Consider the following 121,579-nt stretch of genomic DNA (forward strand, 5'->3'; position numbering starts at 1 on the left):
AGATGGTGTTTTTTCTTTTTTCTTTTGAAGGAACTTGGTCTAAGAATTAAAGACATAAGGGATTTGCTGATAAAAAAGACTTAATATCTAAAAGACACAACCATTTTTAAGCAAAAGTTTTCAGAACACAAACAATAAAAAAAAAGGATTGTATTTAAGTTAATCCATTTGAACCCATGGAGATATTGGTATAAAAGAAAAATATTAGAAAAACATTTTTATTTGGTCCACTTGTAGCAGTGAACCAATCCTTCATAATTTTCCTTTAATGAAAAACAGGTCAGGGTTTTTATGCATTAATTTAGAAATACATTGCATTTGGCTCAGCTCAAGTAAGAATAAGGTGACACTCTATCACTCCTGGACCAGGACACCCATAGAATCAGCTGATTTACTATTCAATTAGAAAACAAGATTCGTCTGACAGAACCAACCTCCTTGTTTGATATTGTTTATGTATTTTTTACACGTGTCATACTTCAAGTTTAGCTCCAGTTGTTTGTCATATGAAAATACTTCAGAATTCAAATAGCAGCAAACAATTTTGAATGAAAAACAATTTCCTTCCACAGTACACGTATGCACTTATGCAAGGAATGCCCTGCAGCAAATTGATACCTGATAAATTTATCACAATTTTTCATTTTAGCGATGTTGCTTTTTTAAATAGACTTAAGTTAAAGTCCCCTAAATTAGTGCTTAGTCTTAATGACAGAGATATTTCCCAACATTATACTTTCTTGATGGTGAACATGCAGAAGGATTTTCTTTGATCACTTTCTCTTTTTAAATAAATGTTATAGACGAAAATCTCTCAAGTTGAGGGAATAATGCAAATAACGTTTGTGTTCATATTCTTCCACAAAATAGGAATAAATCGTGAAATGATACACGGTTTAAATTCAAGAGGAGAAATCGGAGCATCTTTGCTAGATGCTCAAGATGAACCCTACTCTAAACACTTCATCAAAAATTGAACACGGTCTTCTTCAGGCTGCAGCCTCTTGTCCCATCAGCTGCCACTCAACATTTCAAACATAGATAAAATCCGATTGTCCAGCTTTGTCCCAGTGACTTGCAGCAGTCTCTCAGCTCGTAAAACAGAGTATTGAACAGTAACTTCAGTAGGGCAACTTTGGAATAACAGAGCCTCCACTGATTGGATGCCTGAAAAGACAAAGAGACATTAAAGGAGAACAAATGACTTTCTTTTCAAAAATGATGCTGATTGGCCAGCACCAAAGCAACACATACATCAATGGAGCATTTGATAAAAATAAAAAAGCTTTTCGAAACTGAAGTGAAAAAGGTGCTGGTTTGCATCTCTGTAACAAGCTTGAATTGGTCTTTCCAGCATTTCTTTTATTTTGTTCATACTTTAAATAAAAATAATTTAAATTTAAAAATATACAAATTTGTGTTGTTTTTTTGCTTTTTGTTTTCAAATGTAAATGTGTAAATGTGTCACCTTACTCCTGATCAGAGGTGGATTTAACCATTAGCCAAAAGAATGGGGTTGACTCTGAAGACTTATGAAAAAGTAACATTCGTATAATTAAAATGTATAAAATAAAGCTGAATTATTATTATTCTTAAACTCTCTGTATGAGGTGGTTAAAAGTAAGTACTCCCTTTCATGCCATGAGTCTAAAACTGAAAGTGGCATGATAAAATAAAATTTTCAGAGATGTGAGGAAAGAAAACAAGATTTGTATAATTTGCTTAAAAGCTAAATGTCTGTTTCTATGTGAGACAGAAAACGTTTAGCGTCAACTATGTTCTCTCTTCTAAATATGTTTTTCAGCGCTGGAAAAGGAGAACAATAGAGTGAAATGATACAGAGGTAGTAGCTGACTCAAACAAATGCAAGCGACCAGAGGCAAAAAAAAATCCGAATTTAATTAATTAATATAAAGTAAAACTGAATGACATGGAAGCAAAAAAGGGGCATGCGAGGAATTAAGCAGAGGATAATCAACACAGAGGTGCAAAAAAAGGAACCTGCAAAGCAGAACCACAAGAAAAAAATGGAAGTATATCAGAATTAAATTATTAGAATTTAGGAAATGGAGAACTAAAATGCCACAGAAAGCCCCAAAAATGAAGAAAAAGTGCAAACACTAATTTATCATGCAGTCAAAATGATGGTGACCAGGGAGATCATAGCTTAGATTAATTAAATGCTAAAAGTTTGTAACTTAAAAATATATAGGTGATAAAAATACTTGGTGTATTGAAAACACAAGAAAATTCACAACTCCATTTTAATGAATACCAAACCTAAAAGGAGTAATACTGTTTCATTACGAGGCTTTTTGTTTTTTTTTATCTGTTCAATCATCTGGTCCAACAAGAAAAGTATGCAAATATAAATAACAAAAATAAAGTTTATGCTTAAACACAAAAGGGGTTTATACAAACATACACATCGTGTTTCAGAATATTCATAGCCCTGTATTGTAACAGTAACACAAGAGGCTTTCAGCTCTTAAATATGTTTGCTCAGCTGCTGGACAGGACAAGTTTAAATATACATACATATTAACATCTGTGCAGGTGCCATGTACATTAAAGAGATCATTTTTGGGTTTGACCAGTTTGTAGGAAAACTATAGTCTTCATCCATGAAACCAAAATAGCAAAGACAGTGATGGTAGCAAACTAATTGCTTGATTCATTGGAAAATTACAGTGTAAATCTAAAAATGTTTGTTAGAAGTTTGATATTATAGTTCACTTGTATTTAACATTCATATTTTGTGGGAATTGTTCTCCACACAGTATAAAAAAGGAGACACAGCTATTCAAATTTATTTCCCTGTTTATTTTTAAATGGCCATGAGTATGTTTATCGAGTTCCTTTGAGTCCACTGTGAAGTTTGGTGGATTTGCTCCTGGCTTCTGAAAGTCCTAATGGGAAGCGTTTTGCAAAAAGAACATACTCTGCCTCAAACCCTCGCTATAACGCAGGCCCCCTAAACAAAGCCCTTCTCATTTCCTTATAGACTACAACTATCCACATTATGCCCTTTTGTGAATCAAAAGCTGAGCAAATAGCAAGGTCATCCCTCCACTGGTAAAAGAAACCACCCACTGGCCGAAGAAACCAAAGTCAGATAATTGAACGCAGACGCGGAAGGCAGAGCAAAGTGAACAGCTCACAAAACCTTAAGTCATAAGAATAAGGGCTCCAGCAGAAGTGAATCCAGAGCTGCGTGGTTGTGTGAAGTGATACAAACAGTGGTTGGTTGTCCATGTGGACCAAGATAAAGCAGAGACAGGCGAGGTGGTGTATCCACAGGCCGTTTGGGCTAGATAGAGCGGGATGAATTCATTAAAGGAAGCGCAGTCTCTCCCAGCTGCCATCTCTCCCCCTGCAGCCAGACTCCGATCAATGGCAGGAAAACATCCAAAACAACATTTAGCACAAGACCTCGGAAGCAGGGGTGCATTTACGATTTCTCTGCGTGCACACATCTCCCTTGGATGTGAGCACTGCTTCCAAATATGCAATTGAAACACAGCGGTGAAAGTATGGGGCCAATACATCACAACAGAGAACGCTGACAAAGTATTTTGTTTCATTTTCTGGAGTCTAGAGTGTATTTGTATTATTTCAAATACTGTCAGAGTTTAAAGAGGCTGATTTGCACTTAAATTCATAAATGAACCATTTTTAGGGCCCGAGCACGGAGTGCAAGGACCCTATTGTAATTCGAATGTTTATTATTATTATTAGGGCCCGAGCACGTAGTGCAAGGACCCTATTGTATTTACTCGGATTATTATTATTATTATTTTTCTTCCGACGGAACAGTCGCCTTTTTGAGGCCTTTAACATACCCCAAAACTCACCAAATTTCGCACACACATCAGGAGTCGCGAAAAATTTTATATTTTATGGGAGACTGACATGGGTGCACAAAAATGGCTCGATAGCGCCACCTACAAAATTTGTTTTGGCGAGCCCCGCCACAGGCTTTGACATACAAGCTTGATTTTTTCAAGGAATGTCCATCAGATGGAAACCTACAAAAAAGTCTCTTGGGACCAAGCTGTCAGTTGCACAGGAAGTCTGCTATATTGATGTCAATATGTCATTTTTGCTGCATTTTGGACATTTGCAGGTCTCGTTCTAGAACGAACTCCTCCTAGAGATTTATGAATAATGACTCCAAACTTTGGTTTTGTAAACTAGACCCATGTCCGATGTTAAATTGCAAAGCTTTTAAGTTTTTACGGTTGTTTGTGACCGTGGCGGCGCGTCAAAATTCGAGGTCATTTTGAAAACACGCCATGAAAAGAAAAATGGCCATTATTCAGCCATGCATAATCCAATTTGATCCAAAATTTATGTGCATGATTGCAGTCTGACTCTGAACACATCTGCAGTGGAAGAATCCGGAACAGGTGTAGCGCCACCTGCTGGCAAGAGGAAATGACATGTTTGACTTGGAGCATCACTGCTCCAAGTAGGATGAGCCGACACACCTCAAAATGATATCCACCTGTTAAAAAGCCATTGAAGTTTACTCTGACAAAAAGCCATAACTTTCAATGCGGGGGTGTGGTCGTGACAGAGCGGCGAAGTTGGGCGTCTCGCCATGCACACAAAAGTTGCTATCACGTGCACATTCCTTGTCCGATCTCACTTAAATTCGATGGAGATGATGATGCTTCCATTCTGAAACCATGGATATGACAATCTTGGACGAGCTCCATAGCGCCACCTAGATATAAACAAATACATTTTTTGTCACATTTTGACCTATCTTTTCTCTGTGCTTTGTCAGACGTTCATAAAATTACAACAGGAGATACTCACAAGGGTCTTCTCTCATTGTTTAAAGTTTCATGGGCGTACACCTGACGGTGCTTGCGCAAGCCACCGCCAAACAGGAAGTGGTTGATTGCGTTGCAGTCAGATAATTAAAAATTCATAAAAAATCAACCGTTTGTATCACTAGGCTGAGATTTCAGAATGAGATGTCTCTTACATATCTCCACCTTAGATATACAGCTCTCGCATGGGTGCACAAAAATGACTCAATAGCGCCACCTACAATGTTTGTTTTCGCGAGCCCCGCCATGTTCTTTAACATACAAGCTTGATATTTACAGGACATGTTCATCAGATGGAAACCTACAAAAAAGTCTCTTGGGACCAAGCTGTCAGTTGCACAGGAAGTCTGCTATATTGATGTCAATATGTCATTTTTGCTGTGTTTTGGTCATTTGCAGGCCTCGTTCTAGAACGAACTCCTCCTAGAGATTTGTGAACAATGACTCCAAACTTTGGTTTTGTAAACTAGACACATGTCTGATGTTAAATTGCGAAGCTTTTAAGTTTTTATGGTTGTTTGTGACCGTGGCGGCACGTCAAAATTCGAAGGCGTTTCGAAATTACGCCATGAAAAGAAAAATGGCCATTACTCAGCCATGCATAATCCAATTTGATCCCAAATTGGTATGCATGATTGTAGTCTGACTCTGAACACATCTGGAGTGGAAGAATACGGAAAAGGTGTAGCGCCACCTGCTGACAACAGGAAATGACATGTTTTACTTGGAGCATCACTGCTCCAAGTAGGATGAGCCGACACACCTCAAAATGACGTCCACCTGTTGAAAAACCATTGAAGTTTACTCTGATAAAAAACATATCTTTCAACGCAGGGGTGTGGTCTTGACAGAGCGGCAAAGTTGGGCGTCTCGCCATGCACACAAATGTTGCTCTCATGTGCCCATTCCTTGTCCAATCTCACTGAATTTCAATGGATATGATGAAGCTTCCATTCTGAACCCATGGATATGACAACTTTGGACGAGCTCTATAGCGCCACCTAGTTATTGTATGGGGCACATTCTGCCCTGTATTTTCTCTTTGCTTTGTCCGATGTGCATGAAATTAAAACTGGAGATACTCAGAAGGGTCCTCTCTCATAATCTGAAGTTTCATGGGTGTACACCTGACGGTGCCTGCGTAACAGGAAGTGGTCGATTATGTGCACCCAAATAATAGAAATTTATTATAAATCAGCCGTTTGTCTCAGGAAGCTGAGATTTCAGAATTAGATGCCTTTAATAACCTCCAGCTTTGATATGTAACACAATAGGGTCTATGAGAAACTTCATAACTCTTTTTTTCCTATACAATTTTGGACTGAACAAAGATTTTTAGCATAAATTCTGTTTAGGTTATCAGCACCAAGAATTCAACTTTCATAGGCATTTATGTGCTACTGCTTCCTAAAAAAATTCAGAATGATTGAAGTTACAGGTGACATCTTAGAGAGCATTACATCCAAAAAGGTCCGAAAACGTCTTTTTAGGCAAAACTGCAAACACCTATTTTTTTGCATAACTTATCTTTCAAATATCAGCACAAAAAAATTAAAAACGGTAGGGATCTGTGTTTGCTGCCTTCCATATTTTTTTCAGACTTAAAAGTGTAACAGATGATTTATAAAAAATCCTTTTCATCCAAAAACCTGTGTTAAATCTGTCTAGACTCCAAACAAACATTTTTTTATGGTAACTTATGTTTCAACAATCGACACCAATTTTCACAGACCTAAAGCTGAACATGTCCCATAGCTCCCTGAATATTTTCATAGATATAAAATGAACTGGTCATTCTAACATCTGGCATTCTAACATCTAACATCTTACATGTCAAAGCCTCTCTCAGCCTGGCTCTGCTGAAGGAGTCGTGTTACAACCCCGCCCCCTCCTGCTGGGACCCCTGCTATGTAAATTAGCAAGCAGTGAACAGAGAGATGAGGAGTAAGAATGGTCATTACTCAGGCATGCATAATCCAAAGACAGCCAGTTAAACACTGAAAGACATATTTTTTCGGTATGTCTTTCATACATCTTTAGTATTAAAAACTCTCCAAGATGAATGTGCCTGACTCCACCTGCAGGTGGATCACAGACTTCCTGACGGACAGACAGCAGTATGTGAGGCTGGGGAAGCTCGTCTCAGATACTCGGACCACAAGCACCCGATCCCCCCAGGGCTGTGTCCTTTCACCCCTGTTACTCTCCCTGTACACAAACAGCTGCACAGCTGGTCACCTGTCTGTCAAACTCCTGAAGTTTGCTGACGACACCACACTCATCGGCCTCATCTCTGACGGAGATGAGTCGGCCTACAGGAGTGAAATAGCTAGGCTGGTGTCATAGTGCAGCGCTAACAACCTGGAGCTTAATGCTCTGAAGACAGTGGAGATGACAGTGGACTTCAGGAAGGCCCCAGCCCCCCTCCCCCCTGTCATCCTCTGTGACTCCCCGGTGACCTCTGTGGAGTCCTTCTGCTTCCTGGGAACCATCATCAGCCAGGACCTCAAGTGGGAGCAGAACATCAGCTCCATCACTAAGAAGGTCCAGCAGAGGATGTACTTCCTGAGGCAGCTGAAGAAGTTTCACCTCCCTGAAAAGATGCTGGTAGACTTTTACACCGCCATCATCGAATCCACCCTCACGTCCTCCATCACAGTCTGGTTCGCTGCAGCCACGGCCAGAGACAAGGCCAAGCTGCAACGCGTCATCCACTCAGCAGAGAAGGTGATCGGCTGCCACCTCCCGTCTCTCCAGGAGCTGCACATCTCCAGGACCTGGAGGCGGGCAGCCAGGATTGTAGCCAACCTCTCTCATCCAGGACATAATCTCTTTCGGCCCCTCCCTTCTGGCAAGAGGCTCCGGTCCATCAGGACCAGGACCTCGCGCCACAAGAACAGCTTCTTCCCCACTGCAGCCAGCCTGCTGAACAGAACCCCAACTCCCCCAGGTGACCCCCCCTCCCCCCCCGCCCACCAAAGGACTGTCGGTGCCACTTACAGGCCCCACCATCCCAGCCCATCTGTGCTCCCACTTTAATTCACCTTACTCTACTGTATATAGTGTGTTGTTGTTGTTAACTTAATTTTTAACTTATTCTTAATTGCACTATACACCAAGTCAAATTCCTCGTTTTGTAAAGTGCGCTCTACTGAACCTGGCAATAAAACTTTTTCTGATTCCTGATTCTGATTCTGATTCTATTAATCATTGTTTTTTATTCATTCAAAATGCAATTAAATCAATATTTTATCTTTTTTCTTTTCCTTTTTCTTTTTTTTTTTTATCTCTTATATCCTTTTTTATAATCAATGTTTGAACTTCTTTTCCTTTCTATTGTCATGGTTTCAGTTTGTTGTCTTTTTTTTCGCTTTAGTTCTTGTTCTGTCTTGTTTGGTTCTGTTTCCTGTTTTATTTTGAAAGGTTTCCTGTCTTGTCATGTTTCTTGAGTTTTACTTCCTTTGGTCCCCATCTGCCCTAATCGTGTTCACCTGTGTCTTGTCTGCCCTGTCTGTATATAAGTCTTGTCTCTGCCTTCCTCCTGTGCTGGTCCATTAACTTCTGCTCATGTTGATCACATCTTCTTGTCTGGCGTCCATGTCCCTTGCCATGCCACAGTAAGTTTTTGTTTTTAGTTTTGTCATCCTGCTCTGCAGCGCTTTTTGTTAGTTAAATAAACCCACTTGCCCTGAACCCGTTTGCCTCCCGTCTCTGCGCCTGGGTCCTACCTGCTGTCGAGCCTCCCCCCCACACGACATCTATACATCCAATGAAATTAAACTACAAATCAACAAACACAACTGATAACAAATGTCTCTAAAAAATGATGTGTATATTTGCAGAACCTTAAAAACACCAAACAAATAACAAATGCTTCCCAATTAAAGCACAAAAAATGGAACACAAAATGTAAAACCCAAGTTAGAAATTGCAATTTGAAAAATATACTTTTTTCAGCAGCTTTTCAAAATCAATCACCAATTCTACTCTTCTGTGGATGAAACAAAGAACTCCAGAACAATGAAGCCATTTCTCTAAGTCTCTCTCACCTTCAGTTTTAAACAAGGTCTGTGAAAATCCACCATACATTGGTCACATGAACTCAGAGACCTGCTAAAAGTGCACAATTGTAAAAGCTCTTTTATATAGACAACTGTTTGTTTGCTTAGAGCTCTAAATATAAAAAAAATGCTTTTCTATCACCTAGACACAGATGGAGAACCACATCAACTGGATTAATAACAGGGTGGCATGTTTAGACAACATGAAGCTGTCCATCACATTTTTGACCTAAACATGTAAACACATCCTTGGCTCTGCGGTTAGGAAATGGTATTTGGGAATCTCTTTATACCAGGAGCCAGCCTGGCCATTGGAACATCGCCACAGTGCCCATCCAGACTGGGACAGCAACGGGGTCCACTTCAGAGCCGTGAGCTGCTGTGTTTAACTCCAGCTGTCCCAGCAAGGTAGACAACTGCAGCAACATCCACTGACCAAGCTGACAAGCCCTGGCAGAAAAGATCCCCACAAGAAAAACACTGGCTCAGGCAGGCTGGTCAAAAAAAAATAGTTTTGCCATTGTCTTGCAGCTCGCAGATCAAGTGGTTTAGTTTTCCAGTAATGTCAGTCAAGAATGCAAGTTCAGATTCACAATGTTCATATTCACCATATTCAACAGACATCTCCTCCAATAGCACCTTAAAAATCCTGTGCTGTTTAGCTTTGCAGCTGAGGTTGTTTACGATTTTCAGAATAAGAGTCATTATATGTCCAGAGCCAATCACTTCTGCACATAAGGCCTGCTGGTGAATGACGCAGCAGTAATGCAGACATTTTGGAAAGTCTGGGTCAGCTTTACAGTGAGTGATGAAACCTGTTTGTCTATTGATCATAGCAGGAGTCCCATCTGCAGTCACTGCTACCAGCTTTTCTAATTGTACCTTTTTCTGCACAAAAACTCCTTCACCGTGTTATACATTTCAACTCCTCTTGTAATTGTCTGTTAGGGCAGATGTGTCAGGAGTTCTTCTCTTGTGGAAACCAAAAGCTATGCTGTACTGTTGCCGTCCACAGACTCATCACACTGGACGTTAACCACCTGCACTTTGCAAGATCCCGGTCCAGCTAATTGGCCAAGTTATCAGACATAGCTGACACTCATCTAGACATTGTAGTGGAAATTGAATGAGTTCTATTGTTCTCATCCTTAGGGACAGTGATAGCAATTATCATCATTGCTTGAATTTTTTTCATGCTATATGCAAAAGTCTTTGTCCCTTAAGGCAACAGATTACAGCCCCCCCCCCCCCCCCCCCCAGGCTGCTGTCGTATTAACAATAGCTTGGAGCTCCAGAATGGACAAGAAAAAACGACGAGAATGGCTCGAGCAGGGCGTTGCTCACGGGGCGGTCGCTCGTGCCATGCGGTCGCACGTGCTCGGGCCCGCTAAATGCTACTTGTAGCTTTAATTATTATTATTATTATTCTACCGGAAGAGTCGCCTTTTTGAGGCCTTTAACATACCCCAAAACTCACCAAATTTGGCACACACATCAAGAGTCGCGAAAAATTTCGTATTTTATAGGAGATTGGCATGGGCGCACAAAAACGGCTCGATAGCGCCACCTACAGTGACTTTTGTCCCGACGCCCCGCATAGGCTTCAACGTACAAGCTTGATTTTTACAGGGCATGTTCTTCAGATGGAGACCTACAAAAAAGTCTGAAAGGACCCACCTGTCACTCGCACAGGAAGTCTGATATATTGAGGTCAATATGTCATTTTTGCTTCATTTTGGACATTTGCAGGCCTCGCTCTAGAACGAACTCCTCCTAGAGATTTTGGAGTAATGACTCCAAACTTTGGTTTTGTAAACTAGACACATGTCCGATGTTAAATTGCGAAGCTTTTAAGTTTTTACGGTTGTTTGTGACCGTGGCGGCGCGGAGAACTTGGAGGTCGTTTCGAAAACACGCCATGAAAAGGAAAATGGCCATTACTCAGCCATGCATAATCCAATCTGATCCAAAATTGATATGCATGATTGTAGTCTGAATCTGACCACATCAGAAGTGGAAAAATCCAGAACAGGTGTAGCGCCACCTGCTGGCAAAAGGAAATGACATGTTTTACTTGGAGCATCACTGCTCCAATTAGGATGAGCCGACACACCTCAAAATGATGTCCACCTGTTGAAAAGCCATTGAAGTTTACTCTGATAAAAAGCCATAACTTTCAATGCGGGGGTGTGGTCGTGACAGAGCGGCGAAGTTGGGCGTCTCGCCATGCACACAAAAGTTGCTCTCACGTGCACATTCGTTGTCCAATCTCACTGAAATTCAATGGATATGATGAGGTTTCCTTTCTGAACCCATGGATATGACAATTCTGGACGAGCTCCATAGCGCCACCTAGTTATTGAAAAAAACAGTTTTTGTCGCATTCTTCCCTATCTTTTCTCTGCGCTTCGTCCGACGTGCATGAAATTAAAACTGGAGATACTCAGAAAGGTCCTCTCTCATCATCTAAAATTTCATGGGTGTACATCTGACGGTGCCTTCATAAGGCCCCCCCAAACAGGAAGTGGTCAATTGCACTTACTCATAAAACAAAGCTTCATAGCAAATCAGCCGTTTGTCTCAGGAAGCTGAGATTTCAGAGTTAGATGCCTCTTACAAATCTCCAACTTTGATAGATAGCACTATAGGGTCTACGAGAAACTTCATACCGGTGTTTTTCCTATGCAATTTTGGACTGAACAAAGATTTTTAGCATAAATTCTGTTTAGGTTATCAGCACCAAGAATTCAACTTTCATAGGCATTTATGTGCTACTGCTTCCTAAAAAAATTCAGAATGATTGAAGTTACAGGTGACATCTTAGAGAGCATTACATCCAAAAAGGTCCGAAAACGTCTTTTTAGGCAAAACTGCAAACACCTATTTTTTTGCATAACTTATCTTTCAAATATCAGCACAAAAAAATTAAAAACGGTAGGGATCTGTGTTTGCTGCCTTCCATATTTTTTTCAGACTTAAAAGTGTAACAGATGATTTATAAAAAATCCTTTTCATCCAAAAACCTGTGTTAAATCTGTCTAGACTCCAAACAAACATTTTTTTATGGTAACTTATGTTTCAACAATCGACACCAATTTTCACAGACCTAAAGCTGAACATGTCCCATAGCTCCCTGAATATTTTCATAGATATAAAATGAACTGGTCATTCTAACATCTGGCATTCTAACATCTAACATCTTACATGTCAAAGCCTCTCTCAGCCTGGCTCTGCTGAAGGAGTCGTGTTACAACCCCGCCCCCTCCTGCTGGGACCCCTGCTATGTAAATTAGCAAGCAGTGAACAGAGAGATGAGGAGTAAGAATGGTCATTACTCAGGCATGCATAATCCAAAGACAGCCAGTTAAACACTGAAAGACATATTTTTTCGGTATGTCTTTCATACATCTTTAGTATTAAAAACTCTCCAAGATGAATGTGCCTGACTCCACCTGCAGGTGGATCACAGACTTCCTGACGGACAGACAGCAGTATGTGAGGCTGGGGAAGCTCGTCTCAGATACTCGGACCACAAGCACCGGATCCCCCCAGGGCTGTGTCCTTTCACCCCTGTTACTCTCCCTGTACACAAACAGCTGCACAGCTGGTCACCTGTCTGTCATACTCCTGAAGTTTGCTGACGACACCACACTCATCGGCCTCATCTCTGACGGAGATGAGTCGGCCTACAGGAGTGAAATAGCCAGGCTGGTGTCATAGTGCAGCGCTAACAACCTGGAGCTTAATGCTCTGAAGACAGTGGAGATGACAGTGGACTTCAGGAAGGCCCCAGCCCCCCTCCCCCCTGTCATCCTCTGTGACTCCCCGGTGACCTCTGTGGAGTCCTTCTGCTTCCTGGGAACCATCATCAGCCAGGACCTCAAGTGGGAGCAGAACATCAGCTCCATCACTAAGAAGGTCCAGCAGAGGATGTACTTCCTGAGGCAGCTGAAGAAGTTTCACCTCCCTGAAAAGATGCTGGTAGACTTCTACGATGCCATCATCGAATCCACCCTCACGTCCTCCATCACAGTCTGGTTCGCTGCGGCCACGGCCAGAGACAAGGCCAAGCTGCAACGCGTCATCCACTCAGGAGAGAAGGTGATCGGCTGCCACCTCCCGTCTCTCCAGGAGCTGGAGGCGGGCAGCCAGGATTGTAGCGGACCCATCTCATCCAGGACATAATCTCTTTCGGCCCCTCCCTTCTGGCAAGAGGCTCCGGTCCATCAGGACCTCGCGCCACAAGAACAGCTTCTTCCCCACTGCAGTCAGCCTGCTGAACAGTACCCCAACTCCCCCAGGTGACCCCCCCTCCCCCCCCGCCCACCAAAGGACTGTCGGTGCCACTTACAGGCCCCACCATCCCAGCCCATCTGTGCTCCCACTTTAATTCACCTTACTCTACTGTATATAGTGTGTTGTTGTTGTTAACTTAATTTTTAACTTATTCTTAATTGCACTATACACCAAGTCAAATTCCTCGTTTTGTAAAGTGCGCTCTACTGAACCTGGCAATAAAACTTTTTCTGATTTCTGATTCTGATTCTATTAATCATTGTATTTTATTCATTCAAAATGCAATTAAATCAATATTTTATCTTTTTTCTTTTCCTTTTTCTTTTTTTTTTATCTCTTATATCCTTTTTTATAATCAATGTTTGAACTTCTTTTCCTTTCTATTGTCATGGTTTCAGTTTGTTGTCTTTTTTTTCGCTTTAGTTCTTGTTCTGTCTTGTTTGGTTCTGTTTCCTGTTTTATTTTGAAAGGTTTCCTGTCTTGTCATGTTTCTTGAGTTTTACTTCCTTTGGTCCCCATCTGCCCTAATCGTGTTCACCTGTGTCTTGTCTGCCCTGTCTGTATATAAGTCTTGTCTCTGCCTTCCTCCTGTGCTGGTCCATTAACTTCTGCTCATGTTGATCACGTCTTCTTGTCTGGCGTCCATGTCCCTTGCCATGCCACAGTAAGTTTTTGTTTTTAGTTTTGTCATCCTGCTCTGCAGCGCTTTTTGTTAGTTAAATAAACCCACTTGCCCTGAACCCGTTTGCCTCCCGTTTCTGCGCCTGGGTCCTACCTGCTCTCGAGCCTCCCCCCCACACGACATCTATACATCCAATGAAATTAAACTACAAATCAACAAACACAACTGATAACAAATGTCTCTAAAAAATGATGTGTATATTTGCAGAACCTTAAAAACACCAAACAAATAACAAATGCTTCCCAATTAAAGCACAAAAAATGGAACACAAAATGTAAAACCCAAGTTAGAAATTGCAATTTGAAAAAGATACTTTTTTCAGCAGCTTTTCAAAATCAATCACCAATTCTACTCTTCTGTGGATGAAACAAAGAACTCCAGAACAATGAAGCCATTTCTCTAAGTCTCTCTCACCTTCAGTTTTAAACAAGGTCTGTGAAAATCCACCATACATTGGTCACATGAAATCAGAGACCTGTTAAAAGTGCACAATTGTAAAAGCTCTTTTATATAGACAACTGTTTGTTTGCTTAGAGCTCTAAATATAAAAAAAAATGCTTTTCTATCACCTAGACACAGATGGAGAACCATATCAACTGGATTAATAACAGGGTGGCATGTTTAGGTTTAAACTTACATCAATAGACAACATGAAGCTGTCCATCACATTTTTGACCTAAACATGTAAACACATCCTTGGCTCTGCGGTTAGGAAATGGTATTTGGGAATCTCTTTATACCAGGAGCCAGCCTGGCCATTGGAACATCGCCACAGTGCCCATCCAGACTGGGACAGCAACGGGGTCCACTTCAGAGCCGTGAGCTGCTGTGTTTAACTCCAGCTGTCCCAGCAAGGGAGACAACTGCAGCAACATCCACTGACCAAGCTGACAAGCCCTGGCAGAAAAGATCCCCACAAGAAAAACACTGGCTCAGGCAGGCTGGTCAAAAAAAAAATAGTTTTGCCATTGTCTTGCAGCTCGCAGATCAAGTGGTTTAGTTTTCCAGTAATGTCAGTCAAGAATGCAAGTTCAGATTCACAATGTTCATATTCACCATATTCAACAGACATCTCCTCCAATAGCACCTTAAAAATCCTGTGCTGTTTTGCTTTGCAGTTGAGGTTGTTTACGATTTTCAGAATAAGAGTCATTATATGTCCAGACCCAATCACTTCTGCACATAAGGCCTGCTGGTGAATGACGCAGCAGTAATGCAGACATTTTGGAAAGTCTTGGTCAGCTTTACAGTGAGTGATGAAACCTGTTTGTCGGTCAATCATAGCAGGAGCCCCGTCTGCAGGTATGGCTACCAGCTTTTCTAATGGTACCTTTTTCTGCACAAAAACTCCTTCACCGTGTTATACATTTCAACTCCTCTTGTAGTTGTCTGTTAGGGCAGATGTGTCAGGAGTTCTTCTCTTGTGGAAACCAAAAGCTATGCTGTACTGTTGCCGTCCACAGACTCATCACACTGGACGTTAACCACCTGCACTTTGCAAGATCCCGGTCCAGCTAATTGGCCAAGTTATCAGACATAGCTGACACTCATCTAGACATTGTAGTGGAAATTGAATGAGTTCTATTGTTCTCATCCTTAGGGACAGTGATAGCAATTATCATCATTGCTTGAATTTTTTTCATGCTATATGCAAAAGTCTTTGTCCCTTAAGGCAACAGATTACAGCCCCCCCCCCCCCCCCCCCCCCCCCCCCCCCCAGGCTGCTGTCGTATTAACATTATCTTGGAGCTCCAGAATGGACAAGAAAAAACGACGAGAATGGCTCGAGCAGGGCGTTGCTCACGGGGCGGTCGCTCGTGCCATGCGGTCGCACGTGCTCGGGCCCGCTAAATGCTACTTGTAGCTTTAATTTATGTAATATTTTATGACACATAAAGAAATATTTTGTTATGATTCTTTTTTTTAGGGGATTTATTTTTTAAATTGGTCAGCAATTCTGGCATGAGCTAGTTAGGAATATGAAGCTGGATATTTATTTTCTGATGTGGCTAAGTTATATCATTTTATCCAACACATTTTTAGGACTAAGTGGGTTTGCTAGTTTAACATTTGTAGTAACTTGATATCAAACTAAATGCTTTAAATTATACACAAAATAAAATCTATGGTTCTAAAAGTATGTCAGCACCTATAGTGACTCCACAAACACTCCCTATGTAATCTAGTAAATCCCACTTGACAGTCTTGGTTTAATGTGTCTCTAAATTTAACTGAGCTCATGAAGTCACAAAGAAAATCTTCCCTAACAGAGCAGCACCCAGCTGTGTGCCAGCGAGATGCTCTTGTTGGATCTTCCATCTTATCACTAGATTGCGTGTCGTTGCATTTGTGAGAAAAAAAAAACTTGTCTGACCTATTTTTTCTTTTTAACAAAGATCATAATGTAATGTTACAGCGTCTTCTTTTTTTCAGACAAATGGCATATAAATTTGCTGATGTGGGTTAATACAAGCAGCATGAATACAACACAATGCCAGCAGTTTTAAGCTTCCCGGACGCCTGTTGTAATTAAACGCATGTTTGAGAGGTTTTACTGTGTCAAATAGTCAATTGTGTCAATTGTGTCAATTTGTATTTACAAAAATCTTTTCTAATTTAAAACTCATCGTTGTCAATATATTAACAAAACCATCTGTGATGGCGTCAGTCTATGAGAGGCACAGAAATCAGTTCAGTTCAGAGTTCAGTCAAAATGTTTGCCAAGATAACAATTGCTTTGTTCATAAACGTGTCTTATAATTCAGTTGTTTTATTTTTTTCCCTTCTTTAAGGTGTTTATAGTTTATAAAAGACAATCATTTTTTCTTGTTTATGATTAATTAAATACGCAGACATTTCATAAAAATGTATAACTTTAAAACAGTTTGATGTTAAAACTATTTCTGACAGGCAAAGCAAAAGTACACATTTACGTTTATGCATTTCTTTTTTGGGATTATTTTAGTCCTTGTGCGTTCTGCATTCTATTTTAATTATGATCATTTTTTCATTTTGTGTAAAAACACATTTGAAATATTTTTTCACTTTTTCAACTAAGAACTGGGAGATGACCAGTGAAGAAAAGATCAACTCAAACTTAACAGGCTTTTATTGTAGCATATTTCATATTTACAGTGTGATAAGGCTGCAAATATGTCATTAGGCCCTTTTCAGAATAAGGCAACAATCAGATGTATTTTTTTCTATATGAAACATGACAGCATTGTTCCTTGTCGTCGTGTGGATCATAAGACACCTTAACTACATTCCACCTACAAAAGGAATTATGTATAAAAGCAGTTTTTTGAAAAACATATTCAATTCACTGTATGGACACATTGAATAAGATCACTTGTACATCAGATTAACACCACCAGGAGTCATATTTTATAGTTAAAGAATATAAATGTATGTTTCTTAAAAAAAAGACGATTTTGACCATGATGTTATTTTTTAAGGCACAAGTGGAGGAGTGTTCATCCACAAAGAGCTGAAGATAAGGGTGCATTTGATAGCTCCTGATGGCTCACAGGGTGATCTGGGTGCAGTGGTGCCTGAGCTTGCATGGAAGAATCCCTCGGTTTAGCTGGTGAAACTCCACTAACTGGATCAGGTCGGTAAAGCGGGTGTGACCATCGTCCAAACTGTAGAACACCTCACCATCATCATCCACCTATGGAGGAGCACATGAAATACACAAATATGCAGACAGTTTGAGAAATGACACACGTAGGAATGAGGACTTAATGGGCGTTAAGTATAAAGATAAAATAAGATATAAAAAAAACTTTTCTACTGCTGTGTAGATCTTTTAATTATACGTTTTGATTCTTCATGGACTTCCAGCAAGGTATCTGATCTAATCCAACCTGGATTTACTTAACGGTGTACATCAGTCACCTCAGACATAAAGCCGTACAGTCAGAAAGCAGAATCTTCAGCTAAAGAAACTACAGTCCTCCCACCAGATGAGCACTGTGTCACAGAAGACTTACTTGAAGAAAAAGAAGACTCAGAGTGAACCCTAATTAACATTAAAAGTTCAACTTAAAGTACTTACACCTACACTCCCATCAGGAACTTTGGAAAAATAAATGCAGGAGCATCTCCTCATCAAAGATTTGGAAAGTTTTAAAACAGAATAATAATTCTGCAGAAGGTTGTATCTCTTCTTAACACTGTTTCAAAAGCTTACTTTTTTACTTCTTCATCTAAATAGCACAACTCAAATTATTAACGGTACTCACTGGCATGATGGGGAAGTGCTTGATCTTCTGGAGATGGCACAACGAAAGAACAAACGCCTTTGGGCTGCTTTGACTGTCCCTCAGCAAAAAAACCCTGGAGTTAGGAGACATTTTTCATTCGTCAATTCAAGTTTAAAACATATCATGTAGATTCCAATGACTAATTAGATGCATGTGCAGTAATTGCACAGAACTGCTACCTACCTTTAAAAATCATGTTACAGTAATAAAAAAAAAACACGTTAGTTTTAAAGGAGAATAACGCAATAACAAATAAGGCTGTAAAAACAATAATTTATACTAGAATGGATATGGTATCATAAATATATTGTTGTAATTTTAGAGAAAAGAACTAAATAGGCAGTTTTTCCTTTCAATCCATGAAGCTACATTTTCTCTATGGAAACATTGTGAAACTCACCCATCAATTAGACCCTGCTGAGTAATGAGACGCTGAGCCTCTTCACGTGACAGTTTACCATGAAACCATGGCTGGGCTAAGTGGATTGCTAAAATGCAGAGTTATTACACACTTAGTATTATTTTTTTTGTTGTTGTAGTTGTTATACCAAACCGTAAATTAGGTATTTTACAAACCTATGTTTGGCACTGAGCTCTGAGAGCTGGAGGGGCTCCCATGGCTGCTTAGACGGTGGCAGCTTTTCCTCTGAAGGAGAAAACGACACAACAACTGCAAAGGACTACATGGGATTTTGGCTTCCCTGGTTCCGATACGTTCATCAAAGGGTCACAAAAATGTTGGTTTTACAAAATGTACTTTTTCAACTTTTTACTGTTTCTTGCATCCATTTAGGTCAAGTTGACATGTTTCTTGATTTGCTCATCCTCAGCTGATGTGTGGGATTGTTCCAAAATGTTTAGAGGAAAAACTCACCCTCCATGACAGACCTTCCTCTACAGCCACAGACAGGACCTCTGAAGGGTTTTCAATCACTCTGGTTTTTTGACCAGAAAAGTCCATGGCCACTAGAGAGTTTTCCGAGATGCTCCTCTAAAACAAACCAACAAACAAAATTGATGTTAATAGTTTCAAAACACACCAAACCATCCGAACAACTCATTTTGTAGCTAAAGGAAAAACAGACGGGGAATTTGATTAATTTAGCGATACAAAAACTATCTAAACTGCATACTTTTTTCTTTGTAGAATAAAAAATAGAAGGTACTGCGTTGTGATACTGTGCTGCCACCTAGTGTCTTCTTGATGTCATTTCATGTTCATAAATTCTGGATGATTCCAGACAGAAAACACCATTGAGAGAGGATTAGAGTGGCTTTGCGAAGAATGACACACAGCCGTATTTTAGTCCCTTAAACTGTCATGGATTGAGTGACTGAATAACAGCACACACACACACTCACGAAAATACTTACACGGATTATCCCAAAGCGTTTAAATTTCCACACTAAGCTTGCAATTTAAGCAAGTGCTCTTTAAAAAGTCCGTCTATGCTTTATAAGTCTATAAGTCTATAGTTTTTTGTTTTCAGGTTTAAAATCTTTTAGGAATGCAAATCTGCTGCTGAGACACTCAATCATCCAGCACAAAAACATGCATTTTTTCCTTTTTTTTTTGTCACTACTTCACTAATGAGGAACGATTACAAGTACAGTAAATATTTTCCATGGTTCCTTTAAAATAAATCAAACTATGTAAATGTTGTGATGTGCATGTCCCCTGTTTCACTTTTCTGTCCAAGTACCATAAAATGAAAATGGTGAGTTTTTAAGGAATTTAAAGCAAACCTTTATTATATACATAGGTTTTGGATGAACCAGCCACATAAATAATATCATTATATCGTTATTCATTCAACCACTAAGTCTGCTTCTTTGTAGTTATTATATCTTGATGGTCATAGAACATTTTGAAACCAAAGAATGAGAGAAAAAGAATGTGAAATCTGACAACTGTGGATCATTATTTATTTATAGAACACCAGCAGTCCATAAATATGATTCTAATACTTAAATAGAACACCTTTTTCTTGCATTTAGAAAAGTATTTCTTCTTCCTAAAATATAATTTATTGCATTTTAAATTGCAATTTTAAGTCGTTTAGTTGTTGTTGATGAAATGCTGCACAATAGATGTACATTCATACTGCAGAAGGAAACATTAAGCAATAACTGTAATAACACCAGACTTGGATTATTGAAAAAATGCACATTATTTACTTTTCTTAAAACTAACATCTGCTACTATTGTTTTCAATGAGTGCATTTTAGAAATGATAAACAGTTGCCACAAAGTTAATCCAAACACACAACTTAATTTTGCCTAAAACACGTTTATATTCAGCCAGATTTTGTTTGCAATTGTTCTTTGAGTAAAGTTACAGTAAGTGTATGAAAAGCAAATGAATGTATCTGTATTTTCTCAGCAGGATTTTAATTTTCAGGCTTTTTTGTCACAAGGTAGAAACCAACTGTTTAGGGTATTGGAGGTGTTAGCTTCATTATAGTTCCACTCTATTTATCTTTTGATGTATTCTAAAAGCTTTTCCAGTAGTCTTTTAATGATGATGAAGCCCTTTTTAGCAAAAATCCAAAAACCTGTGTAGTTTTCTTGGACATAGTTTCTGCATAGCGGCAGTAGTTCATCAGAAATTTGCCTCTGAGTTGTGCGCTGGACTGCTGGTGTAGAGCAACCCCACGCCCCCATCCCCTCCTGGTTGCTGAGAGCTCGGAGCAGGGAACTTGTGGCCCGCCCATTGCATTTTCTAAGTCGCAAACATGCTTCGTTTTAATTAGCATTTTTCATCTGCTTCTAATTGACAACAACTTGAATGAAGAAATACTAAAAATGCTACTTTATATATGCCCACTGTAATAAAAGAAAATGCTATACGAATGTGTAAAAACACCAAAAACACAATTTTCATCAGAGTGGTTCTTTAAATACTCATGTTATTTTGCATAACAACAAGGTTGTCCTACCATGGGTGAGAGTTTTTGCTTTTGATGAGGCTGAATAAAGTTTTGGTACAGTTGCATCCCAAACTGAAACACAGAGTAAAGTCAGCATCATGAATCTGAACACAAACACGAGTTAACTTTAAACTCCCACCAGACCAGCACTGTTCAAGTGAAAAAGGAAAACAGACTCAGACATTCATTCCAGCATTTTAGCTTTTATGGATTACCAGGAGTTACGCCAACTTTAAACTTTTTTTATCATATATCCAGACAATGAACACATACTCCTTATATCAAGTGTAGCAGTATTAATCCAGCATCTCAATAGATTTTCTCAACTTTCCGTCAAAGCTAAATCTGATTCTTGCACTGCGTCGGCATTCCTCCTCTTAGATATCACACGTTGGAGTTATTCATCTGTAAGCCAACCTTTAACAAGCGCATGGCGGTGATCCAGCAGGTCTTGGTGTGCTCAACATCGGCACAAAGCAGCTTCAGGTCTCGAGCTGAACAACTCTTCGTAGACTGAGGCACGGAGATAAAAGCAGACAAAATCGTTAAATGAACTTAATCACACGCCTCAAACGTCTCTGCAGTTTTTTCATTATTTTCTTTTCTTGTTACCTTGATGCAGAAAGCAAATTCTGTTGGTGCCCCATATAGTTTTCTGGCTGACAGCACAGAGTAGATATCACAGTCAGTGAAGTCAGCAAAGAACTGCAGGTGCCTGGGTTCCTGTCAAACAAGGAGAGCTCACATTGGAAACAAAGCAATGAATAAATCTTCAATATGACACTTAGAGAATGAAAGCAAAATGAGCAGCAAATGCTATGTCATCTTGAATCAAAGCTCAATCTCCTGAACATTGGAAAAGGAGGACTGTCTGCAGCGCAATCCGACTCCAGCACATTCAAACGTCTTGAAAAGCCATAAAACTCATTTTTATCATAGCCAGATTTTCCAGGTCATGAAAGAAATGTTAAATAAAGCCATAATGGCATATAATCAATAAGCAGCTTTATCAATGGCTGCATTGTGCCAAATATAGACAAACTTGTCCAGAGAAAAAGAGAAAAAGAGAGCCATTGTTCTCATTTCATGTGATGCACTACTCCCACTTCCTTATTTAAATTAATGCCTCAGCCATTACTATCTTTGCTGACTGACCAGCAATGTGTTTGACCATGGAGTGTAAACATGTAGAGCTAAAAGCAGGTACCACACCAAAGCCTACCTGTACTCTGAAACAAAAGGTGCACTGTTGTAAGAAATGAAAGAGGTTGGAAAGTGGTTGTGTTAGCAGGGCTTGTGCCCAGGTTTAGGCTTCACTTGTCAGCAGCACTGAGAGCACTGTTTCTGTCTGACCACCATGCCAGTCTAAAGGAAAGTCAGGCTCAGCGTGCTCCAAAGCCATTTGCTCATTAAAAAAACACAAAAAAAACAATCTGATGTGTTAAACTACTGTATTTCATAAAAACAATAGAAAAACAACTGCTAAATGTAAAGTGAACAACTTCTTTTGAACTCCTTTTCTCTTACTAACCTTGGAGGTTCCCTTGCTGGAGAAGTAAAGTCCAGACCTCCGTAAAACAAAGTAAAATTTCTTCCATGACTTCCTGCTTTGGTCTTTGGCATGGAGATACCCATGGACCTCTGGACAAGTGCTGGATTTGACAAACGTCTGTGTTGAATGGAGAAAAGTTTGTAAATTGAAATGAGACTCTCTGCAACCTGTAAAACCACTTTTAACTGCAGGAAAAATCTCACCTCAATTAATTCTGAGGCATCCACAATTCCGTTTGTTTCAGAGGACATGGAAAACATGTGATCTGGGAAAAAAACCTGTGAAAACATCTAATATTACTACACACTTTGACTTTTTTTTTTTACCACACAGTGGCGTGAATCTCAGAGAAAAAAGGTGGTGTCTTTAAGAAAAAGATTATAATTTATTTAAAAACTCACCAGAGGTTTCTTAAAAAACTCATATTTTGCATAATTCTTCCTGAAATACAGACGGCAGTCAGTGTCCATCCCCCCGACTGACAGCACCTCCATTACAGACTCATGATCTTCAATTGTTCTCTCTAGTGAAAATTAGGAGAACATTTACCAAAAGCAATGTTTAATATGAAGTTGCACAAAATAAGATCTAAGATCAGGGACATAGAAATAAACATTTTTAGCAGCCTGAGGAGGAAGTCTAATGTTAAATGTTCTTTTTTTTTTCTAAATATACCTATTATATTAATTCTAAGCTACTATTTTGAGCCTGTGTCAGAGATCTAAACGTTCAAAGTGTTAAAAGGCAAGTATTATTTGAATGTGGCCATGGGCACTTGCTATTCTGACGTCAAACTAAACAGTCAACATGTTCTCAAACACCCCATTAAAGCTGAGCTTTGTTTTGGACATAACATCTATCTGCTGTGCAGACTCACATCCCATTTGCGAAACAGGTATTTTTTAGGCTCAAAGCACAAAGTGTTCAAGCTAACAAGTTTGCCAACTGGCTCAGTGTGAGAAACATTTGATGAAAAAGTTGTGTGAATTAACAGACATGAAAAAAAAAGGATATTTTAACAGCGGTAAAGGATTCTGGTAGACTTGAGTGCTCTGCAATATTAGCCCTATATAACCATTTGTATTATATTTCTGTAATACGGACTCCCCTATTGGCATGAAAAAACTCTTCATAAGAACCAATTTTTTACAACTTGTTCAATGTTTCCTGCCATGTAATTCATCCTCATTCCACTAGGGGCAGTAGAGAGTCTTTTCCTGCTCATCATATCAAATGTTTTTTTTTAAAAAACATCTTATTCTAAAAGTTTGTATTTTATGTCAATTTTTATTTTTTGATGGAGCTGGCTTTACAGAGCTAAGTTTTTTTTCTTTTTTAGCACATTAACCATTGCAGATTGCAGACGTTGTGGATTCCACATACCTCACCCAACTAGGACATTTCTCTGTCTTTTTCTGCTAACAGGAAAAGTTGACTTATATTTTAAAGGTAAAAACTGGGTTTTACAGTTGCCTCTGCCTAAAACAGCAGGTTTGTGTGAGACTGTCAAAGCCAGAACAGCAGCAGCAGACTAATTGTTGGTGCAGTTCCTTCCGAGCACACTGGTGTCAGTGACGGCTGCCAAGTCAGACGGGTCAACCCTTCCTGCTTCATGAAACATTTGTATACGGTGAGCACACGCATGTTCTCTACTGTGGCTGAGACAGTATCCATTTTCTTTTCATCAATAAAAAAGTTAGGCAGCTTATTCTGTCTGTGTTACTGTTGTTCACAATCGTTTAATTCTAGCACTAAAATGGCTTTAAAGTTGTCTAAGTATATTTTCACAAAGGCTGAAATTTGTCAGAATCAATTATAAAAATACATTGGCATGCTTTCTGTAAAAAGAGGGTATAAAAAGTAGCTGGTAAGGCTATTTTAGTTCAATAAAGTTTTTTTCCCCAACTCAATTTTCAGAATAAACCTTTATACTCCAAACTCAATTATATAAATTGGGCATTTTTGTACTTTATTTCTATGTTTTATCTGCTTTATTGACTGTTAGCTTCTTTCGTCATAAAACTTTATAGATACTGTCTGAACAATTATGGCATGTGGGGTATGGCATCTTTTAAAGCTGAACACAATGTCTCCTAAAAACTTTTCACATGTTTTTACAGCATGTCTAGTGTTTAGAGTAGCTTATTACAGAAACAATAGATCAAAGCAAAATTTTACTTTTTTTTGCAAAGTAGTGTAAGGCTTTGCTGATGAAATTTAAGAATCATACAACAAAAATTGCCCTAAAATACAGTAAAAATACTTAAAGCAGCAGGACCATAAGGCTTTGACATTAACAAATACCCCAAAATTAATCTAATTTCTGCCCATGGCTGATCATGTTGAACTTTTATTTTATAAATTTTGACTCAATTACTGAACCATTCTTTCTGAGTATGTCCATTAACTTTGTTCTTTTTTTGTTGCTAATAAAGCCACAAAGTCAACAACAGCTGTTAGTCCTGCTGTTTACTTGTTTTCATGATTTTCTTTATGGACTAAACTGCCTAAAGCTAATGGTTGGTACTACAACAGTGTTTCAAGTGCTTTCACTGAACCAAAACTAAGCATTATTAATAGTAACTGTCATGCCACCGGTCCCAATAAAGGACTGTGGACCTGTCTAGGGTGCACCCTGCCTCTGTTTTTAGGTAGCTGGGATGGCCTTCAGTAACCCCATTGACTGCATAGGACAAAGGGACAAAGCGAGTATTGATAGTGAATGAATTACTGCACCATACCCCCCTCCACCCATCTAAGTGGAAAATACTTTGTCGTGCATTTACGACATCAGATTATTTCTGCAAACAAAAATAACAGTCATGTAACACATGACAATTGTGAGACAGTAATGTTGTAGAGTAAGGTCATTTTTGAGTAACAAAGGCAAGTCATAATGTATTTCAGTTTGGAAATAACTTGATGTTCCGACTAGGCTGTCAGTCAATCAAAGTTTTGTTCGGACCAATGAGTAACTTCTGTTTCTTTCAGTTACTCCATTGTGTTGGAAGAGCCCAACAGTAAACCATCTCATTCAATTGAACTTAGTTTTTCTGCATCCTCTCTTTTCATAGCAGCTATCTCCATCTCCTCTTTTACTCCATCTACTACTCTACTCTTTGACTTCTTTCTTAAGGGAGCTTTAATGTCAGCATCCGTTCACAAATAAATTCAAAATCTTTCTGCTAAACGTGTCCAAATTGTCTTAATCTGGCACAGAAGGCACACCATCTTTACAAGGACACTGACCAAGCAACATTGTGCATTTTGATAAGCATGTGGTCATTAGGTGGCGCTAAGGAAGCTTAAAATTAAATAATGTAAGTTTTATGTGGAAATATTATTTTAACAGTATAGGTTAACTACAGGGTTACACAATCATAATTTAAATTTTATTATACAAAATGTGGAAAACATTTTAGATTAAAAAAAAATTCTTACAAAGAAAAAAAATAGCCAAAGCCAATTTCCAGAATTGGGGTAAAAACTGAAAGGTTATTGGTAAAAAAACAAAACAAAAAAAAAAACAATCCTATTGGCATTTATCAAGTATTAAAATAGATATTTGTTGGGTTATGCACAAATGTGTGTGCATGGGTGAATGGTACAAGCACGTTGGGCCTAAATCAAGATTAAAGAAAGCGTCATACGCCATTTATAATTTACGGACTGAAAACGGATTTATCATATTCACACCAGGATAACGAAGTTATACTTTCTAGGAAACATCACATAAAGATCTTTTTGGAAGGAATCATCACACCTTACCTATTCCTAGATGAGTCCAGTGTTCAAAAAGAGTCCAGCTGTGGTCATCAATGCAGTGATTCTTCATGACAAACAGCTGGCATATGTCCCTGGCAGTGACATCAGGGGGCACTTCAATGGCTTTGCTGGTGTTGTCTTCATTGTAAACCTTAATTACCTGAAAGAAACACAATTTGAAAGTGAGACGGTGAGGAATTCTAGAGTCATAGTTTCAGTGGACAAAGAAAACAGAGGTCAACTAAAGATATCAAGTTGTGATTAGGTAGAAATATAGATTGTTTTTCACTTGAAGTTACATCCAGTTGATAGTAAATGAATGTCAGAAGCACTATAAAATGTTCCTGGAGTTCACACATGTGTACTTACTTGATTTTGGTTAAATACTGATTCAGATTTCTGTTCCCAAATCATCTTTGTTTAATTAAAACAGACACATTGCACAGAACCAGTTATTAAAACTAATATAATTAATTGTTACCCTTAAATTAATTATTAGTGTTTCTGTAATTTTGCATGTTAAGTCAAATAGAATGGCGCAAACTGTAATCCTTTATTTTAAGTCAAAAGAAGAGTCTTAAATAAAGCATGTAACGGATGGAAAATCACCATTCCCACTATTTCAATATTATATGTTATTCTTCAACTGCGTAGGAAGAATAGATTATGTAATGAGGCGTGTTAAAGAGTATTAAGTCATCCATCCATCTTCCACTTCTGCTTTGCACTGCTCAGGGTCACAGGATTGCTGGAGCCTATCCCAACTACTGTTGCATGAAGAGGGAGTATACCCGGCAGAAAGTTTGCCAGTTCATGGCACGGTCACACACAGACGCACCAGCACACACCCTCATTCCTAGGTGACAATTTAGAATTACCAATCGACCTAAGAAACATGCTTTTGAACTGTGAGTGGAAGCCAAAGTTCCCAGAGAAGCCCCATAGATACAGGGAGAACACCCAAACTCCAAACAAAGGCTTCAGCCAGGATTTGAACCAGGGCATTTTTGGAGTGAGGAGACACCGGGGACACACCACAGTGCAGCTCCACTAGAGATTTAAGCAAAGACCGGATATCTATGAGGTTCCATTTGTGCCAAAAATCTGTTTTTGTGTCCACTGTCTGTCTTTGGTCGTCTCACTTTGTCGTCAGGACTTAGCAACCGTTGCTACTTTGGTCGTCTCACTTTGTCGTCAGGACTTAGCAACCTTTGCTACTGTCGATAGCTACTGTCGATAGCTATTGTCGTTAGCTACTGTCGTTAGCTAGGGTGTTTGCTACTGTCGTTAGCTACGACGTTTCCCCGTGTTTTGTTGTTAGATGTTCTCGTTTTTCAAATTTTGCCAAAGTCGTGAGAAAAGTCCTTTGTACAGCCGGTAAATTTTTTCCTGTACTACCACGGAACGAAAAAGAAATGTTTATCAAAGCAGACGTCAGGGTTAACCATGACAACACGTTTTTAATATGAACTTTATTTTGATATTCCCTCAAACGCGTATTGCCAGAAAGGGTGGGGGGGGGGGGGGGGGGGGGGGGGGGCATGCATACAACGCTTGACACGAAAACAAAGTGGCGCATTACCGCCACCACCTGATCTGGAGGCGAACTACTTCTATTTAACGCGGAGAATGACACATAATAAATATGAACATTTTACGAAGACTATTTATGAATGTGCTGTGTTCTGATCATGAAAAACGTGGCTGATTTATTAATAATAAAATTACAAACACATTGGTGTGGATTTAATGTATTTGTTCAGAAATAAACCCTCAAGTCATTAGTCCATGGCAATATTTATTTTTTTTGCCGCTGAACGATTTACGGGGGCCTTGCAAGGAGGCCTTTAAAATATCTTTGATGAGTTACCTTCTCAAATTTTAGTGGGTCGAGTCACTAATTATGAATATAACAGTCGAAAACTGACTGGTTTTTGAGCTTTTCTTTTTAATCTATTTATGTGACCATGAGATGGCGCACTCGGGACCACATAAGGCTCTTATTAGCCCGTCTGATCCTCGTTTATCCATCAGATTTGTAACAACATATTTTATAAAGATCAGTCATTTTTCAAAATAATTTGAAATAATAGTTTCATCATAAGATTAAATTAAAGCCATACTCTAAATAACTTTAAACGGGAACGTGAAACTTTTGTACGCTGCACCCCCCCCCCCCCCCCTTCTGGCAGTGCGCGTTTGCAGGATTGTCAATAAAGGTTTTTTTTTTTTTTAAAGTGTTTTGTTCCGTGATAATACGGGAAACAATTTATCGACCGTACAAAAGACTTCTCTGACGACCTTTGCAAAATTTGAAACACAGCAAGATCTAAGGACACGACATGGTGAGAGAACGTTGCAAACGACACTAGCAACGGTTGCTAAGGATCTTCCTGACGACACGTGAAACGACGTAGCAAACGACACTAGCAACGGTTGCTAAGGATCTTCCTGACGACATGGTGAGACGACGTAGCAAACGACACTAGCAACGGTTGCTAAGGATCTTCCTGACGCCGTAGTTAACGACATGGGATAAGGACAATGACAAAGATAAAGTTTAAGGATAAAGCAAGCATATACATCACAAAGTTAATACAAAGTAATAATCAAAGAATCATGGGCATGCAGAAGATATTGCTTAGTAATACATAGACATGAACCAATGTAAAATGAACTCGTTCAATAGACATAGACAATGAGCCCAAAGCATAGACAGTGGACGCAAAAACACGATCAGTAGACATAGACGATGGACCAAAGACATAACAGTAGACGCAAAAACACATTTTGATATTTTTGGCACAAATGGAACCTCATAGATATCAGCGCCTTAAAACATTTGTCTATATGGCATAAAAACTAATACTGATGTTGGTACCCAACATGTTACTGTGTTTGGATTTGATTTGTGTACAAAATACAGCTGAGTTCACGGCATGGCAAAAGAAAGTTTTTGGCGTAAACAGAAGAACACACACCAAACAAACCATGACGTGTCTGCTGCGAACTACCATGTTAAACTCTTTGCCTTAATGCTCAGTGGAGCTGAAAGGAGCATGAAAAATATACCACTTCTACACTGCATTTACCTTATGTCACTGTATGACATATAGTATATTAAATTATTTCATCGTTTCCCTGCTACTTAGAGTTAAAAACAGACCTGCTCTTCATCTACCAGAGCACAGAGGGATTCCAAAGAGAAGAAATCTTCTGGGTCAAGTCAGTTAACAGCTCACAGATGCTGGCAGCATAGAGGAGACGTGACTTTAGTCAGACCAATTGATATTGTCTCTTTTCTTTCTTTTTTGCTTTTAACTGGCTTTTTCCTACAATGCCAGAGACTATGTTTTTTTTTTTTCTCAACGAGAAAGAAGGTAAGCGACCAGAGCCTCGCGTCCTCGTGGAATCATTAGCTAATAGGTGCAACTGGTGATTATGTCACCTCCTCCCAGTTTATACCAGTGACTATTTAATCAGAAAACGTAAAAACCCATGAGATGCACAAAGGCATCTAACAAAGGCAGGACATTCCACCACGCATGCAGTGCCACCTTATCCTGCTGGACTGCAGCTTCCGTATCTTCTGATCACTGATGTACAAGGAGGAAAGACACCAAATAAGAAAAAGAAAAACACTAAGATCAACAACTGAGCAAGCAAGATGTATGGACTGCTTTAATGAGCTTTATCCAGAACACTTAATTTCTTCACGTTGGTGCATGACAGCACCACAGAGAGGGGTTAGTGCAAAGAAAAAAAAATATTAATAAAAAAATAATCTTATCAACAAAAATTTTCAATAGCAAAATAATCTTAGTTTAAGAAAACTGTCTTAGTGAATAGAATTTTTTCTTAAAATAAGAAATTATGGTAAAACTCTTTTTATTGCCCCACAGGCAGCATTTTTTTTTCTTTTTGGGTTTTTTAAAGAAAATCTGCCATTGGGATAAGAATTGCTGACTTATTTCTGTGGTGGCTGTTTTTGCATTGTACTTTCAGAAGAGCAGAAAGTTCATTAGAAATTTGCCTCTGATTTGTGGACAGGACCGCTCCCCCACACACCACCCCCCCTCCATTTTGCTGAGATCTCTCTGTTTAGGCATGAAGCTCACCCAGTGAATTCTCCACGTCACTAATAAGCTCTTTTTCAAAAAGCATTGTCCTGATTCACAACGAAGAAATATGCAGGAATTGAAATTTGAGCTTAACTGTCTTTACATATGTCCTCCATCAGAAAAATACCACAAGAACATCTTAAAAAAACACCAAAAGCACACTTTTCATTGGAGTGGGTCTTTAAGCTGAATGATGGATTGGACATGCTCTATCAGGTCCCTTGAACCTTGAATAGGAGGAGGCTGGTATCAATGTTTGGAGCATCAAAACTAAACAAATTATCTAAATCTAATTATCTAATTCAGTGTTATTGTTTTATTATCATATGCCAATTATTTGTTACATATCTATTTGATTGAATTAATATGGTAAATGATCATCAACATAGACAATTTTCAATCAACTTACAGTAATGCATGTCATAAAAATATGAACTGTGGTTTAAGCCTTCAAGCTTAGCTTTCCATCTATGCCAACCCAAACCCATATAATTGATGGAATAAAATCCCCTAGCCATTACCAAGGTAATGTTCAAGTTTGGTCACAGCAGTATTGAAATATTAACTCTTCAATTAAAGATAACTACATTAAAAAGCTGTTGCAGCAGACTGATGGGGAGTAAAACAGGGTGGGGCGAAGCAGCAGAACATCACATGCTGTGAAACCTGTCTGGACACAGCAGAGTAAATCCAGATACTTACAATGCAGCACTAAATATAGTTTCATAGAACATAAACTCCTCTATTAGACCTTCTTATCTCAAGGACGGGACAGTGTGTGCCAGTTTGCCAATTAGCCTAAGGTTAAACCTTGAAGTGCTCTCCCCCAGCTGTGGCTCTGTCACTGAGTGGTGGTGAGGGGTTGGCCTCCAGCCTTGGCAAATAAAACCACCCAAATAATCTTCCCTGTTCTCTAATAGAATAAATAAAATCAAAGAAATATTGGCTGATTTGTAGGAGCAAAAAGAAAAAATCTGAAATAAAAAACACAATTGTTTATAGCCTTTAATTTAGTCATATTTTTATATCTGAAGTGGCTGTGAAAAGCAAAAACTTTTCTATTTTGAGAAAATGAAAAAACAGTGACATTATACATTTAAGGCTATTTCACTTTATGCAGTGTGAAAGTAGCAAATGAAACATTTTAATGATAAGAATACAATGTTTTTTCCCCCATTAGAAGCGATAAGCTGTTAATAAGACTAATAAGACTTCAGATCAGCTTTTATTCCACTGCAAAAAACATTTTAAACATGGCTAGGAAACATTAAAGGGTGTTTATCATGCAAAATCCACTTTTTAAGCTTTTAAGGTGCGTTATAATATTAATTCCATACAAAAACAACTTCAAAGCGGAATTTTGATCCATTCATACATAGCTTAGTATTCCTCTTAAAACCTGCACTCTGAGTACCAGCCCAGGAAGAGTCTGCTCTGCCAGCATCGCGCCCAGGCTAACACACAGCCACTCTCTCCACAGAGTTAACGGTGATCGGCAAAAATACAAAATATGCAATATGCACATCCATCTTTGCAAAAGTTCGGATGTTGCTGTTTTTTTGTGGGTGTAGCACACCCAACATGGAGGTTTTGTGGGACGTTTTTACAATGGGTTGTATTGGTGCATGAGTGTGGCACACACCAGGAAGCACTTTTTTTCAATTTTGTTGTTCACTGACAGTAAAGATCTATCTATTTATCTGTCAAAAGTGTCACATAGAAAAATGCTGTTTTTTTTTTGTTTCAGATCAGACAGCTATTTTCCTTTCTATTTACAGAGACTGCAGCCATGATATCTTTCAGTCATTTTTCCATCTTGAGAAACTCATTAAAGGAGACACCCACAGTATTTGTACCTACATTTCAGAACATATTTTCTCATTTCATCAAGAACAGGTTGATCCAAGACTTTCAAATCTTTCAAATACCACTTTAATAACAACGTTATGAAAATTCAGAGGTTAATTAATTGTTCAAATAAAGGGTAATGTGTTCTGGATTAAAAAAGGGCGCATTTAATGTTCAAGAAAACAATTCCTTGAAAAGTTTTCAGCAACAATGGGTCTTCAGAGCTCACATGTGGCTGGATCTCATCCAGTACCATCCAGAAATTAGCTAAAAGTAGAACAGGAACAGAGGCAGCCATTCAGTGACACAACAGAGAGAGTGGGGGGAAAAAAAGTAAAGTTCAATAAATGTCAAAAGATTTTAAAATCCTACCCGCTTCTGCAGACAGAGAGGTGTGATGGCAGGCAGGGTGACTCTTCTCGCATGGAAACTCATGCTTCTGCCTTATGTACACAGTAAACGTTGAGATGAACATCCATACAAATCAGGCCAAGTATAATGTGCAGATCGCAACTTTGACGATAATAGAGACTATTCTGTAGAGTCATTTATAGAAGGAAAGGTTTTAGGACATGATAACCACACTTCATCCTTTCAGGAAACCCTTGGGAGTGAACGCCTTTGCCGTGCAAGTGTGAGAAACTAAAATGTGCTGCATCCCCACAACACAAACTCCTCCTTTGTCCTTGAAGATGTAAAACTTTTTCCTTCTCTCTCCTTTTAGAAAGGAAGTTCCAACAAACAGAGTAAAGGGAAGGATTTTTCTCATGGTAAACAGAGTTCAAATGTACAGTACAAGGCCAGGAAGAGCCTAAATGCTTACAATAAAAGCAACAAAGTGATAACGGTAAACTAAAACAAAGGAAGGGAAGACAGCACATGTGTCAGATTGTTTTCCTGACTTTTTGCCTCAAGACACTGCAGAGCTATTTTTAGTTTCTGACGTAAATTCTTTTTTTTTCTTTTCAAAAACAAAGAGTACTCAAGTGGTTTGGTTGATGCAGTGCTGTGAGGCATTTATGTGAACATGGTGAAGATCAAGATTACATTTACATTTGAACTCAAGCTTTTGACGTATTCCCTAATTTTAAATTGTTGATCAAAACTGCATTAAACAACTGTCATGATCTGTTAACAATGCCACAAAAAGTACTGTATTTTATGCAATACAACGTGCATTTACAAGCTTCAAAGTCTCACTCCAATCATCTTGTGATCTATGGTAAAAGCGTTCCCACTGGTCTTTTAATTATAATTATGTTGTTTTTTAGCCAACTTTTTTTTTTAAAAAACTGTCGTTTTCAAGGACGGAGTTTCTGCAGAGTTTATCAGAAATCAGCCTCTGAGTTGTGGGCAGAACTGTTAGCAGGAAGTAAGCCTGTGCTCGTTTCCCATCATCCCTTTGTTTACACTCTTTCCCACTAGCTTACAGTCCCTCACAACCTCAAGCTCAAGTGTGGAATGTTACAAACTAGAGTTAACGTGACCGCAGTTAATAATAATAATAATGGATTAGATTTATCTGCGCTTTTCAAGTAACTCAAAGCGCTTACATTGTGTCCATTATTCAATCACTCCTCATTCATACTTGGTGATGGTAAGCTACTGATGTGGCCTCAGCTGCCCTGGGGCAGACTGACAGAGGCGTGGCTGCCAGTTCGCGCCTACGGCCCCTCTTACCATCATCGGGGCATTCATACACATTCACACACCAGTGGAGCCACACTGGAGGCAAGGAGGGTGAAGTGTCTTGCCCAAGGACACAACAACAGTTGGCTGGGGGGAGTGGGGATCGAACAGCCGACCCTTCGATCATTGGGAGACCCGCTCAACCGCCTGAGCCACTGCCGCCCATAATAAAGTATTACTGACAGACGTGTATCCGCCTTATAGGTCAGTGCCTCCTTCAATGCAGATATATGGTAGTTATAGCAACCCTCCTTCACTGCTCTCAAATGCTCTCTCAGATAAGTTTCAAAAAGGAAATTATCATAAAGCACTGACAGACTTCCAAGTCAGATTAATATCTTTTCAACACAATGTGATCTTACGTCCCACCTCCATGAATAATCAGCCCCTTGCTGGTCAACAGCAGCGGCAAAAGCCATTTCTAAGCCACACCACAGCAATCTAGTAGTTGGTCTGGAAGTTGTGATTGAGATTCGCACACTATGTTAGAGTTGGGCTTTGTTTCACATCGGATGCCCTTCATGACACAACCAGACATGGGACGAACACATGAAAGCCACAGACTGACTGTAAATTAGGAAAAAAAGCACATTTTTTACACTAGTTTTGTTTTAGAGCATGAATTTTGAATACACATGTTTCTGACATGCAATGAATTATTAGGAACATGCCTTTTGTGCCTAATATACATTTTTGTCATTAATGTGACCACTGCATCGTCTGACTAGCGGGTAAAAATATTTAATTATCCTCTACTGGAAAATAATTTTCAACTAAAAACTTTATTTTTCAATTTAAATAATGGACTCTAAAACTGATTTAAAAAAAAGTTTGTTTGTTTTTTTAAATAGGCTGCAATGACCTTCTTTTTTAAAGCTTCTCTCCCAGAACAAAGGTAGAATAAATTTAGTTGCAGAGCGGAAAGCGAGTGTAAAGAGTGAGTGTGCCTGTGTCCTTTAGCTCATTACTCTTTGCCAAGTTGCTATGTGTAAATACAAATGATTGTAGATTTTCTGTGAAGTACCAGAGGCGAATTCAGAAAAGTGTCCTTTAGCCCTAATATAGAGCACCAGTTCTCTCTGTAAGCGAAAGGATCCATCTTATTTTTTACATTTAAGTCCACATTATTCACATTATGGTGTGACAGGGGTTTGGTGTGTTCAGTTATTTAAATATGTGTTCCAGACAGATGAAGCCATAAAGCTCTTTTATCTGTTTTACACTGCACTAAAACACTAAAACATCTGAAGAGTGACAACTAGCCACTCAACGTTTTGAAACTTGCATAAGTCTATAATTCACTTTTTGAATGGAGGCTTGTCATTTTACTGTATTTACCTTCACATAGTTGAAAGTGGGGCACTCAACTCATGAGAACAGACAAGGAAAGAGGAACCTCCCACAACAGTCTTCATCTTTATCTGGAAACACAACACACTAACTTGTGAGAGCACAGACAAGCTGTCGCTTCTACTATCACACAGCTAAAATGAATTGGAATTAATGGAGCCACAATGATAACACTGTCTCCACAACTCCCATAACAAAACCAGTCCTAGACACATTGTCCTTGACCATGGCTGAGTCAATCAAGACCTCCCTTTAGGATGTGTCAGTGTTAGGCAGCAGCCAGAATAGAAGTGCCACAAAAAACAGGTGACAACTAAAAGTAAGAACTCACGTCGTTGCCTCTTACAGTGAAGAGTTTCATTGGCTCTAGTATTTTGCAATGGAACTTTTTACTTACGTCCTGTGAGCATTTTTGTTATAGTTTAAGAAATAATGTTTTATTTCTTAAACTATAATTTAATCCGACAACACCAGATCAATTTAAATTAAGGGTTGATGGAAATTAGAATGACTAAAATCACAAAATACAAGTAGTTTCTGTTTTTAAGCTTAGTTAAACATTAAGTCCACTCTTCAAAGACTTTTTGTGTTGTTTTAAGACAGCAGTCTTCATCAAACTGCAGCCTACAATTCCCAGGCCAACAGTACAGTAAACAGATAAACAAACAAGACAAAAAAAGATTGTTTCAAATATAGGGCAATAAAGCAAAAAAGGAGGACAAGATTTATAAAGATTTATTAAAAAAAAGCATTCTTTCGTGCAGGAAAGCTCTTAAAAGTTCTTTTTTCACACTGATTTATAAATATAAACCAGGAAAAAGGTAGAACTCTTAAAAGATAAAAGATTACTTCACCTTAGCATCTATTTTGTAAAAAAATCCGTCTGCACAAATGTCTGCTAAATTACTTTTTCTTTGTAAATGATACACAGTATAATACATATTTTTGGTGTGATTGCAACACAGTTCTAAGCTGTCAGTAACAGCCCTTATAGTGGGTCATCTACAATAGTGAGTGCATGATATAGTGTTTGTTCATCCTTGCAAAATAAAGGAGCAAAAGTGATGATATCCTGGATAAAGTAAGATTTTCTGAAGTTTTGACGAAAATTTAAAAAAAAAAATTATTTTGAAATAAAATGAAATTGCTAAAATTTGGACCATCGCTTGCAAAAAGCAGGGTTTAAGTTTGTGCGTAAAAATAGATTTTAAAACAATGTGTAGAAAATCACATGAGCTACAGTTATACCTTTAAATTTTCTAAGTTTGCAAGTGAAACTGAAAACAATTATTCAAACAAAGATAAAAGTCAAATGCTGAAAAGAAATTAATTTAAGAAGACAACAATTGCTTGACCTGGATTGTTGCCACCAATCTCTATGAACAACTTTTTTTTTTGCGTGTATTATGGTTTGTAGAAAAAAGCAATGTGTTTACCCTGCTGCTATATTTAAAGTTTTAATCACTAAAAGAATATTTGCTTTCAATAAATGATGCCTGCAGACCATTATCCATTGAGAGTCTTGGTTGATGGTATGCTGTATGGAAACTGTGGTGGCAGCCAAATAATAAAAGAACAACAGTTTTATTGAAACAGCTGAAGCCTGTATCATCACAACAAATGTAGGTTTCACTCCTGATGAGGTGCACAATAAGCTATAGTGTGGGCGGAAAAGTGAAATTACATTAAAAAGGAGCTTTTATTAAAGCCACTAGCTTTAATAAAGTGGCAGTCTGTGAGACCACAAGAAGGAACCAATTGTCACCTAACTGAAATGAATTGAAATCAAGCATTAAACTTAAAATATATTTTTAATTCACCATTTTTTTTTATGTAAAAAAGTAATTTTGTGGCTTTTACGTGAAAAATAAACGGCAAAAAAGTAAGAATAAAATTTCCGGACTGGCAAACTGGCAAGCTTTTTAACATATCTCACCCTGATATTTTTGTTTTCCACCTCACATTTATGAGTAAATGACACACAATGAAACATACACAATGAAAGCCCCAGCGTAGTCTTTGTAGGGCAAAAAGGGTTCCAGCACGCAGGAGTCAAAAGGCCGAAAGGTTACAAAAGTAAAGAGAAATGTTTTTAATAGAAGAAAAAAAAAGGCCATATCTAGTTCAACTTCTAGTTTGGAATAAAAGCTTATTAAGAAGCAGTGGGTATTTCCCAGTATTCAGTGCATGACAATCACACACCTTGTCCTAAAACAAACAGTCCTCTGGGCTCCGAGCCAGGTATTTCTTGGGTAAACCATAAAGTTATCAAGTTTCAAATGCAAAATCTCCAGGTGGTACAGCACCCCACTTGAAGTATTTTTGCACTGTTTCGGGTGGCTGAGTGGCAACAAAATAAAATAGATTTTTTGACAAGTGTCACAGTTTTCTTATCATAATGATACCGCATTATTTCCTAACTCCTGCTTGTTTTCTATACTTATACAACCGGTTCATCCATCAACATGTCTCCAGGTTTCACACACATCACAAGTCAAACACTGTGTAACCACGCATACAGGAGCTGCTGAAGCACTGGAAACTGAACACTGGCTCACCTGGGTTGCACTACATTTGGTCCACGGTGACAAACATTCAGAAACAAGAAATGTATGCTGAGACTCAGAAGATGGACTCGGAACAGGGAAACAGGATTCCTCTTTTTCTTTAATGCACCTTAAAGACAAAACAAAAGAAAACAACTTTAAGTCGTACATTAAAGAATAGCACATATCAAGCTAAACATCAGTTCGTTTAGTTTACTTGCTCAGGTGAATTTCCTATGTGCGTTTGTATCAAAAACAGACTAATCAAACAGAGATTCAGTAGCTTTACAGATAAGATAGATCAAGAATGCAATTTCAGAGCAGGAGATAAACAGATAAACCGGAAAGTATGTATCTAAGTATATTTTGTTTGAAAACTTTAACCAAAAATGTTATTTATAAGAAACAAAATGTCATATAAGTTTAGGATTATGGTCTAACAAAATACAAAGATATGTTCCAACACATTATCTCAGGGGATGCATCATTCTCATAAGAAAACGTTTCCGCTTTTTTTTGTTTACAACTTAAATGTATTGATGTTTCAGTGGAAATATCATTGCCTCATATGGAATTTCATGAGAACTGAATAGACCAGCTAATCAGACTAGTTAGTTTCTGAAAGATAATTCCAGATTTCCCATGTTTGTTTGTCAGAGTTGTACCTCTGCCTCAACAACACAGCAGCGCTCAGACATTTGTTACTGCCTCCTGCAAATAAGTGCTGTTATCTTGCAGGGCAATTCAAGCTAGGAAATACTTATTTACTTCCATTTATCTGTTCTGGCTGACTGTCATAAACAGCTGACTTGCATTTAAAGTGCGTGCAGAGAAAAGGAGAAAAGTACCTGTTCTCTTCACATGGCTTAGTCCGGGTTTTCTGAGCGTTTGTTGTGAGTAAAGGATCTTGCAAGGGGATCAGGGCTGGGCTAGGAAAGCCACTCACATTACCGTTGCCACTCTGAAAAATCTCTGCTTTGTGTCTGAAGCTTAAAGAAGTGTTTATTTTGTCCAGTGTCCTATTCATATCACTCGAGCGGATCGGCTAAATCCAAGGCATCATCTGGAGCAGGAAGGAGAGAGGAGTTTTTGGAATGGAGCTTGTGCAGAGCCCAGTTGGAGCAGGCTGGGCGCTCTCACAGGGCGCTTCTCTTTAATGCTCAGCAGAATGCACTCAAACACACAAACACACACACACATGCACACTCACACATCACTCCGGCTCATCTGCTACCCACAGGGTTGGCCCAGTGGGGCAAATTAATCCCTCCTACATCCCAACCCTACCACAGCAGTGTTCTTGTAAGCTTAATAAATCACAAAACAACTTACATTATTTATAATAAAATCTTTTTTAAAGTGTGTGTGTCTCTGCGTGCGTGTGTGTACAAACGTGGAGACAGGAAATGTGCACAGCAAGTACCTCCTAAACAAAGAGTCTGATATTAAGTCTAACAGGGTTATAAAAGCAACTGTTCTTTTGTTATGGACTTCGCACAGACTTTGCACTTTAAACGCAGTGATGGCTGTAAAGACTAGCAAGTCCAGGAGTCTGGCTGCGTTACTGGCGGTGTCATTCAGTGACAGGCTCTGTGTGGGGGATGGTTTGGATGATAACATCGCACTGAAAGGTAATGTGTAACAGACCCTGAGAAAAGTAGGCAGCAAAGGGTTAAAACAACAACACTGCACATTAACAGTAGATGAAGCCTAGCCTGCGTTACCACATCCGTGACAGGAATTAGTCAAAGTCTGAATCTGCTTTTGAAAGCAACAAGTGAATACATTCTGTGTGTTTTTGAATTCTTTGTAAAAATATAAGCTACACCACATTTGACTGTCCCACTTTAGCCTTGATAATGCCACACATTCAGCTCTGCATTGTCCTCAGGAGTTAACACCACATGCCTTGAAGCGTACAAGTCCTACTTTTATAGTGGCGGAGGCCTATCTGTGTAAAGTTTGCGCCATCTCCTCGTGCATGCTTATCCACATAGTTCAAACCCCTGTGTGACACAGTAACTTCAAGTCCTGCAAAGTTAAATGTGGCTGACAGTAGAACTCACCTGTTTGGCAATGAAAGTCGTATTTTTAACATGTTCTTGTATGGAACATGAAGGACATATGTTAAAAAAAATTAAGATCAAAATTACATTTGTGAGTATTTCTTTATTCAAATTGTGGGAAAATCTGTTGTTTGAAAGAGAGCTCAGAGAATATGCTAGGCGGACCACAAACTTCCTCTTTGATCCGATCTGCAACGGGGAGGGAAAGAGGGGCCGAGGTATATATAGATATATAGAGGTGTGTCTGTGTGTGTATATTTATATATCTACATATATGTGTATACATCTATATATATATATATATATATATATATATATATATATATATATATATATATATATATATATATATATATATATATATATATATATATATATATATATAGATATATATAGATATATATAGATATATATATAAATAAATATATATAGATATATATAGATATATATATTTATATACACAGTATATATTATATATTTACATTTACAATATATTCACATTTTGAAATGGCTAAAAACAGTAAAATAATAATTTAAAGAGCACTGGGACTTTCACAATATCTCAAAAGGTGGTCAGAGTGGGACTTTAAATCTTTCATATTTGGGGCATTATCTTGCAAAAAATACTAATCTATTTATGTGCAGACTTTCTGAGTGCGCCTAAAAGAACAATCAAATCTAATCTAATAAATGATAACTATTGAAATATTTCTTCTGCAAAAACATTTATTTTTTTCTACTTTGTTTAAAAAGCATTTTCCCGTTTTTACTTCTGCCTCCAACCCCCTCGACATTATACCAACGAAGAAATACTTTCCTTCTGCCATTTAATATTAACAGAATTAGCAAATCAAAAGAACAAGTTTATGAATTATGCAGAAATTAAATTATAGCACTTGAAATTGTCAGACACCAAAAACTCCAGCTAAATGGATGCAGTATTCAATTCATCTACTGAACAATTCTGAGAGAACAGAGGGATTCAACATTTAGTAATTGGTCAAAGACAATAATGTACTGTAATGCTAACTAAAAAGATGCATTTTAGTTTTTAAGCTATTTAAGCACCATGTATCAGAGTGTAATAACTTTCCTAAATCTAATCTGGGATTGACTTTTTTTTCCTGAGTCATAATGTATGAGATGTAAAGATCTGAAGCTAAGTCGAAGTTACAAATTGCTGCAATATTAGAAATATTAAAGTAAAAGAATCATGTTTTACAATAGGTTTATTTGGCACAATTTAAGATCAAGGCGATTGATAGAGCTTCTCATAAGAAGGCAAATATAAAGGCATGTAAGAAAAAACAGTTAAAACATAAACTATTGCTAAAACCCTTTGAAGCAAGAACAAAAATTACTTTCAGCATTTATACACTGAGCCAAGTTGAGGTTTTCAGAAGGATTGCTCCAGGTTTTAGCTCTATGAACCTGAAAGGCTGCTTTACTGTGTAAAATCCTGACTCCAGGCATCAATAGTATGTCTTTCTCTGCATTTTTTAGTCAGAGGTGCTTCATTTGGGACCAACAAGTCAGAGATGTACTTTAATGTTAAGTCATGGTGAGACTTGTCCATAAGGAGAAAAGCTTTTAAGGTTTGTTATCTGCATAACAAGAAGCCAGTACAAAGACCTGAGAACAGGATTTATGCGGTTGTACTTCTTGGTTTTAATCAAGACATAAAGCGGCAGCATCCGGCAGTAACTGCAGCTGCTTTATAGCACGTTTATAGAGTTCAGTGAGCAGATCGAAACAGTATTCTAACCTGTTTAAGATAAAAATGGTGACTGTCTATGGGTCCTATTTACATGCGATACCTTTTTTTTCTGACAATGTTTTTTGAGATTTTAAAAAGAAGCATGAACGTAGATGTTAAAATCCTCGTAAGAGCTCATAATTCTGCATGGATTTGTTGGTTTTTCACTTTTTTTTTCCACTGGTCCATGTTTACTTGCTGCATTTAAGATGTGAATAGTCTGCATATTGTGTTAAGATTTTTCAGGACTGTGCATTTAGGTACGATGTGGATTGGAAAAAAAGGGGAGGGGGGGTGTCAGGGGATTGACCCCTTTGGATTTTGAAATATTAGCACATTCCTGTTTGGATGTATTAAAAGTTACACATAATATGCATTTATTTTAAACAAACTATTTCAAAATCTAGACACATTTTTATATTTTATTCATTCACATGCCAAACTGCCTTTTTGTTAAACTTTGTTCAAACAACTACACTGCGTGCAAATGAGTTACTTTACAGCTACTGCATAAAGATTATGAGAATATGCAAGTAAAAACTTCCAACAGCCTTTGAAACTTAAAGAACTGCCAGAGATGGAAGTTGTCACATCACCAGCCAACTTGGGGAAAATTACAGTAAAATATAGATACTTACCAATTATTTGACAACAAAAAGAGCAAAAGCAAGCTTTTGGCAGTCAAGTGGGTCTCTCATCCGTACCCAATAGTGCCTCATAAGAACAGAACAGCTTGAGCAAGTGACACGTTAGGCAGCTTTAAGCAAACTATTTACTTTTCCAGTGTTGCCATGTTTCATCACTTCCTTGTCAGTTGTAGATAGTTATATTAATTTTGACTTTTCCTTTGAAGTGTTACATTAGACTGTGCTTCCTACAAAGAGAGATTAAAAGGAATACAGTCTGCAAGGGACAATAGAAAGTTGGCCAGTCTGTGGAGGCCCTCTAGTGGTCAGGGACTTTTTTTTTTTAAATCAACTATCTGCTCTAATATTTGAAAGCCTAAGCGAAGTTCCAGCAGGTTCCTTCTTTTTGCTGCTGATTGAGTCAGTAAAGTCACACAGCTCATTTCAGTAAATCTCTAAAGTCAAACTCGAATCCCATGTGACTCATCAGTGATGGAAGTTTCAAATGTTTTTTTCCCTCCTTTTTCGGGAGAGAAAAAAACCAAAACATAAAACGTACTTTTTATCCACATACAGGTGTATCGGGAGTTCAGTCAAGTTATTGGCCTTTATTAAACAGTCAAAGGCTTTTAAAATACAGAGGAAAGGACACTTGAAACAGAAGAAACACCTGACATAGAAGAGACTTTATGGCAACCCAAGTGTACTACACACACTGTATTTCTGCATACATTGGATTCAAAACTCATACTTAAATACAGACCTACAGTACAACATAAGACATATTTAGTGTTAACCTTACCTGTTCTGTCCTAAACATTCTGTATTAATTAGATAATACAAACCAAATAATTGCAATAATTTACGAAACTCTAGTTTCTGATTGCTCAAAACACTGCATTAAATGCATGATAGTTATCACTCTAAATAAACATTAAAATATGCAATAATATCTCTTAATTAAAAAAGAAAAAAAAAGTAACCATCTACATATTTTTATGTATCCTGGCAAGGTAAGGAGAGTCACAGAAGAGGCCTTCTTTTGGGGCGATTTAAGCTTCTTGAGAAGTCCAGGAAGATGGGTTGTACTCTTTCTGAAAGACATGCATTTGAATGACCATGTTGTGAAAAATATAAAAGTGTGTTGTGTCACGCTGTCTGCAGACAAACATTTTTTAGGGACTGCACTCTCCGGCCATTTGAAGACCCTCCTCCCTTTGCAGACTGGAGTTGTCCCTTTCCAGCTCTCTGCCTTCACAGTCCTGCTGTGGTACAAAGAACGACAGAGCAAAACGTTGAACAGAAATGAACATGAAGAGAAAATATAAAGTTTTGTTAACCGTTTTCTGATCGGAGCATATAACAAGAAATTAGACAAAATTCAAGACATCACATATTATTGTTAATATTAACAGAGAATATTGGGAAAGTTTAAAGACCCGCTCTGATGAAAATTGTGTTTTTGGTGTCTTTAACATGTCCTTGTGTGGTTGATGGAGGACATGTATAAAGAAAATTGAGCTCAAACTTGCATTTTTGAGTATTTCTGTGAATCAGGAGCAGACAACAGAGACTGTTGGGTAAGGGTAAGGGGGCTACTGCCCACAATTCAGAGGCAAATTTTAATGAACTCCTGCCACTTTGCAGAAACTATGTCCTAAAAAATGACAGGGTTTTTTGATTTTGACGAACAGCGTAATCATAATTAAAATACCGGTGGGCATGATTTGAAAATGTCTTTAAACTCCAGCATTTAGCATAAATGCTCAATATTTTGCTCCTAAAGTATATGATCCATATTTTAGGCAGCCACAGCTCCTTTGTGGTTCTCCAAATGGCAAAAAAAATCCCAACAAAAACCAGAGTCAAATGTTTGGATTTTGCCACAGTGAACACTGAAAGTCTAAATGCTTGGAATTTATAATCTTCCTAATTAGTCACAGCATGGACAGTTGCTAAAAGCCTCTAAACAGAGCACCAACATCAAAGCTAAAAGGAGGAGAAGCATTGCAGCCTCTTCTCCCTTTCCAAGCATCAGGGAACACTAAGAGGGCACTCATGTCAGTTGTGCTGAGTGCACTTCCAATCGATCTTACACTGACTGACATCTGTGGTCTTCAATTAGATTAGATTTATTTCTTCCCGAGTGCAGCTGTGAGAGAACCAACCTTCAGACAGAATAGTCCTCTTGTTTCTGTGATTGATGAAAGACTTGGAGTGGGGGAGGTGGGTGTCGAGGTGAAGAAGGGAGGCGACTTAGGCCCATGCGACAGAGACTGGCTCCGTCTTACAGCAGAGGAAACGGCCTGGGCGAAGCGGGACGGAGTTAAAGGAGAATAAGGTTTAGGGGCTGCAAAACTCCTTAATTTTTCCACGCTCAACCCTGCGCTTGACTCCCTCAGCGGCAGACTAGTTTGCCGGGACAATGCCACCTTTCCGTCAACCTGCTTGGGGCTCAGTTGGATGCCGGTGGCCTCTGCAGTTTCCTGTTGACACTGCACAGGAGGTGGGAGAGGAGGGGGTGGCAGTGCTGCCCTCTCTGAACTCCCTGAAGTCTCGTTCAGGCCAAACCCCGAACCGGCATTTGGGGTTTTCTCTGCTGCTGAAGTTACATAATAGCCAGGTGTTTTTTTCAGCTGTGGCAGGCGGAAAGAAGTGGGCTTTGGTTTAGTCACAGGTGGAATTTTCATCTCCTTGACCTCCGATGATGAAACTGCTTGAGACTCTCCATTAGCTGGTGATGAGCTCTCGTCTATGCTGTGTAAACGTGCTGGTGATGAAGAATGAAGCTGGGACATAACCCCATTTAAAGTGTGTTGAACACTAGTGTTATTCAGCAAGTCTTTACTGGGTATGTCAGGATGGATTTCCTTAGTGTTTTCTGAAACTTCCGTCCGTCCCGTTTGTTTGACGCTCTCGTCTAAAGGAAGAGCAGCGTTTTGTCCCTCTGCTGGAGCTTTAGGAGGGGCTTCCAGTGTCAGTGCAACTTCAAAATATCTAAGTTTTTCAAGGGATTTCTGAGGAACTATGGTGTATGTTTTCATTCCCACTTTAGGGGTGTAGTCTCTTGTCAGCTCATTGGAAGGCTTAGGTTTTGGCTTAACGTCTGTGGCAAACATGGATGTCCCTTTTGTGGCAGTGGAGGCACTTGGCGGTGAGTCCCGAAATGGAGGAGTCTCCGAGGTGTGGGATGAGGAAGAGTTTTCTGATGCGGGCCTGTTGTCTGCGGATTGCGGTGGAGGAGCAGGAAAATCTTCAAAATCCGTTTGGACTTGAGCATCCTCTCCCGTGGGTCTCGATATGCTTTGGGGCTCTAAACTGTCCAATTGCTCATATTGTTCCTGTGGGGCGTCAGTGTTTGTCTGAACAGAAGTCTCTGCATCCTGCGTGACAGTTGGGGGCAGGCTGTTGATCTGATTGTCAGTGGCATCAGACGGTGGTCCTTCAGAAATGGTAGGTTTGTTTGGATCTTCAATCTGAATTTGACAACCATCTATAAAAATACAACAAAAAACAATTACTTAAACTAGTAGAACTAGTATTAATATTGAGCTACAATTGAGTAGCAAACCCACTGTTTGTTGCCTCATCAGTCTCATTAGATTTTCCCGCTTCACTTGCAACTGCAGAATCCTTCACCTGGATCTGACTGCAAAAATAAAAATGTTTAAAATACCTTCTGATGCAGACAATTCAAGTAGTAAACTGTAGTTCATACATGCCATCCGAGGGTTGATCAGATCGATCTTCCTCCCCGCCCTCCACTGACTTTGTGCTCTCCATCGCAATATCTGGAGACAAGTACTGCACTTCCGGTGAGACGCTGAGGCTCCGGTTCTCCTCCAGGATGCCATTATGAGCTGCAGACGTTGAAGTGACCTCCTCCTTCTCCATAATCTCCTCCAGTGTTTTAGGAGCTGTAATCGCTATAAAACAGCAAAATCCTAAGTGCTATTGTTTCTACATCGTGAAAACCATGTGTTGGCTGGAGGGAACAGCATTCTTAATATGAATTCACTTCATTAAAATGTGTTTCCAGGCAGTACAAAGAACATTTTATCTAAAATCTTATGCTGAACCTTAAAGAAAAATGCCCAAAACAACACAGTTAAGCAGGAATAATATTGCCGTTTTATACAGACACTAATGAATTATGTGGGGAAAAAATAAACAGCACAACAGCAAAACAGAAGGTGAAAGGCTTACAACAACAACTAAAACATTTGAGAACTAATGGATACAATCAAAACAAAGCTCTGGTATCAAACTTAGAGTTTAGCCTTTAATGGATGAATGAAATAGGAATGTCAAGGCCACTCGAGCAGAAGTTTCCATTGTCGCCATCTGATCTCAATTTATACACAGCAGAGGACTTTCAGGAAAGAGCGGAGGAGGCGACACTTCTCAGTGAAGTTAGTGGAACAAATGCTTCATGCAGCAGAGTGCTGTAAAAACAGGGTTCATTTATATCCTGAGATCTTGGAGATAAACTGTAACTGCGGAAATACAATTAAAACTAACATTTCTCAATAGGAAGAAAAATGGGATGTTTAAAAAAAAACAAAACAACATTGTTAAACCGCCAATTATAAAACTTCACAAGGAAAAAATATCATCTTAAATGAATCAAACATTTGAGATTTTGGTCAGGAATAAATCTGACCCAAATGAAACAAATGTTTTCAAATATCTACCTTTTTTTCTGTACATACAGGACGGGCGGAGTTTCCTCGAATAAGATCTAATTTGACTACACAATTACAGGAAATAGAGTTGAAACAAAAAACTATAAACAACCAGGAAAAATAAAATTCCTGGGATATCTTAAAGTATAGTAATCCAAGATTCCTACAAATATAAAAAGGTAAGGTAAACAATGTAATAATCAAAATAAATATTTAAGTAATTACCAGAAAAATGCTCAAATAGAATAATCCGATTTACTAATGCATGCTAAATTTCTTGTATTTCAACTTGACCCATCTAGATTAAATATTGGCCCTGCTGACCGAATGGAGAAACTTTCAAGAAACAGATTTACCGGTAACTGGGTTTTACTGAAGCCTTAAAAAGCAGATGTACTTTTAAAAAATAACCACAAGGAGGCACAAAAGTCAAAGAAAATGAAATGAGTGGTATACTTTTGTAGAAAGTTGTGTCAATTTTATTTCCACCCCCAAAAGAACTGATTTTTATGCATTTCAGAGTGCACAAACAATTAAATGTGAAGAATAAAAAAAAAAAAAAGCTGACAGGACCTGCTGGTAAATGGATTAAAAGAAAACCAACCCTGTGAAGGTTCCTCCTGAGAAACCGGATTGTGGACGACAGCACTTGGAGATGTTGGAGGTGGAGGAGCCTTGCGCTTGGTTCTCTTTAGCGACGATTGTGCCGATGACCCACGACTTGCACCCGACATCTGCATCAAATGTACATTGAATCAAAGCACAGGAAGGCACAAACCACAGGTTTTCCATTCTTACACAACTGCAGAGTGTTTATTAGTAACATTCAGTCTCGTCTCCACATCCACTCACCTGGTCAAGTTGGGCACCGGGTTCAGAGCTGAATCTCCGGGAGGTGCCAATGTCCGAGTGACTCCTCTGAAACACCCGGTTTGGGGGCTGAGGCGCGCGCCTCTTCTTTGGCCCCTCAACAAAGTTTGAGGAGTTCGAACAAGGCAAGGCCATGCTCAGAGGTCTAGGCTTGCTTACGAGTACAGGAGAACCGGGGGCACTGGCTGTTGTTGGCTTTAAGAGGGACAAACATCCAATCAGAATGTGAAGAGAACGGCCGTATCCAAATAACACAGTGAACATTAACTAATAGCCAAGCAAAGTAAAGAAACCTCCCTCTGAGGATTTCAATGTTCTATAAAAGCTCAGTACTTGCAACTCCAGCTTCTGTTTATCAAAAAATCCTTACCTGCTCTGACTTTTTCTTGCTTTTTCTAAACATGCTGAACAGTCCTTTATTTTCCTCCTCTTTCTGGTTTTTAGCTTTGCCTGGTGTGACAGCTCCTGAAATAAATAAACCAAGTTTTATTTTATTTTTATTTTTTCAAGAGTTCAAAAACATGAGAGCTCTGCACGATCACCTGTGCCGTTTACTCAGTGACATACCTGCATCAGCTGGTGAGCTTGGGCAAAGAGCAGAAGCTGCTTTTCCTGCAGAACCAACATGAGATTTTATTACACACAGACCGGTAGTATGCAATGACACACAAACAGTATTAAATAGTGCAAATAATGGCGGTTTAAAAACAAAATTCATACCTTTTGTGTCTCTTGCATAAACCTCCCGTATTGCATAATCGTTAAGAGAACTGGACAAGTCTAAAGGGGTCAGTGACTGGCCGTCTTTCATCAGAACTGTAGTCTCTGTGTCAAATTCACATTTTTCACAGATTGCTGGTAAGAGCTCAGAAAGAGGAACACGGGGATTTACTCGCAATATAGTTTTCTGGGTCCTTTTGTAGTTTATCACCATCCGTACAGTTGCCTGAACAATACATAATTTTATTTAAATCAACATGAACACGAAAAAAATGCATTTACAATTTGTGATGAAATACCTCAGGCATCTGAGGACCTGTCTTTTTATTTTTATCCTCTCCTTTAGTTTTCAGGATGATCTTCTCAGCATCCAAAGTCCCTATGAGAGCACTAGGTTTCAGCTTGATGCTGTTCTTGCTGGCTGTGACCAGTTCTAAGGTGTGGCTCGCTGGGTTCAAGTGATACTTTGCACAAAGTGTCACCAAGAGATCCATCAAGGGTTTGCTGGAAAAAAAATAAAAGAGAATTATGACAACTACAAAAATATACAAAAAGCACAATACAAGCAAAAGTTTTGCAACATTTGGAAGAAAAGAAATTATCACTCTATTATATTAATACTTATACCATGGTCCGGGTGAATACTCGATTCTGATTGGCTGCTGGGTATGCGTTAAAACCTGATAACCGCACGGTGAAAAAAGAAGTTCCGGTCGGCTAGCTTAAATGATTTGTATCACTGCGCCGGCTTCTGTAAAACAACCTTTTGCTTCATCATCTGGGCAAAAACAAGCGGTAAGCGATTAACTTTCCCTCTGAATTGATGCTTTATTCAACCCATCGGGACGATCAGCATATATATATCGCCGAATCTTGACTGCAGCGGTGGTGCTGCGCGACGCGGACTATATGTTACGAACATATAGTACGCTGTTTATGAGAAAAGTGATCCAAATCGGAAAAAAAAAACAAGAATTAAGGACTAAAACCTGGTTAATATGTATTGCTTTTGTAAGTGACCATGGTATAAGCGGGTTAATGGCCTTCGAAGTGTGCGGTTACTACTTTTTAACGCACTTCGCGGAAGCAACCGTCCTCCGCGAGGACGGTTCAGGCTTCCACGGCGTGCGTTAAAAAGTAGTAACCGCACATTTCGTCGGCCATTAACCCTTACTTAAGGAATTGTTAAACGATCTGCACTTGGACTGGTAAAGTGTAACTTCAAATAGAAATTAAAGACTCACTGATGAAAATTGTGTTTTTGGTGTTTATAACATGTTTTTGTTGCCATTTTTCAGATGGGGCACATATTTAAAGTAAATAAAACTCAATATTGCATTTTTTGAGTTTTTCTTTATTCAAGTCAGCTTAGAAAGGAACAAAGGTTTTTTGGATTTAGGCTAAAATGGCATTATCCTAATTTAAAGACCACTGAGAACGCTTTTGAAATAGATCAAAAGATGGACAGGGTGTGTCTCTAAGAAACGGATTATAGTAACTATGTACAGAAATAAAAAGTTACGTTACTTTTTGGTTTGTTTTTTGTTAGCTTGAAATAAACCAATTCCATTTCCCTCCTTCAGCAATATCTTCAGTGAACTCTTGATGCAAATTTTGAGCAACAAAAACTGAAACAAACACCACAGAATTGTGGCGACAAATGCTGATCTGATTAGATCTTCAAATCAGAAGTTTTCTTTATTTCAGTGTGGCAATTAAAAAAACTGGATCATTAATAGAAAGTTTCCATTAAAACAAAAATGCCATTTTTGTCACTCCAATGACCACATGAAACAAAGCACAACATTCAGGTACTCCACCCGTCTGACTCACTAGGAAGCAAGACGTCATGTGATCACTTAATCTATCATTAGTCACATGATCTGGAGCTTAAATGTAACCTTAGATGTTTTAGTTTAAAACTAAATTGCAATAGTGCTTTCACACAACTAGAACAAATAATGGCCGTGTGTAGGAGAATGTTTTATTTTTACTTTACAAAGATGTCAAGAGGACTCCAACGCAGTGCTCCAACTGTACCTTCCATGAACCACTGTCATCTGTTCCACTCCTCCAGGCAGAACCACAGTCAGTGAAAGTTCTTTGTCTTGCAGGTTCTCCTTCTGGTCCATGGTTAAATGAAGGTTTCCTGGGTGCCAGGGGGAAAATCCTTGGGAATCTAACCTCGGACCTGGTGGGGTTGGGGCTTTACTTTTTCTCGACACCCTGCAGTTGACAAAAAAAATGGTTAGAGCTTTGGCAAAGCAACCCGTTAATCCATTAGATGACTGAATCTGCAAGGATGTACAATAGTAAATACTTCTGTCATCTTAGACAAATATTCTGATTTTGAAAATTGGAAATAAAAGTTCTGCGATGAAAGCACCCCCCTCCTTATAGGCCTCACAAAGCAGTGTGACTGCAAGATTTAAGAGTTTAAGCACAGTTAGGACACAAGTCACAAGACAACGAAAAGGGCAGCTGTGCTCATGGAGCCTGAGGAAAGAGCCAGCAGAAGGAACATGTGGAAGGACACCAGACTATTCTCTCTTCCACCATCACTGTGGAACATTTAGAATAAGATGAATGGGTTTAGTTTGTCCAGTAATGGTGTGTAGCATATTTTATTTATGGCAGGAACCTTTGCTTTTTCAGTGATTTCACTTCTTAAAAATGTCACAGAAAATGTGGCGGAGAAAATAAGGAATTATGTGTGGGTTAACAGGCTACCACACAAACACTCACAAAATAAAGTCAAACACAAAAAGTTTTTTCCCCACAATTTTCAGTCATCTGGCCAACTATTAAGCATCTATGGGAAATCTGTATTCAAGACTACTAGTACAAGACTAAACAGTGAACTAAACAGTGAATGATTTTCTTTGAACAGCATGGTCATTGCGGGCTCAAAAGAGAAATAACATCTTAGATGTTATGACAAGATTCCAGTGTAAATGGGAGACGACACCTTCGCTGATCCCACATGTCACAAATATCTGAAGCAGTCATGTGTTCTGTCGAGCAGTTTGTCGGTAGGCGACAGAAAAGCTTTTTTTTTTTTTCTCTGCCCGGAGCTCCGAGTTACCGTCTGTAAAAACTCACGTGGGGGCACTGCGTATTCAAACAGAGGAATCTGAGCAATGCAAGGTCACAGGCTGCACAGAGCAATGTCCACTGGGGGATTATTAGTGCCGTTAGGAAGCCAAATGCCCTTAAACACTGAATACAGCACGCAAACACACACAAATCCACCAGAAAACTCTGTGTTAAAAACTATCATGCAAAGGAAAAAGCTTTGATAAAATATTTATTCTTTTTAAAACTGTTATTTTCTAAGAACAAGAAACTCTCTGTAGATTTTATAATTTTTTAAAGCAGAGGAAACACTAAAATGAAGAATTTGGTGACATATACTGTACATACATTTCTATGCTAAGATAATAAAATAACCATTTGTCTGTCACAGCGTATTTTTATGCTTATTTAAGAATCATATAAATGTGAGTAAGAAGAATAGAAAACAAAACAAGTCTTTGCAGATATCATGATAGAAACATTGTGCAATCCCTCCACCCTGACTATACACCCCCAAAAAATGATCTGTCTCAAAACAACTGGGTTCTGGCTCAGTGATTTTGATACGGTTGGTGACGGATAACTCCCACAAAAGGTTACAAAAAAAAAAAAATAATTATAATAATAAAAAAAGCACAAGAAAATGCACCAGCATTTCAACCTTAGGACTGCAGCACAAACAGATTCACAGACAGTTTCACGCACAATAAACCAAAGCAAGCATTTGTAGAGAATTCAGCTGGTGCACACAAAGAAACAACCTTGACCTCATGTGGAAACACATACATTCAGTTTCATAGCTAACACATGCAGGACCACTAGGGTCAAACAGAAAACAAATAATGCAAATACAATTATGCAACCTGACTCCCCCAAAGGTACACAAGTGAAAAATACAGTTTACAAAAAAAAGCTAATGTCAAATAGGACTTTACAGTAGCACTAAAGTAAAAAAAAATATGAGTTCACTTTCAACCTTAAATTAGTTTCCAACCTTTTTGAATAGCAGTTGACAAAAACCTGAAATTTACTCTGAACTCTACACATTCATTTTGTTTTTCTTTCCAGTCCTTTTAGTTTTTTGTTTTTGTTTTTAAAGATCCTCCTAACTGCTGTTGCCCATATATTTTAGTGTTAGACAATAACATTTAGCTTATTTTTGTAATGCACATTTTTTTATTTTCCAAAGAAACAATTCATACGTCTTTCTAAACTGATTTTTTTTTTTTTTTACCTTGCATCCATTTTTCTTTTAAGGCTCGCTCTAATCATGTAGATGTACCGGTATTTTAAAAGCAGTCCCAGTGATTTTTTTAACATTCTGATAACGATTAATCCATCTTTAGGCAAAAATAAAACAAACAAAAAAAACAGTGCTGTTTTCTGATAAATAGTTTTTGCAGAGCTGCAGATAGTTCATCGGAAATTTGGGCTCGACTGCTGGCGTCGAGTAAGCCTCCCTGACTTCCCATCATACCTTTGTTTAACCCAACATTACCGGTGCAACAACGGCAAGCAATATTGGAGCTATTAATCCATACAAATCTGAGCCTGATGCCAGCTCGGACAAGGAAAACACAGACGTATATGGATCTATTTGTCCACATGTGCATCAGAATGGAGCGGAACAGGGCCTGCAGATTGTAATAACCTATGTCACTGCTACAATCTTTTTCACACTGCATTTTTTGCATCTTATCCTCACACTGATTTGTAAAGAAAAACTCAGAAATGCAATTCTAAGCTTATAGTTCCTCCATTAAAAAGTCACATGACCATGTTGAAAACACCAAAAACTCCATTTTCATAGAGTCTACAAAAGTATCCCAAAACATTGTCACGTGCTTTAAACACATTCTAATAGTATATTACCATCATCTGTTACAAAGTTCTATGTCAATTTACTTTTAGGAATTCTGTAAAAACTGTCCATTGTTTAAACAGTGTTTTTTAAAACATTGAATGTCTGGCTAATTAACAGGTTTAAACTTGTAGATAACTTGTTAAACAACTTGATCAGGAACATGTAAGGTTATCCACCACTTTATCTCTCATGTTTGTTTTACAAAGGCATATTGTTACTGTAAATGGTTGTCACATCTCGATTTCTTTTCTACAAAATGAAACAGAATAATGTCCTGCATGCCTTTCATTTGCAACCTGTTGGGTCACTGTTGTTTGGAGAACATGTCACTCACCTGGACGCAGACTGAATCAAACTTTGTCATTATTAAAGATTCAACATGTTTTTGAACGTGAAATGTCTTCTGCTGAAACCCCACAAAGAAGTTTCGGTTTTATAACATCCAGTCAAACCGGTTTCAATAATAAGATGTCACAAACATTAAAAGGCTAGATTGTCAGGGGTGACTCCCAACCGCTCTGCATTCGAAAGGATTTCAGCTTTCAACTCTGGTCAGGAACCAGTTTGATAAAGAAAAGAGGAAAATATGAGATAGTGACATGGCTAACTTTGGCTTCACTACATTGCGAGACGCAAAAGGTTGTTAGAATCCAACATTTGCACTCAAAGGTCAAGAGAGATACTTGCAAGAATGTTAGTTATGATTAGATTAAGAAAATTAGTGATTGTCTAATAACCTGCCTGATCTCTAATGGTTTGGAATTTGACAAGAAACTCAATATAGTTCAAAGGTCAAAAAGTGAGGTCAGTCGTACCAAAATTTCTTTCAAATGTCAAACTCTTATCAACCTAAACACTTAAAGAGATTTCCAGTAAAAACTTGCATTTTTCTGCATCTTTTCTCGTTGCAAATCCATTTGCTTTATGTTGAACATTCAACCAAAACTTAAAAAAAGGGTAAAATTTTAAGAAATTGTAGGATTCAAAACTACGGTATATTGGTCTGAGACCATATAAAAAACAGTGGTAAAGTAAATGGCCTAAAAATGACAGCAAATGTCAACAGGAAGCTTTACAAAACAGAAACTTTGGCCTCTAGGAGGCACACAACCCTGATGTTTAAAGACTTGTCATTTTTATCTTAACCTCTTACAGACTTTTCAGAAATACTCTAAAGGGCAGTTCAGTAAGCAGATTAATTTATGGCACATTGTCCAAACCAAATACAGAATCCTCATTTCTTATGACAAAATTATCTAACAAAATAAGTAAGTAAAGGAGAACAAGCAACATCTATTTATCTGGTTTCTAACCCTAAAAACATCAATGAAGAGTTATTGATGTTGATAATAAAAATGCATTTTTCCTGAAATGAGCCATTTATGTCTTCTTGTTGTGTTTCGGTGTCTTTGAAATGTTTTACTTTGCTGCTTTTTTTTTCTTTAGTTTGAACACTCGGTCAACCAGAATTCCACATTTTGAAAGGTCCAACAACATATGGATAAATGCCAAAAGCATATAAGAGTATTTTGGATAATAGGTCAAAAATACATCAGGACACTAAATGAACACTAATAATTGAGTGTTCCCAAAACATTATAGTCTAATGTTTTATTGAATATAATCTTCTCAGGCCTTTTCCAGTTCATGGCAACCTCTGTGACTGTCTTTTTTTGCTTCCCAACTGAGCATTTTACTTTCTCTTTGGATTAGAATGACGCAAAACAAATTAAAAAAGACAATAGAGCATGACAAAGATCGGGTAAATGCAGCAAATAGTGAAATATGAAAGTCCCTGTTAAATTAAAATAACAGTAAAACTCAGATCTCTTTTGTGTTTTGAAATTTTGATGATAAAACATTTTCAAAATAAAATATACATTGATTTAGGAAAAGTCAGGGTCCTATTGGTCCACAGGTATTTTTTGCAACCAAGTTATGACGTTGCAAATTTTAAAACTCGTCAAAATGATTGCCTTAAAAGTCCAAAAGTAAATTCTTTGCTTGACTCAAATTTGGCTCCAGAAAAAATAAATAAATACAAATCAAATAATAATGCAAAAAGCCAAATTCACGACCCTGCCGTCACAACAGTGTTCCAGTCATTTAGAACGGGTGACAAAGTTCAGCATGTACCTTTTCTAGTGGTCGGCAATGATATGTTGCTGATTGAGGGGAGGCATGTCGCAGCTTGACTGTGCTGATGCCTCACTCATGGGCCGCCCCTGGGAGGCCCGACATTCACAAACAAGTCCATTCAGAACTGCAGAACAGGCTTGATGGACGCCATCACAGAGCAACAGGAAATAATAGGCCTGTTGTCATTTTGTCATTTCTTACACTTTGTCACAGGGCTGTCCAATGATCTTCAATAAACAAAGAATAAAAAGCTGCGTGTTAAAAGAAATACAGGATCCAGTCTGCATTTATGAGTTTGCAGACATTCACTGGATTGAAGAAAAAAAAAAAATCAAGGATAAGAACATTCCTTTAAGGAAAAAAAAAAGAAAGAAAACATATCTGACTTAAGAAGGGGATATAAATCTACAAGCTCATATCTACCTAATTTGGTATCAGTTGAATCTTAAAAAAAGAGAAAAAACAAATCATACATCTAGATAATACTTCTTCTGGGAAAAATATTCAAAGTATTTTACTTACTAGGTGCATAACAGAAAAAGATAAATGATAGAGAAAAAAGGTCAGAGATACTTTGTGTGATTTGTTCTAAATAATGGCATTTAGGACTTAAAATCTGTATGAACTGCTTACGTGAACAAATAACCTCAATCCCCTTTGTCTCCACTTGGTTCCAGGTGTTGTCAATTTACCCTAACAAGGTTGTAGCATATGGTTTTATCCATTTAGTTGATGGATCAGCACAAAAAAAAGACAAAAATATGTTAAAAGTGTGGGGAAACTGACAAATGCACACAAATGCTTTATGGGAAATTCTAGCAGATGCAGAGTAAAAGGGTGGCAACTTGGATAACGCTGGTTTTAAAGAAGAAACAAACTGGCTGAAGTTTCACTCTTCTATTTGTAAAATCAACTCTTCACCAAAGATAATTGCCAACAGTAGCTGAGCTTTACAGTCAAATATACAAGCTTAAACTTGCCATAGTGCAGGAGTGGTATAGCGGCACACCTGCCACTTCAAGTCAGAACACAAACGAAAAGGAAAAGTTCCATCCAAAACATTTCTGTGTTGACAGGAAGCACAAGTGCTTCCCAATTACTTTCTTACCTCTCTACTGAAGCCTTTTCCCCTTCCCATAAATCTCCATTCTTCTGTATTCTCACATGTGTAATCACACAGACTAAACTTCAGTGGTGTAGCTTTAAAAAAGCCCACCTTAATGCCACGCCCACAGGCGTGACATCAGAAATCTGCCTCCACCTAGATCCTGCCTGCTGCGTCTCCAGGAGCTTCAGAGAAGAGCAAGGCGCTCTGGCGGTACTCCCCCCGTGGTCATAAGCAGGAAGGTAAAGCAGCTTTGCCTGGCCTTGCAGACATGAACCAGTGGGAGGGGCCAGTGGAGCAGCTGTTCGCAGACACACCGTGTGAGCTCACAAAGACTAGAGCGAATCTGCTGAATAGCTGTGTCTATATTCTACTCACGAAGCCCTGACACAATTATCAGGGTAAACAAACAAGGGGCGTGAAGAGCAAGTCCTCATCTAGCTTTTATCTTCTGGTGTGGTTGGGACCATGGTAAAATGTTCCCCACTTCATCCTTCAATCACCTCGTCCTCCTGTGTTTGCTTTGTGTGATGAAGAATGCTACCAACTGTTTAAAGCCACACCTTATTTCTGCAGAATTGACTCACTGCTAAATTATGCTCCAGGACTTTTTGGTTGGATGAAACCATAATGACAGTAATTCCCAACAAAACAATGAAACAACATGTATTTCCAAACGGTGAGGACTGCCTCTGTGGAAACACACTGGAGTATAATTAAGCACTTTTCCTTTACATAAAGCATAGCAACAGCAAACCTGAAAAGAAAATATGCCACAGTTACTCAAAAAAGTAGGGTTCAAACTCCAAGGTTGTGTCTGAAATCCTTCACTACTCACTACTTGGAGCACTATATAGTACGTTCACCATTTTGTAAAGCCGTCCAAATCCAAAATTCCAAAATCCAGTGCCCTAGAAATCTCCCAAATGTCTTTGCAAAAAAATAGTTTGCATCAATGGTCACAGGATTGGCAAATATAGACCACAATGCATTGCGTTTGCGTTTTTTTTATGTCATAAAAATAATATTTCAATTATTTTTTTAATAAACCATCCAAGTTTTCACCTTCAAAACAAAGTGGATCTGTAAAAAAACTGTAAAAAAAAAACTTTGGGAAGTTAGTGATGTCATATTTGGCGTTTAAAAAACCAAAAAAGTAGTGAGCATGGCGTCTGAATTGCTTTTAAAATCCAGGGCACTGGATAGTCCAACACTATATCCTTTTTTCTTTAGTAGTTAAGGGAGTAGGGAGGGAGTTCGGACACAACCCAAATATCCAACAAAGTAAAGGTTTTAGACAAAAATCCTAGATCTGAAAAACTGTAGGCGTAAATTGGAAGCTATAAACTTGACTCTCTTAAACATTTTTATTATTTTTCCTTCACTTGTTTTCTCAAAAATGTTTAAACAATCATTCAGTTTCTATTTTCTACAAACCTTCTGCGCGCCTGAAGTCATGCAAGGTCAGGAGACACCACACTGTGTGGTACGAAAGCAATAAATTCAACTTTTGAATGGGAAATGTGTTCGCTGCCTGTTCTTTATCAACACTTTCACAGCAGAATCTACAACTCGTTCAACAAACATACCCCCGCAAAAAATAGAAGCAAGCGATAAAAAAATCAAAGCTTTTTTTATGATATTGGTATTTCTGACTTGATATCAATATTTACAGGAGCCATAAAAAAAATCATTTGCAATCAGAAAAGATTAAGAACTGTCTGTAAATGTCAGTGTATTACAAAGATCCAAGTGTTCGTGCAGGGAAAGTGCTTGTATTTGTAACTGACACGCTGATTGTTGCTGTAAGGGTTTGACTAGATAACTGATAGAATCTCTGCTGAATAAGAGTCTTGCTCGGAATTCACATGGGAACTTGCAGGAAGAAGAGTCTGTGTGTGAGCGGCAACAGCGTTAGCGGCCCAGGAAGAGCGAAGTCCTATAAGAGCTAAAAGACAAAACAGCACTCTAAAAACAAACAGCAACTGCTGTTTTTGAAACAGCAAAACTCCGGACAACACTTAGCAGTGTGTTTTTAGGCTACCTCAGTGGTAATCCGGTCAAGCTGCAAGTCAAATCCTCCTTCTACAAGGTAAACAAACAGCTAAATGTTTGTTTCCTACATGTGGAAAGACACTGATGCAAGAAGATTTTTTTTTTTTTTTTGCTGAAACACTATATCTGAAAAAGATGACCCTTTAGAAAATAGGAACTATTATGGACAAATGAAATGGTATGCTACCTTTTACAATGCAAACTAATTGATACTTGCAAAGATTCAAACCTTGTTTTCAAACATTCAGAACATTATTTCAGGGTTATAAGTTGCTTTAACATCTTTTTGCTTTACAATTTTCCAAGCTTTTCTTTAAATCAGCACAGTCGAGAGTTTTTTTTTTGTCTCATTAAGAGCTAGGATTTAATAACAAAGGAGGAAATTATTAAAATGAGTCAAAATTTCATTTGCTCCATAGAAAAACTTGATTTGAGACTCAAATTTAAAATTTCACTGTAATATTTAGTTTAGTTTTAAGGATGTTATTTTAAAGTTAAATAAATGTTGACAAGTTAGTTTAGCCTTCATTGTCATTAATTTTAGAAACAAAATTTTAGATTTGTGTTGTAAGAATAAGGGCTAGCTTTAGATGTAATGAGGATTTAAACACGAACCATTGTTCCTACAGCTCTCTATTAATGTTGACATTTTGTTATGGGTTGCAGAGGATGTCCAAAATATTCCAAAGGTGCTTTGAGGGTTTTTTTTTTTAGTTTAACATAAATTTTGAAAAACAGCGTAGATGCATTTATTTGCAAATGTCTGGTTGGAAAGATGGACATTAAACATGTTCATCCTCCCTTACCTGGCCCTCCTTGCAAGAAACTTGGACAGTTAAAACATGCACAGCATGCTAACTGTTGAGACTGTACCCCTCAAAAATAAAAAACTAAACTTTTCAATCAGTGTGTTCAAGTCATCATATTAGGAGACTTTAACAAATCACAATGTTGTATTGACTAAAACAGCATTAGTATGGTACCCTAGATAATGCACTGTGTTGACTAAACTGAACAGTATAGTGAGAGCATAAAATGACGCAAAGTCCAGGGGCCTCATTTATAAAACTTTGCGTAGGATTTGCGTCAGAAGTGGCGTACGGATGAAACATAGGACGTGCGTACCGTACGCACAGAAATATTCGGAGTTATAAAACCGTGCGCACGCACATCCTACGCATCTTTCCCTTTATAAATCACAACCGATTCTAAATGCAGCGCAGCTTTTGCGGCTACATGACACGCCCATAGTTGCCCATAAATAGTCCGTGAAACGCCCACAAATTAATATTCATGGCTTGCTAAATCATGGCAAACACAGAGGGGAAATCAAAAAAACGTAACTTCACTCAATGTGAAGTAGAAGTTATCGTTGGCGAGGTGGAAAAGAGGAGAAAAGTGTTGTTTGGAGGGCACAGTGTGGCCTTACTAATGCCAAAAAGGCACGTGAGCGGCAAACGGTGGCAGACGCCGAAAATGCTGCAGCCTCACAACCTCGGACGTGGCCGAAATAAAAAAGAAATGAAAGAAATGATCGGACATCAAAGTCGAGGCAAAAAAACGTCTAGCGCTGCATCGGCAGAGTGTGTCCGCCACGTGGGGGGGGGGGGGGGGGCACACACCGGAGCTGACCCCTCTTGATGAGAAACTGTCCGCTATTATTGGGGAATCCCTATTAAGTCCCCCTTATCGGCGTCCTCCTCCGCCTCAGTCACCTGACTGAGACGGAGGGGACGCCGACGCGCCAGGGTCAGGGTGACACAGGTAAGAGAAATAATTAAAATGAATGCAGTCAAGTCACATGTATGCAGGCTACACAATTACAGATTATTAATATAGAACAATTTTATTTTAGTTGCTGGGTGTTCCAGCGGGGCCAGTGGTTACGATGCTGCAGCTGAGTAGCCGTCTGGACCCAGCGTCTCCACGGCACGCGGCTCTCAACCCTCCAGCAGTGGACGTGTCCTCACCGATGCAGTCCTTGAATTCAGAGGGAAGTCAGTAGTTCAATCAGAGAGGTGGCCAAGGAGTTGGGCGAAATCAAGATCGCCCTGACTGAAATAAACTGCACGATGAGGGAATTCTTAAATAAATAATATTTTCCACACCTCTTTTTCTTTACAAGCGACGCATCACTTCCAAACGCTGGCGCACAGCAGCAGCGTTTGGCTCAAATGCGTGGGGATGGGGTTCAGGGTCGGGGCCAACACAGCAATCAGCGCCAGGGGGTAGAGGCACGTTTTTAAGCTGTGCCACATTGTGTAGCACGGCACATGCCAGCACGATTTGGCACACACTGTCACTTTCACGTGTTTCTTCCATCTGCCGACGGTGTCGCCATTTCTCATTTCACCCGTTTTTGTGCGTACGCCTGGGTCAGAGCTTGCGTGGAGGACCGCACATTTTCCCGTCAAGTTTGCTTTTTATAAATCTCAACTATTGCGTAGAGAGTGGCGTACGCCTTCTTTTGTGCGTACGCAACGTTTATAAATGAGGCCCCAGGGGCCTCATTTATAAAACTTTGCGTAGGATTTGCGTCAGAAATGGCGTACGGATGAAACATAGGACGTGCGTACGCAAAGAAATATTCGGATTTATAAAACCGTGCGCACGCACATCCTACGCATCTTTCCCTTAATAAATCACAACCAATTCTAAATGCAGCGCAGCTGTTTGCGGCTTCGTGACACGCCCATATTTGTCCATAAATAGTCCGTGAAACGCCCACAAATGAATATTCATTGATTGCGGAACCATGGCAAACACCGAGAGGAAATCAAAAAAACGTAACTTCACTCAATGTGAAGTAAAAGTTATCGTTGGCGAGGTGGAAAAAAGGAGAAAAGTGTTGTTTGGAGGGCACAGTGTGGGCATTACTAATGCCAAAAAGGCACGTGAGCGGCAAACGCTGGCGGACGCCGTAAATGCTGTAGCCTCACAACCATTCGAGGTTGTGAGGCTACAGCGCTCCATCGGGGGGGGGGGGGGGGGGGGGGGACACCGGAGCGCCAGATGCATGCGCCGGGGGGACCGGAGCGCCAGATGCACCGGGTGACACGCGTGGTTCCTCCGAGTGCTCCTCTGTAACGCCGGGCCCAAAAGCCCGCAGAGGTCCAACAGGACGGCTGGAGGAAGTCAGAACCGGCTCATAAGCCACTCGTCCTCATTTGCCAGCACGTCTTCTTGCTGTCTAAAAATGCGTTCACTCCGAATTCTTCCATTTGCCACATCTTCTAAGAGCGTAAGATCAGCCATTGTGCGTCATTACGCATTGTGATGGGGCATTTTATTTCCCTCCATTTAATTACATCTGTCAAGCTACAGATGTCGGTAATAATCCACGTGGAAATGGGAAATTGATCTGCGCAAATGTAATTTCTTGTTGCTTTCTGAATGGTTGAGACATACGCCATACATTGTTTTATCAAAAATAAAACAAACTAAAGGCATATGCATGAATACCATAATTCCATAGCTTATGAAGAAATGTTTTAATATGAAAACAACTTTCCCCAGTGGATAATTAGTACGTCCGTCCGTCCGTCCGCACGCCCACACCTTTGTCTGCTCCTCCAGACGGACACACTGACGAGAATATCAGTTTTGTACATTATTTCGTTCTGTTAACTATATTATTTATGAGGATGAATTGCACAACATGCCAATATTGCAGAACATATTTCACTTTTCTTTTTCCAAATAAGTGTTCATTTGAATTTCTGTTGTAATTTTCGTTTGATTGTTTTGTTTGTTTCACTGCTGATCGATCAAACGGGTGTTCGTGTAGCTGTTAATTGTAAGACTTGCTTTGTGAAGTCTTCATGTTATTTCTGAGAGGCAGGATTGTCATTTTCACTTTCACTTGTTTCTTCCATCTGCCGACGGTGTCGCCGTTTCTCATTTCACCCGTTTTTGTGCGTACGCCTGGGTCAGAGCTTGCGTGGAGGACCGCACATTTTCCCGTCAAGTTTGCTTTTTATAAATCTCAACTATTGCGTAGAGAGTGGCGTACGCCTTCTTTTGTGCGTACGCAACGTTTATAAATGAGGCCCCAGGTCAAGATTAACACGTACCAATGGACAATTACTTCCTAATGCTCAAACAAAAAATGTTTGGTTTCTTTCCTTACTAAATATTAAGCTCTTAAAAAGAATAATAAAGATTTATTCAGAGCTCTAATGACTAAAAAGCATATTAAAAATTGTGTTTTGCTTTTAAATGTGACTGAATTCCACCGGGTAGACAGCAGCTTCACAAAAACATTCTTTTTGCCTCAATTAGTGCTTCATATCCTTTGGCAGAGCTCGTCACATACAAAACGTCAGTTTTAGCAACAATTCAATGCAGAAACAAGCCATTGGTGCACAATACATTAAGCCCAGTGACCCCATTGTCTCATTTTGGTGTCAACCCATATTTTATGTCATCTGAGGACAATTTCAAAAGTCTAAAATGAGATTCGAGGTTTGACCAGAACAGTTCACCAGTAGCAATACAAATAAATGAAAGATAAAGGAGTACACATCTAGACACTGACTCCAACAGTCAACATAGATTCACCAGTCAACCTAGCATGCATGTGACAAAAACCCATGGAGAAAGTAGGCAAACAAAGGCTCTAGACCAGTTTAAAGAAAAAAACTTCCCTACTATTCACCATAATAGTACGCTAACAATCAACTCATTCTTATTTTCTACCATTTTACTAATATTATTCAAACTAGTATAAACTACAAATAGTATAAACTTCAAATAAACAGTAATTGCTCTATCTCTATCTTTAGTCTTTTTTTTCACCAACACTTTACTTGAAGTACTTCTACCTTGAAAACCTTTGTTTACCTTTCACATCCTTTAAGATTTATAGAGCTTCTCTCACGGATAAGTCATTTATCTGCCACAGAAATATGTCAGTAAGGAATATGTGAACCACATCTGCACATGAATACAGGGAGGTTGTCACCTCGACTAGTCACCTGCCCAAATTAAGTCTCCTCCATGGTCCCCAGTGAGGACAGACTTTGAATTCCTTCATACTTAACATCTAGATAACATCATTAAAAAAAAGAATTAAATGTATGCTTTCCCTCTAAATTTGACACGCTATCATATGGTACTCACTATTCATAGGTCACTGATATTTGGCAGCCACCTAAGAACCACCTCTTCATCTCCATTAAATCTCGAACCTTCTAACTATTTGAATTCTTAACTGTCTTTCCTTTCAAACTCACCTACAATCACACATGTACATTCAGTACAACCACATTAGTTATTTTCCTCCTATTTTCCAAGGATCGCTTTATCACAAATTTCACGTTCTTAGGTTTTACCACTGCAATCATTTTTGTGTCATATTTCTTTATTAAAACAAAAAGTGAATGGCTCAGGGTTGAGGAGCAAAAGTTCCTGACGAAAGACAAAACACAGGGCAAAAGCCACAGCTGGCAATCTGGTGAGAGGTCACTGACAGTAAACACAAGCATTTTAAAGAGGGCCTGGAAACACCATTACTCCATAAGCAGAGTGAAGGGGAAAGAGATTACTATGAAAGAGACCCCATGAGAACTTCCCACCTCCTGCGTGTATTGTTTATGAAATACATACAAAACAGAAAAATTTCCCACGGTGCTTTTCAGCACGGTCTTACCGATTGTGCTCACTGCATATAAATGTTTGCAGATCAGACTTAAAAGACATTCAGAGAATTTTCTTTGGGCCCTCTTATGGAGCAATAGATTTGTCTAATGATGACCAGGTAACAATAGATGCAAAGCAATCAGATCATCTTTTCAAAGGACCATGAAAACCTTTAATGTGTTTCATCTCCTCTGATTTCTTAAATGGATCTTGCTACAGTGCATTATCCTCACTTTATCCACTCACACATCAAATATTTCCCTTTTCTTTGGGTTTGGAAAAAGAGTTCATGAATGTTTCAATCTGATTGAGCTATCAACTGCATTTCCCCCTACAGAGTAACTTTTGTTGACAATTAATCTTGTGAAACTGTTGTGTAACCATAATGTGAAGTCACCTTTTTTACAAAAGTGATCGTATCAGCAAGTTAACTTTCAAGACATATCATGTACACCTTAGATAATTTCTAAGATCTCTCTGAACTGAAAAAAGTGTTCAAATTAGTGAGTGACTACAACTCTACTGTGCTGAAACGGCTGCAGAAATGCTGAAATTGGCAGTTCAACAATGTCAACTAAAAAATGAGCCGTCAAAAATAAACACAATAAAAGCCTACCGTATTTTCCGGACTATAAGTCGCCCTTTTTTTCATAGTTTGGCAAGGGGTGCGACTTATACTCCGCAGCGACTTATATTAGAAATAAATTGAAATAAATACATTGTTAACCCTCCTGTTATGTTCATTTGTGAGGAACAGAGATGATGTTCCTGGGTCAATTTGATGTATGAGGTATGTTAAGTGTTAAGAGTATGTTAAGTGACTCAGAGAATCAGCAAACTTTTTTTTACAGTAAGATCTTGAAGGCTAACAACATAATATTCTATTTTCCAATGATTTCATAGATTCAGAAATGCAATAAAAGTGAAAACTGTTTCTACAAATACAGGATGAAAACAGAGTATTAGTTGGCCAATGATGCTTCATGAAAAGAATAAATAAATAAGTTTGAGAAAAAATTACTGTGAAATTATTAGATAAACAGTCTGCTATGATTGTGTCATTTAAGGTTGTGAAAGTTAAAATGCGACTTATAGTCCAGTGCGACTTATATGCGTTTTTTCTACTTTATAATGCATTTTTGGGCTGGTGCGACTTATACTCCGGTGCGACTTATAGTCCGGAAAATACGGTAATTCAAACAATGCTTCAGGTCAATTAGGCTAGATTTTTTGATTCATGACAACTGAAATGAATTTGTGATGTGGGTTTGATTATACTTGACCTCAAATTAGTTTTGCAAATTTGCCTTTTTTTACAAGTTAAGCTGCTTTTCATTAAGCAGCATCAATACCATTCACCAATTCATGACAACAACCTATAGAGTAATATTCAGGAGGGTTTAGGAAAAACACAAAGCATGTCAAAGTAGAAGACATCATATCGGCCGTGGTGCAGCTGTAGGGCAGTCGACAAATGGTCGTAAGATTGCAGGTTCGATTCCCGCCTTGCACGCCCATGTGTCGAAGTGTCCTTGGGTAAGACACTGAACCCCACCTTGCCTCTGGTGGGAGGTTCCCGCCAGTGTTCGGTAGCGTAGCCGGCATTAGTGTATGAATGTGTGTGTGAATGGGACTGTGACTGTTAAGCGCTTTGGGCCTTCAAAAGAGGGTAGAAAGCGCTATATAAGTATACGCCAGTTACCATTTAAAAAGTGGCACGACACAGAAGGAATGGTTTATGCTATATTATTTTTTTTGGCTGTCACAAATTTATTAACCAAAAAATGTTGCAATCAATCAGACACTGAAAGTCTGGTTTAACTGCAAATACACAAAAAGACAATGACTGAGAGAAAATCTGGAAAAGAAATAACTCCAAGTGAAGTTTTGGCCAAGTCAGAACCGAACACTCAACTTAATTGCGAAAGAAACTAAATAGAACTAAATATCTAAACAAATGCTCACTGAATAATCTGAAACAGCACTGTAGACAAAAACGTTTGGGATGAAAATAACCTGAAGTGATGTTTCAGGGGTTGGACGGTAGGATTTTTCTCAGGCTCCGCCTCAGTCTTGGTTTGCTTCTGTGAGCGCTGAGTGTGAAAGCAGAGTAAACTCAACAAAGGCGTGAAAATTGTTAACATTTCTCTGCCCATCTGAACCGAGTCCACAGGACTATCCACAACTACTGACTTTTGAGATGCCACTTCCACTCAAGTATTTTACCTGCTGCTTTGAAAAACCTGAGATTTGTAAAACAAAAAAAACAAAAAGAAAAAACAAAAAAAAATGTTCCTTTTTTACCAATAATATCTGTTTAGTAGTTTGTTCTGGTCTGTTGTGACAACCCAATGTGTTCTTTTCAAACGCAGAGCTAGTTTGGGATAAATAACTTGTAGAAGCAGAATGGTTTCCCTGAAGACATACTTGCAGCTATCACACTGAGCCCCTTCATCTGCGACAATGCAGCATTGTCCAGGCCGGGGCATCTTTCAGTGGCAAAACATAGCATGAGTTCTATCTTTTGATGATCATATGAACTGTGGTTTATAAAAGCGAACAAGCACAGCCGTCTTAAAGCAATTTCTTTTCTCCAACAAAATATCAAATACCGAGCACGAAAGGGGTCGGCAGTCGGTCCTTCGCATTTTTTAACATTCAGTCTGCAGAGGAAATTGAAGTTTTGTTTAGCATTTCCTAAAAATAATCATATAAACAAAGCAATATCTCTGAGGCATGTCCTGTAGTGACTTACAAACACTCTATCACGCTCTAATTCAACGATGGCTGCACTCCTCAAGTTTACTGGATTTTTTTAAATCAATATTGTGCAGATTCCAACAAATGGCACCAGCGCAGTCAGAGACAATAGCACAGGCAATATGTGAAAATGGTGGTCTGCAATAGGGAACCATAAAATGGTGAATAATTTTGCTATTTTTTAAATCATTTACTCCTTTCCAATACTTTTATTTAATAGCTAGGCCTTTTTTTTAAGTTGCTTCAGCCTTGCTGGTATTGCTAAACAACTTCTTGTGAAAGGGATCTAAGCAATGCCAGGCAAGACTGAAAGGCATTTTTTTCCACAAATATCTAATCTAAACAAACCAAAACTGATAACGAAGGTCAAGCAAATTGAGGCAATTTGTTCTTTTGTCACATGGAACGTCTAAATGTTTTTGGAGATATGCAAACTGTTCTACTGAGAGCAAACAAAGGCTTAATTCAAGTGAGGTCATTGTGAATCTTTCACAGACTCAGAGTGGGAGGCATCCAACTGTAATGGCCTGGAAAAGTGCATATCCAAAACAAAGAGGGGCCAAGTCTTCCAGCCCGTTTAACTGGTGGACAATCGGGACCAGTGAGGCTGATATTTAAAAATACAATATCAGCATTATTCAAAACACATAGCAAAAGGGTCTCAGATGGACAAGAAGAGGGAACATTACTATAATTGCTAAAAAGTCTTTAATAAAATCCATTTCAGACCATGAAGAAATATGCTGAGGATTTCATAGCCTCTGCATCTGCTTCAGGGTGGCAACAAAGACAGCCAATTGTTCCACTTCTCCTGTATATTAGCTTTTTTTGTCGCTTTACACTTGTGCAGTAAAAAATAAAAAGCTAGCACTCTTAGTGTCCTGTTATTGCATTAAGTGTGTGGATATTTTTGAATGACAGTGTTTATCTTACCTATAGAGCCCGGAGAATCTGAGTTTGCTCTGAGGGCAGCAGGCTGCCGACCAAGTTATACATCATCCTGAATGAGGACAGCTTTTGTTGTCCCGGGGGAAAACTACAGGGAGAAAAACCCTATGATACGCTTCAGTTTTCTTCCAGACGCAGTGATTCCAGTACCTTGACTCGGGCTGCTGTGCTTCAGCTCCACATTCTTCAAATACTTGAGCTAGGTCGGTCAGTCTTGCCGTAATGTTCATCTGGACACGCGGGAGCAGCTGTGCCTTTGGATTGCCTACATGTCAGAAAGCAGCTGTGGGGATTCACAACACGCTAACTAACTCCACATTCTGCCCCGAGGAGAGCCAGCCATGTGAGCTCATGCTTTAAGGTGTGTCCAATCATCGCGGCCAACTCCACACAGTACCTTGCACACAAGACTAAACCAATGTGCTTTGAGATATAATAGCAGTGCCACTCAAACCTCACAGTTTAAATTATTGCAAAGAACTACTTCCAACAATCACTCAAGAGAAAGCTCTTTATGATAGTCCTAAAGACTGCGTAAAGTTAGGTAGTATTATAGCGTGTGCCAGTAATATTTCTGCTAAACAACCCTCCGCCAAGTGATTCTGGCAAGGTCAGTATTTGGATAACTAATGGAGCATGGATCTTTGCTGAAGGGGTGTCACATAAAATATTCACATATGACTGCATATAAAAAAGACAGCAGGTTTAGTCATCCTGAAAGAAGACGCTATAAATATGACAAAACATATGTCTTCCCACCGACAGCAGCAGGTATGGAAGAGAGCAGCGTATTTCTCCAAATATTACTGGAACCATGGAGAGATTTACGTCTCTGCAGCTCACTGCTGCTCTCAGATTTCACAATATGTTTTAGAAATATGAACACAAGCCGCACCAGACTATTTTTATTTTGAATAATTTGTCTGAAAACACTTTGCAAGCAGGGGCTGGAAACTCTACAAAGCTGCCATGTCTTGGAAAGCATCCTACACACTCATCCCAACTAAAACTTAAGCTTCAGCATCTCAGCATATCATTTGTGAAAGCCAAAAGACTAAAAGAAGACTGTAAAAAAAGTAAACTAAAAGCTGGAAACTCATTCACCCTTTTTTAATGATCCCAACCACTGGAACACTGGCAGCCGGCATCTCAAACCTGATGGGAAATTCCATTAAAGTTGCACACTCCAATGCAGCTCCGCCTTACAGCTATTACATTTGATTACTTAACTAGGTGAACATTCAAATGTCTGCTGAACGTACAGTTTGCACAACTTTGATCCAGCTCATCACAGAGATAAAGGCTGAGAGTTTTTTTCCCGCACTAACAGTTCCCATGACCTCTGCATATGGCAGAGGCAATTTCTCAGTAAAACAGGAAATGAGCAGAGTTCATAGGTTGAAGCGTCTGCAACAACTGTGACTCTGCTGGGATGCACTGAGAAGGAAGGAATGCTTGGAGAAAAGTTGTTTATGCGGATGCATTCAGTGACAGAAGTGGCAATTTGTCCACATCTGAACCAGCTGCAGGAGCAGACTGCAGATCATTCTTTGCCACAAATAGAAAGGCTTTAAACAAACAGTACCTTAACGATAAAAAAGTGTTTAAAAACAGGCGATTTGCAATAAAAGTGAAGAATATGACAGCTCTGTACTCACCTCAGACCAGAGGTCCTGGGATGGGACTGGGATTCATGATCATCCATACTAAAGTCTCTGAATTAATGAGTAAACACACAAAAATCCTTCTTTAGTTAGAGAAGAATCGATTTTACCACTTTATAGTGAAACCAAAAGGCTAATAAATGCCTAAAAAGTGGGCGAACCCCTCATGAGGTCATCAGTTTCCAAGACTGTTCCCAACTTGACATCGTCATATTGCTTACCATGAATGAAGATCGAAGCAGCTGTCCGCCTCCATTAGTTTTTAATGAAGTGTAGACCGTTATAATCTGATAATGATGGAGCCACGGTGCGGCGGCTTAGAGGAGTCTGTTGCGCCATCATGGAGAACAGCCCAGTGTGTTGGCTTTTCTGTTCCTCCTGGACCCTCCGTGCGCTCACTTTTACACGACTCCCCCCCTGACGCAACCCCAAAGTGCCAAATCTTCCCCTGACCACCGCACAAAACCGCACCGCGCTCGCTCGCGTTGAGCTGGAAAAACGTGGCGCTGTTTCTGTCACATTTTCTGTCTGACAAATCATTTCTAAACTCAGCGTGGCAATTTAATGCAAAAATGCCCGCACTGCAAAGTAAAATATACGTAGAGGTTTGAACTTGGAACCAGGAAAAACAAAACACGTAAGCGTACCCGCTGTGTGCTTTTTTTGTACAGCAGCGACACCATGTGGCAGAATATGGAAACAACGTGCCCTGGTGGTCAAAAAAGAACTCTCCAAAAAGTTATTTGTGCTTCACTTTTGGACAAAATATATATAATGTCAACAGAAATTTTGAGACTTAAAGAAAATATATAAATTTTTATTTTAAAAAAATAACTTAAAAAGGATGACATTTACAGTGTCCTAAAAGGAAAACCTGAGATAAAGTTTACATTTTTCCATTGGGTCATGCCAGAGTTTACTATGCAACCATTTCAACTGTTTTTTTTTCACTTATTTCGTAGTATTAGTAAATGTATATATGAGTTTTTAGTTATCCCCATCGGTTCCTGTACTCTCATCTTATTTGCTCCTCAGTGGTTTGGACTTGTTTTTGTTTTGTCACGTTTAGATTCTTTTTTTTCCCCCAGTCGTGTCCAGCTACACACACATAAGAACCACCTGCTGAAAACAAAATTCTTTCAGTTTGAGATCAGACTTAATTTAAAGTGGAAAGACATTCCTAAGTTTGCTACTAATGAGCTAATAATCAGGTCTAGCCGTTTTATGAGTTGGTACAGCAAATGCATAAGCTGAAACAGAAATGCTCCACATTCCATTTTATGTGGTTTACGAAAGAAAAAAAAAACTAACCAGAAACTGGATATACAAAAACAAGACATGCATATGTATTTAATATTATTATAGACAAGCATCAAACGTATAAATTGTTTTTTGTTACATTTGTCATGGAAGCTGTGTATTAAAGATTTCAACGTGCATCCACAGTTATGCTATTTAACTTGATTCCCATTCTTTAATGCCTCTAATACAAAGAGGTCAGACATTTAAATAAGCAAATAAACAAATGCTTTGTTCAAAACAACCAAAATTTCACACTTAAAGAGTGTTTGTAAAGTATAAAGACCATTATCCCAACAATCCTCAAGTGTTCATTTTACTTTTCTTTCTTTTTTTTGCCAAGTATTGTACGAGAGTTCTCTATTTGAGGTATGTTCTTCACATTAAGGTGGCACTGTAACAGAGATGTTTGCATCAGCACAGTAAAACATCTCCACCCCATGTGAGCAGTCTTGGGGGTAGAGTGCAGTCAAGATCAGCCCAGTGATCATGACAAAGAACCCGATTATTATCAAAATGGACGCAATCAGGTTTTCACCCTGGAACCAGCGGCCAGAGGAGAGTCTGAGGAAGCACCCTGATGGGATGATGAAGATCAACGGAGTGGCACTCAGGGCACCCTGAAAGGCAAAATGATGAAATGACAACAGTTTGTCCTCAAACATGGAAGTAATATGTACACAAATAACTTCACAGAGCAGAAATGACTTACATTTAGCTCCAAAACAACTCCCAGGCAATCGTAAGCCAAAGATAGTGAAGTGCAGACTGCAACAATGAGCATAGTAACAGCCACATGTTCAGCATTTGAAAGATTTCGACTGCAAACCAAGTTTGAAATCACCTAAAATAGAAAAAATTGTAGTTACAATTTGTGAAGAAAACTGAAAAAAAAAAGATTTGAAACTCTTCCCAAGGAAAGAGTTAGTGACGCTAAAATTTGGAATTTGTAAACATTGTCATAGTTTGTTAAATATTCATAATTCTGCAAGTAGATTCTTAACTTGGGCTTTCCTTACCTCTCGTGTAACAAAACATTCCAGTGGAAATGTAGTTATTATGCTCAAGCCAAAGCAGAAACGGCCAAATGTTGCCAGATTATCATCTCTGCAGTAGTTCTCAAATATGTCCCCTAAGAAAATAAAACTTGCAAAATATTAAACATCAAAAAGAGATATGCAATGAATGAGTTTGAGTGTTGATACCTTGTGTGCGGCCAGTGAATGTAGTGTAGCCAGCAACAGCAAATGCAGCACTGATTATTAGGGCTGAGGTCACAGAGATGTGTGTGACACGAGACCAGTTGGCTAAGGTGGGCTCCTTTAGAGAGCCGTAGATCAGAAAGCTGTTGTGGTGACATATAAAAGCTAGAGGGACACAAGGCAAAACACCAAAGATAAATTCACTGAAGTGAGTAACTGAGAAGCACATGTTCCTGATGCAGAGAAAAAAAAAAGAGACATGGACTTTGCTAAAGAGATCTTCCCAATCATTGTTTTTTTTTTTTTTTACAAATAGCATTCAGGCTGGAAGCCTTGTTTCCACTGAGCAATACGGTTTAGAATGGTGCAGGCAATTCAGGTGAGCGTTTCCACTCAAAGTTGGACCGTCACGGTCAACCTAGTCTCGTCCCAAATTGCGTAGCTTTGCATCATAGTAGTGCAACTACAGCAAAAGTGAAGCTATAAACAACAACAATGGAGGTCATCCAGCAGCTTTTTTTTTCCACTGAGCTTTTGATTTTTTTAAATATACAAGTCACTTAATGTTGTTTGCTGGTGGCAAAGAGGAATACAGCCAGGAACATTGTTCCTGGTTTGGGGCTGTCTTTTATCATAATGACCTTCCGCCAGTCAACAGATTTCATCATGTGACAACAGTTGCCTAACTTTTCCATTCCATTTTTCTATGGACCTGAAAACCAATGGGGGCCCAAATATGTACAGTCTGGTATGGTTTAATGGGTCCATTTTATAATGAAAATGCTTAAAATTGCAGACCGGACCAGACCGTAGCGCTCAGTGGAACCAATGCCTAAGACCCCACCAGCAGATTCTCTGAAAAAAGAAAATATTTCCTTTTTCTCCTTGACTTATAAATCTGCTTTAGCAATTTAGCCTTGTGCTTTTTTGTCCATGATAAACCAATATTCTACTGTTAAACTGGACTAAACTGCCAAATTACCACGTCGACACCTATTTCATTATATGATCAAAAAAGCCATCTAAGGGATGCAGTGACCATGGATTTCAAATAAAACATTTGAAATCATGAGCAGGAGAAATTTTAGTTTTTTTTAGGTGGCTTCAGAAGTAATTTTCCATTTGGCTGTTATGAAATATCCATGAAGATTTGAGCTGACAAAATAGCAGTGCATTTAGATCCTGTGAATATGTTTAGAAGTCTTTGCATACCAGAGTTTTTATTGATATTATTCTACAAAAAATTAAGCTAGCTCACAGGTAGTGATTGGTACTTTTCCTATTTTAGGATTTTTGTGTTAATTAAATTTGTGTTCAAGTTGGGTTTTGTCTTTTTTTTTCTATCAAGCTCCTGCTTTTGGGTCCTTTAACCAAAACAAGTATTTTCACAAGTTTTCAGGCCACATGTTTTTACTATTTAAAAGCACTATTGACTGACAATCGAAATGCCTTTTTGCCTTTCAGACATTTCCTTTGTCTAAAAAGGAAGTGCTCAAAGTAATATTTTCTAATATCCTTGACCAAGTACATATATACGAAAGTATTGTCTTTGGGTCTTTTGAATACTTTTTTTCTGACATAAACATTTCTTTTTAGGTTTGCTCCACTGAAAATCGTAACCATTACTTATTCGATTCATTATCAGAATCTTGCAGTCTCACCAAAAGACATCACACCGACTGCCTGAATGGCATTCCATTTTGCAAAGGTCCACGCATTTTCTGTAGGAAGGCTATAGAAAAGAACAAAGATGTAGAACTATACGTTTGAGTGAGCATTCACAAAGGATGAGGGGCAAAAGGCAGGATAATCCATCTTACATTTGGGGTCCAAGGGTAGCTGCCCTGATCACCACAATGATGAGGATGGTGAGTGTGAGCACCATGGACAGGAAGGACACCTAGTAGCAATTATTTTCACATGTTGCATTAAAATGTTTTAAATCCCACAAGAAGCTCTGCATCCATCAAACTCACCTTCCCAAGTTTCTCAATGTTTCGATAAAGAGATAGTGGCAGAGTGAACAGGAAGGTAGAGAGCAAGATCACAAAGTGACGCTCTGCCAGTATGTGATCTGGACCAACTGCAGACATAAAATGAGTAAAGACATCCCCTATAAATAACATCCATTAAGTAAAAAGATGCATTAATCCACCTGTAAGCATGTAAAGTCCTCCTACCTCCTGGGATTCTCTGAAACACCTTGGTGAGGGTGTCACCTGTTGTAATGTTGTAGCTTATCATGGCTTAAGGAAAATCACAAGGTGAAAAAAATGTATGAATAAAATCCATCTGCTCTGGATATTTATTCTTTGCATTGACAGAAAAATGAGAACAAACAGAAATACCACTATCCAGACACCACATTTCAATGGATAGAAAACCAAAAATTGATTTTAAAGATTGTATATTTTATTCAGGAGCAAGAAACACTTGGTCATTTCAGCAACAGACCAATGAAAGTGGAACTAAGTGAGTTTTTTTTGTTTGTTTTTTATTTTTGATTTATTTATTTTTTAAAAGGTGAGTTTTTAGACTGGTTCCAAAATACAGATGCAGGGAAGGAGAGTATTTCAGGGTCTGGAGGCAGAGTGGCTGACCCTTGACCCGATCATCTCTGAGCCCTACATGGTAGTGAGCAAAACACAAGCAACTGTGATTTTGATGAAAAAGGGCCATTTAGGGGAGAAATGGAGAGGCATGGTCATGGATGACTAATCAGAAGATCTATAGCAGGGGTGTCAAACTCAATTGCTCAAGAGGCCAAAATCCAAAACATGCCGAAGGTCGCAGGCTGAACAGAATAAACTTAATTGAACATACTAAAACTAGACTTTTAAAACGTAACTGTTTTTTTTTTCATACATATTAATAAAAATCGACAGAAAATATTATTCTGGAATAAATCAACTTAAATAACTTAAATGTTTTACAAAGTTAGAAATAAAGTAAGTGTTTACTCTTATGTCATTTTATAAGTAAAAATAAATAAATAAAATTTAAATTTAAACATACAAAAAGATTTTGCTCTCCATAAAAATACATCAAATCAGAATTACAGAAATTCAAAATAGGAATGTGTTGCATGACAAAACAAACAAAACCTGGAAATGTGAATAAAATTGGTGCCTTTCATCAATAACAAATCAAATTATAGGAATGGTTTGGGCAACTTACCAATGAAAGGATAAAGGAACTGCAGGACAGATAAAATCAGATATCCGGGGAAACCAAAGGTGCTTTGCACCAGGGACTGATAGCTGTTTGAGCCTGATAGGTTTCCTCCTTTGATCAGTAGGACAATGGAGTAATCTGCCATTAAACAAACATAGCAACTCGTTGTTTTATTTTATTTATTTATTTTTTTTTACTTGAGTTCTTAAATTTGGAAAATCCTGCTTGGTAAAATAAATATTCTTTATACCCACCTGTGATGCACGCAACAGCAATCAGAAGGACCAAACCAAGTGGCAGTCCTGCCTGGTTAAGTGCATATGGTAAACCTGGGTTTAAACGTTCATATTAGTCAAAATAATAAATCAGGAAATAAGGAAAAAGCATTTGAAAAAAAATCTAAAATATTTTCCCACACAAATAAAAAAAACAGACAGTATAAAATCTTACAAATAATATTTTCTAAAATTTAACGTTTTGGAACAATGTATATTCTTTTTTCTCCTAAAACTTAGGTTTGGGAACTTGAGGAGTTAAATGCGGGGAGCTGACAGAGCAACAGGCGCTAGTCATATGATGCAGAGCTGCGGGGCTGCGCGTGCAAGTTGCTCTTTGTTGCGCCAAAATAAACAACATTAAGAGAAATCAATGTGAGATTCAACCATTTCTCCTTTGAATTCGTTTCAAATAACAGAGAATATAACAACCAGCTAAAATATAACATACCTATTATTCCAGATCCTATGATAGAGTTGATGAAATTAAAAGACGCGGTTATCATTGAATTTATTGACTCCCGAGAAGCTTTTTCTGGAGAAATTAATGCGTCTCTTTCTCCATCGTTTCCCTAAAAGAAAATAATAATACATATAGTCTATGATAATTTTATTACGATATTAAAGTTCAGGCTGACAGCCTCGCGCTCCTACCTGCTGCTGCGCCATCACGCTGGAGGATCCGCTTGTGATGTGTGAACTCTCACACATCTGACGTTAAACTCGCAAAAACAAAGTCAAAAGACTTTAACGATTCATTTTTTTTGTCCTGGAAAAAAAGGTCGCTCTGAGGAGAACTCCGCTCCGCCTTGCTTCCGAGTGTAAACTAAATAAACTGTGCGTAAAAGTTGAAAGTGGAACATCTGTGCAAATAAACCTTAATAATAACCTAAAGATTGAGCTGTGTTCAATTAGGAACTAGGAATGAGTTACTATGCATCTACTCACTGATGGAAATTTGGGATTAAAGGATTTAGAACAGGATTAGAGCCAAAGGCTTAAAAAAAGAAAGAAAATGCTCTTTTGTTCATGAATATTTACATTTTAAGCAAAAAAGTAAAAGTTGGATTTGTCTTATTAGAATAAAAAAATGGTATGATATAGTTATTAACATAAATGTACTTGATATTTATCTAAAGTGGAGAATAAATTTGTGTTTAATTGTTTTCTATCAGGGAACTTTAACATGCTGCTATTCATTGTGTCCACCAGATGGCACCTTCTGTACGAAGGGTTCCAAAACTTGACTTTGCAAATTGGGGAAGCATCAATTTTAACAAACAAAAAATGTTTATTTATCTAATTAAAAATGATTCGAACATCAAAAAAAAGTTACGGACAAACAAACATGACCAAATGGTAAAAAATAAAATAAAAAAACAAGATTCTCACAGCTCTCTCAGAGGATCAGTCACAAGTACACAATGAATTGTGTCACTCAATTGAAGTTTATTTAGAATAGTTAGAATATTATCTGTTTTTATTGTCACTACTTTAACATTGATTGATTGGTTGATTGATCGCCCACACATAGTATACGCACGACGACCCACGTACAGAGGGGGAGGAGGTACCCAGCTCGAATTCATAGATCAATTAAGCTGAAATCAGCTTTTGGTTTTAAAATTTAGCATCCTCTTCTCGACGATAACGGATAACCGGGGACACCTTGAGTCGGACACCCGCCGTCCTGGCCCCTCTGTCTGGGGACCCAGGAGCACCCGGAAGCTGCTCAGTTAGTTGCGCTCCCAGCTGCTCGCAGGGCGGACGCTCTCCTTGTCGCGCAGCTTCTTCTTTCTCTCGTGAACGTCGTGGAAAAGAGTCACTCCACGCAGGAATAAAACTAAAACGGAAACTGCGGAAACTGTCCCACGGCTTTTTCCCCCATTTCTACTGGCTTTTTTTCCATCGCTACAGCTAGAAAACTGATGGTGAGTTGTAAACACTTAAAAAAAAGCTTAAATAATAATTTTATTCCACAGTCATCTAAATAATCTTACTTTATTCTTGGAGATCATATGTGGACGTTTTTGCAGGCAAAATCTAGTAATACTTTAATTTATTTTATATCTGTGAAGTGTCCCTGATCTAGGCTATTCTACACTTTTACAGTTGTATCTCATGTTTAATTTAATTCTGAACGTTTTAAGGCTTTTTTGTTTGTTGTTTTAAAAAAAAGATTGTTCTCTTGTTGCACTATTGAGCTCTGGCTGGACTGTAGAATAGACAGAACATTTTAGAATGTATTGGGCATGACAGCAATTATCAGACTATGTCTGAGATGACTTCCTGTTTTCCTGAGGGTCATTATTATGATTAGATTGCTGGAAATTAGAGATGAAACTTTCCTGTTTGCCTTTTATCTGGATTGTAGTGAGGAGGCAAACAGTAAAATATATAGAGTGATTCCACTGAGCTGTGTGATGAGCTGTGTTGCCAACGCCCTGAATGAGGAGGTCTGAGACCTGATTTTGTTATCGTGGTGAGATGTGAGCGTTGAGAGATGGAGCACATAAACATTGATTCTATCTCTTTCAGCAAATAAGCTACAATAACACAAGATCGAAATAAATCAATACCTCCTCTAACATCAAAATTTATAGCACTTGTGATCATAAGCAGCTTCTGTGGGGCGTGCTGGGTCAAACACTGAGGTGCGGTGCAGAAGGAATCTGTCCTCCTTTCAATTTTATACCCTAAAAGTGAACCAAGGGAAGTTCTTATAACCATCTGAACATTTTTGTCTTTTCAGCACAGCAGGATTGTCATGTCTGTAAACTTATTATTATCTTTATTCTTCACATTTTCCTGATTCCATATTACTTTCAATTAAAAAAAACACTTATTTTATTGTTAGCTTTAAAGAAACTGCACAAATACCTCCACACTTTCTTTTCTGTTAATTGCAGTCTTACTGTTTATAATATTTTTACAATTTAGGCTTTAAAATTACCCTAATTTAGCATCTACATGAAAGCAAAAACAGGATTTTTTTTTATTGTTGGAAGTAGGCATCAAGGGGTTAAAAATAATGGTTCTTTGATCCAGCTATAATTTCAATGGATTCAAGGATTACAAGGATCTTTACCATCATTCCACCACAGGGTGAAATGAAATTTGTGGCTCTGGTCCCAGGCTAGCCAATCCAACTAAAGTGCAACTTTATAACTTTACAATTTGACAATGGATGAGTATCCTCTGGTTTCAAATTGGCTCTCAGGTTTTGGATCTCATTATGTGTTGAGGCCGTTAAACATTTGTGGTTTTTCATTAATGAGTTTCTGAAGATGTACTTTGTGTATTGTGTGGGAGCCATAAGTGAAGACCTGTTAGAGCAGGCCAGCTGCTACATTATCAGTATTGATGCATAAAACATGACATATAGGAACTCCTGTTTTAACGAGCAGTTGCCCAAAGAATTATAATTTATCTAAAAGTTGGATTCGTTTAAATATAGCAAGAGGTACAGAATATGACGCTTTTCTGTACGTTAGATGGGATGTTTTGTGAATGGCTAAGTTACATTTTAAGTGTCGAATGTGTTTGTTTAAAACATTTCACCACTGTTTTCTCAGATAGTGAAAATGATGGTCATACGTATCAAATTAACCAAACGTCCAGCCTTTGTACTTTGTTTAGTTATAGACTTATTACTGTTAAGAAAATACATCATAAGATTTAATTAATTAGAAAAAATATATCTTTATTTATGGCTACTTTAGAGCATAATGTGTTTATAATATTTTTGAAAATGCTAATCTTTTACAGAAACAAACAACTTTCTTTGAAGTTTTAAGATGGTTGATTCATAGCGCAGTCACTGTGGTAGAATATGCAGTGCACTCTGAAGTGCATACATATTTAATACTGCATAGGTCTTCCTAACACATCCCACTAGCCAGTCCTATTAAGAGGATGGATCTTTTTCTCCCACTGCTCTGAAGGAAATAAAAAAGGCTCGAGTCATCTTGAAGGATGGTAGAAGGGGGCAAGTACCTCACCTGACATCGATCATTGTCATGTCAAAAAGTTCATTCGATCTACAGAAGGGCCGTTCTATTTTTAAAATGAACCTAATTTTAACAAAGTGTGTAAGGATTTGCTGAGATCTTAGGCCTGCTTCCTCATAGGAGCACTTTTTGCACCTACCTCTTACCTTCTCTCAGGACCACTAATTAGACAAGGGTGAAGAAAGAAAACATTTCTGATCTTTGGTTAAATCTCTTTGTTTTTTACTTTTCAGGTTTTTCTCTCATTGAAGACAGAGTACTTACCCTGAAGTTGCAGGATGAAAAGATGGCACAACTTTATCAACCACCAGATCCAGAAAGCTTGCGTCTGTTTACCCGCGAGTCCCTCAAAGCCATTGAAGCACGGATTGAAGAGGAGAATGCCAAGAAACCTAAGGAAGAGAAGAAAAAACGCAAAAACAAGACAGACTTCAAACCCAACCGGGATCTGATGGCAGGCAAGCCCCTGCCTATTCTCTATGGGGACATTCCTAATGGCTTGGTCTCAACACCACTGGAGGAACTGGATCCCGCCTATTACAATCAGAAAGTAGGTTAGGTTTACTTGAAACTGAAATTTTTTGAAAATTTTTAAACAATATTTTTGTCTTTAAAGGATCTTTCATAAACATATTCACGGATGGCCATATTTCAGTGGGTTGAATGGTCGTACATTAAGACGGATGATTTGTCGTTTGATAGCCAGTAAACAGTCTTTTAAGGCTCATTGCTTGTGCTGCATATTAACTGTATTGTAGAAAGATTTATATCTTCCTAAATTTAAACTAACACTAAGAGAAGCATTCAACCACCTTTCAATTTCTAAAAGCCAAATCTTTACTGATTAGGCACGGCCAAACTCATTTGTGGATTCTTTGATCATATCAGTGGTTGACATGCCAAACTTTCGTTCACAAATGGTGAAGTTATTGAGAAAAAAAACATAACGTTTTACAGAACTAAATCTGTAACTCTGATATTGTTTCCTCTATTGCCTGAAGTTTTTTTTAAATACTTTCTGATAACTCACCTATCAGTAGGGTGTCAGGTTAAAGACCCACTTCGATAAAAATAGTGTTTATGGTGTTTTTAACATGTTCTTGTGGCATTTTTCTGAAGACAGATGAACATATATAATGAAATTTTAGTTCAAAATTGCATTTCAGTATTTCTTTATTCAAATTGTGACTCAGGAGCAGAAGAAAAAAATGCTGTTTGAAAAATAGCTTTTTTGTGACACAGAAAACACGCTGAGCGGGGCAAAGCTCCCTGCTCCAGGGTGGGATTGCTCTGCGCGAAACAGTCTACAATTCAGAGCAGGTCTGGGTATCACCAATCATTTCCAGAATTGATTTGATTCAGCGGAGCCTGGATCGGCTCAAGTCATTAATTTTTTCGATTTTTTTTCCACCCACTTGATATAATTCGATTCACACATTTAGACATAGAATAATAATCTATATATGGTTTGAGGATATTTGTATTCATCTGATACAGTTCACATACTGTAAAATAGTAAAAAGGAGAAACTCCAACAAAAATGTGCAGATTGTTGTGTTTTGCCTCTGAGAGTGTTTCAGTTGGGCCTCTAAGTGGAGCTCAAGCTGTGGCATTACACTTTTTCAAGAAGATTTGCACAAATGGTCCTCAAATGGCTACTTAAAAAAAAAAAGTTTCCTTGAAAGAGTTCGAAAAAATCATGCCTGTGAGTATATAAAGCTGTTCACTTATTCAGCGATGTAAGTTTAAGTCAAATGAGCGTTAGCAGTAGCAGTCCTATAGGGAATTCCATTATTCGTTGGGATCAAGCTAACTAACTTTAACTTTACTGCTGTTTTGTGTGAGGTCACCGGAAAAGGAAAGAGATTGATCTCTACTTTTATGGATCGATTTTTGATTTATTAAGCTTGGATCGATTCAGATTGATTAATCGATTTCTTCAACCCAGCCCTAACTCAGAGGTTAAATTCTAATGAACAACTGCTGTTCTGCAGAGACTATGTCCTAGAAACTACAAAGTTTTTTTGGGATTTTGGCTAAAAGTGGCATTACAGATCAAAATATGATTGGACTCAGAGTTAAATGTAAATTGACAGTAGCTGTGATAATAGCTGATGTAAAGGAGTTCTTCCTGCCTCTCCCTTGATATGTTCTTGGTTGTTTCACCTGAAAAACTCATTCTCACATCGCCTCTACGTAAATGCAATAAGACCTAAAAGAATTCCTGTTGTGTCAATGCAAAAATCTTTTTTTCTTTTTCAGACTTTTATAGTGTTAAATAAAAGGAAGATGATTTTTCGCTTCAATGCTGCTCCTGCCTTGTACTTCCTGGGTCCCTTCAACCCGATTAGAAGATTATCAATCAAGATTCTGGTTCACTCATATCCTTTACACAAGGTTGACATTGATTGTGAATTAATATGGTTTAAGATGGGTCACACATTGAGAAACTGGCTTGTTTACATTGTTTTTTTTAAAGGTACAATGACATGCAATTAAGGGGTGTAACGATTCATTTTAACCACGATTCAATTCATATCCTAATTTGTGGCTGCTAGTGTGATTTATAGTCGATATTGGTTCATTTTGTATGATCCAATTCAGTCTGGAACCATGTCCTGGAACCAATCCAGGACATCTTTAGCCAAAAATTCAAGTATGACTCAGAGAGAAATACCTGGGTACTGAATAGTGAGGGTAAATTTTTCCAGAATCCTTGTATCTCTCAAAAGGAATTAAATATGTGTACAAAAAAACAAGTAAACAAGAATTATTGGCAAATCAATTCACATTTTAGTTTCATAAAGTTCAGCCCACTGTTGTTTTTCCACATCAAAATGATCCAAACATTCTACCACACTGGATGGTCTCATGTCTTTGCTAAATTCAGTGTTTCAATTTCGCATTGGATCGTAATGCCATCACATGTGTGTTGTCCACTGTGATGTTACTTGGTCCTCTTTACATTGTAGTAAAATAAACCTACAATGCCTCAATCCAAAAAGTATTTTCCAATATAGATTATAACCGATTTATTTTATTTTTAACAGATTTTATAATTGTCATTTCGATTGACAGCTTGCCTCATACAGATCGATCTGGTTGCATTGCATAAATATAAATTGATTTGTGGATTAATCCTACATGCAAAGAGCTGAGTCTAATAGTCAGGGCATTTCCAGATCAGTGGATTTGTCATGGTTCTTTGATCTTGGATCTTCAACCTTTATTTTAGTACACATTCTAAACTAGATTCTATCTTTTCTTTCAGTATTACTGAGAGAATAAGAACACTTTTCTCATTTTGTGTTATTAAACCCCCCAGCGACACTTATGAGGGAAAAAGTGATGACTTTCTGTTGCAGTCTTTGAAATGTTGATCATTTTACCTGAGGGCTGAATGTAGAACGTTTGTGGACTTTGCTTCTGCAGTGTATTTATTAACATTCCTTGACAGCACCCTGCAGATTGTTCAATGTGTTGATCATGTGCACCATCCTCACCAACTGTGCACTTATGACTAGATCTTCTAGTGCTGATAGTAATTCTACTTGGACAAAGCCTGTAGAGTGAGTGTTTTGGATTAATACCAAAAAAAATTTTTTTTACAAACATGCTCTAAATAAACCAAATATTTGCAAGTTTTTTTAACAATGCAGAGTAATTTTATTTTCCCCCTGCAGGTACACATTCACAGCCATCTATACTTTTGAATCTTTAGTAAAAATTTTAGCTCGAGGATTCTGTTTAGGGGAGTTCACATTTCTCAGAGATCCGTGGAACTGGCTGGATTTCTCTGTTATTGTTTTAGCGTAAGTAAAATATTTCTATTCTTAGGATATTTTAACTTTTTTTTTTTTTGAAAAAGTCCGAAGTTGTTTAAAAAAAACGTGAAAAACTCAACTCATCTAGAATTGTAAGTATGTTTACCCCACCTGTGTAGCTTTTACTCCCTTTAGGGTTCAGTGAAACCATAGCAATGAAAGAAAGAAGAGAAAAATATTGTGCATATTATGCATTATTTATATAGTTACATTGTAGCTATATTGTTTTAACATACACTAATGGTTTTGTTTGTGATTTAAGGAAAAAATGTGTACTTTATTATTTTAGTCAATTATGTTTTTTGTCTTGGTTGAGCACAAGTTAACTGAGAATAAGTAGTTTTATTAAACAGTCATATCACCAACTTCTTTTGCTTTTTGTAAGTATTTTCAAGCTCTTGTTTTCTCCTGCAGGTATCTAAATGAGTTTGCAGATTTTGGCAGATTATCAGCTCTTCGCACATTCAGAGTGCTAAGAGCTTTTAAAGCAATTTCAGTTATTCCAGGTAAGCAGTATAATCATGTAGATAATGATCAGTCTACCACCTCCTTCCTTTGATTCATTTAACCCTTTTCAACCTAAAACTTCCTTTTAGGTTGAAGCCCAAAGACCATTTTTAGAAAAAACAGATAATTAAGCCAAAATTTAAAACACTGTGTACTCCCTCTTCACTAATTATATAATAGTAAAAGAAAATGCTTAGCTTTGATTTTGGGTTTTATTGGTCAGCCAAAATTTGAAGGGTCTGCAGTTTGATTCCCCCTTTGCCTTGGAGAAGACACTTCACCCTCCTTGCCTCCAGTGTGGCTCCAAGAGTGTGTGAATGTGTATGAATGTCCCGGTGATGGTCAGAGGGGTCTTAGGCATGTGCTGGCTGCCACGCCTCTGTCAGTCTGCCCAAGGGCAGCTGTGGCTACATTAGTACCTTCCCATCACCAAGTAAGAATGAGGAGTGAATGAATAATGGTCACATTGTAAGAGCTTTGAGCGTCAAAAAAAGCGCAGATAAATCCAATTGATTATTATTATTATTAATTTCAATACACTATGTCTTTACAAAGTAAGTGGCCAATGCTGCTCTTCAGTAAACAAATAGATGAAGTTCCTAAGTATGAATAACACTTGGTTTGTTGTTTTTTTCAGGCTTGAAGACCATTGTTGGAGCACTCTTCCAGTCAGTGAAGAAGCTCACTGACGTAATGATCTTGACTGTTTTCTGCTTGAGTGTCTTTGCACTTGTGGGATTGCAACTGTTTATGGGTCATCTGAAAAACAAGTGTGTTCGCCAACCAGAACATGTTACTCCTGAAGAGAATTTAACCGAGTACTGGAGAATACTTATTGAAAATGCAAATAGCACGAGTAAGTAACAAACACCTACTCATCTCACTGTCCACTTTATTACAAATACCTGTCCAACTACTTGTTTATCACAAATTTCCATTCAGCCAATCAAATGGCAGCAACTGAATGTAGACATAGTCAAGCCGATCTGTTGCAGTTCAAACTGAGCATCAGAATGAGGAAGAAATGCGATTTAAGTGACTTTGAACGTGGCATGATTGTTGTTCCCAGATGGGCTGGTCTGAGGATTTCAGAAACCTCTGATCTACTGGGATTTTCATTCTCAACCATCTCTAGGGTTTACAGATAATGGTCAGAAAAATGAGAAAATATCCAGTAGGCAGCAGTTCTGTGGGTGGAAATGCCTTGTTGATGCCATAGGTCAGAAGGGAATGACCAGACTAGTTCCAGCTGATAAAAAGACAGCATTAACTCAAATAACCAGTGGTTACAACCGAGGTCTGCAGAAGAGCATCTCTGACACACAACACATTCAACCTTGAGGCAGTTAGGCTATAGCAGCTGAAGACCACACCTGGTGCCACTTCTGTCAGCTAAGAACAGGAAACCGAGGCTACCCTTCACACAGACTCACGAAAATTGGACAAAAAGACTGGAAACACATTGCCTAGTCTGATGAGTCTCTACTGGTGCTGCGACATCTGAATATAGGGTCAGAATTTGGCATCAACAACATGAAAGCATGGATCCATCCTGCCTTGTGGTGGTAATGTCATTGTTTGGGGGATATTTCTTTGGCACACTTTTGGCCCCTTACTACCAACTGAGCATTGGTTGCAACACCACAGCCTACCTGAGTAGGCTGGCCACAGAGTACCCATTATCTGATGGCTTCTTCCAGCAAGATAAAGTGCCATGTCATAAAGCTGGAATCCTCTCAGACTGGTTTTTTGAACATGACAATGAGTTCACTGTACCCCACAGTCACCAGATCTCAACCCAACCAAGCACCTTTGGGTTGTGGTGGAATGGGAGATTCGGACCATGAATGTGCACCAAACAAATCTGCAGCAACTATGTGATGCTGTCATGTTAATATGAACCAAACTCTCTCAGGAATGTTTCCAGCACCTTGTCGAATCTATGCGATGGAATATTAAGGCAGTTCTGAAGGTCTGAAGGCAAAGGGGGTCCAACTAAGTACTAGCAAGGTGTACCTAATAGTGTCCTGAAAGTTTAAATTAAATGTCAAATAAATAGTTTCCCTTTCTATATTTCTTAGATTTTTTTTAGGAAAAAATAATCAACCAAATTTGGCATTACCTTGGATCTGACGTAACCTAAAAAGAAAAAAAATGTGATCCGTTTAAAGTTAAGCAAGTCTACTCACCAAATATTAAAATAGTCAGTTGAGCTCTACTGATCCAACGTCCTACCTTTTTTGCATTGTAACTAAACATTGTGAACAAAAATCTCCACTATGTTTAAGGACTGTTTTATTCTTTGATATGTGTGCTTTTGCTTCTTGTGTGAGTGTGAGCTGTTTTTAGAGTTCCATAATGACTTTTGACAATCAAAAGTGAATTCAAAAACAGCAAGAAGGTAACGCATGAGAGCAGAAATCTTTAGAAAGTAGGAAATATTTTCTTCAGTGGCTGCTGTTGAAACAGAACAGAAGAAGCCTGCTCAGTGGCTTAGAGGTGGAGTGTCTACTCTGAGACTTCCAAATCCAAACAGCCAGGCTCTACTAAAGATGTAAAGTGAGATCCAATGCGTCCTGGTTCCATACACAGCATCAAGGGCTGGATTCTGATGTTAAATCAATAAATGGTTTCCAAACTGTGACTGCAAATTAAAGGAATGGCTGACAACTAATGGGACTGTAACTTTAACTCTAACTAAGACATCACTACCTTTATGTATCTAAAATATTCAGAATAAAGACCATATTTTGGATGTGGTATTATTCTTGATCATCTGTTTTTTTCTTCAACCATGAAGCAATACATGGCCAATGATCAGTTCCTTTACCTTATGGGCGTATTCCATAGTGTGGAACTGAATTTTCAATGCTTCTTTTGTGGAGTCTTTTTTTTTAATTTTATGCCAGAATTTATGCCACATTCTACAGAACAGAGGAAAAATCTGCATTTTGAGAACATCACTATAGAGGGAGTAATACTGTTTTAAATGTAAGGAAAATAATTTTTTTCCTGTAGAGAGGAACCAAACTTCAACATATTTCTTTTGGTGTCGTTTCAGGTAATCATTATTTTCTTTCTGGCAAAAGAGATCCATTGCTATGTGGAAATAGCACTTATGCTGGGTAAGTCCCCCCCCCCCCTTACATATTGTGCACACACAAAAAGCATCGCTTTCATTATTCAATGCTTAAATAATTTTACTGCCTACCAGTGAGCGACTTACATTTATACAACACGGTTTCCTACTCAGGAAGTGTCCAGAAGGCTACACATGTGTGTCTTTTGGAAGCACTCCAGACTTTGGCTACACAAGTTTTGACTCCTTTGGGTGGGCCTTCCTCGCCCTGTTCAGACTGATGACCCAAGATTTTTGGGAAAACCTTTACCAACAGGTATGTGCAAAGAAACGAAAAATCACAAGAAATGAATAAACTGAACTTGACCTCTGTGAAAGTTGTCCCATTAGACTTGGCAAATTTAATAAACTGACACAACTTAAAAAAAATCCAAACTATAAAACTTTAACTTGACAAAATCGAATAGGAAAACCCATGAAACACAGTAACAAAAAGGCTTCAAAACAGCAAATCTAGCAATAAATACTGGAACTTGTTCCTAAATAAACTCAAATTAACTAACCAAAAACAGAAGCAGCTGTGGTCGTTGCTACCCAAAGATTGCTGTTAACATCATAAGATTAGCATAACTCAACATTATGTAAAAATGTAAACATATGTGTATAAAAGAACTATACATGACATAAAGCACTTAAAGGAACAATACCAAAATTATAAAATTAAAAGCACTCACTGATCCTCACAACTTAAAAAAAATGGACAGAAGCCTTGTAAAAGTATTTATAGCTAAAAACAAAATACTTTAGAGTTGATGTTCAGAACACTGGTACAGATTGTACATTTCCTGCTGCATTGTCCAGTATAGGAGACTAATTATGCTCTTGTTTACTTTGAGTATATGGATGAACCAGACCAACTTTCAACAAGGTTCACTGGATAAGTCTCAGCGTCTTTTTTTGTTTTAGCAGCAAATGTCATGCATTTATTAGTCAAACTTCTGCACCATTTGTTCCTCTGTTTTGGATCTATACATGTTTAGTTTATTTTGCTTTATCTACTTTTAAACCTTTTTCTTTACACTGTCCATGCTCTCAAATTATGAGTGCTCCTCTTGAGGCACCTTTCTTTGCATAAGGAAGTGGTCTCTAGGGATTTATATGCTTTTATGACAATCCTACGGTAATTGCAGGCACATTTAATAGATTTAATAGGATATTTCAAAAAGACACAGGGCACACCCTTGCATTGTTCATCTAAAATGTGCGTGTGTTTTTTTCATTTTCAAATAGACAAAGAATAAAGCTTTAGTATGTTAGAAAGGAGACAATTAAAGGGATTCTTGCCATTACAATGAGGTCAAAGAGAAAACACAAACGATTTTGTTCATATACAGTTCAAACCACTGCAGGTGCATTTTGACAAGAAGGAAAAAGGGGTGTACTATTGTGATCAAGGTAAACAAGCTTTGAGTTGTTTGATAAAAGCTAGAAGTGGTGTCAGATATTGGTGTCAAATTCACTATCAATACCAAGGGCTTACAAATGGAAAAAACTTGAGTATAGAGTTTTTAGAAATTTTGCTTTAAAGCCAGTTCCTTCTGTTTATAATGTGGATAGAGAAATAATATATCTTAACTAATTCGACATAAATATATAATTAAAATTCAGAAAAAAGTAAGTTAATGAACAAAAATGATTTTTTTATATAAAATAAATTTGTATTACATTGCCTAAAAAACGTTCAGTTTAAAAAATGTACGTGGATATGCAAACATAAGTTGAAAAGCTGCACAATGGTTTAGTTGGTGTATAACAGTCTCTTCACAGTATGAATACCCTGTAACTGGTTCCTTTCTGTGTGGAGTTTGCATGTTCTCCCTGTGCATGTGTATATCTTTTTGGAAGTACTATACAGCTTCCAAAGACATGCTTTATGGGTTAAGTGGTAATACTAAATTGTGTAATTGTGTGGCCCTGTGACAGACTGGGAATCTGTTTGGGGTATACCTTTGCCCAACAATAGCTAGGATAGGCTCCAGAACCCGCTGAATCCCATTTGGGTTCAGTTGGTTTGAAAAATTGATGGAAATCTTTAACCTGCTCTTTGCCTGGACCCACAATTTGCAGCCTACTGTTTGGTAAATTTGCAAACCAGGCCTTGTGATGCAGAACAGTGATGTATAAAACTTGCTAATTGTCAATAGAGTTTTATTTTAGTGTGGATAGAAAAATGTTTTTAATAAAATAATCTAGAAAGTTTGCCAGTGTCTTTTAGAATAACACATTTTTGTTTGCATTTTTTCTAGACTTTGAGAGCTTCTGGGAAACCCTACATGATCTTTTTTGTCTTGGTGATTTTCCTGGGTTCCTTCTACTTGATCAACCTCATCTTGGCTGTAGTGGCTATGGCCTATGAAGAGCAGAGCCAGACCAACATCAAGGAAGCAAAAGAAAAGGAGGAAGAATTTCAGGCCATGCTCGAGGAGCTGAAACAACAGCAAGAGGAAGTTCAGGTATGTTAAACAGCAATCAGGTAGTGGTAAGCTTTCACTGTTACATCTAAAAAAAATAATTCTACCAAAAAAAAAAACGAGTATAATATGAGAAACTCCAACATTTTTTTAAGCTGAAAATCCTATTATATCGATAAACAAAAAAAAACAAAAAAAACCTAAGAGGTTAATAATAAGTAGTAGCAAGAAGTTAGACAACATCATTTGGGAAATTGTAGACTCTACCCAGACCGCCAGAATTACCTGTTATTTAACTTCTAGACTGATATTTTTTTTCAATAAGGGAAAGAACTGAGGTGTAGTTCAGGTGAAGTTTGCAAAGTTACCAGCTGTAAAATTTTGTTTGACTTGGAAGTTGAACACTTGATGCTGGTATTTTCTTAAATGTTCTTTTTAAATAAAGTTATTTTACGTATTTGTATTAAAGTCCCACTCAAATAATCTTTTGATCTATTGTAAAAACTTTCCTGCCGATCTTGTCATTATGATTATGCCGTTTTAAGCCAATATTAAAAAAAAAAAACGGTTATTTTCTAGGATATAGTTTCTGCAGATCGGCAGTAGTTCATCAGAAATTCACCTCTAAGTTGTGGGCGTGACTGTTGGCACAGAGTAAGCCTGCTTCTGCTTCCCAACATCCTTCTTTTTAAACGCTCATGCTACAGCTCCTCAAGCCCCCAATCATTACCTGTGCAACAAAATGGCGAGCAATACTGGAGCTATCCAGCCGTACAATTTTTGTGCCAGATGCAAGCCCAAACAACCAAAACAAAGACGTAAATGGATCTATTTGCCTACAAGGGGATACATCACTATGGACTGGAGCAGGGAGCTTGTGGTCACCAATTGCAGCACCTCCATCACACCTACAAGCTTTTTCCAACAGAATTCACAATGATTCAAATAAAGAAATACTCAGAAAAGCAGTTTTAAGCTTACTGTATATGTCATCCATAATTAAAAAAGGGCACAAGAACATGTTACAGACACCAAAAAACAAAGTTTTCATTGGAGTGGGTCTTTAAAGAGAAAATAAAATAACCAAATGACTTTTGTAAAACCTATTAGCCCTGTGACTTTTCCCATTCTCTAAATTCAGCTGTTGGCTTTTTGGTTGCAACATTTTCCAGATAAAAAAATCCTGTATCTAGCAGTGGATGAAGGTTTGTTATGACTGCAGTAGAATACGCAAAAACGTTTTTAATCACCTTATCCCTGTAAAATGATGTCTGTTTTTCAAAAGGGTTGCATTCAGAATTGAAGCAGCAATTTTGTCCAAATTTAGTCTCTGCTTTGTTTTTTATTAATCCCTCTTTGTGTCTGTCTTTGTCTCCAGTCATTCTAGTTACACTTGGTGATCAGAGTAAGAATCATCTATTTTTTCAAACTTTTTATTTCCATTGTGCTGTCTTTCATCATTAAGGCAATAGCAAATACAGCAGAAAGTAAAGACCCCGGTGACAAAGGTGATGGCACAGGTGGCACCTCAAATCTGACTTCTAAAAGTGCCAAGGAAAGATGTAACATGAAGAAAAAAAAGAAAGAGGAAGAGAGGAAGGAGGTTTCTGAGATTCCAAAATCAAATTCATTGAACAGCCTGAAGAAAGAGATCAGCCACTTGACAACAGATGGAAACCTGCTCAATTCTGACTTGAAATCATCAACCACACATCAGGTGCAGTACCATTTCTAAGTATACACTGTTTATAAAATCTAGTGGCTGTTTTTTTTCCAATACTTATTCGAAATCTGAAGTTTTAAAGTCTTTGCTCCATGAATCCCTTTAATTTTGTATTTTGTAGTATATTTTAGAAAATATACAATACAAATTAACAATAAACTGATATGATGACCATTGCAAATAATACAGATTTTAAAACTGTCACAAGAAAAGGAAATCAAACACATTCTTTTACAAAATTCTTAAAAAAACAGTATTAGTTCTGAAATCCAAAGCTTTTTCCTCAAGATATAAAAAATGTCATGAAAATATTATTTCATGACATTTTCCCTGTCATATATTTTCATGTACATCAATATATATATGCACATGCCATTAAAAGTAAACATTCTGTGATTTCATCTTCATCATCACTCTCTTCTTCTTCATCAGCGTATGTCTTTTCCATTCTCATTACTAATCAGGTCATGTTTCAGTGTGGCTTCTTTCAATCATCAATATGACCATTGGCCATCTTTTTTGCTTCATCATATAACAAAATTTAAGATCATCATTTTCTCACACTTTACAAATCATCATCTTTTTGTTTGCCACTTCCTTATGAAAGCAATCACTTCCATTTTGCTTCTTTATTTTAAAACACAGTCATTCTATTTTTACCGAGATCATTGACATCATCATTGTATCCTCCATGTGACCAACAAATTTCATGTTTCCATTGGAGAATATCTTTTATTCCCAGTCCTTTCTGAATTTTCGTGGAGCCCTGATCTCTTCCAGAAGATACAGCAAGACCAGTCTTTTCAGCTTCCAAAGCCAAATACAGGATCTGAGTTCAGAAAACGAGTTTGCGGATGATGAGTACAGCATTTTTGAGGAAAATCGGAGTGGGAGTGGATCCATGTCTCATCATCTTCATGATCGACACAGCAGCAGTTTGAGCGAATGCCTCTTCTTACCGCCTCTTTTACTTCAGCCCGATGGCCTCAAGCATAGCTCTATAGGCTGCAATGGGTGTATGTCTCAAAAGGATAGGAGTTCACCACCTGTGGGGTTCCTTCTGTCAAAAGTGGCACTAGATAAGACCTTCAGCCAAGAAAATGTAAGAAATGCTCTTCGATTCCCCAATTCATGTGGTCATTTTGTCATCATCATTATTCACATCACATGCAGCACATTATTACAGACTGCAAAAAATGTATGTAAGAATGTATTTTCCTTTTTTTATTGCTTAAGTAACATTCCAGGTATGACGTAATGTCTTCAGAAGTTGAAGCATTACAAATGTTCATTTTTCACTTTTGGATTTCAGTTAATTCGTTTACCCCTACTGATTCTATCAATAGCTTTTTACAAACCAGAATATAAAACTATGCAGAAATTTTAAAAAATTTAAGATATTAATATCTGTTTAAGGTGCTCAAGCTTAATTTCCTGTTAATAATCATAACTCCCCATGCCTGCGCATAATGGGGTGTATTTAACAGAAATCTGGGACAATATGGTTTTGTTGAATAAAGTAAACAGTGCATGCTCCATTGGTTGCCAATCTAATTATGCAACCGGGATCCCGGTTTATTATCAGACTTTAAACGTTTTTATTTAATTCTTTGTCAATTCTAAACCTTCTTGCTGATCTTAGATATTCTTGATATGGTCAATTTAGAAATTGCATTCACCAAGTTAAAATGTTTATGTATTTTTTATTTTTTTTGCTTTGTATTTTATATTAAATTCCAATTAGGAATTTAAACAACTGTGGTAGAACACTGCACTTGTTGTCTTTTAAGTGAAATTGTAGTGTCAACTGTTATTTTGTTATGATTGTTAAGCAAGACCAAAATACTTTCTTTAGATGTAGAAAAAAATGTTTGTTACTGCTCAGTGGATTAAAGAAAAACCTACTGTGGTTGTAATAATTCAATCTGTATCACTGTGCTCGTTGGTTGTACCGCACTGATAGTTACGAAAAGAATTCTCCCAGCCAGGACCAGAAAGAAATTGATGCTAATAGTAAAGTCTACAGAACTAAGGGTCTTTTAAGACTGTCATTGTTTGAATTTGACTACATTTTAATGCATTGTTTTCTTTATATCAGATTTAAGTTATTTAAATGAACACTAATGTATTTTCTTTAAATAGCAATGGAGTACTGACAGTTTTGTCCACATCTGTGCATGTCCATTATTATTATAATAAAAAAGACAACAAACTTGCTTCCAGGATAATAGTGTTTCCAGGATAGTCTTGCTTCTAGGATAGTCATTACTAGGGTTGAAGTAAAATTTGAAACAATTACCCTTTTGATTATAACCAAAGGAATATGACTGCTGTGCAACTTGGCTACTAAGAAAATTAGGTTTGTTATATTTAAATGTTTAACCTTTTTTTAATGTTACTTAAAAAAAACTATTCATAAAAGCGCTAAAACTATCCCATATTATTCTGCAGTATTTAGTTTTAAAACCCTCGAAAGACATTTATTAATTTTACACTGTCACATAAAGGATGAAGCAATGTCTTTGACACCACAAGATTTTCCTAGTTACTGACCATCACTCTTAAGTGTTACCTTTGGCCACACTAATTTATTCTGGCAATATTAAAACCAGACATATACTTTAATGAGATCTAATATTACCTTGGTGACATATTTTTGTGGATGTGTATATTAAGGGTTTTTTCCAGAGAAATTCTTTTATCTAAAAAATCCTCTATGTGTCTAGGCGAACAGTACAGAATTACAATACAGGCGACCGAGTGCAGCTTACAGTGATTTAATGGATTACCTGGAAGGTCCAGAGGCAAGACAAAGAGCACAAAGCCTAGTTAGTGTTATAACCAGCACTGTGGAAGGTATGTGTTCCACAGAACATTTGTGTAGAATAGTCTATTCCTTTAGGATGTTGCTTTAACATATATTGTGTTTTTCCTTAAGAACTTGAAGAGTCGAGAAAGAAGTGCCCACCTTGTTGGTACAAGTTTGCCGAAAACTTCCTAATCTGGGATTGCTGTCCAGCTTGGCAGAAAATCAAGAAGTTTGTCAAGCTGATAGTGATGGACCCATTTGCTGACCTAACTATAACTATCTGCATTGTTCTCAATACTTTGTTTATGGCTATGGAGCACCATCCAATGCAGGACGAGTTTACGAAAATGCTATCTATTGGAAATAAAGTAAGTAATTCAAAAACAGTTAAGTATTAAAAGCATGTCCAGTTGTTAAGGCTTTTTCTTATTGTTTTTGTATAGGTTTTCACTGGCATCTTCACAGCTGAAATGGTGCTTAAGATCATTGCACTGGACCCATACTACTACTTTCAAGAGCGTTGGAATATTTTTGATGGAATCATTGTCACTATAAGTTTGGTGGAGCTTTGTTTTTCGATCAATCTTTTGAGATCCTTAAGGCTGGTGAGTTTATTTCTCAAAAGAAAGCATGATTTATTAATATTTTCCCGACAGAAATACCCATAATCACAAAACCATTTATTTTACAAAGGACATTTGAGAACAGTATAAATGTAATATAGACTAACTCCAATATCTTTATGAACAAAAAGAAGCAAGTTTACAAAGCTTTAAAATGAAGTACAGTATAAAAAACACAACTCTTTTACTTCATGTAATTACTGGTTTGTTGTTTAATTTTTTCCGGTACAAAGAATTTTAATTGATTTTTTTTTTGCCTTCTTTTCACAGCTGAGAGTGTTCAAGTTGGCTAAATCTTGGCCCACTCTCAATTCACTTCTTAAAATAATTGGTAATTCAGTTGGAGCCATGGGCAACCTGACTCTGGTGCTGGCCATTATTGTCTTTATTTTTGCTGTTGTGGGCATGCAGCTGTTTGAAAGAGAATATAGGTATAATGTCAGTAAAATTTCAGCGGACAGAAAACCTCGCTGGCACATGATGGACTTTTTTCATTCATTCCTCATTGTCTTCCGAGTGCTTTGTGGAGAATGGATAGAGACCATGTGGGACTGCATGGAAGTGGCTGGAGTAACTAAGTGCCTCATTGTCTACATGATGGTCATGGTTGTTGGAAATCTTGTGGTACATTTCATCTTTTACTAACAATTCAAGTTTACAAGTTGCTTTCAGTCTAGCTTTTGTTGATCATTTGTATGCAACATTCTAATTTCTAATAGCAATAGACTGAATGTTAATTGTACTTTCAATATTTTACAGATGCTGAACCTGTTCCTGGCTCTTCTGTTAAGTTCTTTCAGTGCAGACAATTTGGCAGCAATTGAAGAGGACAGTGACTTGAACAACTTGCAGATTGCAATAAAACGGATTTGTAGGGGCTTTGACTTCATCAAGTCATTCCTTAAAAATATCTGTAACAGTAATTGTCACAAAGAAAAAAAGGAAAAAACTAAAGACAAGTCTTTGGGTGAATTTAAAAAACCTTTTGGAACAAATGATCTTCACAACCATACCCTCAAAAACTTTCATACAAACAGCAATGTTAATTTGACTGGAGTGGACAAAAGTGGAGACAAGTACATAGTCAACAGCAAAAGCAACGATTCCATTATGTCTTTCATCAACAACCCAAGCCTGACTGTTACTGTTCCCATTGCTGCTGTGGAGTCTGACTTTGAAGTACTTAATACTGAGGACTTCAGCAGTGCCTCATCTGATGTTCAACCATGCCGTGTGGTAAGAATGCAGTTATGAATGGTCAAAAGTCTGTAAATGTTCTTGTGCCATGTCAAAAAAGCTATAAAAAGTATTTTGATCTGTTTACAGTACATTGTAGTAACTATAGCTATATAAGTATACGCCATTTACCATTTTACCATTTATCTACAGTATAGCATGGAATTCGTACAAATGATAGGCTTTCAAGGAAAATTCAAGTGTTAAGATACTGATGCATTAGGTTGATGACTCATGGTTACTGTTTAGCTGCTGAATGCACTGCATTTGCTGCCATTTGGTACAGAGTACAAAAACTATTGGCTAGGGCTTGCTATTGCTTTATTTTAATTTAATGACATGTAGGGTATTCAACAGTGAGTGAGTAGAATGACTAAAGTTTAAATTTTCTATCAAAGAGTCAGTTCAGCATTCAAGAGCCCAGTAGACCCTCCTATGTTCATCCACCCATCTTTGTATTGGTAAATAATTATTAAGATATCAATTTATTTTATTGAGGTAAGAAGCTGACTTTATCGGAAATCCCAACTCCAACCTCCACATGGAGGGGATATTAGCTGTAAATACTTTTAGTCTCAAATGTTATTCTTGTTTTTTATCTTTTGGCTGCTTCCTTTAGAGGTTGTCATCTGCCTCTGTTTAACCTTATCTTCTGCATTCTCTTTGTTTGCAAAAACCACTCTCAAGTCTTCCTTGACAACTGTAGATCCATGAACATACTCTTTAGTCTTCCTTATGGCCTCTTCCCTGGTAGCTCCTACCCAAGCATCCTTTTACCAACAAATTCAGTGTTCCTCATTTGAATGTATCCAAACCATCTCAAGTTCTCAATGGGGATTAAGATTTGGGGAGATGGATGGCCATGAACCCAAACCTTGTATATTTTGTTACCTGAAAATGGACTAAAGGACATATGGTGTAAGATGTTTGTCAAAAATGTATCCATAAAGATACAATTGTGCACATATTAATATTTTGGGCACATCTTTGCAAAAAATATGAATACAACATTTGGTTTTATGTTTGACATAACTGTTTTGAATATGACTTTTCTTTCTTTTTAAATACACCCTTTTTTTTAGCAAGTTTATCCTGTCAGATTACTGTCAAATATGTCATGGGTTCACAGGCATTTATGCAGAGTAGCAAAACATCAATTAAACAAAGTGCGCGTAATGTCAGGAGAAGGGGGGGGATGCCTCATCAGGCACTGAAGAACAGTATACATGCTTTGTTTTTTTTTAGTAGTACTTTAATAATGATACGTAAATGTAGATCATAAACATAATACTGCCACCAACCGCCACCAACCTTCATATCGCAGTAGTGACATCATAAGTAAGAGACTGTAATTTATAAGTTACAATACAGTAGAATAAAACAAATACACCACATTTAGGGGTGTTTGGATAAAGTTAAAACACGCGCCCACCCCGGGAAATCACTCCCAGCCCCAAATGAGCAGCCCACCACCATTCACTAGTTCTGAGCATCCCTGCACCCCAACCCTGGGCACAAGCCAGGGAGACCCGCCCCATGCTACAGGCAGCCATCCACCCACCCCACGGGAGGTCCAGGAGAGAGCTAGGCAGGGACCGCCTCCCCCGCCTAGCAGGATGACCCAATGAAAGTGGGGGTCCCTGACGAGAGTTGTAAACATGGCCCAACCAGGCTCAGCCACTGTTGGAATTTTGGAAAAGACCAGCACTGGAGGGCAAGGACCAGAACCCACACCGCAGTGACATGGACACCCCCAGCTTAAGATGTGATGTGATCCCTGGCTTATGGCCTTGCTAAGGGATCCTTCTCCCAGTATGGAGAGAGAAAACCAGCCCCTAAGGGGCACAGCTGCTGTTGCCAAGGGCCTGGTTCCCCCCACCAGATAGGGGGTAGGGGACAGAAGATCATTAACCCACCTTCCTTGTGTGGTGTGTGCGTGTTGGTTTGGTGTGTGGGTGTGTTGGAGTGTATATTGCTGTTGGGTAAAGCGTGTGTGTTATAAAAGGTCCAGTTAAATTTGGCGGTTAGGGCACTGAGAGGACATCTCCTGCTTGCTGGCAGTGATGTCCAAGCCCCCCCCCCCACATTCTTTTTTTTTTTTTTTTTTTTTATTTGGGTAGTGAAATAGGTCAAACATGAAAAATAGAACATCAAGATGTTTACAAACCCATATTTTCTTTTTAACATCACAACCTAACATAAACAGGCAGCAGTTTAAAAACTAAAATAATAATAAAATAAATAAATAAACACAAAGAACAAATCACCAATCAACCTTCATCACCAGCGGCAAATGGCTATTACAGGTTTTTTTTTTTTTTTTTTTTTTCACATTTCACCAGAACAGAGTTCAATCCAAAGAAAGATTAGTCTTATCCAGAACTGGTTGCCAGACTTTTTTGAACTCCTCAATGTTGTCATGAAGGGTATGCGTTAATCTTTCCAAAGGAAGAATCTTCAAAATCTCTGTGTACCTGTCCTCCATAATCGGAATGTCCTTGGAAATCCAGAATTTCAGAATGGTTTTTCTTGCTACAAACAGAAGAATTTCAACCAGCTTGGCGTTGTGTTTGTGCCTAGTGCCATTCACTTTAGTGCCAAGAACACACTGAAAGGTTGAGAGTTCCACACCATATCCCAACAGTATTTTCACTTCCTTTTTAATTTCAATCCAGTATTTTTGTATCCCACTACATTTCCACAGCATGTGTGCATATGTACCTATTTCACTGTTACACTTGCAGCAGTAGGGAGAGTCTAAGCCCAGCTTGCTCCTCAACAATGGTGTAAAATGGAGTCTGTGTAATATTTTAAATTGTGTTTCTCTATGTGAGTTTGAAGTTAGGAGTCTTAGCGTGTTCTCTATCAGATGGGTCCACTCATTGTCACTTATTTCTTCTCCTAAGTCAGTCTGCCACTGTCTTTTGAGGTAATCTGTAGAATGTGTAGTGTTTGAAGAAAGGTTTCTGTAAATGTGGGAGATAAATCTTGTAGGTTGGGGTTGTGTAAGAATGCGTTCTAAAAATGTTAGTTTGGGAGGATGTTTTGGTTTGGGTATGTAATGTCTGATCTGCAAGTACCGAAAGAAGTGGGACTGGGGCAGAGAATTTATTCTTTAAGGCTTCGAAGGATTCCAATGCATTCCCACCATAGAGTTTTGCTAGTTGTTCCAAACCCTTTTCATGCCAGAGTTTGAAGCCAATGTCTTGACATGATGGGATGAAATCTGGGTTCCTAAATGTGGGGGCTAATACAGAAAAGTGTTTTTTTAGTTTAAAGAAAAGTAACATTTTGTTCCATGTATTCAAAGTGTTGGAGACAATAAAGTTGTTTTGTACTTCTAATTTAACCTTATTGTAACATATAAAGGGACAATACTTTAATGTTACAATTCCACAATTGCCAGATTCCATATCAATCCATGTATTTGAGACAGTTGGATTCACCCATTCATGTATATATCGCATTTGTGCAGCCCAGTAGTAGAAACGGATATTTGGGACAGCTAGACCCGCTTGATCTTTACTTCTCTGTAATTTGCTTAGTTTCATTCTTACTTTCTTCCCCTGCCAAAGATAATGTGTAAATATTTTATCCAAATCTGAGAACCAGCTATTTGGAATTGAGTTTGGCAGCATCTGTAATGGATACATGAGTCTAGGGAGTATATTCATTTTCAGCACACTTATTCTTCCAAGCCAGGAAACGGGTAGGCTTTTCCACCGTTCTAAGTCCTCCCTAATACGTTTAATTGTTGGTTTTAGATTTAATTTGAGCAATTTATTAAGAGAGGGGCTCACTTGTATTCCGAGATATGTTATTATTTTCGGGGACCATTAGAAGGGAAACCCCGTTGGGGGAGCAGATCCAGTCATGGTGCCAATAGGCATAGCTTCTGACTTCGATAAGTTTACTTTAAAACCTGAGATATGGCCAAATTGTTTCAAGAGGTTGAGTAAGTGTGGGATGGTGCTGTCTGTTTCGACCAGATACAGTAAGACATCATCTGCATATAATGAAATTTTATGTTCTGTACCATCGATGAGGAATCCCTTTATACTCAAAGAAGTTCTGATGAGCTCTGCAAAGAGTTCGATAGCCAGCGCAAACAAGAGGGGGCTCAGGGGACATCCCTGCCGTGTTCCACGTTCTAAGGAGAAGTAGTTAGAACAGTGAGAATTGGTAATAACAGCAGCTTTAGGTGAAGAATACAACAGCTTCACCCAATCGACAAAGTTGGCGCCCAATTTAAACATATCCATGGTCTGAAAAAGATATGACCATTCAACTCTGTCGAATGCTTTCAGAGAGTCCAAAGACACAAGTAAGCCCTTCACTTTTTTATCTTGAGCTTGCTGTATAATGTTCAGGAGTCTGCGGATATTATGAAATGAGTTTCTTCCTTTTATAAACCCTGTTTGATCAGGTTTGATTAAAAGAGTTATGACGGATTCAAGTCTTAGGCTTAATATTTTTGCTAAAATTTTGACATCTACATTGATAAGGGAGATTGGTCTATAAGAGGCTGGATCTTCAGAATCTTTTCCCTTCTTTAAGATCAGACAGATATTTGCCTGTGTCATTGTTTCTGGCAAGCGATGGGCTGTGTTGAAACTGTAATTATATGTTCTGAGCAGATAGGGAACGATCCTGTCCTTAAAAGCTTTGAACCATTCCACAGGGAATCCATCTGGACCAGGAGATTTGCCACTGTGCATCAGTGAGATGGCCTTAAGAATTTCTTTTTCTTCAATAGGTCTTCCTAGGATCTCCTGTTGCTCTTCTGATAATGTTGGCAGTTTAATTTGTGAAAAGTATCTATCCATGTCTTCCTTAGTGCTTACATTCTCTGATTTGTACAGGGACTTGTAAAAGGAGACAAAAACGGAGCTAATACTGTGTCTGTCATAGTGTTTTGTTCCTTTAGAGTCTCTAATGGCCCCTATGGTGTTTTGAGTGTCTTTCTGATTAAGTATACGTGCTAAATATTTACTAGGTTTGTTGCCGTATTCATATAAACGCTGTTTTTGAGAAAACAATGATCTAGAGGCTTTCTCGTTGAGGACAGAGTTCAGAGCTGCTCTAACTGCTTGTGCTTTAATCAAATTATTTTTTGTAGGGTTAGATTTGTGTGCCATCTCTACTGCCTTTAAGTCTTTTTCCAGCTGATTTTGTTCCAGCAACAATTTTTTCTTTTTATTTGCTATATATGAAATGGTGGATCCACGGATATAAGCCTTTGCTGCCTCCCATAAAAATTCAGGATTTTTTTCACTATTATCGTTTTCATCAAAATATAATTTTAACTCTTCTTCCATCCTTTTCTTGTAATGTTTGTCAATAATAATATATGATGGAAAACGCCACCTCGTTGTTGTGGGGGTGGTTTCTTTTATGTTCAAGTCTAAATAGACTGGGGCGTGGTCGCTTAAGTAAATAGAACCTATTTCACATGTATTTACTTGTCCCAAAGACTCAGGTGGTAAGAAGAAAAGATCAATCCGAGAATATGAATTGTGTGGATTGGAATAGAATGTGAAATCTTTGGAAGACGGATTAATGGACATCCTGGCATCCACTAGATTAAACTCTTCCAACATTTTGGCCAGTGTGGCCCCCAAGTTGCATCGCCCGTCAGTGGGTATTGGTGATCTGTCCAGATTATTGTCTAAAACGCAGTTAAAATCTCCCCCCAACAGTGTCAGACCACATTTATATTCTGCAAGTTCTGATGCAATTTTTGTCCAAAAAGAAGACAGTGGTGGACTTGGTGCATATATGTTCATCATCGTTAAATGTACATCCTGAATGGTGCCATGTAGCAATATATATCTGCCCTCTGGATCTTTCTTACAGGTCTCCAGTACAAAGGGAACAGATTTATGTATCAGAACAGCGACTCCCCTGCTGTTGGAGGAGAAGGAGGCGTAATGTGCTTGGCCTACCCAATCCCTCTTCAGCTTCATATGTTCCTTGTCCACTAGATGTGTTTCCTGCAGGAAAGCTACCTGAACTTTTTCTTTTTTTAGGGAGCTCAAGATCTTCTTGCGCTTAATAGGATGATGAATGCCTTTTACATTGAACGAGCAGAATTTAATGGAATTTACTCCTGACATTTTTTCTTTTTTTGTGTGTTCATCTTAGGTATGACCCTGTTCATTCAAGTTATAAAACCAAATATACACGTTAGGTTTGCTGGTGATGAGGTGAAAAGAAAAAGAAAAGAAAACAAATCTCAAAACGTGAAAGAGAAACAAAAATCTTACAACTGCTGCAACTCCAGCTCCTTTGTAGGGCTCATGTGATACATGACTCTCTGCCACTTTCTCATTAACACCCACATTAACATTAGTAGGAAGAAGCGGAGCTCCCCAAACCTTACTCCTGTGACTTGTGTCCAACAGAAATACCGTACTCTGGCTGCACTTCCAGATATAAAAACAAAATCAATATGGATCAGCTTGCCTGATCATAAAATGAACTTTAATATGGTCTATGAAAAGAAAAGAAAATGTGTATACATATAAGGGGGCCGTGTCCATTAACTTAAAATACTATAATAACATAAGTATTTGCCCCATTTATGAAAAAAAAAAGAATTAAGAAGAAAGAAAAGAACAGTCAGGTGTAAAATACCGTGGCTGTTTAGGCTGCGGTCCACTATGTGCTGTCTTTCTGCACTGCCATGGTGAACTGCTGTGCCTCTGCTGGGGACTTTAAGACATGGACCTTCTCCTTATGATTAACCCGCAGCACTGCTGGGAAAGGCACCCTGTAGGGCAGGGGTGGGCAATTCCAGGCCTCGAGGGCCGGTGTGTCTGCATGATTTCCAGATAGTCTTGCCCTACTCATGGCTGATTACCTGGTTCAGGTGTGTCCAGCCAATAATCTTGCCCTACTCATGGCTGATTACCTGCTTCAGGTGTGTCCAGCCAATTAGAACATGCCAGAGCAGGGTATGCTGGAAAACATGCAGGAATGCGGCCCTCAGTGCCCACCTCTGCTGTAGGGAATTCCCAGTGAACGCAGGGTTTTCTTCACCTCCGTGAAATCACGCCTTTTCTTCTCCAGCGCCGGTGAAAAATCCTCAAAGAAGTGGATTCGGCTCCCACCGAGCGAGATCTCCCCCCGATTCCGGGCGCTCTGCATGATGAGCTGTTTATCCTCATAGTGATGGGGGCGGACGTAAACCGCTCTCGGTCTGGTCGCGTCGGGTCGGAGTTGGCCCGGGCTTCGGTGACATCTGTCCACTTTATTCCGGTCTTTTTTCACCTTCATATTCAAAACTTTGGGTATCCATGTTTCGAAAAACTCTTTAGGATTATCCCCCTCGGTGCGCTCAGGCAGATTCATGATATTTATGTTGTTGCGCCGGGACCTGTTTTCCTGATCCTCAAGCCGGGCGAGGGCTTCGTTCAGGCGGGTTTCGGCGCCCTCGAGTCTCGCCAACAGCTGAGTGGCAGAGTCCTCTGTGTCGGAGATTCTTTGCTCCACATTTTCCATTCTTCTTTCCAAGACTTTCACGTTCTCACACACAGCACTGACCGATTTAACAATCTGGTCTAGCTTAGTATCCATGCTTGCGCTGAGTTTAGCATACAGCCCGTCACTTATCTTCATCACAAGGCTTTCAATGTCGCTCTCCGCCATGTTGTTCAGGCCCTGTTCCTCTGCCTCCGTCTGCGTTTTTCGAGGTTTCTGGCGTAAGACTCTTTTATTTTCTGGCATCTTGGCCCAAATTTCCCGAAGAGACATCACACTCCTGTAAAGACCTTTTCTGCCACAATTCGTTATCTTTAAGTCCAAAAAATGTTCTTTAATTCAGGGAGCTCCGTTCACGCACTCCTACTTACTTCGCATCACGTGACCCTCCCCAAAGAATGTAGCAAAAGTCGAAAGCCAGTCTCGAACTCAGAACCTCAGTTTTATAAACCCACTCACTAGCCCAGTGAGCTAACACTTCTGTACATTCTTTTTAAAATTAAGTTAACTGGGGAAATTTTGTATTCAAGACAAGGGAGGGTCTTATTCAAAACAAAGACAAACCGTATTCAAAACAGGCATGTTAAACACAAAACTACATGCTCTATTCATATTTTTTGCAAATTATTAATTTGTGCACAATTTTGTCTTTATGCATCCATTTCCTTTTGACAGTTATCTCACCCCGTACACACACTAGTGAGCAGATTACATTGTGGACCATGAAGGTCTAAGTGATGGAGAGAATAATCTTTATTTGAAGGAGTTTGATACCACGGCGTTAACATGTTAAGTTTTAGGTTATGACTATTCAGAAATGTTCTTACTAGATTTCTTTAATGTAAGTAATTTATCTTGATTTTAATTTCTATTAATAAAACTCAGCAATATATTGTGACATTTATCGTTTTTATTCTTTGCCAACGGCCAATTAAGAGCAATTTTAGGGGGGTTTAGTAACTGATTATATTTCCCTTTTATACATTCTCTTTTTAGGGTTCTTCTAAACATTCATCTTTTTTTTCCTTTATTATACAGTCTCGTGTATTAAAGGTTTAGGACCATAATAATCTTCTTTAATGTGCCAAATCAATTTTTTTGAGAATAATTTTTAGATATGATTCAATTGCTTTACACACACAAAATATTTCTGCAAACATGTCTAACCCATGTTTTTTTTCATTATTTACTGGATAATTTCTCTTACAAACGTAGAATATCAAGATTAAAACACAGAAAAAACAAATCAATAATGTAAAATAGCATATTCCTAATATCACTGTGCTGTGCTCATCATCACTGTCTTTGTGGTCAATTTCATAAAATTAGAGTGAAGCAAAAATGTAGTCAGCCACCAATTGTGCAAGTTCTCCCACTTAAAAAGATGAGAGAGGCCTTTAATTTTCATTATAGGTAAACCTCAACAATGAGAGACAAAAAGGGAAAAAATATCCAGAAAATCACAATATATGATTTTTAAAGATTTTATTTCTCAAAGACACAGTTACAGAGTGACAGTTTTAATTTGTGTTACAAAGTACACTATGGTACCGTCTTTTGTTCTGAATAAAGAAAAAACTCTTCATTTTGAACAATATTCCAATATTCTTTAATAAATGTTTTTTAAAGCATCAGAAATGTGTCAAAGGTGTTTTTGATGAGTACGGATCGGTGACAGACATTCTTCGGCCACAGGGGTGTGGGGTGGTTCTCTGTATTTGCGGATTCGCGGATGTCTCTGGTCCCTAACCTCTGTGAATAAGGGGAGAATGCTGTACTTTGTGTTTTATGTTGAGAAACATTGCTATGATTAGTTTGCCAGTGTCTTATAAAAAAGCACAAACAAATCATAATTGAATTCTACATTTGCTTTTTTTGATTAATGCATATCAGTTTTTATATTAAATGTGTTGGTTTTGTCAGGAGATTTTCGATGAGGATGAAGATGAGGAACTTAGCTCTTCTGAGGGAAGCACAATCAATGATTATGAAGCTGGAGAGATAGCTGACTCTGTTGGTGGTGAATTAGAAGAGTCCAATGATCCTAGTCCGTGCTTTCCTGCAGGTGAAAATTGGTTCTGTTGTTTTTATAAGAACAAAGTTTAATAAGCGTTTGTGTGATACATATCCAACACATCATATGAATTATCTTTTTTAGTTTGCCTGCAGAACATTAAGTGTTGCCAAGTAAATGTGGATGTGGGCTTCTGGAAAGCATGGTGGAAACTAAGGCAAACCTGTTTTAGGATTGTAGAGCACAGTTGGTTTGAAAGCTTCATCATCTTCATGATCCTTCTCAGCAGTGGAGCACTTGTAAGTATAGTTTGTATTCTTGGCAAAGAATTCCATAAGGACTTTTGAATAACCACTTCTATCAATATAAGTGCATCAAAACTGTTTTTTCAAGTTGTATTTAAACACAGCTGTTTTCAATTTCTTTCAGGCTTTTGAAGATGTCTACAGTGAGCAGAGGAAGACAATTAAAATTATTCTGGAGTTTGCAGACAAAATGTTCACTTACATTTTCATTTTGGAAATGCTTTTGAAATGGCTGGCATATGGATTTGCCAAGTATTTCACAAATGCTTGGTGTTGGTTGGATTTCCTCATTGTGGATGTAGGTTGGAGTACTGGATATTAAACTGAAACACACTTGCACTTAGAATTTTAAGCGTTGACCGTATGAGAGAACTGGACATAGTGACCTCTTCCCTCTCTCTTTCCAAATGGAAAAAACTGGCTGGCTCAGAGAAGTCAAAATCTCAAAGACTCCAATTGAGAAACAAACAGTTATAATTCAGTTATTGTAATTGTCAGAAAAACTATGTTCTCACTAATCCTTTTTTTCTCTTATTACCGGTATATTTTTTCTTTATTACAACTTATTCAAGTTATAAACTGACCATGCCTCAATAAAAATAGGTGGTCTCAGAAATTTTGCAAAGGGGTGTGGACATCCAACAAGCTCACTCCTGATTGGTGAGGGTGGTTCCATTAAAACATGCTTACTGAGGTAATCCGGCTCCAACATGATGACATCTATGTCGCAAAAAATGGCGACTAAATTGACTTCATTTTGTTGGAGCTTGAAGTGAGGCATTTTTTATGGTTGACGTAACATTCACATGTTCCAGCTTTCTTATACAGTCAATAATTTTAAGCCATCATATTCGCAGTTGGAAAATATTAGCATATTTACTATTGTATTTTTCTGCACCATAAGGCCCACCGGATTAGGAGGGAATAGTTTCAATTATGGGGTTTATTTCTGTACCTAACCCATACATAAGGCATACTGTATTATAACGCACTTGATAAAACATACATAACATACATAAAAAAAGGTTATGTTACCAAAACAGTGAGTCAAGTGGAACTTTATTCTACAATATATAAAAAACACTCACATTACATTTTGATTAATCTTTGCCCACAAATCTATCAAAGTCCTCATCATCTGTGTCTGAATTGAGCAGCTGGGCAATATCGCCATCAAACGTACCGGATTCCCTCCCATCTTTGTCAGAGTCACTCTTGCAGGTGATAAGTTAAAGATGTCAGCTTTCGCAAAACATCAGACAGCAGTCCAAGTACATACCTTAGCCCAAGCATCTACAATCCATTTACAATTGGTGGTGTAACTTGCCTTCTAGTCTTAGGTGTTCACCGCCTGTCCCATGCAACACGCAACTTCACTTTCAATGCCTTGTTTAAACCAGAATCCAGTGGTTGGAATTTTTGTGTTATTCCTCCCTGAAAAATGGAAATCACCTAATTAATTTTCTTTACTTGGTTTTTCATAGTTATAGCGGTGAGATGGGCATGCATGGAGTCAAAGATCAACAGAGACAGTAATGCATGGAAAAAAAATCTCCAGTCTCTTTATATACACGTCTCTCAGCCACTCCCTCATTTCGTTTTCATCCCCAATCAAAAGGGACAAACCTTTTGATTAACCTTAAAAAAAACTACGTATTCTTTAGGCAGAACTTTCCTCTTAAAAATGACCGCAAGTTGTAGCTTCTGTCCAGAAAAAGCAGATTGCTCCTGTCCCGTGGTGCTTTTTTCCACAGTATGGTTAATGGGAATGTCAAAAGTGAGTGGGACCTCTTCCATGTTGGTGTTGTGGTTGGGCTGAATCTTTTTGCCAGCATTTCTTTGCAATTCACGGAAGCACCCATCCTCTGCATTGGGTCGGATGGTTCGGGCTTCCGCGGCGCGCGTTCATTTCTGATAATAGACACTTAGATGGACATTAACCCTTACATGAAATGTGACACAATGTGACCTTATCTAAATGTAAAATGATCTGTATATATTTACAAATTAAGGTAACTTAAAAGTTATTTAAAAGATATGTAATGTATTACTTTTCTGAGGCAGTACTATTTAATAACAGTAACAAGTAATCTGCAGTTTTTACAGGAAGTAGCTTAAACAACATTGATTAACAATCGACTGTATTGACTTGTGAATGTTAAGTCTTGCGGCTAATTGATAGCTTTGTTGTTGTTGTTTTTTTTGTTTGTTTGTTTTATTAATACAGGTCTCATTAGTCAGTCTGGTGGCCAATGCACTAGAACTTACCGATCTTGGTGCAATCAAGTCTCTGAGAACTCTTCGAGCGCTAAGGCCCCTGAGAGCACTGTCACGATTTGAAGGCATGAGGGTAAGATCAACTGAATGGGTCACCTTCTGAGTAAAAATAATTGTTGTAAGCAAATTTAAGAAAATTTAACATTTAGGCAGAATCCACATTCATTCTTTACCCCTATGGCTGGAGGTCCTTCTTGAGATCTTCCCTTGCCCTGTTATAGGCCAGCATGACCCGCGGGCAGAATGTAGTTTAGAAAGATCCTGGTGTGCATAACAGGAAAGAATAGCAGAACTGCACATAGTTCAACACAGCTGATCTTAAAAGTTCTTCTTATCAATCCCCCACGCACCCCCAAGTCAGTGTAACAGCCATGTAATGCAGATATGGTATGGCATTCCCTGTTGGAGATCTGCTGTTGTTTACTGTATGTTGCCAGTCGCACTCGTGTCTGCCTACTAATCCTGCAGAATACATATTCTTCATCCACTGCTAATTTAATGTTAGCCCACACTGCCATGTTAACTACACAATGTAAACAACAGCATCATATTTGATACATTTTAATGATCCTGGTCTGTCTTATTTTGAAAATAAATAGATAATAACTCGTTTAAAGATGCAGGCTCAGGGTGGGTAGTGTTTGGTGGGCCAGAGCCACTTCTAGAGCCTTGGTATGTGGAGAATGTAAAATAAATCAAGTCTTAGTAATAACAATTTAATAAATTCTCTCCTCATTCTCTCTACAGTTTTTTCAGTCACTGCTTTATGTAACTCTTTTAAATGTATAATATTAGAAATTGTTCACATGTGTGATTGTTTTTTTTCCTTTACATGGGTATATTATCATTAGCACACCTATGTTCTCTTGCTGCTTTCGTGTACAGGTGGTTGTCAATGCCCTGCTAGGAGCAATTCCTTCCATCTTCAATGTGCTTCTTGTATGCCTCATCTTCTGGCTGATTTTCAGCATCATGGGAGTCAACCTATTTGCAGGAAAGTTTTACAAGTGCATCAACAAGACTGATGGTGTAGAGTGTGATCCAGAGAACATTCCAAATAAAACATTTTGCACAAATGAGACAGATCTAATTTGGAAAAACCTTAAAATAAACTATGACAATGTTGGCATGGGATACCTTGCACTTCTGCAAGTGGTAAGTTACTGGATATTTTTTATCTTCAAGATAATTACACAATGTCAGCAATAACATATAGATGTGTGTGTGTGTGTGTGTGTGTGTGTGTGTGTGTGTGTGTGTGTGTGTGTGTGTGTGTGTGTGTGTGTGTGTGTGTGTGTGTGTGTGTGTGTGTGTGTTCAATATGGCTACATTCACAGGCTACATTCAAAGGCTGGATGGACATTATGTATGCTGCTGTGGACTCAGGAGAGGTAAAGAACTGTTTTATGTTTATTCAAACACTACCTTGTCTACCTTGTGTGTTGTTTTGTCATATATTCATAGATATTTGATCATTGCATTATTATTGCTGGGAGTAAATAGGATCCAGGTAACTAACTGGAAGCCATCTGACTGTGAGCATATGATAGGATCATAAATCTTATCTTTACTTTTGGATCTAAAAGAGTTTATTAAGCTTTTTTTGGACAAAAAAACAGCAAATGGGCTCTGTTACAAATCTTAAGAATTTCTGTGTTGGTGCTATTGTAAATTACCTTTGGTATTGTCTTGATTTGTTGATTTAAATTAAATATATAAGCATATCTAATTTGTTTTCCTTTTGTGTCTTGTAATTGTGAAATAGCCAGATGAGCAACCAGTTTTTGAAAGAAACATCAAGATGTACTTATACTTTGTTGTTTTTATCATATTTGGATCCTTTTTCACCCTTAATCTTTTCATTGGAGTAATAATAGACAATTTCAATCAGCAAAAGAAAAAGATAAGTATTACATAATACTTCTGAATTTCTTTTATTAGATATATAGGTGATGTGATTTAATATGCTTGCAATCTCTTGTTTACTTTGGAGGTACAGACCTTTTTATGACTGAAGACCAGAAGAAATATTATAATGCTATGAAAAAATTGGGGTCAAAGAAGCCACAAAAACCTATTCCAAGGCCATCGGTAAGTACCATATTTTACCATCCGCTCTCATTTGCTTCATTTCAGAAAGGTATTTCATTCTTTATTGTTTTGTTTCAGAACAAGATTCAAGGATTCATTTTTGACATAATCAGCAAACAGGCTTTTGATATTGTCATCATGGTTCTAATATGGCTTAATATGGTAACCATGATGGTGGAAACGGCAGACCAAAGTGAAAAGCAGACTTACATCCTCCGTGTCATCAATTATGTGTTTATTGTCATTTTTTCTGGGGAATGTTTGTTGAAGATGATTGGACTCCGCCATTACTTTTTCATGAACGGCTGGAATATATTTGACTTGGTTGTAGTGATTTTGTCAATCGCTGGTATGTATTGGCTTGAATACCTTGTAAATTTGTGATATTTTTTTATTGCGTAACACCCTATTCATTTCTTTCCATAGGTGTGTTTCTTGCAAAGATAATTGAGGACTACTTTGTCTCACCAACTCTATTTAGAGTAATTCGACTTGCTCGGATTGGCCGTGTCCTCCGCCTTATCAAAAGTGCCAAAGGAATACGCACACTCTTGTTTGCCTTGATGATGTCACTTCCTGCCTTATTCAACATTGGCCTCTTGCTCTTCTTGGTGATGTTTATCTATGCCATATTTGGCATGTCAAGCTTTGCTTATGTCAAGAAGGACAAAGGAATCGATGACCTTTTCAACTTTGAGACCTTTGGCAACAGCATGATATGTTTGTTTCAGATAACCACATCGGGAGGGTGGGATACCCTTCTTGATCCCATTCTAAACAGTAATATAGATGATTGTGACCGAAACAAAGAGCATCCTGGAAGTAACACTAAAGGCGATTGTGGAAATCCTCCTGTTGGAATTGCTTTTTTTGTTAGCTACATTATCATCAGCTTTCTTATTGTGGTCAACATGTATATTGCAGTTATTCTGGAAAACTTTAACGTGGCTACTGAGGAGAGTACTGACCCACTGAGTGAGGATGACTTTGAGATGTTTTATGAAGTCTGGGAAAGGTTTGACCCTGGTGCAACACAATTTATTCATTACTACAGTCTTTCAGACTTTGCAGATGCTCTCAACCCACCATTACAAGTACCCAAGCCCAACAGGATAGATTTGATCTTTATGGACCTTCCAATTGTGAGTGGTGACCGTATTCACTGTCTGGATATCCTGTTTGCCTTCACAAAACGTGTTCTAGGAGAAGGTGGGGAGATGGACATTTTAAGGGAGCAGATGGAGGAGCGCTTTATGGCCTCAAATCCTTCCAAAGTGTCATATGAACCCATCACAACCACCCTCCGCCGTAAAGAAGAACTTCGGTCAGCTACTGTCATTCAAAGAGCATTTAGAAGATATACCAAGAACATAAAGTTCTCAGAAGAATCAGATGTTGAAACTGAGAAAGAACAAACGCTCACCGACAGAAAGGAATTTGTCAAAGAGAACAACAAAGAAACTTCCAGTGCTGAAAAAACTGAACAGACAGCTTTGGTGTCCTCCACATCTTCCTGTGATAATTTAATCATAAATGAAAAAAGTGAACTTGAAACAGACCAAAGTGAAAAGGAGAAAACAAGCAACGACAGAAGAGACCAAGATACATAAAAGAAGAGAGAATGTGCAACAGTAATGACAAAATGTTTACAGTTTTTTGAAAGTGACTACCGGTACCTTCCCGAATGTGTATATCCACAATTTCCACAGACTGTCCTTACTTTACAGAAGGGGAGGGGGATAGCTCATATTTGCTATAATCAGACCCTTATGAAGCATTTCAGGAGTATCCACAGGTTGTGCTGTTTACAAAATTGCCATTATTTATAGGCTTATCCAAGGCACACCTTTGTGCTTCAACTTTATTGCAGCTACTTCTGCTATCCAGTGACTTGAAGGAATGTTATATCAATGACTTTTGAATAGCAAGCACTCATTTTTCCTGCAAAAAAGGTTTTCATGCTGTTTTTTTGGGCCTCCATTGTTCGTTAACTCTTTTATTTATAGGGTAGTTTTCTCAGGTATAATACTTATGGGCATACAGCCCTAAGGCTGCTTCTGATAGTGCTAACACAAACAAAAGCCATGATTCATTATTAATGCATGAATATCTATTCATGGTTATGCATGAAAAATATTTCCATTATTGCTTTATTTTTCTCTCCAAATGCATCACAAAATAGTTTTCAGATGATTGGATTTTTTTTGTGGGTGTGTGTATGATTGGGTTTTGTACAGGAAAAACACGAACTTCAACAAAACAACATTCAACTCTGCATACATAAGGCCAGATACACAAATCATCACACAGATCATCATAACTGTCTTTTCATAAAACTGTACGAACAAATATCAAAGATGACTTAATTGAGGAAATTTAAAGGCAACAAAACTTTTGGATAATATATCCTCAAAGAACTCTTGCAATTTATGAGAGAATTTCTTTTCATTTTTGCCATTTGTGGTTGTTTGGTATGACTGGATTTGACTTTTCCACAAAACCAAGCTACTCTAAATGAGTTATTTTTTATTTCTTTTTTGATGCTCTGTGGGGGGAAAAATGTTGTTTGATGAATAAAGTTGTTTATCTCTGATGTCAACCTTAAACTGTTGTAATGGGGGGGGGGGGGGGGGGGGGTTGTCAATTTTTTTATCCAAAAAACAATCCTCGTTTACCAAATTCCTTCTGGGATTAGATACTCAAATATATATGTGTTTTTATTTTATGTATTTATTTATTTATTTTCCAGTTCAAATCTCAGTCTGTATGATGGCAAAACAACATATAAAAAATGGACAAATAAGTGCTCAGGATATTCTGAAAAATTTCAAGGAAATTGCATAATACATTTCATGTCCTTTGCTATTTCCAGCTATTGTATACATCTTACATTATTGCTTCTTACAGCAGACAGTTGAAACTGTCAGATACCTGTGATCTTCTGCTACACAGGCAAAAATCCATTGGTATAATTACAATTTGCATGTCATGCACTTATGCTGCACCTTACCCACAGTGAAAGAAAGAATGTTTTATGACAAAGACATCCAATATCATATTGTTTATATGCATTATAATTGTGTTGTGTAAATGAACTGCATGCAAGATGTTTCCATAACTCATTTCACTAAAAAAGAAAGGTAAGCTGCTAAAAATAAAGATTGCATTCAAGTCACATGTCTTTGAAAGTAATTTATTTTAATTTTTAAGGTTTGAACTTTACAGGTTAACGGGCAAACTGTTTACTCCAATCATCTTTTGATCTATTGTAAACGATTTATTTGTGGTCTTTTAATTGTGTTTATGCCGTTCTTAGTCAAAATCAAAAACCCTATGTCCTTTACCAAGACGTAGTTTCTGCAGAGCTGCAGGAGTTAGAAATTTGTCTCTCAGTTGTTGGTGTAACTGTTGGCACAGAGTATGTTGGCACCTCCATTTCCCATCATCCATCTGTTTACACGCCCTTCCACTAGCTTACAGCCCCTCACAACCCCAACATAAAATTACTGTTACAACAAAAATGGTGGGCAATATTGGAGCTATACAGCCGTACAGTTTTGAGCCAGATACCAGGTCAGTGAAAGGAAAATTAAAATGTTAATGTATCTATTTGTCTGCAGATGCATCAGAATGGAGTGGAGCAGAGAGCTTATGGCCCACTGATTGAAGCTTCAACATCACAGCTAAAAGCTTTTTTCAACAGCAGTTTTGTCTGTACCTTATTCATCATGATTTGAATAAAAAAAAATCTCAGAAATGCAATTTTAAGCTTAATTTTCTTTAAATACAGTACAGACCAAAAGTTTGGACACACCTTCCCATTCATTTGAATGAGAAGGTGTGTCCAAACTTTTGGTCTGTACTATATGTCCTCCATCATGGGAAAAAGGCTAAAAGAAAATGTTAAAAACACAAAAAACATGATTATTATTGAAGTGGATCTTTAAGAAAATGAAGGAAAACAGGGTCTGCTACCTTTATCTCAAACTAGTTTTTCATCAGTCTACAATTAAAGGAATGTAAAGTGAATGTTGAGACAAATCAGAAATGCTTCTATCATTTTCTGCAGCCGCCAGGATAAAAAATACTTTTTCTCACTTGGGACACACATCTGGCTGGATTAGACCAACGACTAATGATTGGAGTCTATGAGGTGGCAAAACGACGAGATTGTTTTCCTAGTATTTCAGTGACCTGGGACAAGTCTGAAAAAATTTGAATGGAAAGTTTCAAAATGTGTCAAAGGGTTTTGACTATTTTCCTTAATATCCTTTAGTGAATCTGACCCTCATGTTAATGGTACTTTGAATATCTAGAGATTTACAAAAAATATTCTGTCTATGAAATAGCTATGTTATGTGGATTTCTTAAACTCATAACTTTTGCATTGCATTGACATTTTTGCATTTATATTTCATTGGGGAAAAAAAGTTTTCTGTTTCGTGTATTATTTTGTAGAAAAAAAGCCTTTTTGAAATAGTTTTAGTCATTGCCGATGTCTGAAACCGTTGTACCATGTGCGGACAGTTCAAGAAAAAATGTGACAAATTTAAAATAACTTAGTGAAATCTAGTGACTTCTGAAATGAGCTTGTCAGTCCAGGTATTTAAATATTACTAAAACAGGCTTACCTTATTGATTAAAGTAACTGCTCAATCTCCAGAGTCCTTTTTAGTAGATTTGTTCAGTATTGACTGTGTTGAAAAAGGTTACCCAGTAATGAATGAGGTTTCTGAGAAAAACACCTGAAGAGAGAACAATGTGTCATTCCACTGCAGACTGTAAAATCTAGCAAATATTGAGGTAAATGGACTATTGATTTCCATAAATATCAACCACACCATTGTCAAAAATTTTCCTAAGGTTCTGAAGGTTATGCCTTCTTGGTTATTTGATTACTTGAACTTTTTTAACAGTGCACTTTCAGCATTTAAACTATAAAATGCCACAAACTGGGTTCCCAGATTCAAACGCAGATGATACGGTAAAAAAAAAAGATTATATTCAAAATAATTAAAACAGAACCAGGACAGGACAGCTGCCTTGAGTTGTGTCAGTGCAGTAGTTTTCTCACAATGGACTACAATGTCCTTACAATCTCACCTCATCACCTTCTACAAGGACGCCCTTGAGAACATCCCGACACAGAGCTTCACATCCTGGTTTGGCAGCTGCAAGGTTCAGGACAAACAACGTCTCAGCAGGATTGTCAGGACTGCAAGGAGGATTGTTGGTGCACCTCTCCCGATCCTGGAGGAGTTATACGAGCAGCACTGCTTACGTAGAGCAACCTCCATCATCAGGGATCCCCAGCACCCCTCTTTTGGACTGTTCTCCCTCATGCCATCTGGGAGGAGGTTAAGGAGCATCAGCTGCAGATCCAGCAGGATGCTAAAAAGCTTCTTCCTATAAGCTGTGAGGCTGCTGAACGGACTGTCCTCCTCATGCATTCATTCTCTCACAAACTCCACTCTGCAATAAGATCCAAGGATTAACCCCCAACCCACCACACAACCCGAAGACACAATACATGGACACAGACTCTAGCAACCCCCCCAAACAAGACTGCTGTTAAACGCATATAGTCACTTTCTCACTGAATTCTGGTCTCTATTCTACTCTATTTAATTTTAGATTTAATTTTTATCTCTATTTATTTCACTTAATTTTTTATTCATCTTATTTTTATTCTAGGATTGTTGTCTTATTGCTAGTCTTTTATAATTGCTGTTTTTTGCACTGTCATGCTATTGAGAAACAACATCTCGTCTCACCCGTGTATTTCTTTGCAAATACTGTGTGTGGAATGACAGTTAACCAATCTTGACTCTTCCTTCCTATGATTAAAATAAAACCTGTAAAATGATCCTTCATGCTGATTTTTACACAAATCAGTAACACGGTTTTAAAAATCCATGTCCTCTAAAAGACAAACAGAACTATGATTTCTCTCAGTGCGGCGCTGGGGGGTCGATCAGCCGGAATGGGTTACTGCGTGGCGACGGGGGGTGGGGGGCATCCAGAAGATTGTGAGCATTTGTATGAGAGTGCATGGTCGGGGCAGACCTTGGGGCTGGCTCACCGGGATCCTCTGGGTCTCTCCCTCCCCATTGCAGACTGGGGGGGGCATTGGGGGGGGGGGGAGGAGGGGTCAGATAATATGGCGGGTGAGGAGGGTTGTAGAGGGCAGAGTAGTGGAGAGGGTGGAGCTGTGGTTGAGCGGTGACCTTTGGGTTGCTTGGGTCGGGTGCCGGGGCTGGCTTGCGGCTGGGTGGTGGGCGGCTCATGGGTTCTCACGGCCCTGGCTTCGTCCTTGGCCCGTGTCTCGGTGTCTGGCGCCCGGTGGCCGGCGCCCGGTGGCCGGCGCCCGGTGGCTGGCGCCCGGTGGCCCCCATGGCTGCCAACTGGTACGACCAAGCAAGCCTGTCCTGTGGCCTGGGGGCCCAGACGCCAGATTCGCCTATGCCTCTCGGCGCCGGGGGGCGCCTGGCTGGGTGGGTGGGCGGTCGCCTGCTCCCCCCACTCGGGGGGCGCCTGGCTCGGTGGGTGGGTGGTCGCCTGCTCCCCCGCTCCCGAGCTGCTTGGGTCCCGTCGACTGGGACGCTCCCGGCCTGGGGGTCTCCCCCCCTCCCCTGATCTGGCTGCTCGGGCTGGGTAGGATCTGAGTGTATTGATGGACAGATGGACAGATACCTTCCGCTCATCTTTGTGTCAGAATATCACCTTTGATGTAATATTTGTCTTTGCAGCAGATCTGGTATAATTGTTACACAGCTTAAATTAATAACTTATTCAAATCAGCGCCTGTGTCCCCCACATTCTCCACCTCTCTTCCTTTTATTCTCTTCCACGCCCCCCCCCCCTCACATTCTTCCCTTCTCCCTCCCCACACACACTAAATGTAACAAATAAATAAAAAATAATAAAATAACAAAAAGGGGTTTATAAAAATTTACACTCTGGTTTTTCGAAGTTATATAACGTCTTTTTGTGATAGTAAAACCTGTCAAACACAAAAGGCCTTCAGTTCTAATCTGTTTGCTCAGTTGTTGGACAGAACAAATTAGAAAAGAGAAAAAAATAATTATAATAAAAAATAAATAAAAAAGAACTAAATAAACGATAAAAGAAATTAATAAAAGAACACGTGTCAAATTCAAGGCCCGCGGGCCAAATGTGGCTCGCCACATTTTACGTGGCCCGCGGGAGCATAAAAGTTTTTAATATCTTTAAATAAAAATTGGTGTGTATTCATATTTCGGGGGAATCACACTTGAAATATGGGATTGGGCAACTATATATTAGGACTCAAACACAGTCCATATATTGTAACCTGAAAGAATTAAATGTAAAAGGATTTATGCTAGAGTAACAGGCAAACGTATGTTTTCTATGCAACTGTACTTGTCACTTTAAAAAGTTATAATTTATAAGTAAGTTATAAATATATCAGTATTTAACATTAAGGAGTAGTTCCAGTTATTTTTCATTACATTTAGTTACATGTATAAGTTATATCTGGCCCTTTGAGGTCAACCACTATGCTAATGTGGCCCTCGGTGAAAATGAGGTGACATCTGGAATATACACAGACAATTTCAAACTGATTTTGTATTTTATTGTCATAAATACATATGTCTGTTATTTTCTTCCAAAAAGAAAAAGACGTTAACTGAATTGATGAAGCCAACAAACCCCAGGTATATCACTAATGAACTTCAATAAATTAGAAATAGAAAGAAACACAAGACTAAACAGAACAACACAAAGAAACAAAACAAACAGCAATAACCTCAGCAAAACTTAATCACAGACTTCTAACTAAGCAATTTAAGTACAAAATGTTTTTTACTCTTGCTAACCATCACAGTGTGGAGGTTTTACCTTCCACAATAAAAGTGTAAATGGGTGCCTAATTAGGGGTTAACAAAAGCATGCAAACGAGGAGGATATCTTGTGTTTATTTATTTTTAACCAATTTATAGGTAAGGAGCCGCCAAAGTATTTTAAAGGCTTTAAAATGAACAATAGGACTTTACTTTTAGTTGCTATTGAAATCAATAGTTGAATAAGTAAGACTGCATAAACAGGAATTGAGTTGTCTCTTTTTTTTCATGCTTTCTACAGGTTACGAGGTATTGTTGACAAACTGGCAGGAAATACCTCAGAGACGTATGTATTTATTTAGATTATGTGGGTGTTGTTGTGCCCTTAAAAACTAATTCTTTATCAACACCTTCCCCTTTTTTCTTGCACACTTTTATAGAAGCTTGTCACTTGTTAACATTTTATATTTAAAATTTGGAATTTTTAATATTTTAACTATAAGGAGGATTTTTTTTCTTCTCTTTTAATTTTTTTGAACTTTAAAAATTTGCTAAACTTAGGAAAATACACTGAATAGTAAATATTCAGTACCTCAGAAAACCTGCAACTATCAGTGCCCATATTTTCAAACTGTACACAAGCAGTTTACAATAAATCAGCCCAATTGCCTGTAGTTTTGTAGAGAGAGCACTTAGTAGTGCCTGAATCGTGGAGTTTCATAGCATGCAAATAGTTTCTAAAGATCTTTAAGTTGTGTTTTGCCAAGACAGGAAATTTAGAAAGAGTCCAGGTTAATGAGGTTTTCATTTTAGTGTGCAAAATATTGTTGTGCATAACTGTGTAATGGGCCAGAATTGAATCTGGTTTCTGGGTATGTTGTGCGGCTTATGCTGGAAGCTATTAGCATCTGAAGTGGATGGAACATTTTATCAATTATTAACAACAGCCCTGATATTCATTGTTGTCCAGTATTGCTCTTGCCTTCTGTGGTTGCAGAAACTACGAGACGGTGAAAAATAAGCTGATGGCAAAGTGCTCATTATTCCTGCCATTTTGTCAAAGAGCAATGATGTGATTATCACTCTGTGTCACACCCACTCACAGTACTTTGTGTATCACGTGGTTTCTTGACAGAGCAGGCAGCGCAGTACTTGAGCTCTCTCTGTCTAAGTGTTTACCAGCATGCACTTTAAACTCTGGAAAACTATCACAGGAATCAGCAATAATTTAATTGTGAGAAATATTGCTATGTATCTTTTTTTTAATTAATGCATCCATGTGCACGATCCAACATAAGGTATGACACAGAAGAACCAGCAGGAAGCCTCAGTAAAGGCAACAAGTAGAAAGTGTTGCCTCATTGGCTTTTCAAATAGTCAGTAAATCAAGAATGATTCTGCAGATTCTCCTCCCTGGTTGCCCAGCAACACGTCAGCAAGCTCCTACATTACACTGAATTAGGGTGGAAGGTCGGATGTTGGTCTGCCGTCCCCACCCATGGAGTCTTCTATGCTTGACAGTAGTATGTAGACATATTTATGTGAATGGACATGTACTCGGTTTAAAACTAGCCACTGGTAAGTCTAGGGTGTACGGAAAAAAAAAAAATACATTTCACAAAGGAAACCTGAGAGTGCTTCCCTTAACAGCTCTATAATTTTATTTACTGCAAGTAAATGGCCAGAAAATCCCATTACATTTGGCAGTGGTGAGTTTCTCCCTATACCTTCCCATTTTGCTAATAGAGAAAAAGACTCATCGAAGTGCTCACTAGCTCAGAAAATTACAAGTTCACCTCTCAAACCTGCATTTTCCTAGAGTTAATGTTGGAAAAAAAACCTTCTGGTGAAATAGAAATCAAAACAATAGAAAAATTATCATTTTCAATTTAGTTCAAGAAAGCAGAATAGAGCAATACCTGTTGTATCTCAGCAAAGGAAAGATGGAAAGCAAATCATTCAAATTTAGAGTAACTTTTGTATGCAACACACGTGGAAAATAGTAAAAGAGCTCATTAAGAAGTGAGCTGTCCTGCATAATTTGCATGATGCTTGAATCAATATCGGTCAGTGCAAACCGCAATGGATATGGCCATTAAAACACTATAGCAATATACTCTGGGGAGTGCGTACTCCAACGTCCTCCTCTAATAGGTTTTCAGATGCCTTCTTTGGAAGTGCAACAAATGCATGCAGTATTTATTGCCCTTTAAGAGTACAAATACAAACTGTTTCTTTGTTTTTTAACAGTAAAAAATATATATAAAAATAGAAAAAAAAGTGGGTAATTGTGATATGTAAAACAGTTTTTGTTTGATTTTCACAGTTACTCCCATTACAAACTGTCATCACACTTAGAACAAGGAGGCATTTGTGCTCGCTGCACTGTACAGAGGGCTCAATATCAACCTAATTTACTGTTTGGTTGATGTGTTCTGGAGAGGGTAATGATTATGTGCCAGAGTTAGTGCTAAATGCTATCTGACAAGTCATGGAAATGTTTGTTGGAACAGTTGCGCCATGGACTCAGCACTGTAGACATCATACTTAAAAAGTCAATTCATGGTGTTGCATAACTGGGAGCCACCAGATGCTTGATGTTTCCACTGCTCATCATAAAAGATGTGTTGGTGTGTGATAATCTGCACAAACAAGAAGAACATATTATGGGTTATAGTGATTAATGAAAAAAAATCTCTGTTCCTTAAACCTCGTAAACAGAAGGTCAGTTTAGAGACGACAAGTGTTTGGGTAATTCAATACAAACTTTGACCTCTCACCATAGAGTTATAGGAAAGTAACTATGATTTAATTAAAAATAAAAAAAAGTTTAATTCAACATTTATAAAAAAATTGAATTGAACTTATTGATTTAACAGAAAAGATATTCACCCTTCATTATAGCTCAAAGAAAAGAAACAAGTAACAATTATCAAATAGCCAATTGCAAAAAAATGATAATAATTTAAAAAGAAACTCAATATATACAGTAATCTTTAAATCTGTAAATTTTGTTGTTACCAAAAAACTGCTGATTATTCTACAGCCAATTAACACACTATCTTCAAATACTACAGTATGATACATGAGGAAAACACAAATCAAACCGTAAAGTAAGCACTTCAAAAGGATTTTCTAAAAAGAACTGAACTATTTTTTTGTGAAATTATTAACCTGTCTCCCAGACAAAATAAATTTTAAATCATTTGTCATTATCCATTTGAAACAAACAATCATTTTTAGAAATGTATTTGGAAATGTTTGTGAAAAGGTGTGTTTCTCCAAACATTATACAGATGGAATAAATATAAATTTGACCTGTGCAGTGTGTTTTTGTGTGTTTGAATAGGTGTGCTTTCGTGTTTATTTGTGTGTTTGTGTGTAAAATTAGATTCAATGTTAAGTAACAGCAAAAGATAAAGTAAAACT

The 121,579-nt window shown here is 38.1% G+C and overlaps 4 protein-coding genes across 25 annotated transcripts; 1 reads left to right on the forward strand and 3 right to left on the reverse strand.

Moving 5' to 3' along the window:
• Positions 1 to 16,971: 16,971 nt before the first annotated feature.
• On the reverse strand, positions 16,972 to 39,183 carry grb14 (growth factor receptor-bound protein 14). 3 transcript variants are annotated; one of them, XM_004081735.5, is made up of 14 exons: positions 38,799 to 39,183; positions 37,963 to 38,080; positions 26,400 to 26,556; positions 23,033 to 23,154; positions 22,835 to 22,909; positions 22,611 to 22,748; positions 21,692 to 21,802; positions 21,497 to 21,592; positions 21,089 to 21,151; positions 19,023 to 19,139; positions 18,725 to 18,794; positions 18,549 to 18,636; positions 18,128 to 18,221; positions 16,972 to 17,553 (listed from the first exon to the last, which is right to left on the reverse strand). In XM_004081735.5, the coding sequence occupies exons 1-14, from the start codon at positions 38,975 to 38,977 to the stop codon at positions 17,407 to 17,409; spliced, it is 1,575 nt and encodes a 524-aa protein (XP_004081783.2). In that variant the 5' UTR covers positions 38,978 to 39,183; the 3' UTR covers positions 16,972 to 17,406. The 3 variants fall into 3 exon arrangements, with proteins under 3 accessions (XP_004081783.2, XP_011488042.1, XP_020568624.1); XM_011489740.3 differs by lacking the exon at positions 38,799 to 39,183 and adding an exon at positions 35,393 to 35,475; XM_020712965.3 differs by lacking the exons at positions 37,963 to 38,080; positions 38,799 to 39,183 and adding an exon at positions 32,738 to 33,021.
• Positions 39,184 to 42,986: 3,803 nt separating this feature from the next.
• cobll1b (cordon-bleu WH2 repeat protein-like 1b) lies at positions 42,987 to 70,557 on the reverse strand. Of its 18 annotated transcripts, XM_078939281.1 has the most exons (15): positions 56,860 to 56,926; positions 56,385 to 56,444; positions 55,749 to 55,978; positions 50,714 to 50,899; positions 48,973 to 49,177; positions 48,674 to 48,899; positions 48,521 to 48,565; positions 48,324 to 48,418; positions 47,936 to 48,148; positions 47,688 to 47,817; positions 46,117 to 46,324; positions 45,974 to 46,047; positions 44,567 to 45,891; positions 43,569 to 43,663; positions 42,987 to 43,492 (listed from the first exon to the last, which is right to left on the reverse strand). In XM_078939281.1, exons 4-14 carry the CDS (start codon positions 50,803 to 50,805, stop codon positions 43,574 to 43,576), a joined length of 2,703 nt encoding a protein of 900 aa, XP_078795407.1. In that variant the 5' UTR covers positions 50,806 to 50,899; positions 55,749 to 55,978; positions 56,385 to 56,444; positions 56,860 to 56,926; the 3' UTR covers positions 42,987 to 43,492; positions 43,569 to 43,573. The 18 variants fall into 18 exon arrangements, with proteins under 18 accessions (XP_078795407.1, XP_078795405.1, XP_078795404.1 ...); XM_078939279.1 differs by lacking the exons at positions 55,749 to 55,978; positions 56,385 to 56,444; positions 56,860 to 56,926 and adding exons at positions 69,918 to 69,974; positions 70,145 to 70,557 and having other exon boundaries at positions 43,569 to 43,660; XM_078939278.1 differs by lacking the exons at positions 55,749 to 55,978; positions 56,385 to 56,444; positions 56,860 to 56,926 and adding exons at positions 69,918 to 69,974; positions 70,145 to 70,557 and having other exon boundaries at positions 42,987 to 43,488.
• A 690-nt stretch (positions 70,558 to 71,247) lies between these two features.
• On the reverse strand, positions 71,248 to 80,261 carry slc38a11 (solute carrier family 38 member 11). Of its 2 annotated transcripts, XM_004081736.5 has the most exons (12): positions 76,528 to 76,799; positions 76,325 to 76,445; positions 75,853 to 75,927; positions 75,602 to 75,736; positions 74,605 to 74,670; positions 74,401 to 74,507; positions 74,245 to 74,324; positions 74,086 to 74,156; positions 72,428 to 72,589; positions 72,242 to 72,354; positions 71,935 to 72,066; positions 71,248 to 71,842 (listed from the first exon to the last, which is right to left on the reverse strand). In XM_004081736.5, the coding sequence occupies exons 1-12, from the start codon at positions 76,582 to 76,584 to the stop codon at positions 71,606 to 71,608; spliced, it is 1,356 nt and encodes a 451-aa protein (XP_004081784.2). In that variant the 5' UTR covers positions 76,585 to 76,799; the 3' UTR covers positions 71,248 to 71,605. The 2 variants fall into 2 exon arrangements, with proteins under 2 accessions (XP_004081784.2, XP_023806573.1); XM_023950805.2 differs by lacking the exons at positions 76,325 to 76,445; positions 76,528 to 76,799 and adding an exon at positions 80,148 to 80,261.
• Positions 80,170 to 113,499, forward strand: scn1laa (sodium channel, voltage-gated, type I-like, alpha). Of its 2 annotated transcripts, XM_011489902.4 has the most exons (26): positions 80,170 to 80,433; positions 82,146 to 82,264; positions 83,351 to 83,452; positions 83,567 to 83,695; positions 84,122 to 84,213; positions 84,852 to 85,070; positions 87,276 to 87,339; positions 87,468 to 87,609; positions 89,600 to 89,806; positions 91,230 to 91,481; positions 92,230 to 92,589; positions 94,214 to 94,343; positions 94,426 to 94,664; positions 94,740 to 94,901; positions 95,190 to 95,543; positions 95,679 to 96,155; positions 105,561 to 105,702; positions 105,796 to 105,950; positions 106,081 to 106,254; positions 108,184 to 108,306; positions 109,119 to 109,388; positions 109,571 to 109,624; positions 109,999 to 110,136; positions 110,220 to 110,324; positions 110,403 to 110,673; positions 110,751 to 113,499. In XM_011489902.4, exons 1-26 carry the CDS (start codon positions 80,170 to 80,172, stop codon positions 111,932 to 111,934), a joined length of 5,928 nt encoding a protein of 1,975 aa, XP_011488204.2. In that variant the 3' UTR covers positions 111,935 to 113,499. The 2 variants fall into 2 exon arrangements, with proteins under 2 accessions (XP_011488204.2, XP_078795401.1); XM_078939275.1 differs by lacking the exon at positions 92,230 to 92,589.
• Positions 113,500 to 121,579: the final 8,080 nt, after the last annotated feature.

This window comes from Oryzias latipes, chromosome 21 (genome assembly GCF_053564925.1).
Source record: "Oryzias latipes strain Hd-rR chromosome 21, Olatipes_Hd-rR_3.1".
Lineage (NCBI taxonomy): Eukaryota > Metazoa > Chordata > Actinopteri > Beloniformes > Adrianichthyidae > Oryzias > Oryzias latipes.

Coding starts and splice junctions, on each gene's coding strand:
- scn1laa (XM_011489902.4), top strand. CDS start 80,170: ATGGCACAACTTTATCAACCACCAGATCCAGAAAGCTTGCGTCTGTTT. Junction 92,590..94,213: donor AGACCTTCAGCCAAGAAAAT/GTAAGAAATGCT, acceptor CTATGTGTCTAG/GCGAACAGTACAGAATTACA. Junction 110,325..110,402: donor AACCTATTCCAAGGCCATCG/GTAAGTACCATA, acceptor GTTTTGTTTCAG/AACAAGATTCAAGGATTCAT.
- slc38a11 (XM_004081736.5), bottom strand. CDS start 76,584: ATGTGTGAGAGTTCACACATCACAAGCGGATCCTCCAGCGTGATGGCG. Junction 74,325..74,400: donor ACATTGAGAAACTTGGGAAG/GTGAGTTTGATG, acceptor AATTGCTACTAG/GTGTCCTTCCTGTCCATGGT. Junction 71,843..71,934: donor GAGTTGTTTTGGAGCTAAAT/GTAAGTCATTTC, acceptor TTTGCCTTTCAG/GGTGCCCTGAGTGCCACTCC.
- cobll1b (XM_020712843.2), bottom strand. CDS start 66,707: ATGGGCAGAGAAATGTTAACAATTTTCACGCCTTTGTTGAGTTTACTC. Junction 50,900..66,567: donor CCCCTGAAACATCACTTCAG/GTTATTTTCATC, acceptor TGTCAACTGCAG/GGTGTCGAGAAAAAGTAAAG. Junction 46,325..47,687: donor TCAGGAGGAACCTTCACAGG/GTTGGTTTTCTT, acceptor GCTGTTTTATAG/CGATTACAGCTCCTAAAACA.
- grb14 (XM_004081735.5), bottom strand. CDS start 38,977: ATGAATAGGACACTGGACAAAATAAACACTTCTTTAAGCTTCAGACAC. Junction 22,749..22,834: donor ATGCCTCAGAATTAATTGAG/GTGAGATTTTTC, acceptor CATTCAACACAG/ACGTTTGTCAAATCCAGCAC. Junction 19,140..21,088: donor AGCAAAAACTCTCACCCATG/GTAGGACAACCT, acceptor GGTTTGTTTTAG/AGGAGCATCTCGGAAAACTC.